General features: G+C 43.3%; 1 protein-coding gene across 2 annotated transcripts; it reads left to right on the top strand.

The window, feature by feature from the left end:
• Positions 1 to 77733: 77733 nt before the first annotated feature.
• ARHGAP20 (Rho GTPase activating protein 20) lies at positions 77734 to 135535 on the top strand. 2 transcript variants are annotated; one of them, XM_066175810.1, is made up of 15 exons: positions 77734 to 77835; positions 87831 to 87916; positions 105230 to 105400; positions 110500 to 110649; positions 112493 to 112534; positions 113255 to 113339; positions 116072 to 116149; positions 119205 to 119271; positions 121207 to 121389; positions 125568 to 125746; positions 128673 to 128834; positions 129860 to 129969; positions 130206 to 130395; positions 130847 to 130958; positions 132533 to 135535. In XM_066175810.1, the coding sequence occupies exons 1-15, from the start codon at positions 77737 to 77739 to the stop codon at positions 133609 to 133611; spliced, it is 2793 nt and encodes a 930-aa protein (XP_066031907.1). In that variant the 5' UTR covers positions 77734 to 77736; the 3' UTR covers positions 133612 to 135535. The 2 variants fall into 2 exon arrangements, with proteins under 2 accessions (XP_066031907.1, XP_066031908.1); XM_066175811.1 differs by lacking the exon at positions 77734 to 77835 and adding an exon at positions 77841 to 77919.
• The last annotated feature ends 8644 nt before the right edge of the window (positions 135536 to 144179 follow it).

Raw genomic sequence — 144179 nt, 5'->3', positions numbered from 1 at the left:
CATGCAAAGGGTTTATGGATGAAATCAGACCTATATTTCAAAGAAATGATGAAGTTAGGATTTAAATAGTTTGATCCACTTAAAAAGGAAGATTTTATAATAAAATACTTGGAAAAACCAGTGGAAAAGGACTAAGCTGAATGTACTGTTTTTATAAGCCCTGGACTTTTCCTGCTGTGCGCTTGGAATTGACGGAGTAAAAGAGTGATGCAAAAAAATCTAAGTAGCTCAAGATCTGACATGTGGATTTGCAAAAACATGAGGCTGGATAAACACACAGTATAAAGGAATTTACAGCATTGGGTACAGTAGGGACAGTCTCAGACAATGACATGTAGCGTCCAAAACTTGTCACTGCTGAAGTCCTGGAATCAATTTTGTCTGGGTATTGTCCCAGTTTGTGCTGCTAGAGGACCTTGTCATTGTTGGAAGTCAGCAGGTTTTTTTAACCATGTTTTTAGTAAGGAGACATCAAATATCACTCAGCAGACATTTACAGATTGTACATAGGACACTGAGAGGATTTAATCTGCTGCAGCCAGCTGCTTGCATTGCCATTGTAATGCTGGCAGTGGGCTCCAGTTATCTGAGTTCACTCAGCATCCATGCACATCCCAGCCAGCAGGAATGTGAAACAGCCTCCTTCTGCCACAAGCCCCTAACCCAGGAGGTAAATGGGAAGTGCCATTGTTTGCTGGATAGAGAAAGCCTGTGACACAAAGCTGAGCAGCCCTGGCTTCGTCCCATGGACAGTGATGGCACCAGATCACAGCAAGACATGCCAGACCATTGCAAGGCGGCTTACCTTTCCTGGGAGGAGCTCAAAGAGGGAAGGTGGCTCTCACTGCTCTGCTTCAGGCTGCAGAGCCATGCTGTGAAAGGGAATGAATTAATGAACAGGTGGTCTGAAAGTGTGCCCCTCAGCTATTCACCTTCCCTGGAGACTTCAGGGGTTGGATTTGAGAAAGCATTGCCTAATTAGCTAATCATCCTCTCTGAACCTGGAAGCAATTGGGTTTTAATTCACTTTTCATAATATGCTTTGTTTTTATGAGCCTTGTGTGGAGCATTCTCTATGTAAATAAGTTATATTTTCACTCTTTCCTCTTCTCTCCACACTGGGCTCGTTTAATACTCACTTGGCTTGTATCTTAGAAGAAAACAATCACAAACCGGAAAGACCAGAGCTCTTTAATTTAAACAAATCCATTATCCTGGAGATGAAAATTTAGTTTAGTCTCAGCAAAATAACAAGCATATGCAGTCTTTGGAGTAATTTTTATTTATATATTTAAAAGCTTATTTAACAGTTACTGCCTGGCTGCCTTAGTGTCTGAAGGCTGCCTAAAGGTTTAAGGTTAACTCAATAATGAAGCAGTCAGGAATCTACAGTTGGACTTCAGTGGAATTCAAGGCACATCTCCAGGGATCAGCAAAATACTGTGCAGAGCTGCCTCAGCTAATGATGATTGAGATGGTTTGGTTATTGAAGGCAAGGCAGAACCAAAGGCATGGCCATTTCATTATATGATGGAGCTGTCTAGTAGCAGCGGTATTTGACAGGTCCTGGTGAATGACTGTGCCCAACAGGGAACCTTGTGATGCTGAAGTGCCTTGGCCAAACCATCTGTCACTGTCAGGGTAACTGTCCCATAACTTAGATCACTGCCCCTCTGAGATTTACCTTTGCATCTAAAGTTAGAGCTTCATACTCTCTACTCTGCTGTTTTGCTGGTGTTTCCAGCCCCTCTTGTGGAAATGGCACTTGCTCCCTGTGTCTGTGCCTCTGGCATGCCAGCTCACATGGTAGCCCAAGCCCTTCCTGGCCAGCATGCTGAGCTGAAGACAGCAGTGTCCCAGCTAGGAGCACAAGCTGTGTCTTCCCTCTTTACTGTGAGCAGCAATGCCCTGGGGACTACGGAGGGTGTTGTACCTTCAGCCAGTAAAAACCCATGTCCAGAGGTCAACAGGCTTCCCTGCAGCACCTGGAATCTTTGGGGGCCTCGAGGGCCTGCCTCGTGGGACAGGCATCCAATATTCTGTTTGTTTTGACTCTGCATGTAGCCTTTGCTACACCGTTCACCCTGGTGTTACTTCAGTTACATGGGATACCAGTCCATCCAGCCCTTTACTGACAGGAAGAGGGATTTAGAGCCTTTAGACTGCCTTTCCCCGCTCTGTAGGGGTTGCCCAGACAAGTGCTGCTGAATCCTCTCCAGGAGTAGGCTCAGCTAATGCAGGTCCTGTAAGGACATCCAGCCTCCCTGTACAAACCACTCAGGAGATTCTGCTCATTACCCTTTAGCTACACTTCAGCCTTTTACACACCGCGAGATCCTTTGCTGCCCTTTTTGGAACTAGAGTTTCAACCAATGATTCCAACATTTCAAAAAGTATTTTAGTGCCTCAGCTACTGTAGAAAGCTATGCTATCCTGAGAGTTTAGTCAACACTGTACTAGACTATTAAATAACCACTGTGTGAGAGAGTCTCATGTTCAGAGTACTCACTTGGCTAATCCAACAAATTGACTATTTTGTACACAAAGTGGAAGACTTACAAGGATAGAAGCAGAAAATACCCTTGTAGAGAGTTTCTCAAGGTCCCCAAGGAAAGTGGTAGGCAGTAAGTCAGACTCAGCTCAGAACACAGCACTAGGGATGAGGTTTGATTTCAGGATAATGCTACACCCAGGCTCCTCCATTCCTCACTGCTCCACAGGGTCTGTGCCTCTATATTCATTAAAAGTTACCCAAACTAAACCAAAGAAACATATTTCAGGTTGAACAAAATACATAAATCAAATGGATCAGTACTTTTTTCTTTTTTCCTAATGACTTTTTCTTTTTTCTAAGTGGTACAGTGTCTGGCACAGTTTACCAGTGAGTGAAGCCATGTGCCTTAGAGGCTGGAGGTAGAAATCTGCTGTTGACCTCCCTGCAGGAGGAGCCTGGCCCTGGAAGGAGAGGTGATGCCTTAAGCTTTAGCTTTCATGTTTTTCAGATTCTGTGCTGCCTAGGGTTGTAGTTCTGAGGCTCATATAAAGTGTTAGTAAGCTCTCTTCACAGAGTAGGTAGACAAAACAAATCCCTTTCCTGCTGAAGACTAAGAACAATGAGAACAAGTTTCAGGCCCAAAAGCATAAACGATGGTGGATTGAAGAAGGAAAACAAGAAGGATGATACTTCACAACCCAAAGCTGTAATTGGACAATTAAACCCCAATACACAAATGAACCAAAACTTATAAAAGTGTAAGGTCTTGTGACTGGTCATCCGTTTTGTGACCTTTTTAAGTCCACCTTGGGTGTACTCCTGGTCAGGCTCTTGTCCTGCCCAAGGTGTACCCTTAAAGGCCCTTCAATAAATATCTACTTTATTCTCTAGCTTTGTCCAGTCTCTGTTCCAGGCCTTCCCAAGGCATCAGAGGAGTCCCCGGTGTCACCCCTGCTGTGACACCAGGATCCCAGTGTGGGGAGCTGGGTGCCTGAGCAGTACTCCAACTGTGGTAGAAAAGGTGTATGTCATTCCCTGGTGTTGAGTGGCTGCCATGGCAGACTGGCCTGTGATGGGTGCTGGGGTGACCAGAGGTCCTGCTCTGGCAACATCATTTACAGTTACAGCAAATCTGGAGCTTTGGGGAATTTAGCTGTTAAATTATGCCAGAGTGGATAGTGTTTTTCAGAGGCCCCTGACTCCATCAGCTGTGGGAGGTTTTTTTAATCACAGCACAGGGAAACCACCATTCCAAACATCAGGGGTATGCTGCTGCATGGGAAACTGCTAAAGCTGCAATGTGAAATATTTTAATGTGGGAGGGGAGGGCAGTTCCTTAGCCTCTTTTTGAACATCATGTTTTGGCTGCAAGTTTCCAATGAAAATCAACCAAGGATAGAAAGATTGAAGGGTGAAAAAAAGTTGTACAGTTGGACAAAATCATCAGCAAGTGAAAATAGGCCCTTGAAACAGCAAATCTTAGGGTATTTTTAACTGCATCTGTTGCTATCTGTGCTGCCTGTCAAAACACGAGCCTGTTCCATACCCCCTGTGTTTCTGACAAGTTCTGTGTGAGGTGTTCTTGGATCGGCTTTGCAGTTGAGGGAAATGCAGCTGCCTCCAAGATGGTTGCAGCATGGGGGAACAACAGATCAGGGAAGGAAGATGGATACATTCATCAAGTCTGTCTTCAGAGTAAATCTTAAGTAGACAGAAGTTAAATATTTAACTGAAATGTAGTCAGGATTCCAGCCCCCTGTGTAAAACAAATACGATCAACTTTAAAAGGTAAAAGTTACTTGTATTTCTCTTTGCATATTTTGTTCAAAATTATTAAAACATAACAGAGAAAATAATTCAAACTTGTAAAAATCTTTATAGAAAGAAAGGGAAATCTCAGAGCAGCTGTAGCTGAGACAATACTTTTGACTTACCACTTTTCTGAGATAATTAAGCTAAATAATCAGCCTGTATATATGTCTCCAGGCAAATACTTAATCATCTACTTTGGTTGTTGTTGCTCTAAGGGTAGTTCTTTATGGTAATTTGCCAGTGATGAGTGGAAAGCAATACTTCTAATCTTCATTTTCCTTCAGTGCTCTGCTGAGTGTGCTGAACTGCAGATAGCACACTGTGGTGTATTAATCGTGTGAAGGGATTTATGGTCACTGTTCTCATTGGAGCTCATGGACATAATGTGCATTCATAAATCCTGCAAGCTTCCAGATGCCAGCATACTTACCAACTAGCAGACCTGGCTAGAAAATATTGAGAGATATACCTTTTTTCCCTAATTTGCTTCAGTATTGAGGTTCCCTGAATGAACTTGTTAGAGCTGAAAATGCTTTGGTGAGTTTAACCAAATTATAAAGTATGGATGGCAGGTGGTTTCTGTGCATGGCTGAACATCCAGATTTCTAGCCTTCTCCAAAGAAAAGCTAAAATCCCAACCTGACACCTCATCCCAAATATATTCTTTATGAGACAGTCATAGGAAGAGCAATGGAGACAGTCAGATCTCCATGGCAGCCAAGCCAGGAACTGCCAGGAGATTGCAGCAGATCCTTGCCAGGAGTTTACCCATACATAAACTCATGCAGACCTTTCCTATACTGCCAAAGACACTCACAGGAGGTAAGGATTGAGTGCTAGTTTCAGGAGTGATTTGAGTGGTGGCCCTTGCAAGCCAAAGAGGCTTAAAACAGGGGTGGAGACAGCCCCAGGTGTGAGCAGAGCACTGATATCCTGCAGCCTTGACCCTGAGCCCGCAGGCTAAAGGAAGAACTGCCAATATCACACAGGCTGAGCAGTTTATTTCACTAGTTCATAGACATACTGGTGGGAAGGGACCCCAAGACGTTTCTACTCCGAGCCTCCCACTCAAAGCGGTGCTATCAACCCTAGATCAACTTGCCTGTGGCCTTGTTTAGAAAAGTCTGGTGCTACTCCAAAGATGAGGATTCTCTGTCTCTCATTGTCTGGTTCCAGTTTTGCCCTACCCTCAAGGTGGATGCATTTTTCCTAATGTTCAGCCTGACCTTGCTAAGCTACAATCTGGGCTGTTAGCGCTTTTAGACATTTGCCACGACCAAAAATTGTTTGGTCTTTTCATCTGCCTTTTCAAAGGGGGCTATTAGACTCCATTTAGCCTCCCCTTTACTGGACAAAGCAAGTCCAAAGTCCACAACTTTCTCTGCATCTCATAAGTTCTGGCTCCTTGATCATCTTGGTAGCAGTTTTGCAATACCCTTCTTTAACTGGGGCCCCAAAATTGGTCCAGAAGTGCAACAAGTCTAACCACTGGTTTTACTGCAGAGGATTTATTGATGGCCTGGATTCTGGTATGAGTTCTCAGGCATCACAAACACCAGAAAATTTTGAGACGTTTGCGACGCAGAAGCATTCTGTGCATGTGCATATTGATTGTGCATCAGGCAGATACTGCTTTGGGCCTTGTAGGTTGGGATGGTGCTAAAGCACAGCCTCAGCAGATGCCTCTAGAACAGCCTGGAGAATGGGAATGGAGCCTAATTAAAAAAAATGCCTTAGTTGTAGATTGCAGCTGGCATACATGAGCTGCCTGCATTACTGTGAACCCCACTGATGAGCAAAAGTTTTAAGATTGCCTTTTCTTCAAAAAGGTAGGCAGACCAACAGATTTCTTTCATTCAAGCACCAAATAATATTTTTATAGCTATCCTTTTAAAAGTCTGTAAGTTTTGTGCAACTAAATCTGATTAGTTTCTTAAATGTATAGTTTTTTTACGCTGTATGTTATAACAAAAAAAAAAAAATTGTCTTCCAGAGCTGTCTTTGGAAAGAGTATAATTCTGCTGCAATTTCAAAGAGGACTGAAAATAATTATTTGAAATGTATGTGTTAATTAGCATTTCTATATCACTCATCCTTGAACACTGAAACCTTTGGAGCCCTGAAATGATTTGCTAGAGCTTGGGCAGATGTGGTAAGAAGAAGAAGAAGAAGAAATTTCCATCATTTGTTCCCAAGGCCAAGTTCTTCAGTGCTGCTGAAAATGCAGTTTTCTTGGCACAAATAAAGACATTTTCTTTTAACAAAATTAGGGTTTTCTGGCATACTCTAGCTGGCAGCTCTGAGAAACTTTACAACATCTGAGGAAAAAAACTGAAATGGGAAAGGAAAACTGAGGCATCTGACACCATGTCTGGCCTTTGCTTATGGGTTTTATTTGGAGGATGCTGACTTCTCCCTCAGCTGTGTTCCATACTCCAGGTGCTGTTCATACCAATTCCTGTGGTTATGGCCAGATGTGACCAGGGGCAGCTCCGTACTTTTCCAGCAGCCCACCTGCATATATCCATCTTTCCACCTGCCAAGACATTACTGTGGGGTACAAAACCCCAGTCCTGCACTACACCATGTGATTCGTGGGGTCTGGGTAGTTTTGCCATCTCTGTGGCATAAGATTCTTTCCTCATGATGCAATGAGGTGTCTCATCTGTGCCAGCATGTATATGTGCACTGCAGATAACTTCTGGGTAGAATCCATTTCAAGTAAAGCTGGAAGTCTGAGAGCTGGCTGGATCTAAAGTAAATTATGTGAGCTCCCTTTCATAGTCATAGGACAGAAATGGGCACCCCTGGAGGGTGAATCACCCTCCCTGTTTTGCCTGTTGCTCCTGACTGACTCAAGGGGAGCTCTCTAGCTCTCTAAGGCTGACAGCTGAATGACATGGCTAAAGTTGTGTAATCACAGAATCATCGAGGTTGGAAGAGACCTTCAAGATCATTTAGTCCAACCATCAACCCAGCACCATCATGATGATGCCTAAGCCACATCCAGACACCCCTTGGATGCTTCCAGAGACCACCTTGCCTCCACCCACCATCTCCCTGAGCAACTTATTCCAATGCTTAGTCACTCTTACACTGAAAATATTTTTCTAATCTAAAGCTGAACCTGTTTGTTGGGTTAATTTGTGGGGGGTTTTTTGTTGGTTTTAGTTTTTTGGTTGGGTTTTTTGGTGGTTTTTTTTTTTTTTTTTTTTAGATCTTACAATATCTAATCTGAAGTTAGGTCCACTAGACCTCACTTCTGGGGTTTGAACTGAAATAACATTCTCTTAAAATTCTGTCCAGGTAAAAAGTCATGGCTGTTTCTTTGTACAATTTTTCACTAAGTGGTCTGGCTTTTTCCTTTATTCTTCCCACATCCGTGCACAGGCTTAGTTTTGACAGGTTAGAGACTAGAGCCAAACAATTGTGGGTAACAATCAATAGAGATCCTTGTTGAGGTCACAATCATAAAACTGTATCACTAGGAAATAAAAACAGAGGATGTAGACATTAAAATTAATGTTTGTGAAAATGTGCCAAAAATTAATTTATTAGGCAAGTAATGCTGGTTCAGTTTTACTGATAATTTGTTTATACTATGCAGCATTCCTTCACTTACGGTTGTGACATATCACTTATTTCTTTAGGACTATTCCAGCAAGTAGAAGACCATATTAAGTCCTAACAGGACCTCTGGGACACAAAACACTCTCTAAATACTTAGAATTCATTTGCCTTTAAAAGCATAAAATAAATCATGAACTAATCAGACTCTTCATTGAATTTTGCCTGTAAACCATATGTATTTTTTGAGTTCAGTTTCCTTATCATACCCAGCAATTTTCCAGCAATCATTTTCTAATTGTACAGATACAGCAACAAATCAAGCACCATAACTGTGTTTCTAAAATGCAGTAAAAAAAAAAAAATCCTTAGGATGTTAAGACAATAAGTATGCATTGCCACACCTCTTTTAATACCTGTGTATATTTGCAATAAGAAAAGTCACACAGCTAGAGAATATTAATAAGAGAAGAAAAAAGTCCTCATGATCACTCACACATATGGAGAATCAATTTTTCTTTCAACCAATGATGTCACCTTCCCAGAACAAAGTGCTGAGGAGGGCCAAGGAATAATGGAATAATTCATCTTGGAGTGTTTCTTATTTTTCAGTGGTCTGTTTTTTTAAGATTTGTAGTTGTTTTTACCGTACGTACATGTGAAACAGACATAAATGCTCATTTTAGGAAAGAAAACCATCAAAAATGGTGAGAATTTCACAGGTTTCAGATTGGGGTACTCAAGCAAATGTGCCTATCTCAGTTTTCTGTGCAGCAACACTCCCAGGTGAGTATGTTGCTCTGCACAAACCCCAGTGAGTCAAGGAAAAGGACTGAGGATGTGGAGGTGTAACACACTGTTCAGTGAGGATTTAGCGCAACAATATAAAAGGTGTGGGGCCTCAAGAAAGTAACATGATTATTAAAAAACAAATGGCCAGCCCATCCTGCACTGCATGTGGTCTGTTCTCCTAAACCTACTAGCAAAAACATAAGAAAGTCATGCAATGAAAACGGTGTGTGGCCCAACATAATCAGAAAGAGAAAAGACTAGAAGAGATTACCCAAAAGAGGGAACAGAGCACCCATAAAACACAGCAGTTCAGATGTAAACAGAAAAATAAGAGAGCTACAGAAGAAAGAAGTGTGCCTGAAGAAGGGGGATAACAAAAAGCTGAAAAGCAAGAATACAGTCAGGAAACTAGTAGGAGCACTTGACCAACACATCAAAAGGACATTTACAGATGATGAAACCAGAGCAGCAAAGATCAGTGATTTTTTTACATCAATCTTAACACAGAAGACCATGAGCAGATTCTTTGCAAATAGGTGAGCAGAGCTAGATCAGGTTGAGTTGAAGAGACAAGTCTAAAAAAGAAAATCACATCCTATCAAGTAGTAAGATTGAGATAACAGAGATTTGGGAGCGCTGAAGAGCTCTTATGCACAACTGAGGGCTGTGGGCCAAGGTGGATGAGTTGTCATTACAAACAGCTGCTTGCTAGAGACCTTGTGGATTTTCAGTGGAACTTCTATCCACAAAAGGGCTCCAAAAAGGCACTATCAGTCAGTGCCTCTGACTTCCAACCATGGTAAGGTGGCAAACTCTGATGCAGAACAGGAGCTTTTGACCACATGGGTTAGCATTATTTTTGGGGAAACTCAATAGAGCCTCTGTGAAGAGAGGAACACCCAATGGTGCTCTGGGAGAGTGGTAAAGGGTGCATTCTTATTTGGATATAGCAAGTGTAGATTTGTGAAAAGTTTATGATGAAGTTCCATGCTGAAGGTTGGGAAAGAAGTTATGCTGCTATGGGACTGGAAAGAGGTCCTTTTTGGACTGAAAAGTGGTTGAAGGTTTGGAAACAAACCATAATTCCTAATGGTAACTTTCCAAATTCTAAATATCAAGATTTTTCAAAACAGAAAGTATTTCTTTACAAGGTAGGAAAAATTTCTTCATGGAAAGGGTTGTCAAGCCCTGGAAAAGGCTGCCCAGGGAAGTGGTGGAGTCACCATCCCTGGAAGTATTTAACTCATGTAGGTGTGGCACTTGTGGACATGGTTTAGTGGCAGTGCTGGGTTAATGGCCAGATGCAATGATCTTGAATGTCTTATCCAACTTAAATTATTTTATGATTCTAAGTGAGTAGTCATTTTTTATTACTTAGTTGTCCCAAGAGGTTGCAGAGGTGCTTAACCAGAGGAGATTCAAATAGAAATAAAGCAGATCTATAGCCAATGGGTTCAAAACAAGAACTAAAGGGGAAAGACAGGTATTTACCCTTTGACGTCCCTCATCTAGATTAGGAATTGATAGCAGATGATGGGGAGGTGGGATGGGAAAGGACCACAAAAAGTGGCCAGGTGTCAGTGCTCTTGAAATAGCTTCTCCTATTGCTGTTGTTCCAAGAAAAAGTCAGAATTCTGAAAAAGACATATATCTTGTTAAAAATAATTGTGTTTCGAATCTCACCCAAGGACTGAGGGCTATGAGGAGGGGAGTTTATGTTTTTAATGAAAATGCCAATCACATATAAATGAACACAAGCAAAAATGGGGAAAATCTGGAGTAAATCTAACTACTCCTCAGGTACAAGTCTGACACCTGAAGCCCTCAATGAAAATGGCAATGTAGACCCCTTGCTGGCATCATAAAACATCAGCTGGGATTACAAATGGCACACAGCCAACAGAGTAAAATATCCTTCAGTCTTTTGTGTTGAACAAAACTTTTCTCTAACTTTGTCTTGACAAGAAAAGGAAATCCAGCTGAAGAGAATGTTTGGCTTTATCCCACTACGTCCCTCCATCCCTGTCTTGGCTTCCTCTCTGCTGTGCCCTGTGAAGCCTGTGCTCTAATCTATCCTGGTATTCCTCTATCCTAGGAACCCCCCGGAGTAGGTTTCTTCTGTACAGCTTGTGGGAGTACCTGTGGAGATCAGGCTTGTGAGTGGAAACCGTATTGTCCAGGTGTTATACAGAGAAATTGCTTTCACTACTTGGAGCTCTGCTGCTGGCTGTGAGCCAGCAGCTCCTGCCTTAGCAACCTGTTTGACTCCCTCTCCCTCCTTCCGTCCTACCCACCTCAATGGGCACTCTTCAAGGCATCATTTGTCTCCATCTGTGCAAATCCCAAAGCTGACCTGGCACTCACCTCCCAAAAACTTACCTGCTGAGTGTTTTATATTTCACAGTTGGTACTTGCTTCTGACATTTGGTACATTTGAAAATCTTGCCTTAAAACACATTTTGAAGTTAAAGCTGTTTTTCCAATTTGTTGTTCCCAAAGGATTTCTCCCATTCCAGGTGTTCTCTGATTTCTACTGGAAGAGGGATTAACACCTGGACTAATGGCTGGGTGATGCCCCTTGATGTAATGATGTTGAGAACCAGATGCTATTTGCACTTTCACTGCTGAATGTGCAGCACTCATGTATGAAAGTTGTTCACAGAGACACTTCCCAGTCTTCCCAACTCAGTGTGGATTGTGTCATTCAGCTCTACTGGTAACCTCTAACTGGAGGCATTAAATGATTTTCCTCTAGAGAAAAATGCAGGCACTAGTGACTTGATCTAAGTTCTTCCACTGTGTCACGGTGCCTATTTCTGAGTGTGAATGTTGCACATAAGTATTTGCTGGGCAACGTAGGGTCAGATGGATTTTCAGCAGATAAACACGTGCCTTTGAATATGCTAAATTTATTTATGTTGCAATTTTTTTTCCTTTTTATATGATGATCTGAGGATTATTAAATTGATATTAGAAAACACTACATTGCAAATGTTAACTTTATGGCTCTGTGTCCAGGATGCATTAATGATGGAGAAAAGGAAAGAAAATGGAATGAAGGCATTCTGTCAAAACTAGGTGCTTAGTTGCTATAAACCTCCGTATACTGTTAGGAGACCTGGTAAAAGTTCTTAGAAAACCAGCAAATACTTAGAAAATGTTGGAATGTGTTTAGGAGACACTCTTCCTGTCCAGAATACTCCTAAAATCTTGACAGAACAGAAAACTGTTTCACAGGTCCTATTTTGGAAGCTGAGAGAGCTGGAGGTGGTTTGCTGGATTAGAATGTGCAGCACCAGCACCAGTGCAGAGCCTGGCTTATCTTCACAGCAGCAGAGGCCATTTGTAAAATCACACTATCAGCACTAGCATAAAGGGAACTTAGAAAAACTTCAAATATTCTGTGGGAAAAAACCCCACCATTAATTCATATTCAAAAGGAGTTGCTCCACTGCTGATATAAAGAATGCAGCCTGTCTTTCGGATGGGAATTGTGATGAAGAACCTTCTGGTACCATGTCTTCATCTTCATGAGGGTTTCATGAGAGCCTGTTGATTCCTATAGATGCTCCAGAAATACTAACTGAAGAAGATCTCTGCATCCTGTTTTGTTCTGTATCATTTTGGAACAACTCTGGGGACCATGACAAGCCCCTGATGGTTCAAACTCTCTTTTTTGATGTCTGGAGGCAGACTCTGACATCATACTTGTGATGAGTGTGTAGAGCTGATCTTGCCAGGCACTGAACATTCTGGAGGGAGTCAGAAATGAGTGGTTGTGGTTACTCCAGCAGTGTGGAGTAAGCACAGAACTGGTTCCTTTGGCAAAATTACTCAAATGTTTAAACCTGCAATCAGATCCCTTTCTAGACTAAGATAGTGTACCCTATTTTGGGCATCCCCCACACCAAAGATCTTAAAAGAAGGATCTTACAAGATCCTAATAAGATCCATATAAGATCCTAAGCCCCTAAAATAATTGTGCTTTTGCTGGTGCAGCATATATGGGGAGGGGTTTAGTAAGAGATGCGGGGCAGAACCTGGGGAATCAGGACAGTGATACGAAGAGAATGTGAATTCTAGCTCCTACTAAGCTTATGGGAAAGTGAATTGAGGAGTCTTCTCAAGAGAGATCAGACTGCTGGGCAGTAATCACCTTAGTGGGCCACGCTCAGCAGCCAGAGAGGCCCATGAGAAATTATCTTGTCATCAGGGCACTCAGCAGAGGGGCATCTCCCAGAGACATAGGCCAGGCTTTTCTGATCACTCTTTACAGCCTTGCTTGAGAAGGTACTAAAGTGCTTTCCTGAATCTCATCCTTTATCCTCCTGCATGTCCAGGATGAGCAAGATGAGTATTCTGAACAGGTTTCACCTCGTCCTTTTCTGAGACTGGCAGTAGCAGCAATTCTCATGGTATGTTCTTCATCATCAACGTGATAATTAACCCCAGCGGGGAGAATCACCTGTCTGAGAGCAGCATGTCCAGGTACATGCCAAGCCATGGGAGGATCAGCATCCACCAGCTTCCCTTACATCTTCCAGTGGTAGAAGTGGTGCCCAAGCGGGCCTTTCCCAGCCCTTCCTCCCCTCCTCTGCCAAGGAGGGGAACGCCACATCCCCTCCCAGTGTTGTGTCAACCCCCCTCAAACCGCCACACACCTCATGTGAGCTCCTTTCAATCTGCTGCCCTGGAGGTTTAATAAAGGTAATGACATTTGTCTGCCCCAGGCCATCCCTGTAAGTCAGCAAAGAGTGCTCTGATCTTTAAATCACACTGTAAATGGCCTACATATCTCTCTGATTTTGTTAGTTTATTTGTTTCAGTTTTCCTCTGCAGCTCTCAGCTAGTGCTGGACAAGGAAGACCAGATCAGACCAGCCCAACCATGGATTTCAGCCAGCATGGCAAATCTGGAATGATTTATCATTTTTTTTTTCTTCCCCAAGTAGAGCAGCAGCAAGTTTGCTTTTGAGCCAGCACCTCACAGTCCCTTGTGGCTATCACAGATACAAAAATCATGTGAGGTTGCTTGGTAACACTCAAATGTAAGTACTGTACATGTCCCAAGGACAGCACTGTATTTAATCAAAAGTTACAAATACTATATAAACACACCAAATTCAGGGGAATCTGCTAATAATTCAACAGAGCAAGGGTAATAATGCTGCTCATAAATTTAAAACTCTCTACATATTAAACAGGAACTGCTGACAACATAGCACTTACCATAAAATCTGTAAAAATGGGGGAATATATGATTCTCTGGCCATTGATAAATCAAACACATGAAACCTAGGGAGTAAACCCAAGAAACAGTGAAGGAAGCCTGCCAAAATCAAAGAAAACAGCATCCAAATTAAGCCAAGCAAGATCCAGACTCAAGCTATAGCCACAGATCAAAACATTCCTCTGTATATAAACATCCTGCCATGGGGGCTGATCAACATCTCATATTAGTAATACTATATTCCCCAAGAAGGGCTTTCAAGGCACACATCAGCACAAAAGATGTGAAGTTCAAAGCCAACAATAAGAAAACAATTAGAAACAGAAATCTCCTGCTCAAGGACTCCACCAAGAATGGCAAGCTTTTTTATTAGCACAATAATCCCTGCAGTGGCAAAGAAGAGTCCCTCGAGAAGTCAGAGAAGAGACAAAATAGTTTGCAAAAATTAGAATAACAATATGCTTGTGTACAATATTTTGTATGTTCGTAGTGGGAAACAAACTTCTACTTCAGGAGCTGCTTTTCTCTACCCATGTTTCCTTTGTTTCCTAGATTTCTGCTGCATCTGTTAGAGAATATATCCCATCATAACTGTGATGGTGCTAATCACAAATTGTTAAAATAAACAGTGTCTTCAAAATAAAACAATGCAGCAGATGTGCTGCTGGATCACATTCATCCTTCTTTCTGATTTCTGGCAACTGCTCCAAGTAAAGGGCTTTACCTGCCCCTTCCAAGATTTGCCACCATTACTGCTGTTGCTCCAGTTACTTCAGGCAACACTGGAATTAGCTTGTCTTTTACAATATTTACTCTTCCCATGATTTTTTTTGTTTCCTTGGCAAATGTAATGTCAATGAACTGACACTGAGGAATCACCAAAGACAGATGTTTGCTCAGAGGTTTCCTGTGCAGTAATGCAATCCAGGGAGAGCCATAAGGCCACTGAGAATGGCTTAACCACAGGCGAAACTTCCCTCCCGGGGAGGAACCCTGCGACTGGCTGGAGTGGGACAGGTTTACCTCATCTAAGCAGTGGCCTTGAGAGCTCACCTCCTCATGCTTTTGTTGAAATGCAGCATCCACAGCACCTCATTTAGTTAGGGAAGGCGATTAAATGGGAAGGCCTATTTGGGGATGATCAATCATCCCTAAATATTCCATGTCTTTCCTATCAGCACTTTGATGTGTTGGGTCGTATGGATGTTGGAGAACTTTGGCTAAGATACAAGAGAAGATTTTTACTGTTCAAAACTGTTTCTTCAGAAATACTGAACAAGAGGAAACTGGGTATTGGAGGAGGTATCTGTACCAGAGGAATGATTCCCCTTGGTGATTTCCATGGGTGAATGCTATCCCATCACTGATGGCCAGTGTACCTGTCATGCCTCTCCTGTGCTCAACAGCCTGAGAGGGAAGGAAAAAATGGGTGTGGGAGGACTGTGCTGCCCTTCATTTCACACCATAACCTTTTTCCTTTTATTGAGAAAACATAAACCTCCCTGGAGTGGGCTGTCTGTGAGCTTGCTTGGGGAGGGGGTTGTAGAGAGATTGCCTTGGGCTAAAATCAGCTTCCCCCTCCTTATGTGCTCAGATCTTTGGCAGCCCCTAGGAACATAAACCAAGCAACTTTGTAGCAGTGTCTTATTAAAAACAAGTTATATAGAACAAAAAGAACAAGTTTAAAAAGTGATAGGGGTGGTGACGTGTTCCAGACCTGGTCCTGAGTGGCAGGTGGTTAACAGGAACCTTCCGAGGAGCCGTGCTTGGAAAGGTGCCTCAGGTACGGTCTCTGCAGTCATATCTGTTAGCAATAACTTCTTCAGCAATTCTCTGGGCTTGTGAAATAAATACAGGCTCCAGTAAAATAGATGGTGCTCGTATTTAATTATTACTGTGCTCGGAAAGAGTTTTCACGGTGTCAAGAGGGCCGTAAGGTGAACAAAGAAAGTGAAATGTAACCTGAAGAATATTATGCAGCTATGAATTGTGATCGATTAAATGGAAGAGGAGAGGAAAAAAAAAAATCAATGCAGGTCTTCCATTCTGGGATATGACTGTGAATACTTTACTCTTAAATCCTACAAAGACACATGCCAAACCAATTGTCATGTGAGCATTTTCATTTTTCACTGGCTGCCCTCAAAACAAAACCCATTCAGTGAATTCCATCACAATGCAAGATTTTTCCAGGGAACCAGCCTGCTATAATTTCCTAGTAAAAAGCACAGGTATTAGGCTCTGGTTGCAGGTTCTGGGTTTGCTTCCAGGGTGATGATGGTTGAGGTGGTGGTTTCTGCATTCAAATTGGGTGCTTCACACAGTCTTCTGTGAAATAATGACCTATGAATGGAACAGTGAATTTGGCAGTTGTGAATGAAGTGTGTTTAGATAATAGTGCTAACCAATATGATACCCCTATGTCACAGATGTTTAGACAAACTCTGGTCTGTTAAAGGTTATTTCTGCTAAGAGGACAAAGAGGTTTTACTGTTGAATCATTCTTTTTACTTATTGAGACTAATGAAGGTCTGTTTCTTGAACAGAGAGAAATCAAATAGCAATTACCCATTAGTTTCATTTGCTCTTAGTTTCAAGTGTCTGATAGTCATCTCTCAGTCCCCCATCTCCAGAGGTCTCCCTTTCAGCTTGTTCTGGGCTCTATAACCTTCCACCTGTTTTGCACATTGACATAAGCCTTCAGGGAAAATGGCCAGTGACTCTTCTTCATTAACATGTCATTTTGGTTTAGAGAGTTGTGCCCCAGAAGCCACTGTTAATTCAGCTATTTGGGTTCACAATGGAGCGTAGCTGTTCCTTGACAGTTTCGTGCGTGGATCTCAGCAGTTTGTAGCCCATCCATAACACTAATTCACTAGAAATGGCTGAATAATTATAATGAATTAACCATAAACTTTGTCATCAGCCAAGGTGGCTGTGCAAGGACATTAACCCAGAAGAAGGATCGTAGCAATCACAGAAGTCAAAAACTACATCACAAATGACTGCATTGCTTGGGTAAGTAAAACCAGTGAAATATTTGGAAAGTCTCCTCAAGATGAGCCCAATTCCAAGCCCCTCTACCCACAGGCTTCTGAACCATAGGTTTCAAGTGGGATGAAGAGTTGAGTATTACAGATGCTGTTCATTTTTTTCATACCATTGTATAAACTAAAAAAATGGGACAGTGCTGATTTTGTTGGTTTCTACCTTAGAACTTTGTCCAAATACAGTAATTTAAAAAGTTATTTTCATTATTCTAAAATCATTTTGCCACTGACATTTGCTTCTCTTCCAGTCTATGTTGGGATTATGGTAGCCAATAAAATTAAAATGTCAGTCTTCTTTTTCACTATGTCCTGCCTTTTTTTAAAAAGAGAAATTAAGCTCTGTAAGGGAACACATATTCTTCTAACAACCATATTTAGATACTGTGTCTTGTTTGGTGTTTTTTGTTGGGATAACAAATCATTTAGAAAAGGCCTAATCTGTTTGGGTGTTGTGGGATCTTAACTGAACACCTTGAATATGAATCACAGTGCCACTGCAAGGGGAAGCAGCAGGTCTTGCAGGTCTTGCAGCCAGGAGAGCACCATGTGAGACATACTGCCTGGGCCTGGTGACATACTCTGTGGCTCGTGGGGACCCACTGCAGACTGCCTGGGGCTCTAGCACTTTATTTTGTCTGTAGCAGATGAAATGTAAAATCGCCTTTTGCAAGGAAGCCCTTAAAACTCGGGTCTGGTTTATCCATTTGACGCTAAGCAGCTCTGAAGGGCAGTGCCTCACTGCTATGTGGAGCAGAGGAGGTCAGTGTGAAGGTCGTGGCTGGTTTGCAGGGCTGTGTGATGGGTTCACTGGGACCCACCAGTGACAGAAGCTCTCAGTTGTGTCACTGGAGCATCGGTGTGATGTGTACCAAGGGCACGGCATCTCCGTGGGAGCGCTGACTGCTGGGCCAGCCATGCTCACATACAGCTGGGAATTTAAAAGCAGATCATGCCTAAGGCAAGGTTCATCCCTGCAACACAAGAGCATCAGAAAGAACCTTGAATTTTCAATAAATGAAGATGAAGCTGTTGATAGAAAAGCTAGTGTGCAGGCCTTCTCCAAACCTTCAGAGCTTGCACCGTTTCCACATTCCCACTGAGCTTCTCATAAATGCTGGCACCTGTGCCCATGTGTATGCCTGTGCAGCAGGCAGGAGAACGTGCCAGAGACTCTGCTTGGAAGAAGTGCCAATAAATATTTGTGAAGAAATGCTAAATTGGAGGCTAGTAGAGGCCTGGTAAATGGAGACAGGAGAATACCACTTGGGAGAAGATGTACAATGGAAAACAGGGTCCATGTGAAGGTAAAATGGTTTGGAGACATGAAGCATGAAGATGAGAGAGAGTTGGAAGGCATGAGAGTGCAAGTCTGCTATCGGAAATAATGGGGAGCTGGGGAAGGGTGTACCTGGCTGTACCTCTCCTAGGAAATGAAATGGGCCAGGGAACATCTCTGAGCACAGCAATTTGCCTGTCTGTATTAGACCTCGCTTTTTATCAAGAGTAGTTTTCAAATGACTTCAGTTTTGGAGGCTAAGAGATCCACCTTTAGGTCCCTCTGGGTCAGCTGGCCTTTCCTCCATTGTCCAGTACAGAGACAACCCTTTTGTGAATGTTTTTTAGATGACGTGCCATCTCAAGCAGTCCTGGGCATGACTGAAGTACCTGCAGAGTCATAAAGGGTTGCCCTGCCTCGTTAGATGGGCAATTTGGAGTCTGGTCACATTGCTCACATGGTGTGGGTTGGGTTATCTTTGTAGCATGAAGCCAGGTCTCAGGAAGCAGGGAACAAAGCCCCAGTCAGAGCACATGCAGCAATTCTGGTCCTTGGTGCCTTTCCAGAGTGCTTCTTGGTGGGGGGGGTGTGTGTGTCCAATAGATGTTCATCAAAATTATGCCACAGTGGCTCAGGATTTGTCCTAATAAGTCCTTCTCCAAAGGACTTTGATTTTTCTCTTTAGATGAGGTTGAAGAAGTCAAGTTGGAAAACAGAGGGACAAAGGAGGATGAATGAGATAATGGAAGTTCAACATGAAGGTTCGTTCAGAGATGAGAAGAGCTGCAGAAGAGCCCAGAGCCATCGAAGCATACTCAGAGGAAACATCAAACATGCTGAAGGCTCACCAAGGTGACAAGAATGTGAAGCTCACTGGAGATCCTGGAGGTGGACAGCCTCAACCATGCCACACTGGCAAACATAGTAGTTTGGGGTATCAGGAATAACCTGGAAGAGGCATGGGAGGACAGGTCTGTAGGATTTTAAAGATACAAGGAAGGGAGAGAGAAGGGTGTTCTCTGTACGGGCTGTGTGAATGGTCATCAGAGGGAATTTGAGGAGGAATGGGAAGATGCAAGAGAACATTTACTTGGTGATGTTGGAGAGGGAAGGCTTTCTCTGTAACAGCACTTACTGAAAGAGCAGCATGCTACTGCAGAAACTATTCCTTCCTTCCTTCCTTCCTTCCTTCCTTCCTTCCTTCCTTCCTTCCTTCCTTCCTTCCTTCCTTCCTTCCTTCCTTCCTTCCTTCCTTCCTTCCTTCCTTCCAACTGGAATATGGCAGGTTTAAGGCAAACAGATGGTCTGCAGGCAAAAAGAGATGCTTAAGCTGCCTGGCCCAGAGGCATCACCACACATTTATTCAGACCAGGGTCTATTTTGGGCTTGGCCCCCTTCTTGGCACAGTCCTGAGCTTCTCCTCTGACTGCCAAAATGTGAGCTGAGTCTCCCTTTTTTTGACAGAACTGGCACATGTTGTTCTTCATTCACAATCTGTTTTCTAGAGTCATTTTTTACAGCAAATAGCCAAAGGAAACAACATTTTATTGCATAACAAGACAGCTCAGAAATAGTGAAATGGAGGTGAGAAATACGTTATCAGGAATTAAATTAATCATTAAAAAAAGAGGGTTGAGAGCAGATTAGCTCATGCCTTTGTGCTATTTTTATGACTCCTACTATTGCATTGTCAGGTCCTGGCATAGCACTGTGTCTGAAGCTTCAGCCTGTGGTGCTGACTGCAAAATAAGTCCTCACTTTGAAATGCGTTTCTCATTTTGTAAATCATCTTTCCCTAAAGAAAATCAATGAACAAGTGACCCAGACAGTCAAGTTCACTCACTCCAACGGTGCTGCAAAGCCTGGGGTGCCAAGGGCTGGCTGTGCCTGGTGCTTGCTCTTCCCGCCACGCATTTGAACACTGATTAAATGGAGCAGGAACAACCCCACCTTCCCCAAGCTCCAAGCAAGGTATGCACGTGCAGGCTCCTCTCTTGGAAAGGCACCTGCTGTGCTGCCAGGTTTGAACAAGCCACAGCCACTCAGCTGCTGAGGCTGCATTTCCAGCATTGAATTCTCCAGCAGCCTGGCCTGAAACACAAGAATTGCTCCAATGTTCCTCTTCCTTAACACGTGCCATCAGCATTCCCCAAAATGGTTCCAGATCTCCTGTCACTGCATTGTTCCCAAGCCTCCAGATGCTCCTCTGGTGCTTCCTGGCAATGACTTCTCCTACGTGAGTAGCCATGGAGCATCCAGGTTGTCCTCTGAGCCCAGGGGCTGTATCTGTTCTGGCACATGGAGCAGGCCCAGTGCTGTCTCTGAGTTGTGTCCAGCAGCAGCGTGGGATGGGTTAGCTATTCTGCTCCAAAATGATGCTGGGATTGTGCTAACAACTTATTGGGGTGGACATGTTCCCAGGCACTCAGACACAAAACCTGACTGTCTAACCAAGTGAAAGCAATGACTGCGCAATGTCCTCCCTGGGTAATGGGGCAACTGGCCCCTCTGAATTTCTGTAGGTCTCAGGCTCTGTGTCTCTCAGAGCAGACCAGTCCCAGGTTTCCCAGTCTTGGCCATCCTGAAATTTCATCCATCAAGAAACTGAAGGTTTATTCAATGAAAGTAGGAACAGACAGAAGGAGAGAGAACTTTGACACTCTGAAGGTCATTTCTACCTACTGTAGACTGTTTTGCAAAGAGAAAAGTGCTGGCATGATGAAGGGAATCCATTTTTGGGAGGTTGTGTGACTGAATGGGTAGATAAATGGATGGATCAATGAATGGATGATAAACATGACAAACTGAAAAAGAAAAGTTACAAAATATCTAAAGTCTGTGAATACAAACATAAAAAAAAGGTAAGGATAAGAAAAATACAGTCTTTCTAGATCCATCTTTTTATTTAGCCACACCTTCTGACTGTAGGGATCCTATTTGACAACCCTCTTCTAACCACAGACTCAAGGTAATTTCCATCGATGAACATGTAAACCAGGATTAGACACTAGGACCTGCCCTTAAAGTCATGGGAGACATTTCATATATAACATCAATTATTTTCAGCCTAAAACTTGTTTCCTACACATATATGCTCTTAAATCTTGTTCTTCATGCGGATGCAGACAAGTACTGTTGTAAACAGACCACTATAAACATACATCAAGAGAACCAAAATTAAGGGCACACTTTCACCTTCACATGTTTTGTTGCAAAGACTGATATTAAAATGCAGTGAGTACTTTGCAATGTGCACTGCACAGATCAAACATAACATGCTTTGTTACAAACTGACCTTGGCTAGACTGTAACATTTTTAGAAGGTTTCAAACCCCAATGAACTGAAGACCTGCAAAGACAGCTGGAAAAATTTTAGCGTCTAATTTCTCCTAAAAGTTTCTCCAGTAGAAATTCAAAGTTCACATTTTTGCCCATGGACAGGATGATGTATGTGAGAATTCGTGTGACATACACTCTAGTTCATTAAGAGAGCAACAAAACTTGAACTTTTCTGCAGTTATGAAACTATTTCTCACCTGAATCACTACTACAGAGGTTTGTGAATGTTTCCATCTGAATTGTTCTTGAAGTATAAAATGTTATTAAATCAAAATAATTTTCAACCACATTTGAAATGCGCACACCAAAACATCAGCCTTATTATGTCACAAATTTCATCCATTTATTTCCTTTACCTCTCTTTCTTCTCTTTTTATTTCTTTTATTAATTAAAAACACAAAATCTAAGAAGGTGGAAACAAATGCTTCAGCTTCTTAGGACATTGCTTGCTTATGTTCAGTTTTCCCATAGCAGAAGGAATACACATTCCTTGTCTTCTTTCTCGTGTCTCTCAGCTTTGAATGACCAAGTTGGGTTTACTTGGTTGCTGCAAGGAATCATGTCCCAGCCTTCTCTCTTTTCTAGTGCCTATATAAATAATTGAATAGGGGATACCAGGACTATTCCAACAGAAAACTCCCTCATGTGACAGAGAAGGAATCATGTTCCATGCTGGCAGTGGGGCTGGATGTGTTAGTGGGCAGTCAGCTGCTGCTCCTGTGCCAGACATTGTTCTTTGCATGGCAGGAACACGCCATGGGCAGAAGTATGACCAGATGCACACAGGTCAAGCCCAGAGCATTTGGTTTTTTTAATGTCAAACTCTGGATGTTTCTTCTCCTTGCTCTAGCATGCAGGACCACATCCACATCTTCCAGTGCATGCAAGCACACTGCACTCCCACCCCGTTTATTGCTTTACAGAGATAGCAGAACTCCTGTCTCTGCCTTGGTCCTAAAGTAGTAATGGCTTAGCTGATGCTTTCAGGATCAACCAGGTCCTCTTTTAAACCCCAGGAGGGTGTTGCTGTTCTCATGCCTTTGCATCCTCTAATGAATTTCTTTGTATTTATGAACATGCTTCACCAGTGCCATCATGCTGTGTCTCAGCCTCTGTCTGCTCATGCAGTGTAGCAGCCACAGCGAGGCTGAACAAGCAGTTTGGCAGTGGAACAGGATCCTTAGGACTGTGTGCAACAGGCATCCCTGAAAGAATGGGAATGAACCTCACATTGGAGGAGTGGGAAAGTATTCAACTGCTGGGAAACCAGCTGAATTTAACAAATGAAAATTGTTTCTTCATTTGGATAGCACAGGCTGCCAGCTTTTCTCAGTAGCTGCCTGACAATCAAGTCCTGCATCTGATATCTGGCAGGCCAAGTGTTTTCCAGTTTCTTGACTTTCACCCCAGCCTTTAGCTGTGCTTGTTACAGCTATCACTGGTTTCTCTGGCTTCTGCCTGCTGCTCACCTTGACTTGAGAGGTGGTTGTTATTTCCAAACTATTGCCACAGACAACTGATGAAGGCTGAGGCTCTCTCAGACAAGCATCACTAATAACTTTCATTTCTTACAGGAGCTGTAGTAGGAGGTCCTTACCTCTTGCATCAACTGCAGAATCTTCTCTCAAGTTGTCTTAAATGTCTCAGCACTCTTGAACTGTGCTCAAGTTAAAAATTTACACTGAAGAAATTCATGCAGATTGATGCTTTTGGATAATATGTCAAAAGCATAAACCCATGGCTTTTCCTACATCTTTTCCATGCATTTTCCTTCAGTGTAGTGCTTCAACCAACTATCTCCTCATACAATCTGCTGTAGATTAGCTTTGGAATGGAAACGTGTGTAACATCTTTTCTAACACAGAAAAAAGCAACTTGCTTACATTGGTACTTGACATATCAATGTGCATATCATCCATAGAAAATATCAATAGTTGGGATGAGCAATTTCATCAGAGGGAATGAAATTAAAGTGAACAAACGTAATTGTAGCTAACTTCTATTCTCTGGAAGAACGTGCTATTGAAAGTTATTATAGATGAAAAAAAAAATCTTAAACTCTGAACACTGATAGGCAGCAAATCATTGGGTATGTATGTGTGAAGAAGTGACTGTCCAAAAATGAACTTTTGAGTGCTGAAGAAGAAACAACTTGCCTGAGGGAGGGACACATAGGCCTAGGGGGAAGAAGGGAAATGACTGTAGGATATAATGACAGAAGGCAAGAACTTGAAATTAGGCTCTTAAACCCCAGCACCCAGATCCACCACGTGTTGTTATTTACTATGTCTCACTTTTGACAATGTTGTAATTAAATCTTGAGCAGAGCAGAGAGGACTCCATCAGTGAGTAATGCAAGCAGGTTTTATTTAAACAGGCATCTGTGGAACAGAAAGGGAAGAATGTCTGACTGGACATTTTTTTTTATAAATAAATTTTGGGTTTTGGTTTGTTGTTTTTTTTTTTTTTTTTTTAATGGGAAACAGTTGGCTCAACAGCTGCCAGTTATTTGACTGCACAAGATTTGCAATGATGATATGATGAGCATATTTGGAATAAGTTTTTGCTACACTATTAAAAATATGCTGGCAGGGGAAGAGACATTTACAAGCACTTTTTAAAAGATTTTTTGTACAGATTTTGTTTTCTACATCTGAAAGCATTCTTATCCCAAAAGAGGTCTGTCAGATTCTGAAGCAAATGGTATAGCAGGAAAATGAAGTCAAGGCAAAACCCGATAATCCTGTGTCAAACAAAATGTAGGTGCGTGAAATGCAGCTTCCTTCTGACAGGTGAGAGAAAGCAAGCTGCTCCCACAAAAGAAACACTTCCCTTTTTTTCTGACCAGCTTTACAGTCAAAGTGTGTCTATAGTTTGAAAGGGATAATTAATAAATAAAATGCATTATTTTTTCATGAAGGAGACTTGGGAAGACTATGCAAGAAGTTATGTAAGCCATGTAAGAAAATATTCCATGTCTTGGTAAACTCAGAAATGTGGAAAAGGACATGACTGTGGTAGCTAATCACAGCAAGAAGGAAGGATGCTGTCAATGACACAGTCATGGCTGGCATGATAAATGGCACTTGAATTTCCCAGATAAGAACATTTCTTAACTCCAGAATATAATTCCCAAGGTGGATTCATAGAGCTGTGCATACACTAAAACAAAGGTGCTGGGGAAAAGACCTGAAAACCATGGAGGGTACACCCTGGACACATGCTGGCATGGCGCTAATCTGTGATACTACAGCTGTCCCCAACAATGTTTGGTGGCTTCTGGTATGTGCTCATCCAGCACTCCTTGATGAAGATCTCAGCCAGAAGATTTCAGACTGAGGAGATGGAGGGTTGGACACACAAGTACAAGACCATAAACCCAGCCAGTTCACACTGGCTATTCCACCTGGAGCTGTCAGGAGCCGCTGGGAATGGTTTCAATATAGTTTGTCACAAATAAACATGAAGTTCTCTGAGCTTCTGCCAATGTTTGCATTGTGCTGGATTACAGATTTTGTTTACACACACTACTGTCACCTTGGCAGCAGTGAGCTCAGCATCCTGAATTTTGGGAGGTGTCTGCAGAGGGATGCTGTCATGGCCTGCTGTGCCACGCCACTGATGCCTTTGGCCTCTGAGGTCTACTGAGGGGTCTCAGAGGGACTCAGTGGGGCAAGTGTGCAGGGAGGCTTGTGCAGCCTGGATCAAATATGAGTAATGCGCAACTATTTACAGCTTCTGGTCCAAGCCCTCCCTTTTCTGTAGTTGACAAGACAGATAGTGAAATAGTTCCTTTCAAGTTATCACCCTGTTAAGCCATCTACTTGATGTCTTTTTTTCCATTCTCTTTTATCCAGAGGGTTTATGCTTGAAAGCATTTTTGCTGTTGATCACATGGTTTATGAAGAAGGGTTACCCAAAATAAAGACCTTGTTGCTGGCTTTATGTGTGACTTAGTCTTATCATTCCTGATTTTCAGTTGATGAGGTTTGTCCACTCTTCACATGCTGGAAGCCCTGAGATACTCCTGGAAAACTCCAGTGCAATGAGCTTAGGAATTTTTCCATTTCAGTTGATAATATCTCTTCTCTCCTCCTCCACCATTTCTCACGGCAAGGCTTATGTCAGACACAAACAGCACTGCTTCTCAAATAACTCAACCTCATAGAAGGAGGTGAGCTGTCATTTATTTTTCAATCTTGCCCAAATAACTCAGAGAATCTGAATGACTAATTTACCCTGTGCTTGGAGAAGGACAGGAAATATCGGGAGAGTGCAAATAAGCAGACAGATTTTGCAAAGTCCACCTTCATGTAGGCTAGGTTTCTTCACTTAAATGAATGTCCTAAACCCCCTTCTCTCACTCCCTACACATGGTGTTCCCAGCCTCAAATGGTTTTGGCGTAGCTGTGTGCCAGAACAAGGCCTGTGTGCTGTGCTTCACCTTAAAACACTGTTGATATGCTACCAAGATGATGCTCAGGCTCCATACCAGCCCTCTGGTTTCCCCCGTGCAAGGGAGCCCTGGTGCAGCTGCCAAACTCTCGGGGACTTGGGAAGTGCACATTGCTCACATGGGGGAGATCCAGCAAATCTGCTGCTTCTTGTAGCTGCTTTAATAAGCTGGATAAATGGCTGATTAAAGCCTTGCCCAGCCCTGCTGGAGGTTGAGCTTTGTTACTCTGCTTAGATGGTGCCTTGGCTGAAACAAAGCACCTCCTGCAGCTCTGCGGGAAACCCCAGCGTGATCCGCCCTGTGAAGGTGTCACGTCCCGAAATGTCAGCAGGGAAACGAGCAAGGATTTTTCTGGCACTGCAAAGATGGTTCTGCATGTACTGCCTCATATCACAGCGGGACTAGGCAGATAACAGACAGGGCTGGTGGGAAAAACTATTTTTTCCTGAAGCTCACAAGGCCAGAGAATGCTCATGTCACTCCAGCCAGCTTGGTCGTGCCAGCTCCTCAGATAAAAATCAGCTTCTTGACTGTGGGCTTTGAATAGCCCTTAAAAGGCATCACAAGATGTAAGAAGATTAAGGTGCTTCATAACTTTCACTTGCTTGAAAAGCTTTTGGAGCTGGGAATTTCTTCTCCCCCATAAATTGTCCAGCATCTACTGTGGTATAAATCTTCCCAGAAAGCAAATACATGGAGTATCCTTCTTGGCAGGGCTGCTCAATCCCTTCATCTCCCATCCATCCTGTATTGATACCAGGGGTTGCCCTGACCCAGGGGCGGCATGTTGAATTTGTCCTTGTTAAATCTCATGAGATTCTTATGGACCCACTTCGTGAGCTTGTCCAGTTCCCTCTGGATGGCATCCCATCCTTCAGGTGTGTCAGCCATGCCACTCAGCATGGTGTTGTCTGAAAACTTTCTTAATCCCACTGTCTGTGTCATTGATGAAGACAATAAACAGTCTGGTTCCAATATGGACCCCTGAGGAACACGGCTTGTCTCTGATTTTCTTCTGGAAATTGAGCTGTTGACCACTTCTCTCTGGATGTGACCACACAACCAGTTTGTAATGTAGTAACAAAGTGAGCGTTTTCTGGAGGCTGTGTCCATGCCCCATGGCCAATGACTTGGGACCAGCCCAGAAGTGGACATGCTCTCCACTGTCTCTGAGGATGCTGTGGGTAGGAGGCAATGGATAGGATACCTTATACAGGTACAGAGTTCAATCCTTTACAGGGGGACTCTGGCTGTGGGAGATACTTGCACATGTATGTTTTAATTACAGCTGGTAATGTCTCTTGCTGACAAATCACAATGTTTGTGGCCAGCACATTGGGGGCAATCCCAGTTCTAACACTTCAGATCTGCTTTAACACTCAAAAGGGTAAATTTGGGGTTTTTTTAATAGTGAAACAAAATATGTCTTGTATTTACACATGCAGGTGCAGTTCTGTCAAGATTTAAAACCATTCTAAACTGGGAAAGTTGGTGCCTGAAGTGACAGCTATGTCGGTGTGAAAACTGTGACTACAAACATTGCTGGAGGTGGACTGAGCCTGAGCATAGTCTAGCTGCTCCTTAAGAACAGCAGTGGATGCTCCTTCCCAGAAGGAAAGCAAGTGAATTCATGACGGCTGATTTTTCCCCTATGACAGTTCTTCCCTTGGCAAAGAAAAATGAATTCAAAACAAAATCTCAACACAACATCCACCCTGTCCCTGTGGTGTGCAGCTGAATGTATAGTAGCACATGTCTCTAATGCCCTCTAAGAGCACAAGGACATGATTATTTTCAGCAGAACTGAGTCCTTAATCAGAAAAAGCACAGCACAGTGGCTGTGGGCTTCATGAGATGGACTGACTGGAAAAAGGCAGACATCACTCCCGTCTTCAGGAAGGGCAGGGAGGAGGCTGAAGGTTGGTCAGCCTAGCTACAGCTACTGGGAAGATAATGGAACAAATCCTCCTGGAAGCCATAATTATCATCTGAAAGAAGAGAAGGTGATGGGGACCCAGCCCCCTGGACTTAACAAGAGCAAATTGTGTCTGGCCAAACTGGTTGCTTTCTGTGGTGAAAACTCTGTGGTCAGGAGTGAGTTGTTGGAGAGTTCAGACAGACCTCAACAGCCTAGAGACATGGAGTGGCAGAGACCTCATAAAATTCAGTAAAGACAAATGGAAAATAGCTGGAAGGAAGTAACCCTCGATCACAGTGCAGGCTGAGGGCCCACTGGCTGGAAAGCAGCTTTGCAGAGGAGGACCTGAGGATCCTGGGGTCAAAAAATTGGACATGTGCCAGGACTAGTCTTTGCAGCAAGTAAGTCCAACAGCATCCTGGGCTGAATTAGGCAAAGTGTTGCCAGCAGGTCAAGCGAGGTGATCCTTCCCCTCTACTCAGTGCTGGTGTGACTCACCCGGAGTGCTGGATCCATTTCTGGGCTCCTCAGTGTAAGTGAGACATGGACACCTATGAGTGAGTCCAGAAGGGGCTGTGAGAAGAGACTGAGGGAGCTGGAAGAGAAGCTCAAGGGGGACCTAGCTGCATTGTTAGATACCTAGTGGGAGTTGCAGGAAAGATGGACGTGGACTTTTCTTGAGGGTGAACAGAGAAAGGCAAGAGCCAGTGGAGACAAGAAGCAAAACAGGTAATTTCTCCTGCATAAGGAGAAAATCTTCTAAATGAGGGTAAAGATCAGAACAGAGGATGAGAGAGGCAGTGAGATCTCTATCCTTGGGAGGGTTCAAAATCCATCTGGGTAACCTACCGTAACCTTGCATTTAGCACTTGGTGGTGAAGCAAGATTTCTTCCAGCAAAGAGAAAAAGTTTCCAGATTTTAACAGGAAGATTACACACAAAATGGTTCCTAGAGTTCATCAGTTGGAGTGCAGATGATTTTATTAGTAATATTACCTGTCTTCATCTTCTCAGCAATGTATAAATTGTTAGGGGTTTGTTGGGCTTCCCTTGGCAAATGCTACCACCAGAAAGCAGAGTATAAATACTGTGACTATGTTACACGGAACTGTTGATCCTGCTTTGTTTTTAAGGCAATTCCCATTTCTTGAAAAACACCCTTTATTTGCTTTTCTCTCCCCACCTGAGTGGGGTGACACAGGCTCTTATGGAGTTTTACATGGTGTTTGTTGTCACTATTGGACAAAAAAGAAGTAACACAATAGGAAGGACTATTTCTGCTTTGTATTTGGCTCACTCTCTTTTCCTCAGCAGCTGAGATAACTAACTTGTGATGGAAAGATACATGCACTCAGTCCATTGGCTTCACACATGTCTGACACAACCAGACCACCAGATTTGCCCTTGAATTCAGAGAGTGACTTTGAAAACAGATTTTGGGAATATGGATCTAGCTCTGGTACAGCTTGAAAAATCCCATGTTGCAGGGACATTTTGTACTGATGTCAAGTCTACTTGACATCAGCACGAGAGTGTGAATGCAACCACAAAGCCTGTTCTCACGCTGGGGGTGCGCACTGGGAACGTGCTGGAGAGCTGGGGAGCAGCCCTCCTTCTCTGCAACCCTGCCTCTCTGCTGCTGCAGCAACACTTGTGCACTGCTGGGGCCCGTGCCAGCATGCTCTCAGCTGTCACCGCCCTGTCTCCTGCCCTCGGCTCCAAAATTAAATTGACAAATCACCAAAACTAAACATATGCGGCCTGACTTGCAAAATGGAAATAATTAAGTGTCTGGACGAAGGAGTGCATTAACTCTGTGATGTTCAGGGGTGTCTAAGAGTCTGTCTGCTACAGATGTGAATTTCCTGGAGACCTTTGTGCTGAGTGATGTGGTGCAAGGCTCTAATCCATCAGGCTGAACAGCAGCTTGAGCACGGCTGGACTCTGGACCACCAGGTAACCCCATGCATCCTTTTATTTGAGCAACAGCTGAACACAGTCTCAGTTTCTTGTTGCACCCTGGCCAAAGCAGAAGGGACAATCAACTTTCAAAATAGGGCAGATTCCCAAAGCTGAAAATATTTACGAGAAAAATTGACTGTAAGGAAAATTGACAAAGATAAATGTGAGTAATATTTGGAAGTTAAAACCACTTTACCATGTGGTAAGAAACCCCCATGTTACCATGTGGTCCTAAAACCATTATGCCACAAACTCATTAGGAACCTATAGATGTAGGTTAAAAAAGCCATGCAGCATAGAAAAGAGGAGAAAGAGAGTTAACACAGAAGGACGGAAGTTGATCTACCAAAATTAGACATCTGACTGTTGGCAAATAACAGTAAAGCATCCCTTGAATAGACCTATTTCTCACTGCTGACTGGGGGAGACACATAGACACCTTCTTCAGGAGGGTTTATCCATTCACTGCAAATTAGGGGCCCCAGCTGGGAACCCAGCTGGCTCTCCCACATCTCTCACAACATTCAGTGGTTAAGTAAGGAGGTTATAGTAGGGAAGATATAAGCAGGGAGGAAAACCACAAGAGAAGCAGAAGAGACCTGTGAGAAATTGGTGTCCAGTGAGGATAACAAGGAAGATGCCCTCCCTTCCCACCTGAGTGGTCCTGTCATCCATTTTAAACTTAAAAATGCTTCAGGGAACACCTCAGTGCAGTGCTGGACATCTGGAACACAAGATCAGTAACAACTCAGACAGGATGCACGTGCTGGGCTGCATTTAGATGACATTGACCACCGCGTAGTGATAAGGAATTATTTTCTGTCCGGTATTAACTAAAAGGGACACTAAACAGTAACTGTTAACAGATTAAAAATCTGGTCAGTACAGCTTATATCCAAAAGATTGAGGTGCACTGGCACTGGTAGAGCAGATGTTACTCTGGAGTAGATCTTTGACACTAAGGCAGGTTCCAGCATACAGTGCAAAGGATGAGGCTGGAGTGGTTTTTAGAAGAGGGAGATAAATAGCCAGACAGCTTCGCTAACACCACATGCCTCTTGTACAAAATGATGGAAGACCCACCTCCTCCCTGAAGTCTCCAAGCACACAATAAGGAACACAGAAATACCAGGGAAAATCACACAGGCAAAAAAGTTTCTGTTCCAAATCATCAGCCCTATTAGTCACCCAGGAGCTATCCCCTTACTTAGCAAAACAAGGGTAAAAGAAATTATTACAGTTTTCAGGATTTGTCATGGATCCAGGGGGATTCATAATTATTTCAGTCCTCTTGATTTCACTTGTATTTGTTAACATGCACTATGCTGTGATGGTAGTGCCATATCAGCTAAAGTGGCCTAAGTTCTGTATTTTGGAGGGTGTTCTTTCCTGGATGACCCTCACACTAACATCTTTCCAACATTTGTTACATCCTCCATTGTTTATTGACTGCTCTTGTGTATGTGTGCATTTTCCACGTGTTTGTATATTTGGATTCTGTTTTGTTCTTTGCATCTATTTTTAGAAAGTAAATATAATGATTAATGTAAACATTTCCATATTCTCAACAGAGACATTTTAATAATGATTTGAACACTTTTCTCAAGAGAAAGAGCAGAGTTGAGGCTGTTTTATGTTAAAGCTTTCAAACGCAGCTGTTTACGTTCTTTTAAGTGTCAGAAATTTATTCTTTAAATAAAGGAAAGCTAAGAAACCCTAATGGGAACTAGAAAAGTACTGAAGTGTACTGTTTAAATGTCACCTGTTTCCATTACACATATTGTAAGGAATCCATGCAGGCTCTGCAGTAGCTGTGGTTTATGTCCTGTGGTGCCATGTCCCAGTGTGACACAGGCACAAAGTGCACAGGAGTTACCATGATGTTCTCTAGAGGCAAGGACCATGTGTCTTCTAAATGACATGTACCTGAAGACCACAACTGTGTCTCTCAGATATCATCAGCAGGCAGCCTGGTAGCAGGCTGCTAACAAAAGAGGAAGCAGAAGGTGCCTTTAAAGAACACGTACTCCAGTTTGGAATGGCCCTCAGGTGTTGCTGCTTCATGAACTGGAACAGATAGGAAACAGCCTATGATGGAGACAGAAGTTTCCAGACCTTGCCAGTACAATACAACGTAGCCTCATGGCTGGGATCAGTTCAGTCCTAAAAGTTGTGAGACACAGGTGTGCTCCAGGGAGGGAGAGATACAGGACAGACCTTTCTGAAAACCTGAAAAAAGTGTTCATGGATCTTCTGGGACACCCTCAGGAATGTTGCCCCTCTGGCTGCCTACCAGCAACAAAGACGAGTAGAGAAGTCTAAAGTGATTAAACACCTAATTTCAAGTGTCCAGATTAAGCGCTTAAATATCGGTGAGATGACTCTGGGCAAGGGCAACCTTACTGCAAAATGCAGGCAGTTATCTAACTTTTCCCAGAAGATGTAAGGAATATTTTGATAATAAACCCCAGAAGCAACAGGAAGCGGCAGTTTCCTGTACCTCTGCAGCTGTGAGCAGAGTACTGAGCTGGGCTATCTAGGTCTTTGCTGGTCAAGGCTCCCATCTCTAGACTGGTGGGCCCTTTCACAGTCTTGATGACATCCAGCTCATTTTGCATGGCACGTTAACTTAGGAGCAGATTCTCATGCTTTTTTTCTTGATGAGGGATGCCATTCTTCAAGCAAAGTCCCATGGAGTTACCTGAAATCATTTTTGTTGACATCAGCCTCAGTGAGCATATTATCTCTGCATGTGGAAACTGCAATGAAATAAAAGCATGTTTATATCTCCTGACTCTGAGACAGGCATCAGCCTTGGAAGCTCCGTGTACCATTTGATTTTTCCATTTCCTTGTTATCTGCCACTCTTCTTTGGCTTAGGGAAAAAGGTACCAATGCTGATTCCTGCATCCTCTTTGCTTCTGCTTGGGCCTGTGAGCTGGAGGCTCCTGGAGAAGGGGCTGCTGCCTGTGTGTTCACCATACCATCATCTGCCTGATGATACAGATCAAAACCTCTTGACTTCTGTAGCATTTTACAAACTCATTCTCTCAAAGTCCTGCCCCTTGGGATGTCAAGAATGGCAGGTCAGTGACAGACCCTGGATTTTTTTTTCTTTTTTTTTTTTCTGTCAATCTGTCAGTATTGTGATGATAAGTTATTTTAAAAACACAGTTCTGGCAAACAGTAAATTTGCCAGAAAGTATGACCCCCACATTATCCTGTAATAAAGCATAAAGTTAATTCACTAGAGGACTCCACTTGGAAAAATATCTGGCTGGTTACGACTTCTGTGATCAGAGGACAAGATGCCACTATGCCTCTTGCATCCCAGGGATCATCACGTTCCTCCAGAATACGTAGTCTATATTTAGTGACCCCCCTGCAGCCCAAGGGATTTGAACCCTGCCCATGGCCAGCTGACTGTGAGGTGCAGGGCAGGGAGCCCTCAGGGTGACCCGGTCTGATGTGCTGGCCCTCAGCGTGGGCAGTACTCAACCAGTGCAAGCACAAGCAGGGAGGCGTGGAAAAACTGCCCTGGTGGCTTTCAAACTCCCAGTGCAGGACAAGGGATGGCCACTGGGAACCTAATTGGTGGTTTTGGCTTTAAAAGGGTTTTCTCCTACTTACACTTGTGTCAGGAATGCTTTAGGTAATTTCTGATGGCAACTTGGGGCCAGACAGCAACTTTGGCTGGGGTGGGCTCCTGACAGCCTGTTTGGTACCTCCTCTACTTTGTTCCTCTCCTTCCTCAGCACTGCCTCATGCAGATGAGCTGCCTGCAGGAAGCTGCACTGGGGATGCAGGGCAGCCACTGAGCAGCTGCCACACAAGGCCCTGCTCAGCCAGGATGAATGGGGAAAGCCAGCTGAGCTGTGCTTCCTTGGCATCCATCTCAGGGAAAAACTTCTCTTCATTCACCCAGCAAGTTCTAATGGGCAAAGCAACGACACTCATGTGAAAAATAGCTGCCGGGATCACAGCGGGGTAAGCACAGCTGGCTGCAGTGAGTCACTTCTCACACCTGTGTGACACTGCTGACTTTCATGGAGAGCATCCAGATTTACAGCCCTGTTGGTGGAACAGAGCTAGTATGTCTTTATTTCTTCCCCGGCTGTAATCTGCCCTAGCCACTGAAGTCTGTGCAGCAAATCCCCTGGCTGAGATGAACTGCAGCTTACTGCTGGTGATGACCAGCTGTGTCAGTTGATGCATCTTTTCCTACAGAAACTGATGGTACCTCCTCAATTCCCCAACCTGTTCCAAAAATAATCAAGAAAATATAAAACTTAAGCTGCTTGAATGGCAGAAAAAGCTACAAGCACACTTCCTTTACCCCCCCCCCACAAAAAAAAAAAAGAAAAAAAAAAAAAGAAATACCCAAAATCTTTGGCATACCCACAGCTGCCACCACTAAAAGAGCAGGCTTTAAACCAAACACCTTAGGCAGAACTCTCACACAGGACTGACCTAAGTAAGTGGCATAAAGCCCCGAGGAACCTGCCCAAAAGAAACAAAGTTCCAGCTCTAATAACTACATAAACTTTACTTAAGCTGTTTTAAAGATCTTCCCTTTCCTTCTTTCATGAATACAGTTGGTAAAAAAAGTCACTGATACAATAATTACTGAAAGATAGCCTATTATATTTTTGTCTAATATAAACTGACACACAGAAACAGACTGGAGGTGAAGTCATCCACATCTGGTCACAAACATTTCCTCCGTGTTGAGTAGGGGACAGCTTGGGGATCCAGCAAAACCCTCCACCCAGAGTCCACAGGGACGGGTGGTTGCCAAAATGCCAAACAGTAAAAGAGCTAGTTTCTCCTGTTCTACAACATGACCAGGAGCATTTGCAGCACTCCAGGAGCAGAGATACTGTCCCAGACCACACATTTTTTGTGTGCTGGGTAAGCATAAGCTGCTTTGATTGAAAACAAACACCAAGGTAGGTGCACTCTCTCCAGAAAACAGCCAAGGAAGAAAACAAGGAACGGCCCCATTTTGGTTACAGTTTTTAGGTTTATTAAATCAAACAGGGTCCTACTATGAGCTTGCTTTGTTCCCACAATGCCCTCATCATGTGCATGTCATTAAGACTTACTAAGTAAAGATAAAGTCTGATGGTGAGGAGCCTTTATAGAATGTGTTTCATGTAACCATATCCCTGGAAATGCCTTTCAGATCAAAGTCCCGCCTTGACCTGCAGGGGTGAATAATGAGGGACAGGGGAGTATTTTTAACTCAGCAGCTGGAGCTGTGGGTGCATCCCAGAGGGATGCCCAAAGGCACCAGTCTATAAAAGGGATGGGAGAAGCAGCCTGGCCTTGAGCTCATGGGGCTGGGGGCAGTGACCTGGGTCTGCAGGAGCCCCTCAGCCCACTCCCCAGACAGTGACACCAGTGCAGGAATGGGAAGGGGATGTTAATTTTTAGATGAGAGCTGAATGAAAGACCAAGTTAGAGGGCACTGGGGAGGTGACATACGTTGTGCATCCTGACAAGTGATACACACCTGTGTGTGATACACACTTGGAGAGGTGACTTGGGGTCCCAACACCACTGCTGGTTTGGAATCAACCCATGCAGCTAGTAGCTAGCAGTGACATGGGAAAGACAGGTACCTACACCCAAACTTCCAATTTCATATTTAAACATCTGAGTATGTGACCCAGAAAAGCTTCTTTTGAGCTGCCTGTTACCAAGCATCCCAGAAAGCCAATTTAAGTCCTGTTGGTATGTGAAATTAGTGTGAATGTAAAGGTCTAATTTTTGGCACTCAAGTTGTGAAAATCTAAGTTTCCTGGTCTAATTGATGAGGGAAAATGCTTCTTTTCAGCCTCTGTGAGGTTTCTTTCCTGATGTGGCTACATCTGAGCGGTGTCATGTATTTCATTTTAATCTGTGAGACAATTAGTGATGAGGGCTAAATGTTACTTCCTATTAATATGAAACTGAAATGCTAGGAGCATTTAAAAAAATTAATGTTATGAAGAGGAGAGGAGGAAACAGGGAATGGGGAGAGAGTGGAGGTATTTTTAACAAAGCAAAAATGGAGACAGTACACTATGTATTGTGCTGTATTTATTATTAATGGGACAAATCAAATGCTCTGCTTTCCAAGGAGCCCACTGTGTGAGTCTAGGAGTGCTTACAAGTGCATGCATTTCTCATCCCCTGACGTCCCGGAGGTTTGGGGATTGGTTGATTTATGGCCACTGACTCAAGCTGCAATTCTCTTTCATGGGTTTCATTTCAGCGATATGGGTAGCACTAAATTCAGTGTGGTCATAAATCGTGTGCTGGTAATTCAGTGACAAGTGGCGATGCTTTGTCAGCCCTGGTGAGGGCTGGCATGGTACACACTGTACCTCCAGCCCTGCCTGCACTCTCCACCCTCACTCAGAGGGTAAAGAAACTGTGCTGGGGAGGGACCCCGTGGCCTTCTGGAGCAGGGATGGCACAGCTGTGCTTCCAACAGAGCTATTTTTTCATGAAGAAATGCTTGATTACAATACTGTTCTCACTTAGTGTAAGAAATGAAGATCCTTAGACGTGAGAGATAGCCTGAGTGCGGTTCCCCAGCTGCCCCCAGTAAAGCAGGAGACAGCAATTTTATTCTAAGTGATCTGACTGCAGCATAGATTTTAAAAGGAGATTCAGTCTATTAAAAGTCTTTCTGCAACACCTTCCTTACCATACAAACATACTCATCTACCCTGTGCCAAATTGTTCCAGTGCCCTGTCAGAAAAATCCCTCTCTAGAATAATGACAGAGCAAACGACTATGGCCAAAAGAGGGATCCCATCCAGAAAACATATCCTGGAGATATGTCAAGGACTCCATGAGGTCTGCTCACTTCTGTGTTTAATTTCACATGAAAGACACTCAGCTGTCACAGCAGTGGGGAGCAGGGGGAGGCAGTGATGTGTTCAAACAACTGTGCCTGAAAGGGTGATGTAAAATGGGCTTAAGCATCAGAGGCTCAGCCTGCTGAAGGTGTCTCATCCTTAGCAATCCAAAATACACATCCCATGCCTCTTGCCCTGCTGTTAAGGGAGGTGGTGCTGCAGGTCCCCCACACAACCCACCTACATGCAGCAGAGAGGAGTTTGCTCTTTGCAAATGCCTCGCTATCTTGGAATTTTATATTTAAATTAATTATCTCAATATAAATTAACTAATTAATTAACTAATTATTGTCTTAAAGTTGCCTTTACTAAAGAGGAAGCTAACTTTTGTCAGTTCATATTATATGAGAGAAATGTCCCTTGATGTGTTTAGCTCAGCTAAAAATACTTCAAGCCCTAAAGAGTTAATATTTACAGTAAGCTGAGAATGAGAGGCTCTGGGACCACAATCACTGCAAAAGTTTTAAGCATGGTTACACAAAGGTACTGAGCCATAAACAGAGCATCAGACTTTCCCACTTGAGGTTGATTTTGGTTAGAAAGTTTTTAGGAGATAATATTTCTTTTTGTCTTTGAAAAGAAAAAAAAAGAAAAAACCAACACACAACAAATTTCTTCTCTTTGATGAGATGTGAGATTACATTCCTTTTAACTTCACATTTTACGATAGTTGCCACAGCAAAGGAGTGATGAATGCTCTGTGTACAAACTATTTCCAGCTGTTGATAAAACCACGATGACCAGTGGCTGGCCTTGTTGAATGCTGCAGGCAGCCTCTGTGGCCAGATTTAGAGGCAAGGAGCTGCTCCCTTTGTCCAACTCAGGAGGCCAGTTTTACTGATGGGTTTTGCTGGGGCACATAGAGAACTGACTGAATTTAACCGAGCCCACCAGTTTTATGGAGTTGGGGTTCACCTAACTTTTAAGTCCGGATAATTCACATATTTCTTCAAATGCTCTTCCTTCATGTCTTTGAAAGCATAAGCACACCCAAAATCATGCCCTGCACCACCCTCTCCTGATGGCTGCTGGTTCCTAAGGTCCCAGAGGAGACGGGTTTTGCAGCCACTCATCTGATGCAACTGATAGAGAAGGAGGAGCAGGATGACTTCTTATTGCACTCCCCTGTTGCACAGGGCTGTGTGAAGGAGCTGTGGTGGGCAAGACAGAGCAGTGACACCACTGTGCACAACAGGCTGTGTTGACTGGCTAGTTTTCCAGGGACTGGAGTGGAGAGGAACAGCACTTTGCTGACACTCTATCAAAACTTGCACCTCTGTTCACTCTCAGTGCTGGGAAATGCCATGATGATTTTGCTCCGAAGAAGTTTCTCAGGCTGGAAGGACATCCACACCCACAGGGGCAGGACAAGAAGTCCTGATGCCTTGAAGGGCATTGGGGGCACTCTGGGCCCCCAGATGCAGGGCCAGTGTCCAATGGCATGGGCAGTGAGCAGAGAAGTAAGCTGTCCAGGGAGGCACAGGCTTCTACATTGCTGGAAGTATTGAACTGAACAGGTCAGAGGGAGCAGTGGTTGCTCTCCTAGTGGAAGTGGGATGATCTAGAAGGAGGCAGAGCCTACAGATACACAGAAAATATATCTATATAAAATACCTCATGGGATCCAGAAAACAGTGTTTCTAAGATCACTAATATGTCTTCTCCACTGGTGCCATTGCAGCTGTGGGTAATAAATATGTCTACTTAAGTAAACAAGTATATTTGATTTTATTAAGGATTGCAGAACTGGAAACATGATATAAGATGTAAAATGCTGTAGTGTCTTAAGTTTAACTCTTCCTTTAAATTGTACCAGGTCCCATTTATGCTGTTGACAGAAGAAAAAAAAAAAAGAAAAGAAAAAAAAAGCCAAATCATTTATTGTTCTTTGAGTTTATCTGCCAACAGTGACACCATGTTTCTTTTCCACAGTTTTGGAATGATACTCTCCTTACTTCTGGTTCTGAAGTTGTACCAATCAGAGCTGTTTTTCCAGGCTGTGCAGGATTCACAGATGTCTACATGCAGGTCACATGCATTTCAAAGACGCAAGGCTCATCTCCAAAGGAGTAACTGCTGGCTGGAGACATTTAGTTTAAAGTAATAGAAGTCTGAAATTCTGCAAAATATATCAGGAGCTTGAGCAAGATTAACACATAGCACAACCATAAGACAATTCCTCCCATCACTTGGAAACCAAAGCAGGCTGAACGCTGAAATTTCCATACTAATTCTTTAAGTATTTTTGAACAGCAATCATGTTTGCAGTTTTTTTCTTGCAGTTCACTAACATGTGTGCATGCATGTTGGTTGCGTCCTGACACCCTCTGGTGAGCTTGACATCTCCATTGTTGGGTGATGGAGATCTGTCACTTCTCTCTTTTGATAAATTATTTCTGACAGGGAAAATCTGAAGTCATTGTATCACAAATGTATTCCTCTGGGCCTCTTCTAAAGACCAGTGGCAGAGTGGAGAGTCTGAAGTACATCTAAGTGTTTGCTGCCTGCTGAAATCTATTCAGAGTTCTCTGGTCTGGAGAAGAGGTTCAATATGTCACGAGAACAAGATGTTCAGTTCTCACTGAGCTCTTGGTCTGGTCAGTAATAATTTAAAAACTCTGTCATACTGTATATAACCTTATCTAGTCAACCTGCCAAGGGATGTGCTGTGCTTATTACACCCTGGTATTAGAGTGCTCTGGCTGAGAAAATATTTACCAGGAGAGCCTCAGAGTGCAGGGCAGGATATATTGGAAGAGACAATATGTTTTATTAGATATATAGATAGAAATTAGGAAATGTGGACAGGCCACCCTTCCCTTGGAGCTGAAACGGGGCTGGGGTCTTCCCATCTTTTCTCTGGTGACACCTTCTGCTCTCCCAGATACTTTTTCGTAACTGTGCATAGTCAGACTGCACCCAGAACAGTTGCTCTGGACCTGTATTGGATTCCTTTGCTGTGCCAGTCCTAAAGAAAGCACTGGTTTCTTCAAGGTTTGTCTCCTCCAGCTGTGTCCATCCACGTAGAGATGTTATTAGCATTGCCTTAATTTGCCTCAGAAGGGGAAGATCCTTAGGACAGAGATCAGACCAGGGGATAGAGAGAAATAGGAGATAAAAGTCACAATATACAGCAATGTGCTATTCCCTGTCTTGACCTGTTACACCGTGATTTTGCCCCATGTCTCTACTTGCAGAGCTCTTGACCTTGTAGATAGCAGCAGGCTGCTCTTTACAGCTGGCAGAGGGCAGCCTCACCAGCAAGGAAACTCGGGGCTTATGGAGCACTTGGTGCAGGTCATGCAGGGTCTCTCTGGGTCTGTCAGCCCACGATGCAGAACTGATTCCAGTGTCCCACGAGTCTGGGGTCAAACCCTGCCATGCACCCACACACTCCTGGATGGGGAGCAGCCCAGCGTGGGCTTCAGGATGGCCACACTGTCCTGCCTGTCCCTGAGGAAGCTGTCTCGTGTCTGCAGGCAGCAGTGACAGCTGCCTGCCTCCATGAGCCATCCCACCAAGCACCCACATCCATGGGAGCTTGCACTGGGAGTAATAAATGGGTTTATTTCAGTAACTAGTTTGTGCAAACAATTTCTTTAAGAATTCCTCTTCTTGTTGTCAATTCTAAGGGTGTTTATTTTTTTCTCTTTTCTCTCACAGTTTTTCCTTAGATTTTATCTGCATGGTTTTTCTTACTGATTCAGACATGAATGCTAGGATGAGCTATTAGGAGATCAGCAGGAGCTGTAATCTGGGTACAGCTGTATTCATGTAAATGTAATAATAAAATACACCCTTATAATGCAGTGTAGTGTAGTGCACTTACACCAACATGCCAAGTCAATGCCAGTAAATAGCAGATGCCACCTTCAGCCACAGCTTTGTCCCTGCCAGCACTGTTATGTTGGAAAGTCTTGCCCCAGAGATAGTAATGAAAATTCATACACACCCTGTGCAGGCAGGGTGTGCTTTGACAAGGATAAATTATTTTATCTGGGCAGAACACACAGCAAAGACAGGAGAGAGTCTAGACCTACCTGCTGTAGGTCCAGCATGTATACTGCTAGCAGTGCACTAGCAGGGTGCTCTTTACACTGTCCCGGCCAGAGAGTGATCCTCCTTTGAATAAATTTGCTTAGAGCACTACAAAGTTGCAGTTCTTTCAGAAATACTGCCTCTGGTGCAGTGATGGAGCAATGGCCATGGGACTGTGCTAGCACCCATCACCTGGCAAGCGGCATTCATCCCACTGTTTTGGAACCTCCAGCATGGGCACAGGCTCCTCTGTGTGCAGCAGAAATTACTGAAAGGACTTTGTTTCCTATGTAAATAAATGCCCATGAAATTTCATATGTGTGTGTATCTGATGGCAATACTTTTATTTACTGCAGTAGGTATTGCATGCCTTGTTGATTCCTGTTACTATTCCCTTAGAGATGTAAGTTCTGTCCATCAGTGTTTTAGGCCAATAAAAAAGACATTGGTTTCCTATTTCTTTATCCAACTTGTCTCTTCCTTTGAGCATCTGTTTCCCAAACATACCCCTCTTGTTCTGCACTGGAAACTGGTTCAAAACTAGGTAGGAGGTTTGATAGTTAAATCACACCCATGGCTCTAATTTCAGGAAAAAAAAATGAATAGAGGCTTGAAGGTGTGGGCTGCTTCTAACCAGAACAGCATTTAGGGGAGATATGCCCAAAATCTGATGATGCCTGTATCTGGGAGAGGAAGGATTGTTCCAGTGAAGGTGTGGGAGTTGTGCAAGATGGCTTGCCTCTCACACATGGGTTTTGAAACCTGATAGGATGCTTTGCCTCATTTTCCCATCTTTACATGGCACTTTGCTGGGTAGGACTTAACATCAAACATCATTGCCCAGATATTGCAGGACTTTGTTCATCTCAGCTGGCAAAGCACTTGGAGGAGCAAGTGTTCCAGGCATGCACAGACATATCTTGATGTCAGATGATGTTTTTGGCAGAAAATATGAACTGCACCGCTCTTGGTACAAGCCCTTGTGCACATTAAGTCCTGCGTCCCCTTCCACATCGTTGCAGCCAGGCATGCCAAGACTCGGTGCAATTCTTTATGGACTGCTAAAGAAACAAATTATTATGCACTACAAAATGAAACTGGCATTCTAAATCTAAAACACATGACATCATCATTACATGTGGAACCAGTACCATCAAATCACATGCCACCTCATAAATATTCAGGCTGGTGGGGCAAAAGAAACGAGTGGTGGATTGTTGGACAGCAATGTTCCCCAGAGTGTACTGCTCCATAAAAGGCTTTTAAGCAATATGGGGAGTGTACATGCAGTTCATTCTGGATAACCTATGAGGAGCTGACTCTACAGTGCTTGCAGATTTGCTTGGGAGGCTGTAAGAGGGACCTTTTAGCATCAGAGCGCTGGGATGGCTGTTTGCATCCAGCACAAGGCCCACGGGAGGGGACAAAGGCCAAGTAGCCATTTGCAGGAACAGAAGTCATTTGGCTAAAAATCCCACAGGAGTGCATTGCTGCTCAGCATCACTCTGCTGACCTGAGGGTACCTGTGGAAGTGTGTGAAAACACCTGTTTGCCACCCCTTCCCTAGAGCATCCCTCAGAACATGGAGGAATTGTCTCAAAAAGTACCACTTGTGGTACTTGCTGGAAGAGGATGAGGCCTCATGTTTGCCTTTCCAAGACCCCAGGAAACTGATGTACAAGCTGGAAATTGTGGTTTGGTTTTGTTGAATCAGCTCCTAGTGAAATCTCCTTCCAAAGCAGCTTCTAGATATTTTAAAACTAACCTGAATAAACTTAGAATTTGATTAAAATACGATTCACCAGTTTTCACAGGGTTTTTTTGGTAGCATTGGGAAAAAAAATTAATTTTCAGAGAAAGAGCTCATCCAGAATTCAAAATAGCTCGGTACATTAGAAATGTAATCCTCCCATTATCTCCCTGCACAACCTTTGTGAGAAACTCTATTTAAATCCCATCTACATATTTCTAAGAATAGACTATTCTGCTCTTAGTATCCATCCATCCTGAATTTATTATGGGTTCAACAAATATTTGCCCTTTTTTTTCTGAATGTAAAAATTATTTGAATTCAGACAAATCTTATAGCATAACAGGAAGATAAGCTTACAGAAGATTTGGAAAGCATACTTATTATAATTCACTTCAAAATTTCTCCTAAGGGCCATGACAGGGCTCTTCCAGCATTTTTGATATAACCCGTATGCTAGAAGCAATTTGCTGCAGTAATAACTGTTCCCTGATTTTTATACTTTACTTGTGAAACACTGTTCCCCCAAACTCAGAGAAGACAAACAGAGCAGAGTGCTTTGGGGAGGAGAAGATGAATTAGGTTTTTCTTTGCTGCTGAAAGATCTCCATTGATCTTCTGCTGCAAGCTGTGGGAGGGAATGGTTCCCCTAGTTGCTCCAAAGAGAGTTATGGAGAAGATGTGTGTGTTCACTGCAAGAGGCAGGGTGCTCCAGCTGGGGACCTCACTGCAGAGACCTGACAGAGCTGTCACAGCCACAGCACTCCCATGTTGGTTTTGTCTCCAAAGGGGAAGGCAGAAAAGCTTTCCAATGAAAAAAGTTGCAGAGTCTCTGCAGCCCAACTTCCTCACACCAGGTAGGTGGTGTGTTTCCAACAGCTTGGGTGTCGGATGGGGGTCGGAGATAGGAAAAGTTTGAGCTAAAATTTAATGCCAGAAAAAAAGTTTGATTTCATTATGAATGATCTTGCTGGAATTTCGCAGACATTTTTGCCGTCTCTCTGTATTGTTACAGGACAAGGAGTGGTGGTACCTGATTCTGCAGTGGTGGGCAGGAGACTCCTGTATGAACCCTGACTCTGCTTAGACAGGACATTTATGGGGTTCTTAGGGACGTGCTTATCTGTGGAGTTAAATAAATAGGGCACCCAGCTGTACTGTGGGGCTGCAGGGAAAGCCATGGTGGGGTCAATCCTCCCAGCATCACCCACTTAACAAGTTCCCCCAGGGCTAATTGCCAGAAAGGGCTGTAGCACACAGCAGAAGATCCCTCAGCCAGAAACACTGGGAGCATGGAAGGTGGCCATGGTGGGCCTGGGCTGGGATGTGCCATCTCCTGCACAACCATGGCCAGGAGAATAGTGATTGTCATCTCACTTCTTATAAACAGCAGATTTCCAAGAGCACCAATTACTGGAAAATGTGACCTGCAAAGGGTCAAACACCAGAAAGCAGGAACAAGAACCTTCTATTCACAAGTTTTATGACACTTAGAGCCAGCCCATGGCTGGGCAGCAGATCCAGGTTGTTTGGACAGCTGGGGCAGAGAGCAGGGCACAGGGCAGCCTGCACCACGCCTGGCCCTGTGGATACTTCTGCCCCACCCCAACAGACCCTCTTCCTTTCTAGAAATGAATGTTCAAAAGCAATTAACAAACATAAGGGATTAAGATGCACAGCAACAAATGACAAGTAATGAACTCACTACTAGAAATTATAGCAAGACAAAAAATTAAGCTATTTTCATTTATGTTTTACCTTTCAATTTACATTCTGTTGGCTTACAAGTGCAGGAAGGATCTCCGTCTTCTTCCCACCTCCTGATACCTTTTTTCTTTAAACGAAAATCTGTTCTTCTGTTCTGCAACTGTATGACAAACCTCTGAAGAGGGAGAATGATTGTAGATACAGAGGCAATAGATTGCTGCAAAGAGATAGAGAGGCCTGTGTGAATGCACGAACTGGGGTGAGGGAAGCAAAATAACAGAGACTTTTACCTCTACTTTGCTTTCATTTATATTGAGCTACAGCTTTATTTGTGGCAAGGGACAGTAGGTACTTTGCAGGCAGAGATACAGTAATTTTAAAATTGACAGTGCCCTTGTGAGTACTCACTTGTGTTCCTAATAAATCTACTCCGGACAAGTCAAGAGAAAGGAGGTGACTTTTTCATAAATATGGCTTTTTGCTATTCTCCCAGACTTCTGGGTTCTATCCTTTTCCTTGCAAAGTGAAGGGCAGAATGGCTGTTTTTTCCCCTCTCTGCTGGTAGAAGGGACAGCAACTGAAACTGAAGTGGTGTGTGAAGGAAAATATTACATAGAACAGAATAATACATATTAAATTGCCATCGCCTTTAACAAGCACAGGGAGGATTACAGAGGTTAATAAGGACACGTTTTAGAGTGTCTGCTTATCCTGAGTTCCACTCACTGTCAGTACAAATGTTGATTAACTCGAGTTTGAGGAGCACGGCCTTTTTTGATTGCACATGATGAGAAGAAGCAACCAAAGAAATATAAGAAACAATAAGATATATCCTATGCCACAGTGGTTCTGTTCACCTACTTTTTTGTTACTCTCTCTCATGAGCACTCTTCCCAGTATTTGTTTCTTAAGACACATCGTGCTTAGGAATAAAGGCCATACAAGTTTACCTGCAGTTTAGACCTTGACTTTCTCCTCATCCCTGCCCATGGGCACTTGGAGGTTGCTCAGTTCAAGTGGGCTGAGTGAATGATTTATGGGGGCTTCCCAAGCTGTCACCTCCTTGTTGAGGTACCAGAGCTGATGAGCCACAGCTGCCCCAGGGTTAAACTGCTGTAACCAGGTGCTGAGCATGTCTCAGCCCGTCTCTACTCAGGCGAGAGGAGGACATTTGGTGAGAGGATTCGTGCCCCAGAAGTCTTGCTCCTGTGTGACAGCTTTGGGTGAAGCCTCCTGCAACGTCTTACTGAGGCATGTGGCTTGCTGGGGAAGGGGAACACACATATGACTGTGGGTGATATCCACAAGTATCACAATGCTGATGAGCCTCCTGGCAGCTCACACCAAGACCTGGCTAACCCTGCCCTCAGCCGGCCCAAGGGTGGGGTGATGGATAAGGGGCAGGGATGACAACCTGGAAAAAAATCTCCCTCTTGCAACAAGGGTAGTGAAGCTTGCACAGCACTTGGGAAATATCTCCTCATTGCTGCTGGTGCTAAGTGAGCACCCATTGAAGGATGGCGTCTGCACACTGTCACTGGAGAAGTTGGTAATTCTTTATCCTGCATATAAACATAATTACTATGCAAAGGGACACCATCAGTCTGCCCCTCCATACAGACACACACACGCACACAGTCTCTGCTCGTGAGGTTCTGTATTTCTGTGAAAGTCAAGGTACAGGGTGAGGCTGTGGCTTCATGCTCTGGCTGAGTCAGAGCAACCTGTGACAAGAGGGTCAGTCTGGCCCCCTGGCCCCATTGCAGTCTGTTCCTTGCTGTAAGAGAGGGGAACACAGAGGAGCAGAGGAGGAAGGACTGCTGGGCTATTAACAGGTTTTATACTTCACCATACACACAGCTTGGTAATGCAGCATGACGAGTACTAGTAGAAATAAAGTCCACTTCTGTCTGTGGCAAAATTTACTGCAATACTTGTAATATTTTCATTTGGCAGTGACGACATCACACATACTTAGTATGGAAAATGTGCTTTTTTCCCCAAAATTATTCCATTACATACTGGTCCATGGACTGCCTGACCAATTAATACCAGTGGGAAAAGGCTGCAAGTTTCACTTATAAACTCCTTACTTTTTAAAGCTGGTACTAGGTTCTTAAAAAAATACACAGGTTTCTAGAGGGGTGTGTGATGCTGAATTGTCACTGCTTGAAGGACACCTACCACTATCAGAGATTTAAACTATTCATACCTGCTTGAAGATATGTTTTTAATCACAGAACAATTTGGGTTGGAAGGAACATTTTAAGGCCAACTAGTCCAATCCACCCACAGTAAGGAGGAACATCTTCAGGTTGATCAGGGTCTTCAGAGTCCAATCCAACCTCACCTTCAAGTTTCCAGAGATAGGGCATCTACAACCTCTCTGGTCTGTCACACAAGGTTTTTCACAGAGGATGACACAAGCATGCAGTGAGCCCTTCTTTGGCCATCTCTGCCTGGAATACAGGGAACTTGCTTTTTTGCTTTCAGATAGAACAATTTAAAAACATGCTAGCTTGAGGTAAGAGATCCTAATGAAATCTTGATCTCGGAGATGAGCCATGTTTGTTAGCCAGCAAGAGAAATTTGCCTCTCCTGTTCCTGGAGATTAACATACTAACAGGCACAATTCTTCTGAATTACAGAATGTTTATTAGCTGGTTTTGCTTATTTTCTTTTAATAAAGAGGGGTTTAAAAGTAAACGATACCGGTCTAGTGGTGCATTGCTGCTGATTCGAGTGGGTAAAAGAGTGTGCCTGGGGTTTAATAGCTTCATCAGGTGTTTTCCAGCCGTAAAGTCTTCTCAAAAGTAATGATGCCAACTACAAACTTACAAGATTTCCATTCTTTTATCATCAAGGGATATATCTGCTTGCCACCTCCATGTCTCAGGGCACCAGACTAATTTTTCATGGTAGAACTGGATGTTTCACATTGGGATGAGTACAAGACAAACCCCAAAATGAACTCTAGCAATGCATGATTCATCCCAAAACATCTAATCAGTGAAATGAATGATGAGGAACTCCTGGTACAAAAGAGTTCTCTTAGTGATGGCATGTTGCCTAGAAAGAGCAGTTTCCAAAACAGTTGTGAACTTAAAACTCCAGAGTATGAATGTTCCTTACAGATGCTAAATTAATTACAAATATGATAGTCCTTGCTTTTCCCCTTGATTTAGCTTCAACATTGACCTTCATTTAAGAACAGGGGACCAGGTGTACAAAGGGGTGAATGTTTTAATTCAGAATGAACTACTCAAGGAAGAACCATGATTTTGAAATCCTGTCATTTGGTTAATGTTTCAGAATATTATGAATTAATATCCTAAGTTAAAGATTAATTCATCACCAAGAAAAATTAATCAAAAGGAATTTAGGCTGTTATGCTAATTTTCAAATCTCAGTTGGCTTGTGCTATTCCAAAATCAGTATGTTGCTTAGCTCCAGAGCTGGATGGAGACTCTTGGGGAATGGCATGAGCTTGTTTGGAGCTGGCTGCTTTGACTGCTTTACAACTTTCAGATTCAATTATCTGCATTATTGGTAGCAAGAGGCAGTCACCCTTCAAATCGTGATTATTTGAATCTGAAAGCTTTTTTATTACATTGGTTTTGGTCACTAGGTATCTGGGACTGCTGCAGAAGGTGTTATGGTCCATTTTTATATGAAGGGGCTTGCAGTCTCTTAGCTTAACTTGTCAGCTGGCACATGGCAATGGGCTGAATATTCAGAGCTGAGTGGTCTCTACTCAGGACAATGGTTTCCTTACCTATCCGTGGTCACAAGTGAGCTGGGTAGGATCATTTTTATTATGCTCTATGACATACATGACATTTTCTTATGTCCTGTGACTGTTACTCCTTTTGCTTCTGCACAGGGCTGCTTAGCAGACCTCTCTGGCTGCATTTCTCTCTGAATTTGCCTCTGAAAGGCATACAGGCAAATAGCCTGCTGTCAGAAAAGACAAATCACTGCAAAGCTGATGAATAAGAAATGTGAGTCAAACCAATTGATTTGATTTATCCTGCTTATCACAGTGGCTGCTACTTTGGGGTTGACTTTAGATGTGACTCATGTTGTACTTGCAAAATACCTGCCTTGAAAATATTTTGATAGGGCATCTCAAGTAATTGGCAGCATTTCTGCTAATGCTATATGCTGAGTGCCAGCTAACCTTTACAAACACAGTTCAGGGCAGGTAGAGAGGAAAAAGAATTTGGACTAATTTCGCCAAAGCTGAAATACACGACAGGAGATGACACAAACCCACTGACCTGCCTGACCAACTCTTTGTCGTGCTTCTCCTTGCCAGGACACCTTGTGCTAGAGAAACACAGTCTTGCATGAGGTGGGGAGCATTTTGACAGTTAACAAATGGCTGATTAACATGAGCTACCTACCTAATTAATCATGAGCCTCAAATTAAATGACTGAGGGACTGATTCAGGTCAGGAGCTGTGAAACCAAATGAAGGTTATTTGGGTTATGGGTGCTGATTTGTGGTGGAAACTGTTCATCACTAGAGGCTGGAAATCAGCCTGGTGTTTGAGATCCAAGCACATCACTTTGCCAGTTAGAACAGTTTTTCCAGGAAAACAAATAAAATTTAAAAATGTGATGATGAGGATGGTCTGCAAACAGTTATCACTGGTGTCCAGTGAACTGAGCTACAATGTCTTTGTCCCTGGAGCAACCCCGACTGGTGTTCCATCAAGATCTGATGGTCTGACCTTCAGTAATCTTCATTATCCTATTTTACGATCTCAGCTGGTGTTTCACAGCTCCTTGAGCCTAATGAGACAATTGTAAGCTGTGAGGGGCTGACTGCAGGCAGCACACCTGAGGGGCACTGTGCTACAGCAGCATGCAGGACATGGCCAGCTGGCCCACCCCTTGTACTCTTCCTAGGCAGGTTCTTCTTTTGCGGGTGGCTGAATTTCATAAGGGAAAACAGGAAAATACAATGTCTGGTCTGATATTTGGTAATCTGTTGGCCATGCAGAAAATGATGAGGAGTTGAAAACATGTCAATATGCAGATCTTACCACAGTGTGGCTGTATGGCTGGAAAACTGATTCTGTTTTCCATAATCATTTCCCTCAAGTGTCCTCAGCTTTCCAACATCTCAGTTGTTTAGGAATCATAACATGAGTTGCTCAGGTAACCAAAATCTGCCCGAACCCCTATATCCAGCTGACTGGGAGACTCCATGTTTCAGAACATGAATCAGTCCTGGAAAGAAACATTGGCCAAATGTGACTTCCCTGTCACAAATGGCTTTCCTGTCACAGGCTCTGACAAGGAGCTCACAGTAAGCTGAGTGTCATTTACACAGACCTCCTCTACAGGAGGAGAGGGAATTGAACTATTGCAGTACACACTGGTTGTAGGGTTTGATACTCTTGACAATATTTAGTATCATTCCACTGTTTAGGATGACATGGGTCTCTGGTACAGGCAGACGTGTCCTTGGGGACTGAACGAGGTACATCAGCAAGGTGTGTACTGTGGAAGGAATCGTGCTCTGGAAAGGAGCAGGAGACAACCTAGCAGAGTTCCTACCATGAGACCACTGCTCCTTCCCTCTGTTTCATTACAGCTCAGATGAACCTAGGGGAAACGACACACTCTGTTCTGCTACCCAGTCCCTCTGCTTGCAGTGGTTTCAATGCATGTGGGATTTGTCCGTCCTCTTTGAGAGCTCTTCGAGACTTAGCCTGGACCTTGAGTTCTTCATCCTGCTGCCGTTGTGTGCTTGACCTCCATGCCATCCTCCACACACTTGTCTGTTCTGGTGAGGAAGCATCATTTGAGAAATGGGCACAGAGATCCTGTATCATCATCACAAGACACTGAAGAATCTCTCAAAGGGTAGGGCACTCAGGGCAGGGAAATCCTGGAGACTCAAGTATGACCTAAATCATTGGACCTTTTTTAGATTCCGCTCTGTGCTCAGAAATGAGACTTTAAACTTGGTTGGAAAAGGCATTAACCATTAGCTTCACTGAAGCTTCTAGGAGCTTTATTCAAGATTTCATTCGAACCAAGGACTTATCCAGTGAGATCAGTAATAACCTCTGCATAAAGTGGATCCTAAAGCATAGTTAGATATATCATATACATTGATAAAATTGCATGATTTTCTTAATTTATGTTAGATTTTAAGAGCACAGCTGGATTTGTGAAGAGAAAATCCTGCAGTGCCTACATAGGATGGTACAATACCAGGTGTCATGGCTGATCCTGCAGCACATCCACGTTAACACAGCTAACCTTATAATGTATATCCCCATATGCATCGCACACCATGCCAGAGTCCTCTCTTATTATTCTGTCTCAAAATCACTGCCATTTTATTGCCAATAGGTTGAATGATCAAATAAATTTGGCAGATAACAGATAGCATTTCTTCCTGACTGATTCAAAACTAGTTGCACATGTCCTTTCTCCATAAACCATGGGCTGTCTCACAAAAAAAAAACCCAAGTAGATGAACATTTTCCCAGAAACTTTTTTTTTTTTTTTTAATCTGGTAATATTTTCTACCATGAACTGTTAGACTATAAGGTACAATGAATAGAACACTTAATCTTGGGAACAGAGGGCATGAGCAGCTCCCCTAGTGCTGGACTGGACCCTCGTGGTTTTCAGGACATCTCTCCTGGTTGTTCTTTTATGCATGTTTTGAGCTCTAAATTCTGATTTAGTGATTGTGTGCTGGAAAGTTTCAGCATGTCCTCTGAAGATACTTCATCAGAACTCTTCTCATCTCTCTGATTTTCAGAATTGATGTCATTCCACTCCTTAATTATTCTGACCCGTTGTGTTGTGCTACTGCTTTTGCAGTCAGGGCTTTAACTGCTATTAGAAGTGTGATGAATCATTTATCTTTTCCTGGAACTGTACTTGAATCTTCCACAGAATTGTCTTCAGTCCATCTTCTCCCTTCCTATCCAAAAACCTGCATGTGTTTCTGCTGTGCTCTTCAGCTGGAAAGTGTTACTCAGTTCAGGACTAACTTGATCTGAGCAGTTCTAACTGCCTATAATGCTCATTGTTATAACACAATGTTCTTTTGAAAGATAATTGTTCTCCCTGCTTTGTCTAAGAAGACATGCAGCAATACCAGGAAAAGTGTGGGCTCCTTGCTCTGGGTGTTTGTCCTGCTGGAGCATTTCAGCCAGGCGGGCTGAGAGCCCGCGGCAGCAGGTTTTGTGTGAGCATGGCACAGATGGTCCTAATCCAAAGCGCTTACAAGCTAATTGCCATGTCTCTGTACTCATTAGCGCGTGGGCACTTTTCCCAGCCCGTGGTGCAGGGCTGTCCGTGTGCCTGACCAGCTGATCCGTGTAATCACAGCGGTGCTTCCCTGCCTGCTCAGCGCAGCCGCCCACCATGCTGGACATGAGCCACCAACCTCCAGAGCCATGTTCACAGCTCCTCCATTGTCCCAGGGTCATCTCCTGCACATGAAGCTGCCACACAGAGCTTCTCCATCCCTGACTTCTGCCAGCTTCTCCTGCTGGGACCGGTGACTCAGGCAGGCACAAGGATGGACTCCACTGCACTGTTTTGACCCTGTTGTCACCAGCAAGAGACACTTGAGGACTTATCTGACAGCATGCAGATTAACCAGGGAAATGTTCTCTGCTGTTACTGCCCCAAAACCAGTCATGTTTCTTTAAGTGGTGGTAGCATCACATAATAAGTGAACATGTACTTACCTAAAAAGGCACTTCTTTGCCCATTTGAGGAGAATTGTTCCCAAGCCTTACTTGCCCTCTTTTTGTGGCTTCCTCTTGCTAAGATGGCTGTCCTGTTTATCTCTTGCTTTTCACACTTCTAATTTGCTCTGAAAAATATCTGCAAGTAGTTAAATGGTGCTAATATATATCCACCAAGGGATGCTGTAAAATTTTTAAATGGTGATTGGCTGTTTGGCTGGCAGAAGGTGTATTGCCCTGTCTTTCCATGATCTCACACATCGCATAAGGGTGAACAAGGAATTTTCTAAACTGCAAAGTCCCAGTGCTGCTGTCATTCAGCAAATGTTTGAGCCACACATTGAACAGCTCCTATTTTTACTGGAAATATTTCACTTCAGCAAAAGGGAGCTGAAAACCAGAATACCATCCTGTTTCTCAGCCCCAGAGACAGAATTCTCCAGGTCAGGGTCAAGCAGCTCTGGAGGATGCTATGATTGAGGAAGTTTGCACTGCTTTGCTGGGTGGATGAAATTCACCCTAAATACAGGATTTTAATAGGATAGGATTAGCACCAAAGTCTTATGTCTTCCCTTTTTACTGACCTGTTCCACCCTGCAGGAACAGAAGCTATCATTCTTCAGTGCCTTCATCCTGAAAAATCACATTAATAATATGTAGAAATAAATAGCCTCTGTGTGTGTGTTAGACCAGAAAGATACTGCCACACAGAGTGCTGTGCCCTTGCTGTCACCTGTGCTCAGTATCATAAACTCTCTAGCCTCCCCAGGACCAATAAATAGGAAAAAGTGATACACAGCTAACCTTCCCAGTGTTTCCAGTTTTAGCCACTTCTGTGCAGAGGGATTTACCTTCCATTTCAACCTGTTCTGAAAAACACTAGCAAGGCGTGAGGACAGAATGGCTGTATTTCAGTGGTTGTGGCTGGAACAGCTTTATGTTGATGCTAAGCACATGTTTATGTTAATAATAATGACACATAAGTCTCATTCCTTCTACTCTCCTTCCACATCCAAATTAATCCCATGCACACAGAACCAAGGGAACTACCCATCATGCATAGGCCACCGAGGTGGTTAGAGAGATGGAGCACCTTTCCTATGAGGAAAGGCTGAGAAAATTGGGGTTGCTCAGCCTGGAATAGAGAAAGCTCTGGAGAGGCCTCATTGTAGCCTTCCAGTACCTAAACGGGGGCTTAGAAGAAAGATGGAAAGAGGCTATTTATGTGTGTATGTAGTGACAGGAAAAGAGGAAATGGCTTCAAACTGAAAGAGAGTAGGTTTAGATTAGACATTAGGAAGAAATTCATTACTGTGACAATGGTGAGGCACAGGTTGCCCAGAGAAGTTGCGGATGCCCCATTCCTGGAAGTGTTCAAGGCTGGGTTGGATGGGGCTCTGAGCAATGTGGTCTAGTGGAAGGTGTTGCTGTCCATGGCAGTGGGGTTGGAACTAGGTGATCTTTAAGGTCCCTTCCAACCCAAACCATTCTATGACTCTTTGAGAGGATTAAGGAAGCATATATCTGTGCAGAAGCAGGACTGTGGCTGGCAGACAGCAGGGCATGTTGCAGTTGCATGCTCTGTGGTGATGCTGAATCCCTGCATGCCACTCCAAGCCTGTGCAGACCCTGCTGGAGCTCCCCAGGGGTGGTTTTGCAGCACAGAGAACAACCTGCCCCAAGAGCCTCCATGCAGGGTTTGCATCCATCATCATGGGAGTGACAGCCCAGCCCAGCTGATCTCTCACTGGAGATGGCTACATCCCAGAGAGTGCAGCTTCCCCACCACCAAAGGAGAGCTTTCACCTGCTTCCAAAAAGCCCTGTTCTGGACCAATCTGCTACACCTTTATTGTTTCTGTGGAGCTACACCCGCTTCAGCAGTTTCTGGAGCTGTACAGGGCAGCAGCTGGGACTGAGGATTCTTTCTGAGAAACCTTTGCTTGCTGCAGCAGGAAAGGGGTGAGAAGGGGGCACAACAGATCACAGGTTAATTCCTGAAGCTTGCCTGAAAGTGATTCCTTAGAAGGAAGGATAAAAATAAGTACTTTGTCCCTTTTTTTTTTTTTTCCTTAATGTTATCTGGTACATAGCAGCCCCAAGTTACCAGCATCTGATATTGTGGGTTGCTTCATCCACTCTAAATATCACCTCTTTTCACAATCTGTCCTGACATATTTCTCTCAGATTATCTCATTTTGCTGTGTATAAATGCATCTGTGGCTTTGCCTAAAATTAAAAAAGAAATATGATAAAAATGGGTTATTCATGCCAAAGCAAGCAGAAAGTAAATCTTTTCTTTAGTGTCTAAGCACAACATTTCCCATAAGTATCTTTGCTACTAGAAAGCCAGTTTATTCAAGTTAAATATTGAATGTGGGTCACGATTCATCAAAAGACATTCTTAGTTTTCAGTCCATGACTGTCTCTATAGATGTCTAGTGAAAAACACCAGGATGTGCTGAAACCCTTCTGAAAACTTGCGCAATTTGGGAATAAGTGCCTTTTGTGCCCTTGCTGCTTGAGTCTAAAAAACCCGGAAACATGGATCACAGTTTTTAGCTTTGGAAATCGTTTTCTGCATAGATGTCTTTAGCAGGCAGGGCACAGAAAGCCTTGAAGGACTGGATGCACAGTTCCAGTGGCCAGCAGCTACAGTAGTCCCACACTACATAATCTGTAGTATCACTGACATGCTCTGCCAAACCCTCACGCTGCAGTGTTTCCAAGGAGATGTGAGACCATGCTACTGTCTCGTAGGAGTTTGAAACCTGCTCCACCTGACACATTATTTAATATTTCCATTAATAGAGCTTGGTGAAACTACCAATTTCTGGTCAAGCTTCTATCCAGTCAGTAGCCAATAGCTACCCTTGTACATGAATCGGAGTTTTGGTGTTCACATGCAAAAAAAAAGTGGGAGGAAGCAGAAAAGAGAACTTGGAAATACTTTGAGGTTAGAGAGGGAACTTGCAGTGAAATTCCTGAGCTAACTCCTTGGTTTTCAAGGGGCAGAAATGAGAGCAGAGACTGTGAGAAAACTCAAGGAAAAAAAAAGGAAAAAAAAAATGGAAACATTTTGTGTTTTGTAACACTTTACTCATCATGTGTTTTGGAGGAAAATGGATTAAAAGCTGAGTTTTGCTACTTAAAATTCACATTTTTTTCTTTCTCTACAGGGACATCACATCGAATAGTCATGAGCACAGAATATACAAGGGATATGCCCAGGGCAGACTAGAAAAGCACACTCCTCTCCTGGGCCCATGGGAAGAGATGAGTGGAGCAGCACTGCTCACCTTCATGCTCTGAGATGCTCATTTGTTTTACCATCTATTTTTATCCTCCAAAAAGTGTGACTGTCAGTTACAGTTTCACTAGTAAGGCAGTAATGAAACACTTACTTTGGCCTGGATTTTGACCCTGACCCCCGATGAAATACCAGTGAGCTCTCAGAACTCCTCTTATCCATTGTTACATTACTTCCCTGGGGATCAGACTGGCACACAAGTGGTAGTCAGCTAAATTTTGCAGCCAGAGACATTTAATTTTACAACTTTCTAATTAGAAGGATAATTAATTTTTTTTTTAAGACAAGGTCAGAGAAACATCCGTCAGGGACAGTCTGGATGTCTTGCAGCCTGTCTCAGTGTGGGGTTTGGGCTGTGTGATGTCCCAAGGCTCTTTGCAGCCCTCTGCTTTCACACCTTCTGCTTGGAACGGTTGGATGGCTGCAGCCGGCTCATCTCTGGACGCAGCACCCTGCCTCACCCACCAGCTGTGCTGTGTGAGGCTTTTGCTGACAGGGAAGACAGGAGCCTCTCCAGGTGTAAGAACGTTAAAAGCAAATACAATCTTGCATTTTAAGTGGCAGAGCTGAGTGCCTTCCCATCCTTGCCAGAACCACTCAGGCGTCACCTCACTGACATTAATTTTACTCTCACTTCATGCTGGAGAGCCGGACTGGATTATGGATGATGACTGAAGAATGTCACTGTCTTTAGTAAAGCATTTGGGCTCTGTGCTTCTGTTTTCCAGCCTTGTGAGAGGCTCTTGTGTGAAATACTGTGGTTCCCCAAGGAGAGATGTGGGTCAGACCTGATGAATTTGCTTACTGGATTAGTGGACAAGGGGGAAATAGTACAGTTCATCCAGCTGTCAGGGGTGCATTTAACACTGCGTTGCACAACAGATTGATTTGCAAGGTCAGAAAGCATGGCATTCAATAGGCAAGAAAATGCTGAAAGGGATTAAAAAATGGCTTAAGGGCAGAGAAAAGGCAAAGTCATTAATGAGAAAAATTTTAAGCAGTTATCTTTATTATCGTATGCCTCTTTTTTTTTTTTTTTTTAATGCCAGCTCTCTTGAGGAAGATACTTGAAAAACAGTGAAGGGGGAGGATGGTCTATCCTGGGAGGATGGCAAAGGATGCAAATGCAGAGTTGAGGTGCCTTCTAGCATTCTCCTTTCTGTCCTCGGGAACTGGGTACCAGTTTACATCAGATTCAGATTGGACCCAAAAAGTTGATGAGCAGAGGAGTCAGTCTGCTTCTGTGGGAACCCAGGCTCCTGCCTGCACACACAGCAGGACTGAGTCTTCCCCCTTTGCTTTCACATCTCCCTGAAGTCCCCTATTGTTTGAAAAAAAAAAAAAAAAAAAAGATATTTAAGTCCTGGGTTTCAATTCACCAAACAGATAAATCTTTCTCCAAGTGATGCCCAAGAGTTCATCTTTGGCACTTGCATGGCCAGGCCAGGCAGTGCTGAAGTGCTAGAACATGGGGAGACTCTGCAGAATGACCCTACACAGCTCCAGACCCTCTGCTTTGTAAGAGTCTTTGAAAAATTTCATATAATGTGTCACTTCAAACATACCTGAGCTGTAGCCCTCTGAGACTTTGTTGGCTTGAGGAAAAAAGGTGAAATGTAGGTTCTTGACATCACTTTTGGATTAATTTCTGCATGAAATGATTAGGAAACATGGCTGCAGTGGCATTGCTTTTGGAAACTTAGGGCTTTTTTTTTTTTTTTCTGCTTCTTCCTGGTTTTCAGATTTAACACATTTTCTTTTTTCAACTATATGCTAATTAACATCAAACTGTAATGAGATAGAATAATTTAAAAAATAACTGAAACGAGCCAAGAGTTATAAAAATAACAAATCCTGTGGGTAGCATCCAAAAGACTTTCTATCATGCTGACTGATTAGAAGACTCACTTAATTGTCTGTATGGAAATTTTGTGCCACCAATTCCTAGCATTCAGAAATTTTGAGATTTTAAAATTAACAGGCTCACATCACTTCTATTTGCTTTTTGACTGATTTTGTAACCTCTACACTGCAGGCTCCTTTGTTTCGATACGAGGATTTTTTTTGTTTGTTTTTTGAAAAGTCAGGGAAAAGGAGCTTTTTCAATTCTTAAAGGCAAGCTGAGATTCTCCAGTGTTCACTGGGTTTCAAGAGCAGTGGTCTTAAAATAGTGCAGATGTTGAGCATGTCACAAAGGCTGTAAGGAACTGTAGGAGTAATTTATCTTCAATATGAAGAAAATACACAGATTTCAGTTTCAAAAATGTTCTTTTTCAGTGCTAAGACATTTGCATCAGAAATTGGACTGACTGTGTGCTGATGGGCTTTCACTAGGTCAGTGGTGCAAGGTGGACAGCCTGGTTGGAAAAGCAGGCCACACAACATGATTTTTGAAAGATTGCATCCTGGAGGATTTAAATTCTTCATTCCTAAAATGACTAGAAAGAGTCTGATGCAGGTATACCCATCACTGCTTGTCATACACACTGGGATGGTGCCCCATTTGTTTGGGTACAAGGGGTGTTTCCACCCCCATCCCACTCCACATCTCAGTTGAACACTTCCCACAAGCCAGAGCTGGACTCTCACAGTGACTATCCAGATAGGGCCAGGAGATGGATCCCGGGGAGAGCTGGATGCCCCAGGGAAGATGATGCTGGTAGCACCATGCCATGGGAGCTGGACCCCGTTGCAGCGCTGGTTCCTGGGACAGAGGACAAAAGCTCTGCATGGCCGATGCCTTTGGGGAAAGGGATGTCAGGAGCACTGATGCTGCTGACACAGCACATATTTCAGGAGACCAGGTCTGCTCAAGGTCCTGTTAACTGCAACCAACACCTTGGGTATTAAGCAGAGCTGGGATAAAACCACTTAATCTCCCAGCTTCTTCCCTACAGCTGAAGACATGTGCAATAACCCACGGTGAAGAGTGCTTTACAGGAGCAGTCCCATTAGCAGTTAAACTGGCCACAGCCAAGCTTTCTCCAAACTTTCATCATCCCCATTTCAGAGGGTTTACATAAGGGTCCAACTTGAGCAGACAGGGAGTGCCTGAAAGCTCAGGAGACAAAGGAAAGTGACAGAGGAGGGACAGAGCTGCGTCACCATTCCTGGTAACAAGCATGGCTGTGGCCGTAGCTGAGCTTTCTGTATAACTGTGTTGTTTAAAAACTGTGCTCAGGCCAGGCTCTCCTTGATTAAGAGCAGCCAGATGGACACCATAAATCAGCTGGAAAGCTTTGGGCCAAACTCCACGCTCACACTGATTCAAATAGCCCCATTTAATGTCACAAGTGGGATTTGTGCAAACGGAGCCCAGAGCAGAATTTGGCCTTTCATGTTTGTTTAGATTAAAAAATTTGGACAGTAAAAGCCCACTTATATTCTGGCTAGCAGGGTGGGTATCAGAGCACTCAAGCAGTGGGAAGCCCAGACAGATGGTTACATGAATCACAGTGAGGCAGGTCTAATTATCTTGATATTTTCCATGAGATAAAGTGGGGGGATGCGGTGCCATATGGTGGAATATGGTTGAGGGACTCTCAGCAGCTGGGCAGGATGTGAGCACTTTCCAAGGCAAGTGGAAGAGTTCTCAGAGGGTCAGACAAGGAAAAGGTGGCTTTCTGGGACAGCCAGAGATGCTGGACCACTGGAGCAGCAGTGTCCTGAGAGAATAAAACCAGACAGGTTGGCTGGTGCAAAAGCACCGCAGTATGGAGGGAAACAGAGAGGAGAAAGGTAAAAGTGTGAGGGTGAAGAAAGAAGTAGTAAGGAAGTTTTGCATGGAGGAGGAGGAAAGCCAGTGGCATTTTTGGGGCTGAGTGCCTATAAAGGGCAAAGGGCACTAGAGAGCAGTGCTGCTGATGTTCTCTGTCTCCAGAGGCTGCTGTTGTTTGGCTGAACTTCACAATTATTTCTTATGGGCTAAGAGAATAGAAACAGTCTATGGTTTGCCAGTCCATCTTATCCTGAGGACTGGAGCAAAAAGGAAATTGCACAGAAGGAGTGGATTTCCACAGACATCTAAAAAAAGTGACCTTGTGCACAGTCATTTAGAGTCACTTCACTTTCATGAGCTGTTGGCTGGGATTGCTGATCCAAGGCTTTCTGTTTTGCTTGTAGCAAATCTATTTGCAGAATACCCCATTTTAAAACAATATGCTACCTAAAAGCAAGGAAAGTTACTCTTCCTAGGTAATCAAAGGATACAGTGGAGTTTTTTTTTTTTAGCCCAAATGACAAGACAGTGGCAGACAGTGCCTAGGGGGCTGCAGGTGCACCAGGACAATGGGTGCCTTTCACACAGTGTCAAGAAGATGCCACAGTGCCAAAGGACCTACCAGAAATAGCTCTCCCACATCAGAAGTAAATCCAGAGAATAGTGTTAAAAAACATGCTCAGGAAGTCAAAAAGATTTAAGCTGCAACTCATTGGATAACCAAGGGTGCAAGGTGCTGATCCAAGGTCTGGATACCCAAGAGTGGACGCAAGGGCATGAGATGCAAAGAGATGTGCAGTGCTGTATCTCAGCTTGACCACCATTTCCCAAAGATTTGTTTGGGGGTTTTTTTGTGTTGTTTTTTGTTTTGTTTTGTTTTGTTTTGTTTTGTTTTGTTTTGTTTTGTTTTTCCAGTGGCTGGCAGGCAAATCTCACATGTTTAAATTGGGGAAGTGTTATAGATGCTGTTTGGGTCTGGTGAGGAAAATGAGGAATGAGTTTTCTTTTGTTTGGGTTCCGTGGTTTGCTTGAAGCTGGCTGCATGTTTAGCAAACCTCAGAAATAAGGTTAGATACATCAGTGAGCAAGTGGAAAAGTACTGGGGAGGAAGTGTGCGAGGGCTGTCTGGAAGACACCCCACGGGCTGGCTGGACCACAGGCTGGGTGAACCAAAGCTCATGCCCTGCAGTGCCAGATCTGGCTGCGGTCACAAAACCCTTGGGGCACAGCGTGAGAGCCCTGGTGACGCTGCATCAGGGGCCCTCCACCTCCAGCCCTCCAGCACCAGGAGCCAGCCCAGCCGGGCAGGACAAACTGGAAAGGCAGCATTTGAGATCACTTTAAGGGGCAAAGTATCAATAACTTGAGTTGTAAGGAAACAGCAGACTAGAAGACTTGCTGGAAGTTAAATGGGACAAACAGTTTCGAAAGGTGCCTAACTTTACTCATCCAACATACAGCTTGTTGCTATGATTTATTAATTAGCTGATGTCCAGCAATACAATTCCAGAGAGAAGCCGTAATTCCCACCTCTTTTATTACTGTAGGCATCTCAAAAAGCTATTGGGAGTACACATGCAGGCAGTGCAGGGACAATTTTCAGAGTGAATTACATGCTACTGTTTGATTCTAAGAATAGGAAAGGGACTGTACATTATTTCTGTCAAGTCATTACCCCATAGAAGGGTTGATTGTCTCTTGCATGCTGAGGAAATAGCAAATGTCTCTTTTTTTCTGTCAGAAGATCAAACAGACAGATTGCACAACAGAGGAACTGGGCCCTTTGCATGGAGAAGTAGCTGTGTGAAGTAAGTGATAGCCTTTTGAGTCAGCAGAAAGATTCATAGAGAAATACATGGTATATTTGCAGGAATGTAAAAGTGAAGGTGTGTGGGCAGGCTCTCACCAGAAGCAGGTAATACAAGAGGCCCAAGGGAATGGAAGTGGTGAGGGGCCACCTTGTTATGATCCCAAGGTGGGGCTCACGTCATGACACACAATGTGAAAAGCAGGAATGTGGATGTAAAAAAGCAGGATTCAGGGTGAGAAAAGAGAATTGATTTCAGATTTAGTGTCTGAGGCACTTCACAGAATGGCTCTGGCAATTTGTTAGCCAGATCAACATATGATTTCTTACTTAGGAAATGTTCATCTCTGCTTGACACGCCAACGCAGGGATGGATGTCAGTGGAGACAAGAAAAAGGACTCGTTTGCCTTATCTGGCCTCTTTTGCAAATGTCTTCACTTTCAGCAGTTTATAGCTTCCATCTTGTCCACATAATTCAGAAACATCTGCAGACAAATCCTGACTTCAGAGGCCAAGCCACAAGATCCCTTGCCAGCAGTGACCCGGTATGCAGCAGAGTTGTGAACCAGTGGCCAGTTCTCTGCTGTTGCCATCACCAGGAAAGGCACAGTGAGAGGCAGAGTTCTCCTCGCAGGTATCGTCTGAGCTCAGGGACAGGCATTTGAGGGATTTTGGCACACTCCCAGGTGATGAGGTCTTCATGCAAACCAGCTGCCTGTATGTGCTGTGCAAAGCCAAACTTTGGGAAGCAGAATTGAAATGATCTCTTGGAAAGCAATGTGGACTTGCTACTTCTCTGGTGCTGCAATGACTGCAGTGCAACACCATGTGTGCTCTGAGCAAATGGCAATTACCCAGGTTCAAAGCAGAGGTCACAGTCATTAGTGCCAGGGATCCTTTCTGGCCACAAACAATGCAGTAAATAACAAGATCCATCCAGCCCACGAGTCCAACGTGAAAAGCATAGTCCCGGGTTGGATCTTCAGGATGTTCACCCTTACCTGGGGACTGCAGCAGCTCTTTTCAGTCGAGCTGCTCTCCTGCTCATCCCAATCCATGTGCTGGACTCATCTGTCCTGTGGAGATAAAGTTGTGTGGGTTTATGAAGATCATACAATTTGGATTTTATGACTGCAGACATCTCCTGTCTCTCCAGCTGCAGGAGGGCAGGATACCTGCTCTCTTCCCAGCTGGAAGCAGAGACCACCTGTTTGGCTCCTGTTGCAGCTGCCTGTGGACAGGCTGAGCAGGAGGAACTCGCAAGGGCTTGCTGAAAGGGTGGAACAAGGGCTTGCACACTGGGACAATGTTGCCCCACTGGTGGCCAGAGCCTTGGCTGAAAACTACAGGACAAAACCAGAGCAGGCAGGAAAATAATGGACAGGAAAATGATGACTCCATCTAGGAGTCTGTGCACTTGAATGTGTGTACATGTGAGGGGCTGAAGAAAGTGCAGAGCCAGAAAGGCATAGATGCAAACCCTCCAGGACAAGCAGGACAAATTATAGTGCCTTTCTTTGATTTACTCTAAAGGAGACCTTCCCATTATGTCATGGGGGAAAGAAACATGGTATTACAGTTTTATGGTGATCAAGGTAAAATTTTGATCTGCCACTCTTTTGATCCAGAAAGCCTGAGCTGGTATAGTGTGATACTGTGTTTTGACAGATGAGAGGGAAAATGAGCAATGCATGAACACACTGTGCTAAGGAGCAGTTACACCTAGAAAGGCCAAGGGAAGCAATCCTGTCTTTTCTGATAGTAGGAAGTGGGAAGCTCACTATAGACAGGCACAGACAGATGTCATTTGCAATCACCTTGCCCATGGATGACAACAATCATAAACAACTGGAAAATATGTGTTTCTTTAGGTTTACACACAATTACTGTCCATTTTCCACACAATTACTGCCTATTTTCTTTTACACATTTGCATATTCATTCCAAATCCTTTCATACACAATTTAACAGAGAGAAAAGAAACTCTCCCTCAAAATTCTTTGTTTTTACGTAAGAAGCTAAACTGTCAATAATAATCACCTTTTCCAAAGACAACTTAAGCATCAGAAAACTCATGGAAGGGCATGGAATTTTTTGTTGTTGTTTGTTTGAGTCACAGTCTTATTTATTTAAAAAAAATTCTAGAGTATCAGTTTTCTAGAAATACGTTTTGGTTGTGACCTTGCGAGATTATTTTCCCCGACAGCCATCACTAAGGTGGGACAGGGGAGACCCACAGCATCCCTAGTTTGGGCTGTTCAGGGATTGCCACAGTGTTGCTGGGAAGGTGCAAAGACAGTTGAGACTCCCATCTCCAGCAGTGCTTGTGAGGTACTTTATCAGAATACTCGATGACTTGACTCTTTCTGAATGCCAGCCAAGGCAATGCATCAGAAGGTGCATGGATTTTTACAGCTACTATCCATGCAGCTGTATTTTAGTAAGTTTTTAAACTAAAGTGATGTTCAGAATCTGAAACATTTTAAACCTTGGCTTGTTTGAGATGTTTTTTCACGTTTTTAATAATAAATTTAGTGGGACAGATTTCCCTCAAACTTGAGCCTGATTATCCCTAATTACTTCTCCTCCCCTGGACATTGCCCCTTCCATTTTCAGCTGGGCATCACTGTTTCCCATTTGGCTACTTCTGATGGTACCATGGGAGCTGAACAAATTTACCCAAGCACTATGATTTCAGAACAGAAAATAGTATTGAGTTAATTTAGAGGCTGACTCAGCAGTTTTCTAGAGGATAACTTAATTTAGAGACAGGATCTGAGTTTTCCATCCCTGAGGTGTTGAAAAGTCGCATCTCTCTCTCAGGTGACTCACTGCATGTCTCAGCCAAGCCCAAAGTCTGCCTGTCCAGGCATGAGACATGGTGATCAGTGTGGCTTCTGTGAAAGTGCAGCAGACTCAGTTGAAAATATTTCTGGGACAAACTTACAAAAATGCTGAATTGCAAATAGCTGCCAACCTTGCCCTCAGGACAACTGATGTAAAATACTGGTTTAGGACTTGACTGTAGCAAAAATCCCACCATGAGGAAAAGAAACGGTTTCTGTCCTGACATTTGGTATGATTATTGCTGCATTGCTCTACAACATGGCTCTCACCTTTCCTTATCAAGTGGATGCCACAAACTCTAAATCAAGTAACATTATCTCTGACATTTTGGCTACTATAGTATCAGATCAAAAGATTTATATTTTGCTCAACATAAAGTAGTTACAGCTTGCCTCAGCTGAGGAGAAAGTCACAAGTGGAATTTGGTGTGATTAAAACAATTTCTTTCTCCTTAAATCAAACGCTGTTCATTATGGTGATTTAGTTCAACCTATCTCTTGTCCTTACCACCTGCTGCTCAGAGATGCCTAGTCAGCTTTTGGCTAGCAAAATAAACTTCTCGAGCAAGTCCCACCAGTGTTCTCATGCTATCAAGGCAAAAATAGAGACTCTGTATGAAGAATTTCAACTTCAGACACATCAGAAATTTGAGCCACCCCCTCCCAAACCCAACAATTTTTACAGTATATACTGAATATGCATCTTTCATTTCCTCAAGGAAACATATCTGTAAGATTTCCAAAGGCAAAAACCATATACATATATACACCCTCAGGCTCATGGATACCTGAAACTGCAATGTATTAACTTGTTCTTGTCAGTTCTCTATAATGTGTATACGAGCTAATTTTGAAGCCTGCTCTGCTTGCAGTCAGTAATAACCTATGCAAAAGTAGCTGAGTACACCCACAGTGATCACAAAATCTGCAAAGAGAAAATTCTTTAGTAGAGATAATATATTTAAACCTCAGGAACCTCCATGCTTATGTACTCTACATTTTCAGAGATGTATATATACCTACGAAGGGCCAGAAAGGTATAAAGGTTAAGGCTGAAAATGGAATTATCAAATCTGCACTAGTCTTTTACACTGTGTCAACATCCAAATGTTTCCTGTTTGTCACCCTTTTTTCCTTCTTGTAGGTAATATGTGATAATAACTTAAAGAATGGAAGTAAACAGAAAAACTGAGAGAAACCAGTGCATCAAATCTGTTCCAAATCTCTCACATAACCCCCCTTCTCACATCCCATACACAGTGTTTTCAAATTGGCCAAGATTTGGTTTACTAATTAAAAGCTACGTCTCTCTATTAAATTGTGATGAGCCATGGTGTGGTGGTAAACCAGCTCTGTGTATAGAAAGTTCTTGAAACCATTACTGTGTTGGCATCGTTCATGCATTTTACAAGTATTAGGTCTGCAATGCAAGCTATGAGAGAAATCTTTTTCAGTTTGGAAAGTAATAAACATCGGGGGGAAAGGATGACCTTCTCACTGAGAACTAATGACAAAATAAACAACCTAAACCACATGGAAAAATAACATAGCTCCCTTGCATATGTGCTCTACATTATGGGAAGTGTAAACACATAAAAAAAAAGATTGGTCAGGTATGAAACAAATGTGTGTATGTCCCTCCCTTCCCTCTACATTAATACAACATTAAGATTGGAAATATGATCATGAAACATCAAGAGGGCAGTGCAATTATGTGCAATAAGCCACATGTGTTTCTAAATGAAAGATCTTGCCAAACAGTCTTGATTACATTTTATGATGGAGTTTTACTATTACTGGACAAAAGCAATGACGTAAAGGAAATATTCTGGGATTTTAGGGAAGCAAATTATAGGGTATCTCACACCAAAGAATAATAATCAAAACTGGCCTCGAAATGAACGTTGTCACATGGATTAAAGCTGGCTGGAAAGCTACAAACACAGAGCTATGAAGCATAACAAGACATTTAGTAGAGAAGCCTCATGATCAGCTGGCCTTCAATTCATTTTGCAGAAAAGCAGGGTCTAACAGCCAGGATCAATGGTAGCCAACCTGCAGGTCAGGGTGATGTACAGACCAGAACAAAGTCTCTGGCCTGCAGCCTGCTTTCTGCTGCCAGCTAGCCTCAAAGTCCCCCAGACACAGGCAGCATGTGAGCACCACTGAGAACAAATGACTAATGGCAGTTATTCAGAAAGAGGAACAAACAACAAATAGGGATGAAACAAGGGAAAACAATTTGGTTTACGCCTGGGAAAATATTCCTTGCTGAAGGTAACTGTAGAAAGCAAAGGGAGAGAAGTGAGATTGTGGCAAGAAAATTTTAACTTTGAGATCAGGCAAATGAAGAGTTCTTGGAGGTTTTTGGATACCGCCATCCTTGACATCCCTCATGTGGGGCAGCTAAGACACCAGTGACTTTTTATCAGCCACAATTGTTGTTCTGAGCTGCACTTCAATTGTCATTTTTATGTTTATTGCCATCCTGTGAAATTTTCTACAGTATTGTGGGATTATTTAGCTGCAGTAACTCTATGGTCTCACTCACAAATGAACATTACCACTTAACTGGTAAGCACCACAGCTGATATAATGCTCCAGTTTACAGGGACTGTGTAAAATTACAGTGCTTTATGCAGAGAGCTGAATGACTTGTGAGCCAAGAAAGCTCCTGGTTCATATTAATTCCCACTTGAGAACAGCAACAACTAGTAGACAAAATGATACTCACTCCACATTGATCAATATATAGGCCAGAAAGAAAATAAATTTTTATAATGAAAACCCTTCCATAAGGTCATCTAGATATTAATTTAGCAGCAGGGTATTACTATTCCCTAACATGGTATATATTGTACAGACCGTTTTATAGTATTCAAAGCCCTAAGTAAAAGAAGGACCCCTCAGTGATGATTGTTAGCTTTCTGGTGTGACCCCCTGGAAGAGCAAATCATTTGTTATCCCCATTGCCATGCTCATAGCTCATTATCTAACGCTCTTATGACAATTACACTCCACATATGCCCACTAGGCAATAAAGCAGCCGAAGCCACAGTCAAGCTCACCTTATTTTCTGCAGTCTTTAAGACATGGAGCTTGAAGAAATACTTTTTTTAGGTTGGGGTAGGCAGCAGCTGGAGGCAGAGCTGAAAACACTCATCCTCTTTGCTGAGCTCCATTTGGTGTATAGTGAGAAACATGGGATAGCCATCCCAGAGCTGAGGGGATGGATGCAAGGGGAGACAAGGATAGAGCATGCTGGTGTTATGGAATGGCCAGGGCTGCCTGGTGGGGTGAAATACCACCAGCAGCGCTCTGTTTTCAGAGGGTTTGAAAGAGGAAGAGGCAGGCAGCTGCAATATTCTGGAATATCTCTGTGATTTAGCAGGTTAATGAGTCTGCAAATGACATCAATCTGCTGGACAGTGTGAGGGGCTGTGGTTTAAGAGTCTGTTTTTTATGTCACAACTTAAAAAGCTGACATTATACCTTCAGATCCAGACTCAGGAGGCAGAGGGGCAGCTCCTACACCCTGTGTGCCACCCCACCACTTCACAAAGCACCCACCACGTTTCCCAGCAAAGTCCTGCAATGTGTAGCACAGCTCTGCATCTGAGTGCCGGCCTCCTCCCACTGGCCCAGTTCTGGGAAGGGATCTTAAATGAAAGGCATCTTTTGGGGGGAGTACAGAGCCTTTCACACTGCTGGAGTGGTCTGGAGGGGCTGGCAGCAGATGGGCAGCAGCACGGCTGTGGTGCTTTGGGACCCCTGTGGTGGAGCAGCCAGGGCTCCAGAATTTGCAGTGTAAACTATGCATGAGGTGCTACGCAGAATTTTTATTATTCTGCCTATGGAAACTTCTCAGAATAAAAAGAAAGGGAGAGCTCTTGCAGTGATGTAATTCCAAGGGTTTTCACTGATAACACTGATGATTTGTAACCATATATCAACCTCCTTTATGGCACCAGCTCCTTCTCAGACATGGTGCTACCCCAGAGGTTTCATTAACATCAGGTTAGAAACCCCTGTTAAAGAAATATGATTTACGAGCATCTTGAGTGTGAATGCAGAGGTGGAGATTTCCCAGATTGTTCTTAATGGGTTTGCATTCAGGTGCAGGAGAAGGAAAGGTAAGCTAGGAAAGGCCTGGACTGCTGATGAATTTGTGGGTGAAATAAGCTTCCTCTAGCAGCTTTTTACTTTTCCTCATTGATGCAGCGAGGTAATTGTAAAATTAGGGCATCCAAAGGAAATTGCAAAGCATTAAATAAAGCACAAAGCCAGAAAATATTGTAGAATAAGCAGATCACGTGACATTAGTGTCAGCTCAATCTTTTGAAACCAGCAGAATTGTCCTGGGAACATAAAAATATGTGTCATTATGTCCCACTGCAAAACACTGGAAATCCTGCAAAACCTACGAGTACATTTTTACACATTTTAATTTCGGTTCAATTGAAACGGATTTTTTTGCTGCCTTGGTTACTGAAATTGGCCTGGTAAGCATAAGACTTAGCCAAACCCCATAATTCACTCATTTTTCTTGACAGGCCTCTCAGGATCAACAGTTTCCACTGACCTGTAAGTCTTCGAGCCAAGAGCAAATCTCTTCAGTGCAGAAATTATTCTGTGAACCTTGAAGAGCAGCAGAATCAACATGATAGTCCTGTGATAACTACTTCAGATTTCTTTTTAATAAATGCCAGTTCTCTCCTTGACAATAATTTTAAGCTGGCTTTTTTTTAGTTTATTTTCTATTTTCATGACCAAGTACACATCCCACAGGCAACTATGTTTTGACAACTGCAAATACATGTGAAGCTGGTAAGTTTGCCATGTCATCTACGTTCCACAAAGATGGTCCAGGAGCATCCAGCAGTGATTATCTATGCTACATGCTTTATTTCTCAGGAATGACATTAGCTTATATCCCAGTTACATTAAAATAATTGTAAGGTGTTTCTGTATTGAAGCTGTGTGCAAAATGTTGTAATGTGTGGCACTGCTGTATTGCTGATGCTGCCCAACCCCATGTCAGAGAGCTGCCTTGAAAGAAAACCTCCTATGAGAACTAGATCATCTAAGTGCAACATTTAAAAAAAGTCATGGGGAAAAAAAGTCACGCTCCCTTAAGAAAAATCATGGCTTTCAGTGAAGTAATTTGAAAATGCAATGCCCCTGATGCCTCCATGTCCCCTCTCGCTGCATGTGGCACTTCTTGACTCAGCAGCTCTGTGGCTGCGAGCTCTGAACCTCTTCTTCCTCCCCATCTCCTTCCACCCCTTCCAGTCCTCTCTGCTGTTACTCTGACCCAAATCCTCTGCTTTCACGGCAATGAACATTTTCACTCTTCCAGCCATCTGAAGGAATCTTTCTTCGACGCTGTGTCAACCATTTTTTTCATATTTTAGTTTTCCTACTTTGTGATCTAAAAAGTTTAATTTTTAACAAAGTTTATGCAACAGTCTTTTGTTTTGAAGGATCTGGCATTTTTGGCAGAGACATTGAAATTGAATGACCTTTAGGGTCTCCCCCAGCCCGAATCATTCTATGGTTCTATGATTACAGTAACAACCTTTTTTTTCCCCTCAAGCTTGAATCGTAAAATAATTCAAGCCCACTATTGTCCTACAGCTGAGCTTTCCACCCCAATGTGTGCACCTCAGTAGTGATAACCTTTCTGTCAATTAAATTAACAGAATTTAAAAGCAAAAACCATTTGGCTTTGCTTGATAACCAGGGCCCATATCCTGGTGGTTCAGGAGGAATGCTGGGTCACAGCTTTCATATTGAGAAATAAGTGTGATAGGAATATCTGCTGGAATCTCATCTAAACTTAAACTATCCAAATATTTTAATAGCTCCATGTATATTTTCTGAGTTCAACAGTTATAATGCCACTTAAGAAATATAAAATGAATGTATTTAACTTTGCTAAATGGCTTTCCATATCATGGAGAATAAAAAACGTTTTTGTAAATTATCAAGGATGGACTGCCAACCTCCCTGTACCTCTCCCCACAGCTACACCTGTCTTCAGTTAATAAAAAAGCAGGGAAACATTTGGGTTGGAAGTGTGGTGTGAAAGGAAGAGAAACATGTGCACATCATCCTTACAAACAAAACATATCCTGCTTTGGAAATGATGATTTAGAAAGGAAACATACCAAAATGGAAAGAATTCAGAAAACAAGATGGATCGAGGATCAGGAATCATGGACGGCAAGGAAAGCTGAAGGATTTGGTATTGTTTAGTCTAGAAATAAGGGTTGTGGGGACACAATGTCCAAATATGTAGAAGGTAGCTCTAAGGAGGAAAGAATAAACTCTGTTCATATCCCCTGGCGTTAGGACATGTTGTCATAGGCTTAGCTGAGGAGGAGATGGTTTCATCAGGGAAAACAGTTCCCAGCTGAGGTGACAATGAAGAGACAGGCTCACGAGGGAGGCCTACATCCCCATCACCCCTCATTTCTAAGAACAAGTAATAGAGGATAGACCGAGGGAAAGCTGCCTGATGATGAGGTTAGGTGATCTTCTTAAGTCCTTCCTAAGTCTGCTTCTTACAATTACTGTGTTGGACTCAGGAACAGCTTGGATACACTCCCAAGCTGTTGTTTTTTCCCTAAAACATTAGAATGCTCTAAGAAGCAGTTGTGAGGCAGAGTGACTGTGGTAGAAGCCTGGTAGAGGCTTTGAGCATTCCTCTGCCTTGCCCCTGCTGGCCTCCCCTCTCTAGAGATTACACCCTCTCACACTGCAGTAAAAGCCAAACTCCATTTGAAGGTCGGCAGTCCTCATCATCCACATCAGACAGAGGATCCAGAATTTTCAGCCTTCATGGTATTTTGTTTCTGTGGCAAGGTTTTGGTAGCATGTGTGTGGAGGCTACAGGGGTGGCCTCTGTGAGAAGCTGCCAGAAGCTTCCCCCACTTCCAATGGAACCAATGACAGCCGGACTCCAAGACAGACCCACCACTGGCCAAGGATGAGCCCATCAGCAACAGAGAAGAGTAAAGCTTTGTAAGCACTTAGCATCCAACCAGGGTCACCCCACCACACTCGTGTAACAGACCATTTAATCTCTAAAATGCTGGGGGTGCTGTTCAGCTGAGACAGGCAGGAAAGCCAAGACCCTGCTCAATGGAATGCAGTGAAGTCTGGGCTCCCACCTTGGCTTACAGAGGCTGAAGATATGTACATCAAGTTATATGGAGTAATTCAACATTCTTTAAGAAAAATAGAGCTGTTTCCTTTTGGATCCCAAGTGAGTGGGAGGATGTCTAGTTCATTTTTTATTCATCTGAATCACTTCTGAAAGCATCCCTAGTCTTGCAGTGAAAAATTTTGCAGTGTGTTACGAAAGAACAACTAAAAATCTTGTCCATCATTTTTTTAAATGTCTGTCATTCACAATGTGACAGTCTCACCAGCTATTAGGAAAAGGGAGTCCTCTATGGTGAATGGAAAATAGTAAATCCAGGGTGAGATCAGAAGTACAATACAATCCACCAGCATGTTCAAAACACAAACTGACAAAAAATACTGCCCTCAGGGTTCTTAAACACACTCACAGTAAAAACTGTCTGGTTTGTGAATTAGAGAGACAGAGAAAGTGATGCCTGAAATGGATACAGAGCAAGGAAGATAATGTGACAACTTTTATGGATGAGTGTATGTTACACTCGAAAGGGTCCCCTGTTCATAGGAGCTTCCTTCATGTTTCCTAAAGAGCCAATGTCAACAGTCCACTTTCTGCTTGCAATAAATTTAAGTCCCATCAGCCATAAAACAAAGATGCCCTATTCTCAGTTCAACCTCAATGACTTCCCATTCTGGTTACTATAAACGTTTCTGTTATGAATGTATAATTCTCACCAGTCCCTTGTATGCCAACCTGACTCATGTTACCTAATTTATCACTCTGTGCCTCAAACCACTGAAGTGGGGATTTGGCTATCTATGTGGCCAGGGTTTTGTGGAGCTCCAGGGAGTCTGTTGGCAACACCTGGCTGTAACACAAAAAATAGTTCAGGTTATTTATGATCTGTATGCTGATAACCCTGTTTCTCAACTGTAATTTTGGGACCAGAATCTGAAAATACCCTCCCCCACCAAAGTTTAGGTGATAGAATGCCTTTCTCAAGAACATGTTGAATATGAATAGAAACAAACCCTGATGCTGAGTATCACAGTGGGTGCTGAGGACCCTGGGTTTTCCAGGGCTCGGGTACTGTGATGTGTACATTGAGATCCAATAAGATTCAAGCTTACACTGAAGAGATGTGTGCTCTGCACATATTCGAACACTTAGTAGATGTTTCCTAAGGTCAGCTTCCTTTGTCTTAATGGCACCGACCTTTCATACTCAGGATTAAGCTGCAGTTTCAGTTCTGTGTGTTCCCACCCACAACCCACCTACCTGAGAGCAAAGTTAAACTGCTCCAGGCACAAGTGCTCAGATTATGTTTGGAAATGTTTCACACAAAGGGAAGAGATTAGGCTTTATTTTAAATGAAATGCTATCCTTTCATGTGTAATACTTAGCTCCTCTGTGATGTCCTTGTGAATGAATATCCCGTTACTGACTTTAAACTTTACCTCGCAATTTGCAATTGAACGACTGAACTCTGGACAACGACAGTAAGAAAATCTTCAGTGCAGAGAAAACAAAAATAAACAATCTTATGAGTGTTTGAACGTGAACGAAAGAAGTAAGGCATAAAAATGAGAAGGAAGATATAGGAAAAACAGGGAAAATGTGCATGGTAGGAAAATCCAAATGTCACTTGCTTCTGGGAGGCGTTGATATTGGGCCATACACACATTGAGATACTTATGCCAGCCATATTTGCTCACAAGCATAGTACTGGTTTAACTGCACTGATTAAAAAAATCAAACTTAATTAAATCAGAGCAATGTTTGCATGCAGGAAGCATGCAGCCCTTCAAAGGCAAACTTCCCTTTGATGTGCTGGACTGAATTTCACAGAGCATATGTAATAAGGCTGAAGGGGATATTAAGAATTGGTAGAATCATTGGCTGGTTCATCCAGAAGGCTGGAACATAAAAGTCTTCCCTTGTATCTGGGCAGCAGGTGTAGCCATGGGAGGATGGCTCTAGACGGCCACAGTGGTGATCCCGTGTGGAGCACCCAGCGCTCAGACTCTCCGTGTACTGCACTGTGCCTGTTTCTACAGCTGAGCTGTCAGCTGGGCTCCCCATTCAGTGTGCACACTCATCCCTGCTGCTGGAAACATGCCATGTGCTGCAAACTTGGACTCCACATTCACATGGCACCACCTGTATTTCTGGGGTAGCGAGAGAGAGTAGCTCTCTGTTTATTTGACAAGCTTTGGCAGAACAGCCCAAGTGAGGTGTTTCCCAGCCCTTAAGGAGCCTCTGAGGCAGAGCATCTGGCACAAAAGGCCCTGCAAACTTTATTGCTTGGGAAGGGACAGAATGGGGTGCTTCCTGTTAATGTGATACTATCTGCACAAAACATTAATAACTGCTGTGACCTGAATCCCAGGATGTTAATGAATTCCACTTAGCGGTTACTCGCATAGCATTTAGCAGTTTTATTAGCAATTTGCTATCAAAACAGAAAGGCAGGACTTCGTACCTGGGCCACCTTCTACCCAAACCCTTTGACACCAGAGCAGAGAGGATGCTCTCAGCTTACCACAACCGACTGGGAAAGGAGCAGCAGTAAACACCATGAAGATGAGCAACAAAGGATTCACACTGTAGGGTAAATACCTGCCCCTAACAGCTCCTGTGCTGAGTTCATTCCATTCATCCTGTTTCCTTCTCCAAGCTTTCATTTCAGCTCAGCTTTTCTTCATCTGAGTATCTCCAATCTGTCCAGGATATGGTCTTATTTTTAGCTGTTCACAGTGCACGAGCAGCACAAGATTCTAGGTACTGGGATATTAAAACAGAAAGTCATTGCATCAGATCTCAGTGAAATACAACTGCCCCTGGAGTTTCCAATTCAGATCAACTTCATGTCTTTAATTGCATGGGGCACTTGTGAGATTCATAAAATTAGTGTTCAGGCAACTGTGCCCTTTTGGGGCAGATTTGACAGAACCATGGGTTTTTAGTGCAGGTTAAGTACTGTTCATTCATTTATAGCCTCACACAGTTCCTCAGATACCAAATTTTTCTTGGATGTCTGCTAGTGCTAATGTGCTTGGAAAGCTCATAAAACCCAGAGGTAGCAGCAGCCTGTGTATCTTGCATTTGCTAACAGTTCACTCTGGGTTCCTCTGATGTGGCAGATTTATAGGGGTCATATTTCCACCTGGATGGGTTTGCCCATGAATAATTCTCCCGTCTTGTGTACAAAAGTGATTTTCCTACAACACCCATATATTTCTCTGTCCCAGTTCTCCCCCTGTCTCTCTGGCATGTTTCTTCACACCACACCGTGGTCAAGGCAACAGAAAGAAAATCTTTCTATGAACATGCATGTTATTTTCTGAGCCTTCTATGTCTTTTTTGAGGGGGGTAGGACTCAAGCAGGATTTTAGCCGGTGGTGATATTGGTGCAGTTTAAGGATGATCTGGTGCAATTGTACACCTTGTCCTTTCATTGCTCATACCAACACAGGTCAGAAATACCCAGGCTGATGCTAAAACCCTGATAGCATGAGAAGCAGCACACGGTAGGTGCCCCATAGCCTGGGCAATGTCACAGCGTGCCTGCTTTGTGCTATGGGGTGGCAGGGACTGGGGTGGCTTAGGCAGCAACAGCCCTGTCCTCATGCCTGGCCCCACACCAGCCCATCTGGGATTTTCTTTATCCTTGGACAAACTCTGAGAAAGAGCTGGTGATTTTCCTACTGGGAATCTCTGCACAGAGGCAGTTTAACCATCAAGCAGAGACAGTTCTGGGAATTCTGCACAGGCTGCAATTGCATCCTGTTCACAGCCTTGATCACACCCCCAATTTTCAAGATTCTCTCAAAATCCAAATGAAAACCAACAAAGTCCTGATCTGCCAGAAAGAAACTGTTGGTCAAACTCTGAACAGTCTTTAGGGAAACCCTATTTCTCCCGTTTCCCATTTTCGGCAGTTCTTAGCAGGTTCATTTATTTTTACCCTTTGAGACTAATCACGGTAAGACACGACACCCACTTGCTGCTCGCGTCACATCAGGCAAGGTGCTCCAGGCTGCCTGTAGATTGCTTCTGTACTCTGCATGCTTCCTCCTGGTCATTTGTGCTCCAGCAAGGGGAAGGGATGCTTGTAAAACCCTGCTCCCTCCCAGTCACTCCTGCCACTTCACACCTCCTATGCCAAACTTCCTGTCCACTTTTCTGGCAGAGGAGGTTAAGGAAAGGTATGGAAACGTTGACTCCAGAGAAGAACTGAAGCTAACAAAAACATGTTGGCAGTATGTTTGCATATGTAAACATACTTGTGCTTCAAAGAGAAGAAAGCTTCTCCATCTTGATCACAAAACAACAAGATTTTGATCTATTTGCATCTGTGAGTAGGTGAAAGGGTCAGAATTCAATGAAGAGTGTAGGAAATGCGCTCATGGTAGTAGGTAAAAGAATACCTCTATGCACGTGCAAGCATTTCAGAAATCTTATGCAACATTTCCTTTTCATATAAACATATACATACAGACCCGTTTCCAAAATGTCACTGAGAATATCACTTGCAAATGTTTTTGGAAAGGAGGCTGTCAAATTGCTAAATATATTCTGTGCTTTGAATAGGCATTTTGCACCGTTTCTTTTCTACCCTGATAAATCTTTTCTTAGCCCTCCCACAGAAATTCGAAGACCTGCCTGGGGATGGCATCCGGCTGGGTTGAATGCTCATCCCCATGTTATAGAGCCGGGTGCTGTGCCAGGGGAAGCCTATGACCCTGCTTGTTCCCTCCTTGCTGCCAACCGCTCACAGGACTGGCGTGGTGGAAGAGGATGAAGGACAAGAAACAGGGACATGACCAAAGGGATGGGAGTGGAAGGCAGGGAGAAGCTGTAAGAGCACCAGCAAAAGGTCTGCACTGCCTGTGGGGACGGGCACTCACAGCTGGCCTGACGCCTGGCCCGCACCAAGGCCCAGATGTGCAGAAATCAGCTGACATCATGGTTTTCAGAGACTCATGCTTTAAAAATTCAGAAGGCTTTTTTATATACTATTTTGCCTAAGTGATGAATGGCCATCTGTCTGTAAATTAGTACAGACACCAAGAATGCATCATTTCAAGGTTTCACACTTCAGCTGAAAGACCTTACACAGGCGACGAAGGGGAAATGGTGCAACTCATGACACATTAACACACGCACTACAGACAAACCTCTGCCCTAACCATCCACTGCTTTCCCAAAGATACCAGGGGCAGCCTGCTGGGCTTTCTGAAATCAGACACAGTGTCATCCAAGAGCAATTTCCTGGTGGTCACAGATATCTATGATTTTCTTTTTATTGGTCAGTCGTACATTAGGGTGAAAAAGTCAGGTCAGATCCACAAAATCTCAGGGCTTTGGAGGAGGCAGAAGAACTCATACTGCATTCCAGACTTAAATATTTCATCTCTTCTTACTTACATTATTCCACTAACTTGCAAAAATGAGGGAACAAGAGGGCAGATGCCCACATCAATCTCAACAAAGAATCACTGAAGCACTTTTACATGGACATGCTGAACCTAAATAATGCATCCAGGGTAGCTACACAACATGGAACCAAATTCATCATTTACTACTATTTTAGTCTTTATGGCAAGAGCCACGGCCACCAAGCCGCGGAAGCAGCACATCCATTTTTGCTTCCAGGAGGAGAACCAGCTTGGGTTCTCCAGATGAAAAGTAACCTTGTTAAAGCTGAATCTATTCCCAATCCAATTCACCACAGGGATGTAAAAACTCTTCATGCAGAAGGAAAGTGGTGGTTTTGGAAAAGCTGCACATGAGATGGTAGCATCTTTCTCTTTTTACTTTTTATGATCAACGTGGGAGAAAATGCATGTAGAGTCTGTAACAGCTAGAAAGGCTGGAGATAAAAATATCCCTCTCAAAGTGTAGGAAGAGTTAGAACCTCCTGGGTGATCAGGAGTAGCCCCTCACTGTTGAAGACACCACGTTTAATGAGGGTATACAATAATGTACCAACATAACAGCTGTATCAAATCACCACCAGAGAGCTGCACCTTCTGCTCCTGGCTGGCAGGGATCCTCCACAACCTCTTCCTCTTAGGATCAGTACGATCATTACACTTTCTTCCTTTCTCCAGCTGAGATTTATTTATAGCCTACTTACAACCATTTGTTCTTGAGCCAACACCATCCATTAGGGGAACTAGTGGTTCCTCCTCCTTATTGCTCACGGTTTTCTGGAGCACGATGGGATCCCCGGCCTCCCCCAGTGCACTGGAAGCCTGTGGTGCCATGGTCGCTTCTCCTCTGCCCTAGGGACCCCCACACCTGCGCCCAACCCACGGCTTGCTCCTCAGAGAGAGACCCTCCCGCGAGGGGGGATCTGGGGAGAACCATGCCTCGTGCTGAACTGGCTGCTGCAGGGACATACGGGGTACCACAGTTCTGGCGCAGTGCAACACCCGCCCCACTGCTGGGATCCTACAGCAGCCCCCCAGTGCTCTGACCCTGCAACAGGCACCGCAGCACCGTAACCCCCCAACGCGTCCCGCAGCGCCCCGCCCCGGGCACACCCGCGACATCCCCGGGACCCCGCGGCCCCCGACTCCGCAGCGCGCGCAGGCGCGGGCCGCGAGCGCGCGCACCGCCGCCCACCGCCCTCGCCGTACCCCCGCGCCCCCCGGAGGCCGCGCATGCGCGCAGCCGCCCTCCCGCTGCCAGACCCCCCCGTACAGAGAGGGGCCCGGGGCGGCCGAGGGGGGCGTGGCCTCCGAGGGCGTGTCCCGCGGGGGCGTGTCCCGCGCGCGGGGGGCGTGGCGCGGCGCGGCGCGCCCTGTCCATGGTGCGGGCGGCGGCGCGGGTGTCGCCGCGGCGGGAGCGCGGCGGCGCGGGGCTGTATGGACGTGATGTCCCCGCAACAGGAGCACCTCGGCCCGGGCCGCTCGTCCTCGGTGAGCGGCGAGAGCAGGGGCTTCGCCGCCGCCGACAGTAAGAAGGTGAGGCCGCCCCCGGAGACCACACGGGAAAGCGCCCCCCGGCCCTCGCCCCTGTCCCGGAGCTTCCCGCGGCGGGCACCGCAGGTCAGCGCGGCCCCATCGCGCGCTCCGCCGCGCCATCTCCCTGGGTCCTGCACGCTGCCGTCGGAGCCGGGGTCGGGGGAGCCGCTGGCGGAGCCGAGGCTGTCGGCGGGAAGGGTTCGTGCCCGGGCTCCCCGGGGAGCTGGGAGTGCGGCGGTGCCCAGTGTGGCCGAGGGGCATCTGACGGGTGGATAACCCGGGGACCTCGGCGGGGTGCCGGCACGCATGTGCCGGGAGCACAGGGAGGCTGCTGCCTGGATGTCCGGGGTAGGTAAGGAACGCCGCTGCACAGCTGTCCCGGGGAGCTCGGGAAGGGTTTGCTGGATGCTGTTCGGTGGAGTCACAGGGCTTTGCTGCATGGATTTCCCGGTTATCTGCCGCGGAGCGTGTTGCTGCATGGATGTGCCGGAGCGATAAGAGGGTTTGCTACATGGATTTCGTGGGGAGACCTAAAGGACGTTTTGCTGGATGGATTTTTGGAGGTTTTGCTCGGTGGGTATCAGAGAGAGCTGGGGAGAGGTTTGCAGAGTGGTTATCCCGGGGATCGAAGGGGGATCTGCTGCATGTGTGCCTAGAGAGAGCGAAGGAAGGGTTTGGTAGAGATGAGGGTATTTGGTGGCTGCTCTCGCACGTGCTTTGTGAAAGATAAATATAAGAAGCTTCCTGAAGAAGCACCTTGTGCAAAGTGTATACAACTGATAGCAGAAGAGTCTCATCCCATCTTCAAAACCGCTTGTAAAATCTGTTCGATGTCTCAAATTGCTATTCATCGTCTGATACAATCAAGTGCAAAATGCTCTCTTCTGCATACAGCCAAGCACTTGTTTCTGCCTTCTAGTTAGCTGTAACAAGCGAGCTGTAATAACCAGATTCCTCCTGCTGTATAAAACAGGAATTCGTTTTTTCTCCTGGGTTTAGCAAGTGCTGTCGTGTTTTTCTATCCAAAGTAGAGCTGGTACCTTGCTGCCTTGCAGATTTTGCTTGACAATGACATTCAAATCTATTCACTGCCTTGTCTTTAGAGGTGCACTTCAGATGACTGCTAAATAAGCTGGCAGGATTAGAATGACTGGCCAGGTTTCAGTGTCCCTAAGTGAATCTGCCCACCTGGTGACAATTTAGGATGGTCGTAAAGTCTGAACTTGTGTCCAGTCCTGTGGCTAAGCAGTCACTGGGATTTTGCTGGCCATGGCACAGCAGTGCAGAGGAAAGTCCTGATGATGTGTCTCTTCGAGCTGGGAGGTGATGCTGTGTGTTTTCATGGGTTGTGTCTGTGTATGCTGTGTCCCACCAAGCCACGTAGTGCTCCAGCCTAATTGCAGCCCTGGGGAACCTCTAATGGCAGCTGCTGTCAATGGTGGAATGGTTGCCTGGAGAGAGTTTGGCCAAGATTTCTACTACACTTTGCTGCAGTTAATACCTGTTTGGTTTCTGAACTGGGCATGTGATAAACCTACACAAGGTGGTGGAGTACCTTCTGCTGCCCAGCTGAACAAAATGTCGGCGTAGATACCCTCTCCAAGTACTGTGATCTATTTTGAGAGGGCTACATGTGCAGCTTTGATTTTTGTCAAACATTTATTTCATTTTTGCTGAAGACAGAATACCATGTACCTTCCAACCTAGCAGAGCCCTGATGCTAGGCACCCACCTGAAATGAGAAGTTATGTTCAAGTACTGCAAAGGTGAACATTTTTATCATGCAAGTTCCACTTCATTATTCAGCATTCTGAGGACAAATATTAATGGTAGCACTTGTGTTTCCTATTCCTGCTCCAAAGAGCCCACAGTCAAAGGAATGCAGACCTTGTTTTTGCCAACGCTGACAAGAGAGCAGGGATACTTTTTACAGATCTTGGCAGCCCTTTTGGAATTCCTCCGTGTGGAGGCACATGCAGCGGGGGTACAGATGGAGATCCTCCTGTGGAGAAGCAGCTTGAGACCCTGGCTGGGCCCTGCAGCATATGGCAGCTTTGTACACCATGCACAGCCAACACAGGCAGCCACCAACATCCAGCCAACAGCTCAGATGCTTGTCCACGGTTGTGGTGCTTCCTTGAGACTACTAGCATGCCACCTCCTTTTGCCTCTCTGAGGAAGAAGATTCCTACCTTTATCCATGTACAGGAGAGGAGTATTCCTAATTTTGGGTGAAGCTGGATCTCAGTGACAGTTCAAATATTTCTTTTACTATTTGAGTCCTTTGGACTGTATATATACCTCATTGTTGTCTTCCAGTCAGTGCCAAAGCATCATTTTTTTCACAATACAGAAAATCTTTTTTGGTTCCAGGGAGATTGCCTTGTTTGTATTGGTTACATACAGTGAAATGGAAGAATGTGTTGGCAAGAAATCAGTTTTGATACTGGTGACACAGCATGTCAAATTAAACAGTTTTGTTGCAAATATCTATTTAACATCAACTGTTTTACTTTCTGGAAAAGGCTACCCCTAAATATGTGATGCTAGGTGACCACTGAACCTTTCTCCCTTTTTATTATCGTGACTACATTTCCTCAAATTAGCTGAGATTTGCTGCATTGTTCTGTGGTTTTCTGAACTCCTACTTCATCGTCTGCTTGGCTGTCAAAACGAAGCTGAAGGATCACGTGCTTGATCACATCACAGAACCAGAACAGGGACAGAAAATGTCTGGGGCTTTTTTCATGTATTTTATGTGACCATTTGAACTAATATCCTGGAAACGTTTCTTTGCCTGTTCTTGGCATGCAAAGTAATTTGCACTGCTAGCCTACCTCACAGTCTGTGGGAGGTTCTCTCTGTTAAATGCTTACAAGTCACTCAAGACACTCTGCTAAAAGGTGACATCGAAGTGCAGTGTTTTAATTAATGCTTTTGGAAATTTCTGGGCTAGTTTCCCTCCTTTACTGGACTTACTGGAGTCACTGCAGTCACTGTGTGTGATTGACCTCCAGAGAAGTTCTGTATTGACTGTTAACTTTGCGACCAATACCAGTAAATTGATGCAACTCTGAAGTGGATTGAAGTAGCATAAGTGATTATAGTGATAGAGCTTATCTCTAGAAATTTGTCAAAATGAACTATGCAGCAGAAATGTCTTTTATGCCAATGTAACTGTGTCAGCAGCAGCAGCTGGATCGTTTAACCGTATTTATAAGTTCCTGGTGTTTCACTTCTCTCTTTTCAGAGGGACTAGATTCCAACCAACCCTGAATATTTTACACAAAACAATATCTGGTAGCACAAGGAGTCACTCCTAGGATTTTTGTTGCCTCCTTGAAGGTTTCGAATAACTGCTTAAAATGTTTTGGAGGCTCAGCAGTTTTTAATATTTGCACCTACAAAGTGTGAAAAATTGTAGCATTTATGGTTTGAGACTTGAAATCTGGCAATTCCATCACCATAAATATGTGTTTCTTTGTGATTCTGATCACAAATGCAGCAACAGTTTACTGGCGGGGAAAAGGGAGTTATAGTGTTCCTCAACAGTGCATTAAATGGATAAATTCAAGCAAATCAATGACATTGGAAGAGTAATCATACATAATCTTCATCCCTTGTTTTACTCTGGAAAGATGAATCAAATATGTATTTGCCATTATATTTTATGATACCTTGATCTCGTTCCAATATATGTATGGTTTTTTAACGTAAATCTCCTTAAGCAGAGATTTCTTCTTCCTGCAAGACTCTGTCCCGTTTACTATGGTCCTGGCTGAGGATCTGGTAGGTTGTTTCTAAAATCACACCTGGTAGTGCTGGGAATTTCAGACACATAGGAACACTTCTGACACTATTTAGTGAAGTGATGAACAATTGCTATCATCCCGCAGACATATCCTGTAGCTATTTTGTCTCTGATGAGGACTGAAAAAGCCCCTACTTTAATGAAGTCACCCGCGAAGTGGGTCATTAGGTTAAATCACCTTGGTAGGCTGTGCTGGCTTATGGTAACTTACTCTTGCGATGTGCCTCCTGGTGCTGCTTTAATTACGAACTAGTGTCTGCAATCCTTCATTTCTCTGTCCATGAGAGAAACTAAAAATTATGCGGAGAACAGTGTGTTCTAGTTCTTGAGTTCCCTGTTCCTGGGATTTTTGTTTGCCCCTCTTGGTGGCAGTAGGAAAGAGAGGGGCACAACAGGTCATGTGGGATCTAATACCCAAGAACCGCAAATAGCAATTTGTTGCCTCTTTATTTAATGTTGTTTGAAATCTGGATGTGGAATGGGGGAATCTCCTCTCTCTGTCATATGTAAACTGCTCCTGAGAAAGTCCTTATATACAGAAACTGGGGCAGAATTTTATCCATGTATTAACCTTCCTGCTTTGTGGTGGCTTTGAAAGGAAACACTGGGCTTCAACAAGACCACCACAAACAGAGTCACTGGTCTGAGCAGTGCTCTGATTCACCGTAGGACCCACAAGCAACATATTTGATGTTCCCCTCCTCTGTGATGTTTTTAGTAATCTTTCATGTCTTCATCTTGTGATGTAGATGAGAAAAGTCTTTTGAAGACATCCATATCAGTGCTTCCAAACATTTGTATCCTTCAGGAAGTAGTTGGTGAAACATGTTTTACTCTTAGCTTCTTTTATACATTTTTCTTTCTACTTTGAGATGGCCTTCAGTCTTTGCTGTGCTCTCTAGCAGCTGCTGTTCCATGATGATGTGGTTTTGGTTCCACTATGTTGATAGCTCTTTTCTCTTGTGCCCCTGCAATTGTTTTCTCCACAATTACCCGTCCGAAAATAGCTTTCTTTCTAGGAAGGTCCTTCTAAGTAAAAGTATTCTGCCAGCATAAACAAAAGCACATAGTTTTGTCACCTGCTCTGACTTTATGGTAAATGGTCTCTCTGTGGGACCTACATCTCTGCTGCTTGAGCCAGCAGTTCAAATGTTATAGGCTAGCATAGGTCCATTGCTTGCTTTAACAAAGTATAAGAGTTTATTGTTATTTTTGGTTTTTTTGACAGCCCTAGTCTGTAAGTCTAGCAAATACTGGATTGTAGTATGTAGGAAAATATAATGTATTGCCTCTCGTAAGTGCCCCAATGATACAGGGGTAAGGGTGATGCCCAGTTGTCCTGGAAAATTAACTGCTGTATGCTGAGGATTGTTTTGATTCTTTGATTGCCGGGCAGTTAGCTGAACTTTGCCTCCCAGTTTTTGGTAAGGATTTGTTGTCTGTGCCGCAGATATGTTTTGCTGCTCAGACAAGAGCAGAGTTTGCATGGGTGAAATCCCACACAGTTATTAACTTAAATACATTTAGAGAGTAGGATTTGCTAAAATCAGACTTCTTTTTATTAGGAAAATAAAGCGGTGAAAGGGAGAGCTTAGCCACTTGAAAGCAATCCTCAGCTTGAGGCATTGGCACATCTGAGGGTTGTCCCTGTCACCCAGTTAAATGACCCAGGCAGATTCCCAGCCTGGACCCATTTCTGGAGTAAGCCTGTACATCAGGAGCCTAAGATCCTTCAGTGTCTGAAGAAGCCTTAACAGGGTTATCTGCACATTGCTGAGGAGGCATTTCTGCTGTGTTTACCTGTCACTCAGGAACTAAAATTTTTCAACTGTTTTGTGTGAGTCTCTTAAAGAGACATCAAATAACATTGTTTTCTCATCCTAAGCTCAAGCCACTGCAAGAAGACGGTTATTCCCTGTGTTACTGAGCACAAACATTTTTCTGTTCCCTGTCCTTGGCTCAGATAGCAAGGAAGGGATTGATGATGATTAACCTATTTTCTTGGTCACCTTACTTTTGTTTTACAGTCAGTGGTGGAGAACTTCAGACAAGATGAACTGTGCCCTAAATTGTCCTTTTCTCTCTGACAGCTACAAAAGGAGCACAGGGCAAAGAACTCAGGTGTGTGAGTCAGAGGCTGGGGGAGAGGAATCTTCCTGTGTGTGTCTGACCATGGCATGGGTCAGGCAGCACAACCTGGCAGTGTGGGCAGTGTGTTCCCGGGGATCACCGCGCACAGTGCCTGTCTGAGCCCGCCTGCTCTGACCTCCGGCGCATCTGCAAGAACTGCAGCAGGGTATTCACTCACTGCATAGATTTTTAACTTCTCTAGATACTTGAAAATATTATAAAAAGTCTGTTTTCATTACTTAAGTTACTTATCATCACGAAGTAAATAGTAATTGCCATCAATTTTTTTCATACATTCTTTATTTAATTCACGCTCTGCCAGTCTTTATAGAAGCGCGATATGTAAAGTGATACACATAAAGTGCAGAAACAGTTCCAGTTTTTTTGATCTTATCACGTGTTATCTTTTCCACAGTGGAAATCAATATTGTAATTGGGCAATATATTAATTTATATAAATTTCATATAATACCATCATGCACTTCACCTGCGAGGCAAAATTAGTTGAATATTGGCATCCAGGAATAGATTTTTCCTCCAGCTGATGACTTGTGTTATACTTGTGCAAGTTTTACTGTAATCCATAAGGGTTCTGGTTCCTGAGGAGAGACAGCATATTTTCAGTGATGGTTTGCAAGCTTTCTGTCCTCAGTATGGTGGGCTGATCCATTCATAGACCACCTACCATCACAATTTACAAAACAGTGTGTCAGATTGTAGGTCTGATCAATATCTGGTGTAAATTCATTCTTTTCCAGTCTACAGGCCTATGACTTTTTTATACCAGATGAGAAACTGGTCAAATACTATCACCAGTCCAACAACTGAAAATGCAAAACCTTTTTCTGTTAAAAAGTCAAGACAACCACAACCAGAAATGCAGAAACTATGAAGTTAAACCTGAATCGGAGGAGAGGGGGCAGGAACTCAAGCTTTTGAATGTGAGGAAGACAGAAGTAACTCTAGTTTGTCCTGACTGACACAAGATTATCAGCTTTGCATCTGGCACACTGTAAACATTCATTATAGATACTGGTTTTATGATACATTTCACATGGGTGTGACTCAGGCAGCAAGTATGAGAATTTCTGTCTGTGTTGACCTTTCTAATATTTGCATGAAAAAAAATAGGAGGTAATGATGTGGGACACATGTTGAGAAATGTTTCTCTGTGTTCTATGCTTAGATAATTGGTCAGTGCATCTCCTTTTCCTCCCAAACATCTGCTCTCACTACAGCTGTTCAGGATATATATCTCCTCCACATTGCCATCCTTGCACATAATAAAAGCAGTAAAAATGAGGATAGCAGGCAACTGGATCCAACTTAACAAAAAGTGAATTTGTCATCTCCTTTCTCAAGTGAATCAATTCAAGTTGTCATGATGGTCACTTATTTTCTCTTCCCAAACTCTGTACATAGCAAAAAAAAAAATAAAACACCCCTTTCTGTCTGTAATCAGTGTCTCTGTGTAATGTGTTTATTTGCATACAGCTGACCTGACTCACTTTAGCACTGTGAAAATTTTCCTTTTCCCATCAGTGATCTTTTTATGTTTTGAGGCTTTTTTTTTTTTCCTGGTAAGATTTGCTTAGTAGCTGTGCTAAGAGTTTGCCCAGAGAAGCTGTGGAATCTCATCCTTGGAGGTAACACAGACCTGGACTGGAGGTGGCCCACAGTGGCCTGCTTGAGTGGGTCTTGCTGTCAGCAGGTTCAGAGCGGCTGGATCACAGACCTGTTGGGGTCCCCTCCAACCACGATTATCTCTGCCAGTTGTTTGAGCTCTTACTAAACTTGCTGGAGTCTAGACTTTACTTTGGTCTTCAGACATTCGAGTCAAGACTGGAATCTCGCTGGCACAGGTACTATTCAGCACTGCTAACCCAGGCATGAAAAAAATGCTGGAATTGCCATAGATTTTAAAATACTGCAGTTTTTTGCCTTTTTTTTTTTTTTTCCCAGTGGCTTTCTTTTCAGACCTGAAGATTTCTTTGAAAATGTAACCAAACTTCCACTGTGTTTGCAGGAGCTGAGATGCTCCAGATTTTTACCCCCCCAAAAGCCACCTGCCCAGTAATGGGTAAATTGCAGTAAATTTCCCACTGGGAGTTGATGCTTTATCGAAACTCCTAAAATCTTCCTGTTGTGTGACATATGTGGCTGGTTTTCTGTAGCATATTACACTGCATTGTTACACAGATCTCTTTATGTCTTCATGTTTGCAGGTATGCTATTTTTAAAACCTCTAACAGCTTTTGAGATTTGCCAGCAGTAAGACTGATTTAATTCACTAGACCAATTTATCTTATTTATTTTTTTATAAAAACACTATTAAAATTGGCATTTCTTTTAATATTAGTAATCTTTTATTAGTAAATATATTTATTTTATTAGTAATTTTATTAGTAATCTTTTATTATCCAGTTATAGTCCAATTGGAGACAGCTAAATTTTCCCAGACATAATTTATCAGTCTTGAGAAGGTTATTTTTTGATAAAATAGGGAGAAGGGGATAATTTTTAAAGGTGAATTGAAATTACACAGTTGAGTATATAATAATTGCTGCACAATAGCTGTAACTGAGTGACCAAACAAACAAGCGTGCCTTACATCGATAAAGAGAGAACCAAAAAAGTGACACAATAACAGATGGACTGCAGCGAGTAAAGGAAATGCGCTTGTCACAAGTGAGTAAAATACAGAGTTCAGTTTCTCCGAGGGGAGCACCCTGTGCACCTGCCCAAACAAAATGTATCCCACATCCAGCACATACATTGGCAGAAGAATCAGTTGTTTCTACTGTCCTGACATATTTGTCCTGGTAGTCAGTGGTTATTTTTGGTATGAAGGAAGAGAATCATACTTTGTGATTAGCTGACAACAGAGACTTCAGGGCTGTCAGAGGTTCACCTGTTTGTGGGCTCTCGGTGGTGGCCAGGGCGGTGTAAGGTACCACCGCATTCTTGGATATTCTGTCAGGGTCTCAGGAAGAGTTTGACCCTGGTTCTTTTGTTCAGCAGTTTATTCTGAAAAGTATTTGAGCTAAAAAAGGTAACAGTCACCCGTCTGGTGGGGGGTCAGTGAGAGGAGAGGTCATGCACCTCCGTAGCAGGCTGCACAACCGGTTCAAGACAGCCCTCCAGGGTTAGGGCCAGGACTACTCAGTCCTGCTTCTGGCTGCAGGAGGAAGACTGAATGCGTCGTGGTGAATACATTTGCGTTCAGGGAAATGTGTGTTTTGTTTCCTGTGGGTGCTTTTGAAAATTTCTACCTCTGAGGAAAACAGTGGTATTTATTTACTCAGTATTTTTATTGTAGTGTTCAACTTCACTGACTGGAAATCCATGCTCCCTTGTTAGCTACTGACATTTTAATCTCTTCCTTGTGCTTTTTTTTTCCCTGCCGTGTTCTCTGTCTTTGCGTGTTTCCTTTTTCTCATTCTCTTCCTAGTTCTGTGCTAACAACTGTCCTGCCTCTCCCTTTTTTATTTTTCTCATACATAATCAGAAATGGAAAAGATGTCATTGTTGACTACTGAGGGCCAAGATATAATGCTCCTGATAGATTAGTAGGGAAGGAAAATGCACTCATCTCTAAAGATTTGTTAAAAAGGGTAGCCTAATGTAGCATGTAAGGTCAGGTGGTTAGAATCCAAACCTTAATTTATGGTAGATGTCAGATCTGACACAGAAATGTATGAAGCATTTGAGGTTTAAACCACCACCTGGATATTTGATAAATTTTAAGTACAATAAATTACTAAGGAACACAAAGGTGGTTGAGGACCAGCTCTAGGTGTTTATGTGTGCAGGGTGCCTCAAGTATCTGTGTATGGACGCTAATTTTCAGCTTTTCTTGACACTGGCTTTCTGGTAATGCTCCTGCTTTTCTTACCATGTGAAATTTTCCCCCTCCAGGGTTGCTGAGGGCAGTAACTTAATCTTTTTCCCATGGTCTGAAATTGGAGTCTGGCTGTATACATGCAGTCTGTATACATGCAGCTACTGTTCTGAATCTCACCTGTGATTTCATTTTGTTTCTCTTTCCAATCAGAAAATGAAGAGTTTGGCCCAGAGACGCCAGTCTGCACCATCTTTGATCTTTGTCAAAGCACTCAGCAGATCCAGATCGGCCTCAAGGTAAGTCAGTGAGTTTTGCTTGCTGTACTGCTTGGCAGTTTCTCAGACCAAAACTTAAAATGTTTTTGAACTATTGTCCACACCAGGTTGTTGAACACAATTCAGGCTCCTCGGTAGCTGCACAGCTATAAAGCCTGCTGAAAGATGTGACAGAACCAGCCCAGGCACAGGACTAAGCTTCTAGAGGGGGTGTCCCCAGTGCTGCCACACAGAGCTGTTCGTACCTGACTGGGTGGGCAGGGCTGCTCTGCAATTTGTAACCGGGTATGTGACATTTGGGCTGCTCAGCTGTGAGCAGTTTGTGACTGGCTGTGATTGCCTGCTGCAGAGGCAGCATGGGCAGAAGAAGTTGAATGCTTGTTGCCTTGGACACTTCCACAGTGTCAGGCATAACTCTGGATTGTTCATTATAGAATTGCACAATTTAATTTAAGCTGAGATTCTTCCATCATTGCCTGCTGCGTGGTACAGGCTCTCCAGGGCTCTGGAAGCACCTGCTGGTTTAGGACAATGCTGTGGGCCAGGATCTTGTGATCACAGCCTTTCCCTGTCCAGTATTAGCACTTGTGGGGCTGAATATGTGGGTGTTAAGCATTCACCCTTTTTTGTCCTTGTCTTTTGCCGTAATCAGCCATCCTCCCACCCTTCCTCTCCTTTCTCCAATGTAAAGCTGCCATAGAAATGGAAGTTTCTGTGGAGCTGGTTCCCTGTCCAGCCCCAGCCCTGACCTGCCATTTGAACTACTCTGCATACATAACTTTTTTCTTCCTGCACTACAGTTCATTAGACTTTAAACTTACAAAATGTGTTTACCGAGAAGTAAACCATCTGGTAGGCTGTTAATGCTTCCAGCTGTGTATTGCTCTTTATGAAGAAATGTTACTGAGGGAAATAAAAGTATGGCTTTGTAAGGATTTTTTCCTACTCTGTGGTGAATTAAGTAATCAGTATGTGAGCTCTGGAAAGTTCTTTGTCTTAGATCTAGTTAATACCTGGTTTGACATCATGCAGAATTCCACAGTATTTCAGAAACTTGTGAAAGTATTCTGTGAAAAAATCAGAGTTGCAAAATAGGAAAGTCAAAATTAATTTACCTGCTGGTATTCAGACATGAATATTTTTCTTCAATTCTGCTTTTTCAATTCACTTTATTGCCTGCTCCATAAGTATCAGAAATCAGAAATAGCTGGAGAGACACTGAGTGTAATACACACTACATTTTCGCCTAAGAATTTCATGCTTTCTTAAGTGTCTTGCTTGTATAGCCCAGATCAGAATGATTTCCAAATCTGGTGTCTGAAAGGATTCTTTTGTAAGGCCAGTTGTCAGAAACTGTCTGATGGGGAGGACCGAAGAGGGGAATGCGTTTCCTTGTTCTGCAGGAAGCAATGCTTACCCTACGCGACGAATGATGCTGTTTTCACAGCTGATGGATGCTGCCTCACTCACGTCTGTCCTCTGCCTGTGTCATGCAAAATTTGGCTGCTTCCGTTGTTTTGAGCGGAAGTCTGTGGCCTTTGTGAGAAGTATTGGGTGAAGTCTGAGGATGCTGAACTCGGAGCAGGTGATTTTGTAGCTTCAGAGTCTTCCAGTTTAGAGGGTGACACTTTAGATGGTGTTTGTTACTGTTCACAGGAGCAGCAATTCTCACCTGTGCCTGACTTCCTTGTTTGGCTGTGCAAAGCACATTCCTCTTCACCACCAAACTGATGGATGAGTTAGATCTTTCCACTTGGTTTGTTGTGTAAATGCTTAACTCTGGTGAAGTGCTTTCTCTGAAGGAGAGCCGAAGAGCAACAGAATGACTTCTCATGTTTTCTAATCTCCTCCAAATGTTTTACCTCAGACCTGTCTCTGCTCTTAGTTCTTATAGACACAGCCCGTCTGCCAAATCTATTATTCTTCTCTGGCAGTGAACCTTAATACTGGGACTCCATAACACTTACTTGTTAATGGTTGATTAATGACTTGTAGATAATAAAGCTCCTATCTGAAGTTAACAAACGTCTGTGAGGGATTTATTTGAATACTCTCACCTCAGCAGCTGGCTCACCTCAATATTTGTTGAAATTAATGAACAAGTGCAAAGTTTAAAAGGGCAGGAAATACTTAGAAGCCAAGTCAGTTTGTATTTTTTATACCACTTTATATGTCAGGTGTCCCTGGTTTATATACAGGGCATGTTCATAAAACGTAGTGGCACTTTGGACAGACTTACTCTGGGGCATTTTGAAGTTTATTAATGCTATTTATTCAAAGAAACCGTGGTGACATCTGGAGATGGCTATTTAGCTTTCAGAGGACTAAGGTTTTTGATGGTGGTGTTGTCTTAGCTGTGATGACACAAGGATGTGAGCAAGACAAGATGATCAAGCTGGAAAAACCAGATGCTTTTTTTTTGCCATTGTCCTCTTATCGAGTCCCAAAAGAGAAGCAAGTCTTGCGTGCTTAAAAGCTTGTAGTCTTTTTCTCCAGCTCTGTCATTTGGTTTAATGAACATTCAGCATTTTTTACAAATCTTGCTTTGCCTTGTCAATCATGTAGACGGAAGTACATGATATTGGGCCTATAGAGGAGTTCTGGGATGGCTGTACGGCATGGTGGTGCACAGAAGGGAAACTGTGCTGTAATCCATGTCTCACTTCCTGCAGGGAGAAGAGAAACACTGTAAATAGTATAGCTATTATAGTGGAATTGGGCCAAGAGATGAAACTATGTAGACCACCATTGCCACCTGTTTTTGTTTCTCTTCCCTTTTTTTCTGTAAAGCTTCTATTTCATCACAAAATTGTGATGAATAGTCAGGTCAAGACTGTTCCAGATCATCAGATGTACTCTTCGGAAGCACTTTGAGCAAGGTTATTGTAGAAATACATTGGAGAAGTAAGCTTTTGGTATTTTTCTTGGCTCATATTCAGGTGCAGAAAAAATGAATTCGATTGTTAAGTCCATTAATGTGTATGAAATCAGCAAAGGATTTGGGTTAGTTATATTTGTTCCCAGACTTGTTCTGCAGTTGTAATTTTCCTCTTACTTTTTCTTGGTGTCTTTTAGCGAAACCTGCACAACTTAATGATACAGTTCAATGCAGTACAAATTACATGCTTGAAACAGAAATACCTGAGGCCTGGATTTAAAGCATCAGGTATTGTCATCTCAAATAATTGATACAGAATAATAAAGGCTTGTTTCAAGTCAAATTTTCAGCTTTTGTTCTGCTGTCCCTCAAAACAATTTTCACATGTGACAAAACCCAAGTTTTTGCTCTGCATTGGTGGTCTTCTGGTTGCATCTCTGGTATTTCACAGGGACAGCCAAACTCTGTGCTGCAGTTGCCAGCAGCTTCCCTTTTTCTATTGCACACCTCAACAGATCTTTGAAAGTGATATTTTTACATGCTGAAACCAAGTAATATAATCTCACAATTTCTGAGTCTGAAAGACTATTTATAGATCTGTGTGTCTACACATTAAAGGTGTTAAAATACTGAAAATGTAACAACTCTTTTTTATAGCATGGAGAGTGTTTATGATGTTATTTTGGTGTAAGCTGGGGGCACAGGCTGTTTTAAAAAAAAATCCCAAAGGATATTTTTTAGAAAGTGCTATTAATAAATCCCTAAAGAATCTGAAAAGGAAGTTCCTAAAATGTTACCCCTACCCAATTTTGTTGTGTGGCTTTTATGGTTGAAGAAGTGGAAGGCAAAACCTGAAGATTTCACAAATTTCCAGGGTGTTTTCTCCCCTTTTTTGCATAGAAGTAATGTTATGCCATTCACAGAAGAGGCTGTTTTTCCTTCTTCCAGTGCACAGTGATTCTGGCATGTCATCTTCTAGGGGTCGTGTGCCAAAGGCTAAATATCCCAGATAACGAAGATCATATGTGTAATCTAGTAATGCATTCCACTTGGCGCGAGTCAAATACAGACTGTTCCCAGAGTCCTGGACATTGTGTTTTCAGGGTTTTAGTCGGAAGATATGTGGATGATCCAAGCTATGTGACTAGAAGAAGACAAAAATAGGGACTTTTAATAAATGTAGGTTGCCAGAAGGCCTTAACTGTCTCTTTTTCACAGGGAAGATGAGAAGTTGGCGTTTCAGGCAAAACCAATGGCACGGAGGAAGGGGATAAAAGTCCATTACAAGTAACCAGCTTGTTAGATAGGTATTTCAGCTGTGATAATTTTGCTCGTTCCTCAGTCATATCCATGCTAGTGAATAATTTTGTAATCTCTTTGAGGTGCTTTGGGCTGGTGAGGCGATGGCGAGGGAGCGCAGGCCCCTGGGCCGCGCGCCGCGGCCATTTTTACCTGCCGGCTCAGGACGAGGCCCTGATGCAGAGGCTCTTCTGCCCGCTCTCCTGCCTGCCCGTGTGCAGGTGGGTGCTGCTCCTGCACAGCCCCCAGGCACCACGGCAGCGTCTCCTAAAGTGTGGGCTGTGGATGGCAGAGGCCGTCCCTGCCAGGCAGAGGAGTGGCACCCCGTGCCAGGGCCGCCATGGCCTGGCCGGCCGAGGGTGCCACTGCTGGTGGGGGCATGGCTTAGGGTCAGTGCCTCGCCCGTGAGTTTGCAGGGCTGTGAGGGGCAGAGGCCGTGCTGTGCGTGTGTGCCGGTTTCCGGGTGTGCCTTCCACATGTGGTCAGTGGGAATTTGCCTCCGGAGCAGCTCCATGCCGCTGGCAAGGGAGAGTGGGGCTCAGGACCAGGGCGGGAGTTGGCATGGACGGGTATCAGCCCAGCTGGCTCCAGCTAGTCGTCAAAAAGGAGGGAAAATCCTATTCCTAGAGACTCGGTCACCAAAGCAAATGAAGGTTTCTTTGCTTCTGGGTCTAATTCTTAAATCGGGGGTTTTTTTCTGAGATTTTTTATTTCATGAAAACATGTTGATGTTTTAACATTTTGTGCTCAATCAGAATGGGCAGAAATCTCTCTATGAAAACTGGCCTGGATTTCTCCCCTCAATGTGTCATGTTTCCCTATGTAAGGTAAGCACATTTGAATTTGTAGAAAAATAGTAATTGTTAAAAATTGCTATTTTGTATTTAATGCTCTTCCTTTTTAATGGAATTACACATAATTAACACAACCTGTGATGATATTCTACAAGTTGTCAATTTCTAGTATATCTAATTCATGCTTGATTAGAGCTAATTATAACACTGGAGTATTGCTCCCTTAAACCATGTGTTTGAACACAAAAGTTACTTTTACACAATAATAGCTGAGGATAAAGTTTTATTAACTGTTAACAAAGTGAACTTTCTGAGGCCTCAGATGGCCTTTTAGCTCAGAGATGAGCAATCCTGCCCCTCTGCTGTGTTTTTTCTGTTTTGTTTTTGTGTGACTAAATGGGTGCATATGTTTGTTTTTGATAAAACCCCTCAATTGTTCATTTACGACCTACGAACTGGTTTTAGCGATGTTTGTACATCTGGAGATCGAAATGAGCTGTGGCTTTTGGAGTTATGCTGCTTTTTTATTAAAAGGGAAGGACTGGAGGTAAGAAGAAGGAAGGCTTGGAAGCAAGGTTTTGGAGGGATTGGAGTTTAAGTAAGGGATTCATTTTACAATAAATGAGTAATAGTTTAACACCAGTGCCTTAAGCCGATTCCCTTTCGGAAAGAGTTGTGGCAGTATGAAGACAGTGAGGGGCAGTGCTCATCAGGATGGGTGCAGGGCTCTCCTTGCCCAGATGTCTCAGTGTCCACACTGGCTTTTGGCTGCAGCCCATTTAAAGGACTTCTTGGATTAGGCCTTGGGGTTTGGCAGAATGCAGCTGTTGTTCAGCCATTGTGTATCGCTGATTTTAGACAATAGAATCTCTGCCAAGTGTCAGTCTGGCCAACAGTTTGGGCAACAGCATACTTGAGGAAATCACAGACCAACTTGCTCAGTCTGCTTTGTGATCATTTATCTTGTGTAAACAAGGAGAAAGGCTCTAATGATGTACAGGCTGATGTGCAGCTTCTGGTGCTCTCACCTCTGACAAGGGCCAATGTTAAATATCCATTGGACTCTCCTCCAGGCTGATGCCATGTTTCTTCTCCTGGTCCAGCTGCATCTTCGTGCTGCACAAAGCTGCTGGTGAGGGGCTTTAATCACATAATGGGAGTAACAGTCTGTATTTAGGTATCTTCTGTGCCCATTCTTTAGTGTTTGTGTGCTGGGGGCTAGATCCAATAAAGGATAATAAGCCTCAAGGGCAAGACTCTAAACCCATAAGAGATGGACATCATCTCAGAGGCTTCCTTACCTCTCAAGTGCCTCTGTTCTTTAGACACTGTCCTGCTGACCAGAGAGCTTACCAAACACCTGGAATTTTGCTTGTGCACATCCCAGTACAGCATAACTGTTGGCAGCACTGAACAGGTAATTATCATCATAAGGCACAGAGATGTAGGCGATCCTCTAACAGCTTTTTTCCCCAGCTCAGATCACTAGTGGAGTAGGGACCTCTGACTAACCTGCCCAAGTAGCTACATGAAAAACTCACTGAATAAATATGTGGGCAGTTAGTTATGGGAGAGCAAACAGGTGCATGCGGCTCCATGCATGGTCATAAGGAATCTGGGTCATTATGCTTGCCATAGCTGGCAGCAGCAGGCATATCAAGTAATCTCTTCACTCTAATAGGATAATTTCTGTGCTGTAGTACAAGTATCAAAATATAATTCAAAGCCCTGGAGGCAGAACAAAGCCAGATTTGTTCCTGTTACATCTGGACAGGTGAAGTGACAGTCCTGTCTTCCATGTTGGCACCCATATTGGTCATCCCTCTTAGAGGAGTGGTCCTTACAAACTGAAGCCAATACGGGGGCTGTGCAGATCCCTCCTCACGTCTGTGGTGGGACTTCGTGGAGTTCACCCCATTGTGTCCCACAGTTCATAGAATCATAGGATGGCTTGTGTTGGAAGAGACCTTGAAGATCATCTAGTTCTAAGCTCCCTGCCGTGGACAGGGACACCTTCCATTAGACCAGGTTGCTCAGGGCCCCATCCAACCTGGCCTTGAGCGCTTCCAGGGATGGGGTATCTGCAACTTCTCTGGACAACCTGTGCCAGTGCCTTACCACAATCACAGTATAGAATTCTTCCTAAGATCTAATCTGAACCTACCTATCTGAATTGCATCTTCAATAATGGGAAAATCAAAGCCTAATGGGGAAGGACTATTGAGCAGTGAAACTTCGAGACACCATGAGCAGCCCCACTGGTATTACCCAATAGTTGAGTGGGGTGACTGACAGGCAGTATTCCCAGGCAGTCAACTAGATAAAGCCATTTCCCTGTTGAAAGGACATGGTCACAACAAATGCCTTACTCTTGCCCATCTACACAGCCTGTGTGACATATAGCTGGAGATGTTAGGGTCAGCAGAAACATGTAGGCTCACTGACAGCCATTCGTGATGGTCCAGAAGGGATTTCTAAAGATGTCCACGCCAGTCTTTTTACCTCATGTGCACATCAGCTTTAAATTAAGGTTCTGTAAAGATCTGCAGAATGTCCTAGCTGTTTTCGGTAACCCAGAATTCCTGGATGTTCTATGACCTGTGCTGAACTCTAGTAATACACTTTACAAGAAGATATATGAAAACCCCTCTTGAATAAAAAGTCAGTTTTGTCCATGAGGTAAGTCAAAGTCAATGGAGTTGAGCCAGGCTTTTAAATGTTCCAGTTGTGATTAAGTGGGATTAATTCTCCTAATTGCAATTATTGCTTCTCAAAAAAGTTAAGCTAGGACAAAAAAACTTATCCCTTCAGCTGACTAAAATAATACTGGATCTCCTAGTGGGACTGAGATTCCAGATTGTTCCTCTGCACACCTCCACAGAATGTGTAGGAAGAAGCTTGGTTGGTAGTACCAAAGGTAGCCTGTGCATCCAGGCTACTTGTAGGCCACGAGAAACTCCATAAAGCCCAGACAACCATTGTGCTGAACTGCACAGCTGGGGTGTTAAGTTTTGGGCTTTTCTTTCCCCTCAGTTCATCCTATTTTTTTTTTCTATTTTTTTTTTTCTTTATGATCTTTCTTTCCCCCCCCCAAGTCACTTTTTTTGGTGACTTTTTTTTTTTTTTCTTTCTTTTCTTTTTTTTTTTTTCTTTTTTTGTCTGAACAGTGAAATCTCTGTTTGGGTAGACAGTGCTTGGAATGGCATTTCCCTGGTGCACCTGCAAAGAGAGAGTAACTCAAGGCGGTGCTGCTGTGTCAGTCAGTAAAAGTGAGTGGGAACTGCAGTGGTGAACAGAGGATTGATTCTTCCAAAGGCCAAGAAGCTTTTATTGACTTCTGCATGTGAATGTGTCCTCTCCCAAACGTCTCTCTTGCACAGGGGGCCTTAGAGCAAAACCCCTTGAACTTGTTGACTGACTGGAGAACACCCACACTGCAAGAGCTTTTCAATAGGATTTAAATAATGTCGCCTAAATTGTTTTCTGGTGGAAATAGGCAAAATATGACCAAAATGTGTGGTGCTAATTTATACCAATAGAGAATTTTTCCCTTGTGTTAAATTTTCAGAGAAACACCTTGCAGCTGTTTGTTAAAATAAAACAAAAAGCTTTGGAAGCAAACCAAACCACAAGTGTGTTTCCTGTCTCTGGCCTCCACGATGTAGTGCATGCTTGCTCTGCAGAGAATATTGTCCTTTTGGCTATGTAAAAATTACTTAAGTGCAGCTTTGTTTACAGTTAAGCTGCCAAGCTTCCATCCTGAAAAGTGTGAGGATTTTGTTTTAATGATGCATTTTACCCTACAGCTATGTGATATTTTACTGCCAGACTACAGAAAAGTAGTCTGTTATGTGCCTCAGCACCTGAAACATTTAGTGCAAGCCACCTTAGTCTTCATAATAATTTTTATTATGTTTCTTAAGGTTTTGACATCATGCGGAGATGATACAAGACAATTTTTAGAATCCTATTATAATTTAAGTTGGAACATTTTTCTCAGTATATATTGCATTAAAATGTGCACACTGAGTTTTAGAAGCAGAGGAGTGATATCCAATTTCATAAATATAAGTTTTAGCCTTGATTTCTGTGCTAAAATATAAATGTGTCTTATTTATTTGAGTAAAACTTGCTCCCAATCTCAATTAATATACATCTTCCTTCCATTGCCCAGGCTTGTGCTTACCCTGCCAGTGCTGGAGAGTGGGTTGCAGCACATTTTGGTCCGAAGTCTTTGTGACCCTGTTGGGACTCACTGCTTGATCTTGGGTATAATTTTCTGAGGTCCAGCTGCTTGCCTGGGTAGAGTGAGGACAGCCCTGTGCTGGAGGCTGTGAACTGAGGCTGATACGTGCTCCAGGTCAGAGGACTCCCTATGAGATCCAGAGGCACAGTCCATAAGGGAAAATGCAGGGGTGAGGGGTGACTGCCCCCTATTTGTTCAAATACATTACTTGTAAAAAAGAAGTTGCAACCAGTAAAGGACACTTGTAAAGTAGAATCAGGCATTGTAAAACTTAGCAACTAATGCTCTTTGAAAAACCAAGCAGATCTCAGTTGTTTCGTGGTACAAAAGCTACCGTACCCACAACGGTGATGGCCTAGGGGACTTTAAAGGAGTGCTGCAGAAAATAGACTTGCTATTTCTGGAATGCTGCACTGTTTTCACAAAGTGCTGCTTCAACTGCATAAGATTTGCCAAAGATAACAGCATGCAAACATGCCCAGCATCCTCAGAACGAAGCTCCCTTGGCATAGCAGGGATCAATTGACAACAGATTTTCAGAAATGGGTTGGCAGCCCATGTGATTAAGGGAGTTTTATGCTTGTTTATTAAAGCCCCTTCTATAAATAGTCCGTGTAAGTTTACAACTGCTTACTGACTTCGTGCTGGCCCACATCTTACCTACCACCTTCCTGGAAAACACTCCTACCTTCAAGCTCATACTTTTTGTGCTTTCTTTTGCCCTCCAAGTATAATTATTATTTATTACAATAAAGTGCCATGCAAATGTAGATGAAGTGCATATTGAGGATCATGAAAATTTGAGGTGGGCAGATCCTGAGCATGTGGGTGACTTGCTGAGGGCACTGGTTGTGGTTTGGAGGTAGTGACAGAAAGGAGCAGTTAGCACCTTTAAAAATGCAGAGGATTTTATATCTCTATCTCTATATATATCTATAGCTATAAATATCTCCCTGTCTAAGTAGGGCTCTGAGCTGCAGATAGCTCCGTGTGGGTGAGCCTTGTCTGAGTTACCTTGTTCATGGCAGTGGGAGCTGTGAATGCTCGTCCCTGAGGCCGGCAGGGCTTTGCATGGTAGTGCTGAACAGGCAGTGGAGATGGAGCAGGCCGGACTGAGCAAGTCATGGGAAAATGGGCATGGCTGTTGGCATCCCTTTTTTTCAGCTCCTTACTTCATCTATAGATAGTTTGTGCTGAGCCAGAATCCATCACAAGGACGTCTCCAGACAGCGTGTTTGAGGAGCACCGTGTTCTATCTCCCTGTTTCTTCCCTTTTCCATCTACAGCTGGTTTGAGGGAACGACCAAGAACTTACACAGGGCTTTGCTTGTTCCTCAACTGTTTTTCAAAGACAAAGCCCCTTGCTGACAGATTTTGGAGATAGGTCTGTGAATGGGTGTAGTGCAGTTGTAGCCTCCTTTCTCTTCACGGCCATTCTAGCCTGTGATTTTTCAAGCCATATGCTTTAATAAGCGGCCAGCATAACAGAAACTAAATTTATCAGGAGCATGAACAGGACTATCTCCACTGTCCTGTGTTCAGGCCTGAGCATGGGCAGTTGTTTTCAGTGTACAAGAAAAGCTCTTTCGTTTAGTTTTTCATTCTTCTCCTTTAGCGTACAGAACCCTATGATCTGTTTTGTGTGATTGTTCTGGCAAAGCCTCGGACAATTTTGTCAAGTTGGATAGAATACAGTTCAAGTCACATCCAGATTACCATTTATGATGAAATTCAATGTGTGTTGAAGTCCTGAAGTCTTGACATTGCCCTTTGGTGCACCGTAAGGAGTGCTGCAAGGTGAATCAGTACTCACTGCTGAATTACAGATTTGTTTGGGTTTTTGTTCTACCTTATCTCACCTTATTTGGCGAGCTCCTGCACACCAAATTGGAGCTATTTGCTTTTGGTTAAAGAATTGCTCTCACTACCTTATTAAGTTAATTACCTTGAATGCAAAACACCCTCTAGTCCTCAGTATGGGTAATATGTCTGAGTGTTAATGTATTTCCATAAGTAAACCATCTTGCCTTCCTAGCTCCAGTTAGCAGGTCCTGCCTCATTTGCAAAAAAACAAGGAAACCTCTATTAAGCTCCTATTGAAGTTCCTTCTCACAGGACTCTTTAGGAGCTTAATGGTTGGAGTAGGAGGCATAGAAAAAAAGTGCAAGTATTGTTACCTGATTTCCAATATAAGCTCTATTAAGAAAGTGGAGGAACTTACCTTCTAGATCTTCCTTGCTTTTAGGGGTATCTATGCTGGTCACAAATGACATGTTTTCCCTGACTGATAATCCATTTTGGCAAAAATACGTAATGTGGGCTGAACTGTAGACATTTCTTATGGTGCAGATAGCTGCTGTTTTCTCTAGCCTTGAAAGGATGTGAGTAGCTCCTGCTTCTCTCAGTGGGCTGCTCTAGCTCAAAGCTGTGATTCAGCAATGGTAAAGTACATGCTTTACTGAAAGATGCTGAGGTTGAAAGTTCATTTGCTTTATTATTCCTAAAAGATAAATTGCTTATTCTTTAGAGCCATCCAAAACTGGCCTTTGAGATATACAAAGTAAGTCTGATGTCTCTGAATGCTGTGAGGAAGGTTAGCAGGTGCTCTGCTTGGTGGCCTCTCTAGCCTGGAGCCAAAACAAGGTTAGATTTATGCTGCAAGCTGCAAGCTCTATGCCTGCAGGCAGATCCTCTTCTCTGTCTTCATAAATGACTTGGACGCAGGACTTGAAGGTACACTTATATCAGTTTGCTGATGACACCAAACTGGAACTGTTGACTCCCTAGAAGGCAGAGAGGCCCTGCAGAGAGACATTGGCAAATTAGGGACATGGGCAATCACCAGCTGCAAGAAGTTTAACCAGGGCAAGCACTGGATTCTGCACCTGGGATGGGGCAACAGTGGATGGGGAGTTAGACGCGGGAAAGCAGCTCAGGGGAAATGGATCTGGGAGTCCTTCTCAGTGGCAAGTTGAGTCTGCAGTGCCCTGGCAGCCAGGAGGATCAAGTATGTCTGGGGATGCATCAGAAGCAGTGTGGGCAGCAGGTCAAGGAAGGGGATTCTCCCCCTCTACTCCACTCTGATGAGATCCCACCTGGAGTTCTGTGTCCAGTTCTGGGGTCCCCAGCATAGAAAGAACGTGAACCTGTTGGAGCCGGGAGAGGAAAGCCATGAGGATGACTAGAAGGATGGAACACTTCTCATAAGAAGAAAAGCTGACAGAATTGGAACTGTTCAGCCTGGAGAAGAGCTCTGTGGAGACCTTAGAGCAGCCTTCTAGTACCTAAAGGTGGCCTGTAGGGTAGGTTTCCTTGAGGGATGTTAAGATGCCCCATGCCTGGAAAGATTCAAGGTCAGGTTGGTCAGGGCTTTGAGCAACCTGATGTAGAGGAAGGTGTCCCTGCTCTTTGCAGGGTTGTTGGACTAGATGACCTTTAAAGGTCCCTTCCAATCCAGGCTATTCTGTGACTCTGTGATTGAATGATTCTCATGGATCCCTTCCACCTCAGGATATTCTGTGTTTCTATGACTGATTTTTTGAAAACTGGAAAGAGCCTCTGGTCCTTACTTGAGCTTTGGCACTAGTGGAGGCATGCAGGATTTATACCTACAGTACATATTTGTGAAATGAGTGTAGGCGAAGTTGTTCACTGTAAGAGGAATTTGGAAAGGTATTACGTATGTGTTTGACAGACCAAGTGCAGCCTCACACGTGGCTGGGCTGGTTCAGGTTTCAGCTTTTTGAATAGCTATAATTTCACTGCTCTGCTGATTAAAAGGTGAATTTCTCACCTACATCTTGAGGAGGACTTCAGAGGTTAAAAAGAGAAATGGCATTTTATTTCAATAGGTATCAGTTGTGCAGAGAGCACTGGTGCTGCATCTTAAGAGGAAATCGACTTCAGTGGCTGCAGAGAGATCATCAGTGGAGAAATGTTGTGGCAGAGAACAATAACCAAAACAATGGAGTGAGGTTTAGGATGGAGCATGAGGAGTCTGTGAGAGGGATGTCATATAGCTGACGTACCTGCAGAAGCTCATTCCAGCTTAGCTACCTTGGAACTGGTTGTTCCCCCTAAGGCATCTTAGAGCTTAATCTAAACCCAAACCTAATCAGTGATAGGCTGAAGTCATCATCAGCTGAGATCAGGGGAAAGCTTCCTGTTGGAATAAATGTCATTTGGATCATGGGTTTAGTAACCACTTAGCATGGATTGATAAGCTCTCCTTCAAAAAGTTTATTTTCTTTCATTGTTTTCACTATAAACAGAGAATAAAGCTGATGTTCCATTAACACCAAGAATAAACATTTTGTGGGTAATGCCATTCAGGTAACAGCTTTATTGGAAACCCCAAGGAAGCTCTTCAGGGGGGAGAAGTATTTTTTATGTTTCTGTGGTTTCTGGTAAATACGGGACCAATGAAGTGAGCTCTGATGTTAGCTTTCACACCGAATGCAGCCAAGATGTGTTTTTCAGTATTTGGCTGACTAATGTAGATTTCACCCTCATATGTTTCACCTACAAAATTGAAGTGGTCTTTTAAATCATAGTGTCTTTTGAGTAGGCACAGAATGACTATTTTGGTTAATTTGAAAAACAAGAGGTATAAAAATTCATGTTCTGGAAACACCCAGAGAGAAATCTTCAATTATCTTTCTACTAATTTCATCCAGCACAGTGTTTTTAGTCTTTTCCTGAAGAGCTCAAGAATACCTCTGTAGATACCCTTAAATTACAAAATTTTCTCTTTAGTTAAAATCCCGCATGGAAATTTCAGACCCCCAAAATAGTACTTTTAGAAAAAAAGTGTTCACTTAAGACTACAGGTTTATAATGGCAATGCCATCGAAACATCAGTGTCAGCCTTGCTTCCTCACAAAATGGAACATGACTGACTGCTGGCTCTACAGGATCCTCATCTAACCTCATCTTTCAGGAATCAGTTCACAGTTCCTTCTAAACAAACCTGGATGACAGCTTTTTTTTTTTTCTGCCAAAATGAAAAGATGTTACTGTGTGGGATTTTTACATGTGCTAATCATAAAGTGATTTTTAGGGAAACACAGGAAAGGCAGAGAGAGCCCTACATCACTGACTTTCATTTTTTATTTATATCAGAAATCATGTTGACCTGAGTTTTGCCTAATTCTATTGAAAGGAATTTTCAAAGAATCAGTATTTACATACTTAGCACTTTTTCAAAATTAGACCCATCTAATGGCCAGAAAAATCATTGAGCCATTTAAAACTGAACTGCAAAATCCTCTGTCATATAAATCCCTATGCCTGAGGATATTGCTGATCTGCATTTTCTTCAATGTAACGACACTTGGGTTTCATTCATGTCTTGTAACAAAGGAACATTAATTGAGGGGATCAAAAGCCTGCTTTCCAAAAGACATTTTTGTCACTGCTGACATGAATTTCCTCCATGTTCCTTGTTTCTGGGGCATTAGAAGATTCTGGCTAAATTAATGGCTTTGATTTTTTTTTTCACTTTGAAGAAAATATTGGCACCTCTTTTTTTTTCTTTTTTTTTAATAAAGCTTATCAGGTAAGGTCTAATATTAGTGTATGTATGTAAGAATGTTTATTAGAGTTAAGCCGACAGATGTGTTTGAAAGGCACTGGCTCAAGAGACAGTTCAATTTGCTTGACCCTGCTGGCATTATTAAGCCTTACTACACCTTCATTTGTGTCCAACGTGGCAAAGATTTTGCTTAGTTTAATTTGAGAGGCTCCGGGGCTTATGAATCATGATGTAGAAAACGTACAAATAGGAATAATCAAACAGAATTGCCTTTATGGAGACATAAAAGCCAGACCTTATGATTGTTAGAATGCTTACAGCAGTGTAACACAGAAAGGGTTTTCTTCACAACTGTTGTTACTGAGTTCAAGTACAAGTGAGCATATCCCTCATTTAATCTTTGAGGTTAAGGTCAAGCATGGTTTTCACGCAGGTGGACTCATCAGCATTCCTGAATTCTGCTTAAGTTTCTGTGCCAAGTGCTGCTAGGGAGTTAATGGAATGGAGTCCCAGTTATCTAACAGCCATTGATGAACTGGTGAGGTGGCAATTTCTAGTCCCGTGGGAGTGGCAGGGTAGGAGAGGTGCTTGCTGTTCCCCTGGCTCCTATTGCTGGGCACACAGCGTGTAACCCTTTTTCCTGGACCAAAACTCCTCCCTCTGCTTTAACCTCCATACTCCCGGACACCCCTTCTGCATAGGAATGATCAAATAACTTAGGCTTGCATTATTCATTCTGTAAGTCATTCCTCTTATTTCTCTCTTACCTGAAGGGGTTGGTAATGAAAGACAAGATTAAGTCAGAGTTTAAGACAGAATAAGTTCAGGAACTCTTTTAAAAACTGAAGACGCCCAGCCAGAAAGGGGAATCCAAGGCCAAATCCAAGGCCCTTCCCAGCAGGTAGAGATCCTTGGCAGCTCCTCATACGTCAGTGAAAGTGTGTCCTGCTAATGTAGGCCAATCTTAGAGCTTATCCTTTCTCTCCCAGCTGTCAGGATTTTCTAAATAACTTTCTGCATAATCCAGCCACAAGTATCAAGGAGAGAAGGGTCATGAGTCATCCAGGCTTTAAGAGATGTACAAGGTTTGCGACCTTCTTTGACGATTTCCTGTGCTTGCTCCTGTTTTCTTTCCCCCCGCCCCCAACCCCGTTTGTTTTTTGTCTTTCACCAAATAAGATCCATTTCTTCTCCCAGAAAAGTCATTAGGTGTTTGTCATCCATTCCAGTGGGATCAGGAATAAACTGGAATTGCAAAGCTGTTCTCTTCAGTTTGCCGTTGCCAAGCTGATCCTGCCTGATAAGTGTTAGCTTAATTTTTTTTTTAACAAGAAAAAAAAAGTAAATACATTTGAATAAAAATTGAACTAATTTGTTTTGCCAGAGGGAAATGGTTCATTTGGAGGCATGTCTTGGGAAAGCAAATAATTGAAAAGTTGGATTTTAGAATCATGAGTAAAGATACTGATGGTTCCTGGATTTAATCGAGAAATTCATTATTTGAGGTACACCAGGGTATAGGAGACCCAGGTTCAGTTCTCTCAGCTTTGTGTGAGAACTTGAGGCCATGCCTCTGGCTTTCCAAGGGAGAGCCTGACCTGCTACTAGCTTCTAGGAAACCCTAAAGAAGGAGTGTTCTCATCTCAGACTCTCACATTCATTTGGTTTGGCTCCATGTAGATCCTCATTTGTTAGAGCAAGGCTCAGAAAGTAGGGGTATCCTGTCTGGGTAAGTAAGCTGACCATCATGGTAGAGAAAATTATTTCTGCTTCAATAACAATTCAGCTGCTTTATGTAGAACAGTTAGATCAGGAGAGTTTGAGAGAATCATGTCTCCACCTTGGGCTGCAACTTATTCAATACCTCCTTAGAAAAGATCATTGTCTCCTAGGAGAGAGCCTGCTATTTCCTTTCCCTCACAGACTTGGGTTTGGATTACCCAGCAGCCTCAGATGAGCAGAGCTATGCTCCAGCCACACAACCAAACATGCAACCTCCTGTAGCAGGAGCTTATTTCAATGCCTGTGGGTTGTGTGCTGGGATAGAGAAAGGCTGAGCAGCCTTCTTATGTTGCATCCAGTACATGGCGTGTCTCTAGCAAGGTTCAGTAACACCTAATATTTTTCATTGTTTCTGAATGATTTCTATAAATGGCTTTTAACCCTGAGTGTGAGTCCTGTTCTGATTAAGGTGGGTGTGCAGTTATCTGTTCATCGTGCGTATGTGGCCTACAGGAGATGAAATATTTTCTCTGAGACTTCAATACAAAGGGAAACAAATACGAATAGCAAAAATGGGGAGGGCTGTGTCTGTATGATTGTCCTTTGCTAAATGCTGCTGATGCTAAATGCTACAGCTTTTACAGCTTGGGTTGTAAAGGTTCAGTGAGGACTGTCCCTAACAGATTTTGTGTCAGAATCTGGCTGCTGAATTATCCTGTAAGTGCCTCTCATCTTTCACTGAAATGTGGTCAAATAAATGACTTTTTGGCAGCAGGTATGGGAAATCACTGCCTGGTTCTCACTCACAGGCAAGTAGCTGATTTGCTTTCCTTCATTCCATTTATTTTATATCCTTTTGCAGGGAAGGTTGCTTGTCCCCTGTCAGCCCAGAGGCATGGCCCCTTGTGCAGTCTTTCATATGCCACAACCGAACGTTCATCCTGGATGGCCACGTGCAGCTGAAGACGAGTCTGCAAACCCAGGAGCGACACCTTTTCCTCTTCACAGACCTTCTGGTTGTTGCCAAGTCCAAGTAAGTATGGCCCCTCAGGCACTGCTCCTGCAAAGCAGACGATTTCTTCAGCGGAACATAGCATGGATTTCCAGAGTGCTTTTTTTAGTAGCAAATCTTTCCTAAATCATAAGCAAGCGTTTTATTTTGACCTCTCCAGGGATCTTTGAAAGCCTCATAGCCATAAAGGAATTTCAGGATGCAGCATTTTATGGAAGTATCAGGTATTCTTTGATATGTTTCTTGTTTTCTGTCATCTTCTCCGCTTACGGAGTGCAGTGTCACAGAAGACTCATTGGCACTCAGCTATGTCCAATGTGCTACCTTCAACTTCTTGTTTTAGACAGGTCATCTTCAGCCCTGTGGGGTTTGGATATCACCAGTGGTTGTGTTGTTGAGGGATCAGAGGTTTTAACCCTTACCTGGAAGCTGCTTTGATACACACCAGGGATGAGTAGCAGTATAAAAGTAGAGATTGCAGGCGGAACTTTGGTGTCTGTCTCTGTAGGTTGTCCTGTGCCAGAAGGAGCACGGGGAAGGGGAAGCCATGCTGAGCAGTCTGGGTAGTGTTCGTGTGTAATCAGGCTTGCTGTTGAGCTCTGATTATTCACTCTACCATTCACAATTAAATCACATTTACAAGCTGTGTCTAGCATGCCAGCTTCATGCGGCATTTGTGGTTTAAGGCAATTTTAGAGGGTGCTTTCACTTGTTGTTATTGGTTATGGAGAAATAATAATAAAAAATCTTGATGTAGCTTCACTCTCTGTTAGGCACTGTGTTGTGGTTTCACAGGGTGGGCAGTCTCAGTGTGAATCCTGGGCTTTTGCAATGTGTCGTTTTGCTTAAGCAATTGTTTCAGGGGCTTCTGGGAAAAGCCAGATGAAATCTGTGTTTTCTGTAGAAATCCGAGCTGTGTCTATTTGAATCACACATAGTAAATATAACCCCCCCAGCTGAACTCCCTCACTTGATGTGGTGTGACAACACAGAGGATATTTTACACAAGACATGTTCTGCTATGGGTGGGTGGAGAACATAAGGATATTTACGGGAAATCTTGGTATTCTACCAGCGCTAACAGTAATAGCATTGTTCCTGTAATGATTTTTGTTTGTTGCTGGTTTAGGGTAGAATTCATCTCACCTAATTTCAGCTGTAAAATGAAATACTTGCAATTTACATAGGTTTCTGGGTTCCTCTTACAGTCGCTGAGGCAAAACCAGCTCCTTGCTGTGGCAAACTCACCTGTGCTGAAAGAGCATTGATAGTGGGTGAGGGGAGTCCTGCTCTTGGGGGACTCTATGTCTGTCCACTGGCTTAGCTCCTAAATTGTAGAAGAGTACAGTCAGGAGGGATAAAGCCCCCCCCGCCTGGTCAGCCTGCTCAGCACAAGCTGTGTTACAGCCCCGGGCTGAGCTGCAGATTACTGCAGGTTTGGCTGGATCCCAGTGGGACTATTTGCATAGGAAAGCACTAGTTGGTGTAAGCACACAAAAATCTGGTCCCCAGGGAGTAATAACAGCTCCTACTGCATGTGATTTAATGTGGTGAAGAGATACAATGTTTAAAAAAGGTGGAAGAGAACAATTTGTGCTTTTGCATGTGAAAAAGGGGTGGGGGGAGCAAGTCTTTGCTAGAAATGGTAAAAATAGTATTTTGAGTGATTTTACTTCATGTATTTTGAAGAACTAATTGGGATGTTCTCTCCACAGCTGCCCTGTCAGCAATTAAAGCATCAGAGCTGTCACTAATGAATACTACTTAAAAATCAGCATTTTTAAAGCTATCTCACACTAAAATGCCAATGCTGATTCCTAGAAGGAAAAGCCGAATGTGTGTATTGCTGTTTGGCCGTGACTCTTGATTGCTATTGACTTTTTAATAGCTGGTACAGAATCAAAGCCGTAAGACTAGGATGGAATTAATGATACAGTTGAATCTGACTTCAGAATTATTCCTTGTGGATAATTCTGTCTTAAGTAGTTTTTCAGCTTGGGGCACATGAACCCCTAAGGTATCTTGGGTCCAACTGGGCCCCGTGCGGGTGTGATCTCAGCTGCAGGTGACCAGTCACTGTACAAATGGAGCTCATGTACAATCACGCTTTGTATGAGCAGCAAATGGGTACCAGTTTTTCCTAATGAGAACAAGTATCTTGTGTCCTCTGAGCTTGCTGAGTAAACTGCTTGTACAGCACTGAGCTCCTGCATAAAGGCAACAAATTGGCATTGCTCCTGTTGGAATTTGTGAGGGGTAAGTCCTCTCCATAACTGGTCTATGTTTGACTCTGGACAAGGGGCCTGTGGGTTCATTTTTTGGTACTTTCTAATAATTTCTGAAATACAAACTCCTATGGTTTCCTATGGTGCATTATACCAGCTTATAAAAAATAAGAATGATACTCACGTGCTGTGCTCCTCTGCTGCCCTGTCCTTCACTACCTTATGTGAGGGTTAAGTTACTAATGTCTTTATTGCAAGAGTTTTTCTAACTAAACCAAAGTTAAGTATGTAAATTGTTATACTCTTTTTTAATAAATTGATTAGATTCCTCACAGAGAGTGTATGTTTTTATTTGGCAGAGTAAATATTTCAAGGATCTGTGAGTTCAATGATGAAGGTGTCTCACGTAAGTTTTTGTGTGGGAGACACAGAGAAATGGTTTCCTTTTCCACCTTTGTGATGTGCACCTGCTTACATACACGTGCCTGTAAGGGTATTTTCCCGAAGTGGCTGGACATAGAAATTAAAGGCTGAGTGCATACATGGAATTATGGTAGCAGTCTCACAGTAGATCCATAAATGCTTTTGTCAGATGGTTCAGTTAAGGAGATTAACGAATCTAGAGAGAAATTAATCTTCCATCTGTTTTTGGCTGCAAGGTATCCAATTGTAAGTAAAAGGAACTGTGTGTACTCTGCAGAGGTGGCATTACTTGGAGCATGTCAATATCTGCAGCATTGTTCTTCATGATCTTTCTGTTGATTTCAGTTGATTTGGGATCTGCCTGATATTTACAGTAACATTTGCTGGGGGACTTCCTTAAAAAATAAACAATACTCATTAGATTGTTACTGTACCCATTTTTTAAATGTTCTGTCATGCTTCTTCCTTAGTCAGCAATATGTTCATTTCTAAAGGTAATGCTTTGGCGTTTAAATAGAAGACCCATGTTTCACAAATCCTGAGAAGCCATGGATTGCATAAAGGACATGGCAGATAGGGATAAAATTATACTTCAGGCTCTTTAGATGTTAATGGAGGATACTGTTTCAGCACCTCTGGAAACCAGGCCATTTGAATACTGATAATAGCTGAAAGCTGTGACTAGACATGGCAAACAGGGTAAGAATATAGACTGGAGAACATCGTTGTGTTTCTGCCAACACCCTGCTGACACCTGCTACTGGCACTGTAGGGATCTGGATTTATGGACTGTAAATATTTAAAAAATGAACCAGCATGTAGAGTGTTCAATGTACTGGGTAATGGCAAAAAGAAGTTGAGGAGAAAGGGAGGGTGAACAGATTGATTTGGTGGAGTCAGACCAGACATCCACTTATTAACGTCTACATTAGAATTTACAGCTGTGTTTTTTGTAAATCTGAATTTTCACAATTCATTCTGTGGTCAGTCAGAATACAATTATTTCTGTATTCTTGACAGAAGACCTTACTTGTTGCATAATAAACTGATTTGTTAACAAGCATGTTGAAATATGCTCCTCTACATCAAGTTTCTCTTCGATTGGGTAGCAAAATTTAATTAAGAGAGGTGAAAAGTTCAGCTGATCAGGAGACACCATAGCCGTAGGTTTGATATTTACTGATGGTTCTTTCTTAACCTTCCTCTGAATGTGCTGCACTATCCCACCACACCTGTTAGCACAATGACAGCTGGAAAACTCAGACCAGACAGGTTCATCTATGTCCTCTTTAACACCACGAGGTTCAAGTGCTTTCATGTTTCAGACTGTACTAGTTCAGTCTGTATTAGTTCAGTCTGTCCGAAATCAAATACCTTATAAATGAGGCTAATCTCAGAGAAGGTAGTCCAAGTGTACCAAAGCTCTAAGAAGCTGCTTACCTGGCATATTTATTTATAGAGCACTAATTACCATAGTGCCCAGCACCCCCTCCACATTTGCAACACAGTGGTGAGCTGATATGCTCTTGTTTTCAGGGAGGGGATGCTTTTCCTCCAGCCTTTACCTGCTGGCCCAGGAGAACCATATCTCAGGTAATTCTACAAGGCTTGAAGTGAGTGGCTGAGCAGTGCTACAGAACTGGATTGACTTTGGGAGTTTTCACTTGTATCTTACGTAGCACTAGTGCTCACCAATCCTACAAAGGAAGAACTCTTATAAAGAGAAATCTATTGGTGGAAGAAAAGTGTTGAAGTTAAAATGTGAAATTCTGTAAATTTGACCTTTACTCAATTGTTTAGTAGCAAGAACATAGGAAGGGCCAAATTTTTTAAAATTGGGAAAATCAGGTCTCTTCCTTGTAGATTGGTAATATTTTGAGAATGCGCAAGGTCTTGGCTCATTCGCCAAGTGATGTGGTCCTAAAGTTACCATGTAGAAAGTTTGTGAAGGCTGTGTGGTGACCTGTGCTGTAGTTAACACAGATGGCAATTTTCTGCTTGTTCTTTCTTCAGGTTTGCTTCATTTACCCTGGCCTAGTTGTCATTACTTAAACTCATCATCATTTTTGACCCTGACAATAAGCAATAGAACTGTATTGTGAACTCCTCAATGGCATTAAAGTTGCTGAAAGGAGACTCAAGTACAGGTGGCAACCTTTGCCTCATAGCAAGATTTGGAAGGCAACTCTAGACATGGACAGCTTTCCCCCGAGAAAGGGGATGTCCAGGGATGCCACAAGCAATCTGTTTATCCCACAAACAAGAGATTTGTTGAGCCCATTTAAATTAAAAATTGGTATGTTTCTATATGCAACCAATAAAACATTTTCTTTAACTGAAGCAGAAGTGCTTCTTCCATTAGTTCCAGTGCAAGCCTCATGTGTGCTTGAAGGAAAAAAAAAACCCTCTAGTTGTTAAATCTGTCTTCTGTGTTTTCATGTGTGTGACACATCTGTGAATTTCCATCTGCAGGTCACACTCTCATTTCAAGCTGAAGTGCCAAGCACGTCTCTGTGAGATGTGGACAGCATTTTGTACAGAAGAAGTCTGTGAAGGTAGCACAGACCCAGACCGGTCCTTTGTTTTGGGCTGGCCCACCACAAACTGTGTGGCAAATTTCAGGTGAGAATGAGATATGTTTTATTTAATAAGTTACCTAAATGTTTCTGGGCTGGCGGGTAATCAGACTATCATGGATGAGTTTCAGCACCAGTGAACGTGGGGGGCAGGAACTTGCTGATTCTTAAACAAGTTCCTTCTGCTCAGAGCAAGTTGCCCCCCACACTTCATTTTCCATCTTGCTTATAATTTCTAAAATTGAGAAAATATGTGATTTGGCAAAGCACTTTCTGTGCTGCAGACTTGCTCAGTGGAAATTACCTGTTTTTTGTGTAATTTGACAAACACCTTGGCTAATTATTAAGATGAACTACAAATATTAAATAGCCAAGCTTATGAAAGGATCAAAAACACTCTCATAAGACATTTTTAAACAGAAAGCCATGTATTGGACGTAGCAAGAAACATACCATGAAATACTGACCTTGTCCTATTTCTCTTTTCAATTTAATTGTGCCAGAGAAAATGTCAAAATCCCTCTTAAAGCAGAATCTCTGAATTTTAATAGAGAGAAAAAAATTTGGTCTGTCTTAGTAGCATTGACTGTAAGACACATAAGTACTGTAGAGGTAATTTCAGTGATTAGGATAATTTTAGTCTCAGCGGGAGGGCTCTTTCGTCACTTTGGATGAGGGAGGGCACCATCCCCCTGAAATGCCAGCTGCTTAGCCACATTAATTTGCCTGAGTCTTAGAAAAGGCATTTTCTTCTTTATCAACACAGAGCAAAAGCTGAAGTATCTGGCTTAATTTCTGTGTCCCATTGTCTGCACCTAAGGACAATGTTGTCTACAAACTGCACTCTCTTGATCTGGTTGTGCTGTTTATGTTTTTTATACTTAATAGTCCTGAAACAGAGATGAAATTTTCTGTTGATTTTCAATTGAAATCTTGCCAAAAACAGGAACTTTGATCTAAAGACAGTATGTGATCCTTTATAGATAACTGAAAGTAGTTGAATAGGAAAGCAATGGTTTCAGTCAAAAAGAGCTAGAGATTTTTCAGCAGTGAAATTATTTGATGTCTGGAGGTACACAGAAAAATCTCAAGTGCCATGCGTGAGTGCACAGATGTCTGTCCAGCAGAACGGAAACAACCAAATCAGAATCATATTTGTAACATTTATAAAGTGCATTTCCTTCACAGCATCCTTGAGTAGGTTTGTAGTTCCCTAAATGCCTGCTGTGGAAATTTGAAAAGCTTGATTTGCAATAGGAGCAGTGGGAATAGCGGTTAGATCTGGGACAGGATTTAAATCAAGAAAGTTGAAGCAAAATTAGGTTAGGTTCCTTGAATTGTCACATTATTAGCTATGTTTTACTGGACAACTTTGTATCCTTCCAAGTATACACGTGAGGTAAAGATAAATGAGATAAGCCTCAAAATGTCCAAAGTTAAACCCTACTAACTACAGTGGGCTTATATGTACTTTGTGATGTGCTAATAAAAGAAGCAATAAATAAGATAATTAGAAGAGTGAAAGTGGAAAGAAATATGTGTACCTGAGGAAATACCTTTAAACTTTTGAATTAAACTCTTTTTTTAAAGTGCCCTCCTCTTCTATTTGGACATTGCTTTAAGAGCTCAACACATTTCCTACCAAATTCACCGGTGAAGCTTTCCCTTCAGTAGCAGAAACTGGTAACTGGGGCTTTTGATCTCCCTGGCAGGCTTTTCAGTTGACTTTGCAGGGAAGCAAACTTCTCATTCAAATCTGGATAAACCTTTTAGTTTTTGTAGGTATTTATGAAATTGCAATCAAGAAACAGTCCACTCCATTGTGGTTTGTAGAAGGACTGTTTTGGTATTAGAATGATGGCTGATTTGCCCTGTTTTAATTCTTTCAGGTCTGCAGAACAAAAGGAAACGTGGCTGTCTTTCTTGCAAAGGTACTTTATTATATCAGCATATTTTTCCTTCCCAACAAAGCAGCAAGACCATCTGCCACCATGGCTCGAGTTGAGCCTGGAGCTCTTTCCATGGTGGCGGCATTCAAGCAAGCTCAGCTCAGAAACCTCTGCTCTAACCTGTTTGCTGCTCAAGGCTGGCTGTATTTTGTTCTGAAAAAAAATGTCCAAAGCTGGAGGGTAAGGTGGGAGGGTTTGCATAAATAGAGCTGTCTTATTTCATTCAGTGTTTGGACAGAAAACTGCTAGTGATGGTTCTGTTTTCTGGTCGCCCAGTTCTTCTGGTTGAGGCTTGTGTCTTTACCTGATTCTTCAGAGTACCTGGGTTGTTTAAATCATCCTTGCTGGGATGATTTCCAGTTCACTGTTCTCCCGTTCAGTCCTTTGAACTAGGCTGTACTGCTGTAACTGATTCCAGTAGGAGCCTGTAGTGCAGACTGAGGCATCAAGATGAGGAGTAGTTTTAGCTTGATTTTTTTTCTCTTCTTTTCTCTGCAATGAACTTCAGTACAAGAGGGCATTACTGGGGGCCCTTCCAGATACTGCTTGATGCTTTCTTGTCCTCAGAGATCTTTCCACTGCAGTACATCTGCAAACAATCTCCTTCTTACCAAGTTACTGCTTGATTGCTGTGTAAATCTATGTCTTGCTATTTATGTATGCAATATTAAAAATTTACTTGTTTTGTACTTGCTTTGTCAGTCGAATAAGAGAAGAGAAGGAGAAGGACAATCCTAAAAGCATTCCTCTGACGATAATTGCAAAGGACGTGGGAACTTGTGCATATGTAAGTGTTCTTGAGCTAAACAGGGTCTAAATCCACATCATCTATGAGTGCTATTCACCTGCAAATCCTTTGGATATTGAGAGGTTTCCTTTGGCTTGCCATCTCCTTTAAGGATTCAGCCCCTTAAAAAGGCTTGGCATAGACAGCCCTGAAATGTTTGCTCTCTGTCTTTAATACATTATTTCCATTTTAAAGGCAGGGTGCTTGGTAAGAAATGCTGGTTCTGGCCCATGAACTAAAGCCTGTACAGTATGAAGTCCCAAGAAACACCTCTAGCTGAATTTATGCATAAGCATCTCCAGAAATGTCAGTACAATGTTCCTTTGTTTGTTTGTTTGTTTGTTTGTTTGTTTGTTTGTTTGCAAAATTTGTCTAACCCCACAAATGCCTTCATTAAATTCTGCAAGGTTGCAGTTGTTTTATGGTTTATAATGATCTTAAGTTAGGAAAGTAGTATATGAGAACACCCTGAAATTGCCTTAAGCATGTTAATCATCGAATAATTGATGTTGGTGAATTTATAGGCAAAGAGTATATGGTAAAGGAAAGTCATCCATAGCATGATTTTTACCTTTTTTGCTATATAATTTCTAGCCAATTTAAGCTGAATTCTTGTACATATCCAGTTCCGTAGAGATACCCTAACATTCAGTGATAATCAATCCATTCTTCCTCTGCTTTTTGTCTTTTCTTTCTAACTGTGCTTGTGACATCTGTATTTCAAGCTCAGAATCCTAAGGAGCATGGGCAAGGGCATAAGAGATTTTCACAGAAGTTAGATTTCACTGTAAGTCTTTGCCCAACAATGACTCTCCACTTAGAATTCTGTATTTGCATAAATGTAAGCATAAAGGAATCTGCCTTTTTGGTTTTTTTTCCCCCTAGAAAATCATTATTAAGGTAAACAATGATAGAATTGCCAGGTTGCTAAGACAAAAGGTAATAAGCAATACTAATTGTTGTGACAGTTCAAATCCAGGACTGCAGATCAAGGTCTGCTCAGGTGTAAAAGTCTATAAATCATACATTCACTCAGGTATTGCAGTCTTGTACCAGGGTTTGTTGGGGCTTTCTGCAGTGTCTTTTTTCCTTAGCTATAATTAGCTCTTTTGCCATATATGGTCTCTTGATAATGACAGTCCTAGGAATGACATATGGTAGTCTAGATATTATCGGTAATAAAACAGAGGAGGAGCAGATGGAAATTTTGTGATGCACATAGTTCTTATGGTGCTGTGGTTCCTGTGCTCCAGCAGCTGGAGATGCCTAAGAATTATTTCATTTTTGGACAGTAGGGAAGGCTGAACACAAGGCACAAACTATATTCTAGCCAAGAGCAAAACCTATGCAAATGTACTGACCTACTCCTGAGAGCCAGATGTCATTGCTTCAGGCGAATGTTAAATTTTTTATGGTATGAGCGTTCAGATCTGTCCTGAAGCAAGATACACGGTATTCTCACAACTCTCCTTTCATTGCCATGGCAGCTTGTTACTGTCAGGGTCTTACACAAAGGTACAGCTTAGATCTTTTTTAAATGCAAAAATATCAGGGGTTTGTTTCACCTGAACATCTTATGGCCAGCATAAAACTGACGTGCTACACAAGGTGCCAGGGTGTTGCAAACTGTCTTGAGACTGGCAGTAAACATCCACATCCCAGCTCTGCTTCCCTTCTTTGGGCCATCAGGTGGGACTGGGTGGTCTGTTGCAGTGGGCTTGCCTTTGTTCTGCCAAGGCTTTAGTCTAGCTGTGAATCAGCTGCAATCCACAAGCTGTGTAGCCCTGGAGGCAGAGCCAAGCCGGTCCCTGACAGGGGCTCAGCGACCTGTGCTTGGCGTGTGGGAGGTGGCTGGGAAGCGAGGCCAGCGTGGCTGTGCTGCTGCAAGCATGGGAGCAACCCATGGAGCTGTGCTACAGAGCACTGCCCAGCATACAGGAGCTGCACTGCTGCCAGGCAGCAGGTGCTGAAATCTCACTCTGGAAAGACTGACTGCCTGTGGAAAGTGGCACCTTGGCTGACACAAAGATTGGCACTTGAGCTGGTCACCATAGCTGGTTACGAAGTGGAGTCTCTGCTGTTCCATGCTTTTCCCATGCTCCTATCAGCAGATTCTGGAGGATGCTGGAAAGGTCGTGTTTTAAATGGATGGAACATTACCAAGAGGAAGTGCTTCTGGTACTAAGCCAAATCTTGCTTTGAGAAATCTATATAGAATGTGGGAAAGGTTATAGGGATGAACAGCCTGTGTACAACACTTTCTTACCATGGAGATCTTCAGTTGAAAAGGCCAGAAATTAACAATTGTTATTTCACTGAAAAAAAACTCCCTGAAATGTTTCATTTTTCAAAGGACACCTCCATGCTTTTAAATTAATCAAACCATTATGTTTCCCTTATGCAGAGTCTAAAAGTGCAGTTAGTAGTTCTGACTTTGTGCATATTTTAATGTGGAAGTTCTGTCGCCAGTAATTGTCATAGTCTCTCTTCTGATGGAGCTGTTGGGGAAGCAGGAAGCAAATACGGAAAGTATGTGACAAAGAAGAGGAATCAAACCTTGGTCTCAGCTGGACCTTTATCTATGTAGTATAATTTATTTATCAAGTAAAATTTTAACAGGATATTCTAATTTTTTCTAACAATGAATTATGCAGAGCTACTGCACTTCAGATACTCTTTGCAAATCCAAACTTTTAATGTCACTTTCCCCTTCTTCTTTTTTCTGTTCACAGTCAAAAACCCTAAGTGTAACCAATGTTGATACAGCAAATGATGTAATTCTGATGGCCCTGCAGCAGCTGGGAATTAATGTAAGTTCTTGCACCAGTTTTAATGAGTCTTTCTTTGTAGTTACTTTTAACAATCAGATCTTCCTGTGCACTTTTTCCAAGTTTTAGGATATGAACATTAATTAAATCCTTTAACAGAGTAGTTCAGAGTTGTTGAAATGCAGCAGAAGTGCCTTGTTAACATATAGACCTCCAGAGATTATCAAGTGCCTTAAAAGTTTTGAGCAAGCCTCTCATCCCTGTAAGGGATCAGTCATGTTTCAAGTTGCTTTTAAATCTCTTTTGCTGATGTCTAAGGGGAGATATCTTGACACAAGAAGTGAGAGTTTGATAGAGCTCCTTTTGCATGCTTCAGTGTGAACAAGAAACCTGCTGGCCTGCCTGTTAATTGGTTTCAAAGTCTGCAAGCATGCATGATCAGCTGTGTCCCCAGATTGCACTGCTCTCAAGTGTGTCAGTCAGGTACTCTAAATATCCATGGACCTTTGGAGTTACGTGAGATACAAATGCAACTAAGTGATTGCGTGGAATCTGAATGTGCCCAAATTAAACAGTGTCCTGAAACTGTTTTGGAAGAAGGCTTTAACAGAACTTATGATGATGCAGGGTAGTGTACCAGACAGATGCAGTGATCCCTGCTAGATCAAGTACTGCCTCAACTGGCTTCCTTTGCCCTAAACCAGACTAGGTAATGCCTCAGGTGTAGTAGAGGATCAGTGCCAGGGACAAGAATTCTGGCTCTCTCACTGTGTTTCACAGCATGGCTCCAGCCAAAACCAGTGATCATGTAGAAGCTCCTGGATGACAGCTTTTTAACTGGTCTAACAGCTTGCTGTTTGGGTAACAGGATTTTATAAAATGTTTTACTCGTGATGCATATGTTGATCTCATTGCATGGAATCTGACAAGTCTTTCCTTACCACTGCCCTGAGTGTGAAGAGTCAAATACAATGAGCAAAATGCCACTCTTATGCTTCCCTGGGGCTTCTGGAGACTCACAGCAAAAGTTGGAGTAACCTCAGAGTTTCCCTTCCACAGCATCCATTATCCCTAATTTATACATGCTTTTAATGCAGGAGTCTATTCTGCTAGCTTGGCATTTCCCAGGCAAAGCAATTTGTGTCTGCCCATCTTGTTATGGCTCAGACATCTCATTTCCACCAGGGCTGGAGTCCTGGCTCAGAATCCAGTAGTCCATTTAATTAAGGAATCTCTCGAGTCGATAGAGAGATTGCAAGGTGAAAAGGATAAAAGGTGAATTAAAATTAGGATTTTAATTGCAGACTGTCTCCCCTACTCTGCACCAAAAATCAGGAGACTAAGTGCAATTAGAACTGCAAGTCTTTATTGTGATGTGCTTCATTTTTACCCATTTTGTGGGTGTCATTTGCGCTTCCTCACTTTGTGTACAGAAAAAAACAGGAAAATGGTAGTATTTAATGAGAATACTTTGTTTGAGATTAGCAGGAGGATGAGCTGGTTGGGTTTCAGCATTGTGTTCTTTCATATGTATCACAATCAACCTTTTCCTCCTCTTTACATTTTCATTTCAAGTGGAAAAAAAATGAAAGCCATCTGAAAGATGTAAAATCTTGCCTGCAGAATTATTTGCCCAAGTAATGTACTACATTTTTTCACTGCTTTTTTATAGCAGAAAGCCTTTTTTTCATTAGAGGCATATCATAAGATTAGCCATAAAATCAGACAAGCTAAATAAATTAAGCTGTAGCCTGTATATCAGTCAAAACCCAGCCCCCTGGTAGGATTGTTCTGGCTATAAGGAAGCTCTGCCTTACACACTGTATCAAGGTTTTTTATTTCTGTCCACAGAGAACCACTTGAAAGGAGCTCCATGACTTTTCAATGGCAATTACAAAAACTACATTTCACATATTGTGTGATTAATGGGGCTATTACTTTGGCTGAGTTCACTCTGGTTTAACACATCAGTGTTTTTTCCTCTGTGGTTTCTCTGATAAAATGACAGCTAGCTCGTGCAAAATGGCATTGATCATCTGTTCCGAATTATCAAGTGGGGCAGAAGGAAGGGCCTTGGGTTTCCCAGCTTTGTAAGTACACTTGCTGACTTTTCTGGGACAGTCACATTTATCCTGACAAATGGCCTCATAAAGCCATAAAGGACAGCATTTGCAGTTGGGGATGAACAGCCTGCCTCCTGGAACCACGCTTACTGGCTCTTCCCTTCCCCTGCTTCCCCTTCACAGCAACGAACCCTTTCATATATGTATGTGAAAGGAAAAGCAAATACCCTTTCTTGTGCTCTTCAGCTGTATTTATTTGCTCCTGGCTGCTTGCCCGAGGCATCAGAGATGTCTCCAAAGCCTATTTATTTTCCTTCTGCCCCCTACTAGCTGATTCAACAGCAGTGCTAATATGGGCCAGAAAGCTCTGGCAGTCAGAGAGCAAACTGCAAAGGCTTCACTGGGTGTATCAGCATTACATCAGGTGCATACAGCAAGTAGGAAGAGTCTCAAAAGCCTTAGGAACACTGCGTGAAGGTCCAGAAAAGGCAGGATAATAGGCAAGTCTGTTCAAATGGAGGTAGGAATTAACTTTGGCTCTAAATGGGTGCTGTCCTGAGGTATTTATCACTTTTTATAGCCAGAAAACTTTTAGATTTTAACTATCCTGATTTAGTAGTGTCACCGAAAAGGGATTTAAGGTAAAATAGATCACTTTTAATGCAGTGTGTATTTATCCACTTTCTATTTGGAGCAGAGTAGTGAAGTGGGCTCTGACATCCATCCCTCTGCTGCCAGGAGGCACTCCAGTCTGATGGAAAGAACAGGGGGCAAGCCTCCACCTTCTTCTTTAGAAATGATGGGCTCCAGCACCTCTCACTGCTCAGAGATGAACCCAGTTCACATAAACCACATTGCACATGACAGACACACTGCAGGAATTTTACTTGTGGCAGACTTGGGTACTGCAAAAGTAAAGGGGATTCCTTTGACCCTGCTGGCAAGGTGTAGATTATCCATATAATGTGAGAAACTTTTAAGTGAGCTCCTGTCGTTAATGGCTGACAAACTGATTCTTAATTTTGGTTTTAAAGGGGTCAGAAAAAGACTACAAGCTATGGGTGATTTCAGGAAGAGAACACGCTCCTTACCCTCTTATTGGTAAGTTGTTGACATAGTTTTGTTTTTCAATATTCACTCAGTTACTACTGCTGTAGGAAGCAAGAAATAGAGAAGACTGAAATTCAGTTTCCTCTTTTATTGTGTTTATCCTGTTTTTTCTCTTACTTCCCTATCACGCAAGTTTGCCTATTTGGGGAGTTAGTGAAATGCTGATCCTTTGTTTTGTAGAGCAGTTCTCTGCTTGTGTCATCACTAAGAGGTTGAAGAAGTTCATTTATTTCTGCCCCAGTTTTGCTGCATGAGCCCCAGTGTTTCTGCAGAGTTGGCCTCTCTAGTCACCTCCTCTTCTGGAGGTTGTCCAGCTTTCCCATATTTCTTCCTACACCTCCATAGCATTGTTTACTCCCCTCCTCAGCAAAACTCAGCAGAGTTTTGAAAAATGATCTTTCCTTCCACAACTCAAGTGATTCAAGGGGTCCTTTCCAATCCTGTATTTCTCATTCTGGTTGACAACTCCCCTTTGATTAGGAGCAAATTAATGCTTATTAACTTTCTAAAATGCTTTTCAAAACATTTCAGGACCACGAATCAACACAAATCTCAGAAGTGATTGGATGGAGTGATTTGATTTTGGCCCATGATTTACTAAGAACAAATCCCTTTCTATCAGTAAGAACATTTCCCTGTAGAAGCCCAGTGTTACTTGTGCTGTATGAGATTGCAGATGATTAGAACAAGAAAAACTTTTGCATTTTCTTTTTTTTACTCCTGCAAATCTAATCCCAGTAAATCTTAGCATTCCTTCTCAAAGCAGCCTTAGCTGCAAATGCTTCACTGGAGTCAGACAACATTAATATTCATAAAATGTCTAACTGCTGCACCTTATAGAGAGTGCAAACTGTTTTGCCCTTGAAACTACCAGACTTTGGGTTTCTGACCATTATTATGTATCTTCTTCAGATCAAATCACATCCATGGCTTTAAACATAGAACCGGAGAATTCAGAAATGGGAAAGGCCTTTCTAATTGACTGACTCTCACTGCAAATTCGAGTTGCAATCCTTGGAAAAGAAGAATCTGACATGAAAGCGATGCAGTTCTTGATATTTATGCAAAGGTTTATTAGATAAGCGCAACTGTTATCATAGGTGCACATCAGAAGCAGAGTTTGACGGTGCCATGGCTTCATACTACCTATAATCTCAATTAACATCTCTTCCACTCTCTTAGTGTTCAAGTCTATCTGCAAGCTAGCTAAAACATCTTAGTATTGGATCCACATTTAATATATTTAATCCACCATGTCTTTATACAAGTCTGAAAAGCATCTTTCCGGTGGCATTTGTGAAAGCTCCTCCAGAAATGAATTGCCTCTGTGTAGTCCCTAAAGATGCTGGTTAAAGCCAAGCACAGCTCATTTGCATCAGCTCTGTGATTAATGTTTCCTTCCTGTTTCAGCCTCAGACAGGAACCATAATTGTGTCTCATTTGACTGAGTTGATGGCTGTTGGACTTAACATGATAAGGGAGGGAAGATCACTTCCACAGTGGAATTTTTTGGTTTTGTGTGCTCAGCAAAAATTTGACGTGACTGATCCGAAAAGCTCATTTCTCATCAGAATGATATGAGCAAGCAGTACCTAAACTTCCAGTGCCAAATAAAAGCAGTAGAAAGAATAAAGACTGAATTCAGAAATAGTCACTTTTATTTTTTTCTGACTGGCTTTTATGTGATACAGCTGTAATAGATCTGATTTTACTTTTACATCTGTTTAACTACAGCGAACACAGTGACTCCCTTTCTGCCAGTGTATGATTTATGCCCATGGAAATATGGAGAAAAGCAACAATTCTTAGATTACTGAGAAAGTGCTGCGGGCCAGCAAGCAAAATCTGCTTTTCCTCCAGGGCAGATGGAGTTTTGCAAGTCTTCAGTCAATCCAACAGAGATTATTACAATTTCTCTTTGAACAGGACATGAATATCCCTTTGGAATTAAAATGAGCCACATTCGTGACGCTATGCCCCACGGATCAAAGCACTGTGCCTGCCCCAGGCAGCTTCAGGGCCCTTTCTTGACGGAGCAGCTGCCCCAGGAGCTGCAGTGCCAGTTTGTGCTGAAGCCCAGCCAGGTGGCCGTGTGCCAGCAGCTGAACGGTACGTTGTCCTCTCACCCCAGCATCTCTCCCCACAGCCTGGCCACCTGGCTCTGCCACAGAAGGCAAATGTGCCGGGCTGGGGGCGCAGTGGGAAGCACAGAGGAGTGTGCAGGTGTATCTTCCAGCTGCTCGGGGGGTTTTGCAGTGTAGCTCTCACTGATCTGAGTGTGCTGTTGTGTATGTCTCATCTTTGTAAGTTACATTTTGACAAGCTGCCTGTCAAGTGATTGTTCTAAAATCAGCCAAAGAAAGACAGGATCTCTCCCCTGCAATTTTTGTGAGTCTATTAGCTGAGCTTCTCTCTGCAGCCTTTGCTGTGCTCTGTAACAAGGCAGGGTGCTTTCGCGGTTCAAGAGTCACGGCTTGACTTTGGCACAGAATTCCCATGCAACAGTTGGCAGCATCCTTCATCTCAAGAAGGTACTTAGGACTACACACCTACCTCACTGGGACCCTCAAGTGGCAAAGTCTAGGCAGGCACTTGGGTACCTTGATGAGGTGAGCAAATAGAACTTAATTTCAGTGGTCTTTGAATAAAAGAAAATAATATTTTCTTCTGCCTTTGGCCTTGATGCTGCAAAAATACGAGCACCTGCTCTCCACTTTGCAGTCTGTTGTCAACGACACGACTGCACTCTGCTCATGAGAAAAATAAGGAGATAGTGACAGGATTGGGGAATTAGAGTTAGGGCAAGGATACATCCCATGGTGTGTTTTTGTTGTTCTTAACACACTAGCATACTCAGCTCAATTAGGAATTCTGCCCTACTTCACCATTAATTACCGCATCCTGGAAAAAATAACATCCACACTGTTATCTTGGGCACTCCCCAATACTTAAGATCTCCCACAATATATGAATATGAATAGAATCTATTTGTAATGTTTTTAGAAATTAAATACAGTGAAGCTATACCAGAGTCCATTGCAAATTATTCTGGAAATTGATTACATTTTATATAAATTAATTTCCTTTCCACATGCATTCATCCACCCCCTTCCCAGTAATTTGTATCATATATTACCTCATGGCATATTTTAAGAATGAGGCAATCTAGCAAAGGGGTGTAATTAGGTTTACAGGCCCTGCTTTGGCAGCTGATGTTGACTGGCAAAAGAAAATAGAAATGCAAATCATGCCTGTAGAGTGCTAATTCAGATGTGTTATCATCAGTGCTGTGCAGGCTGCAGGAGTGGAGTGAGCCTGGCTTGGGGCAGCAGAAGGCTGGGGCAGCCTGCAGGTCATGCACAGGGACTGTGCTAAATGGCAGAAAGAGGCTTTTAGTCCATTCACCTTTCCCTCTTTGATCAGACAAAACCTGTTCAAGTGATGTATAGGTGTAACTGCTTGCAAAGCAGGTTATCTCACATGCAGCGCTGTTCCTTGTGCTTTTCCTAACTGTTTTGGGTTTGGTAAATGGCAAAAATTACCTGCATGCAAGCCAAGGCTGTGATCTGGCTTTTGATCTTTGAATCAGCAAGCCAAAACCTGTGTTGGGTACCCACTGGGCACACCGCCACATCCAGGGTGAATTTACAGAAAGTGGTATCTATAACCCCACACTTCACTGCCACATGCTGTACTGTCCTCCCTCCCATCCCTTCCCTGCAGCAAGATGCCACTGTGCTGGACATGCTGTCCCTTCTGGAGGCAGCAAGGAGCAGCTGCCCAGCTGCACCAGCGTGCATCACGGTTAGACAGCAGTGTAGGTGCTGACAGGCAGGCATGACTGACAGCTGGCCCTCATGGCAAATAAACAGCTATGTGGACACCAAATATAGTGGTGTAATTGCTTCAACTGTCCTGGCAGGATGGTTAAAAAAGTACAGGAGAATTTTCTGTGTGGAAGAAATGGAGTGTTTCTGTTGCCTCTGCTGTAGCCTTTCAGCATGTAACAGGAATAGTCACTTACCAGTTAAACATAGCCATTAAATTATGCTCCTGAGCACGTTGTTAAATAGAGCTGAAGGTTTGTGTAGAAGTTTTTGATTAGTTTCAAGTAGAGGAAATGCCTTTTCCATGGCTAGGACACTGACTATGAATAGACATTCCCTTCATGTCAAATATGAGCAGAAGAGGTGGCTCCTGTGAACTCTGACCAAAATTTTCCAACAAAGTGGTATTACTTTTTTCTGATTCTGGTTTAGAATAATCCACCAGAGCAAGGCCATGAGGTTTTTGTATGGAAGTACTTCTGCAGAGCAATAACTGGCATGAGTCTTTGCTGAGAGGAATCTGGCCTTCTCCTAGTATTACAACTTTGCACAGGTTCAAGGAAAGAAAGTGTATATCCACCCCTTCTCATCTCTTCACCTTAAGACTTTCTCAACACCCTTAAAAAGGGGGTATGATAAGGATGAGTTTTCCTGTTTTTCAGTGAATGTTAGTTTTTGAGTGACAGGGCATTTCATTGCCACACATCAGTTGTTGGTCTCTGCCCTGGTATGCTGAGGAACACTGGCTAAGATTTCCTTCCTGTCCCAGGAGAGAGCTGCAGTTAGTTGCAATGACTACTTGTTCACATTCTCAGTTTGAGACATGGCTGTTAAGAGGGGAACAATCAGTAAGAGACTGAGATGAGTTCCTGATTTTAAGGCTCTTTTTTTTATTCACTTCTGCTATTCCTTGTTCTCCAAAATAGCAACTTAATTTTTGCTTCCACTGAGCTCTACGGGGTTTACAGAAAAAATCACTGGTACGTATTGGCCATTGTGTCACTGGAACGCTGGCAAACCTTAGTTTGTGAAGCAAACCTTATTCAGGTGCTAAATCCAGCTCATCTGAAGGAAAAAAAAATGTCATTTTGAAAGTTACAGGTCAGTTATGTTCTCCCAAAATGTGATGTGTCAAGTAAAGCCTTAGACACTGCCAGACCTACGTTTCTTGAAGCTTTGGACTGCTTAAAATATATATCCTCATTATTTTTTATGAAAAGCATTTTTCTTCAGGCTTTCACATTCATATGTTCACATTTTGAGTTAAACTGTAACTTTTCATCCTGTAAGCATCTAATGAAAAGACTTCCACCCATTCCCTAAGGGAGCATGAACTGGAATGGAATGACGTATAATGAAAATCACTCTTTGAGCTAAAACCCAATTCTTATAAAGTATAGGAGAGAATAAAGTATTGGAGAGAAAAGTCTGGTATTCTACCACAGTCCTTAATTCTGCAAGCCTTGGTTCTGGCCTCCACAACAGCAGAAAGTAAAATGTTTGGAAGAACCAGCTAATTAAAATGTGTATGGGGTAGGTAAGCAACTAAGTCAATGCTGATTTGCTTTGAAAACACCTCAAAAAAGGCAAAATATATCAGAAAAAGTTTTTCCCTGTTAGCACTTCTGTCATAAACAGACTGCACTCCTTTTCTCTTTAGCAGTAACCCATGCTGTTAAGAAGACTTCACACTGGCTGATGTTGAGAAAGGTCATATTAAAAAAACCCTTTTTGTGTCTCAATAGCAGTACTTCCTTCTCTCCACACTCCAAACAAGAGTTTCAGTTAATATGCCTCCACTGATATCTCTTGAAATATGTTACAATGCAGACAAGCAGAGCCCATCAGTGTGCTGGCAGCATGGTGAAATGCCATCTGGAAGGCATTGATTAAAGGGCAGGCACCATCCCTGGGCCATGGTTGGCAAATGCTTGGAGTGAGGACACTGATGATACTCCTGCATTGCAGAGGAGAGAGCAAAGGCAGTGGCTTTTCCTGAAAAGGCCTCATTAGTTGATTCTCTGGTGTTACTTGTGGGGAGAGTCTCTCACATTGTTAGGAGAGCTAGGATGGCCCTGGACAGCATGCTGAGGTAAGGGCAGTGGATTTGCACTGTGGGTGGAAAATGAGTTGTTTAGCAGAGTGCAACTCTGTATGAAGTCCGCAGGCTGAGGTTTGCCATCCTGCACTTGGTGAAGTGCTGACACTGCTCCAGCAGTGCAGGGCAGATCCTGGTGATCTTCTTCAGGGCATGAGTAAGGCAACGCATTCTACACACACACACACGCACGCACACACACACACACATATGTACATGGTGCACTAGGCTTAGCTGGATGCAAGGAGTTGGTTGAGTTCATGACATTTTTTCCTTTGAAACCATAGCAACAACCAAAACCCAAATACTGGAACTAGAATTGAAATGCATTTCTTGTAATAAACACCTTTCTCTTTCCCCAGACTTAAGCCAAAAGTCATTTAAAAGGAAAAGATCTATCATAAATTGGGCTTTTTGGCGTGGCCCAGGCACTCATTTGGACAATGCACCCCTCTCCTCAACATCTGCTGCTCCTGGGAAGCTCTTTGGCCTCTTACTAACAACCATCTGTGAGGATGACAACCTGCCCAAACCCCTCTTGGTGAGTCCCAGGCTCAGGGTTGAGTCTTAGAGTGGTGGAATTTCTCTGTGTAGTAAATGAGGATATGTTTGTAAATGGGACATTGAAGTTACCCAAGCAAAGAAACCGGAAGGGTTTCCATAGGGAAACCTCATTTGTGGTTCCCAGCAAGAACTATGGTTTTTAACATATACTGTGGTCAGGCCCAGTTAATAGCAGCTTGAGACATGTATGTATGATCAATCTGCTGCTCGGGGCTATTTCTCTTTTATAGCCCATGCTATGAGGCTGGTTTCCTAATCCTCACTTACACAGTGTAAATAAATGCCACATTCACACATGCTTTTTAAACCACTCCCAAGATCTCTGTAAAATCCCCACATCCATAAATGTCTCATCTACTGTCCCATATCGGCAGCCCACGTATGCATAAAAATGCCACCTGCCCATAACTAGGCAATTTCAGAGCCTTTCTTGAAGTCATTCCAGGGCAGGCAAGCACTCTTGAGTCCTTATTTTTGGTCTGACAGCACCACTGCAAAAAATAGGTGGCATCTTTTCATCCTGTCTTGAGGCAGCTCTGTTGCTGTGGATGCTCTCAAAACCAGCCTAGGACCATGAAAAGGGTTGTCCTAGAGCCCATTCCTAGGCATAATAAAGGCATGTATGTGGCATTTTTGGTGATTAGAAGGCCCTGTTGTCAGTACAGCAGGTGGAGTATTTGCAGAGTGGGAATGAGCCCTGCAGCATTGGGCCCTTCATCCTTACAGCCTGACTCCTGGCTGAAATTGCCAGAACCCCACTGCAATCAGTGGGGTCACACCAGTTGACAGGAAGAGATGTTTCATCTCTGAAGCTGGTGCTTGATGTGCTGCTTTATCACTGCCTGAACAGTGAATCATACCAGGATTTTTCAGGTCTTTTAATAATGTTTTCTTTGGAAGGAGAAGTGTGCATTTTCATTATTTAGATTATTTAAATAAGCCCTCCAGAGATGGATTCTGTATGACTATAAACACCTGATCCCTCCTTCTCTCTGTTTAAGAGATGAGCCAGTGCTGCATTTCAGAAATTCCTCCAAAACATAAATATTAGTAAATTTTTATTTGAAAAAATCCCCGTAGTTACTAAGCAGAGAATCACAGCTTGGTAGACTTCGTGCTTTGAGTTTTAAACATTGTGTTTATGCCACAAGATATAACTTACTTCTGAATTCATGCAGCACCTCTGGAGAATAGAATACTGGGGGACTGAATGGGATTTACCTGCAAGAGAAAGAAAATATCAGGGATAAGTGCTGCAGGCATGCTGGATAACTGCTTTAGAGCTTCCAGTTTGCTTTCACAGCTGAAGGGCTCTCTTTTAGCCATTGCCACACTGAGTTGTCTTGCACCATAGCTTCATTCATGTAATTTCATCTGGGTTTGTTAGTTTAATAGGGGCTTCCCATTTTTATCTTGTGAATATTTAGTTCAAAATGTATTTTCAAAGGGTTTGTTCATGTGCTAACATCCTGTGCTGTGGGACTCAGCCTGTTCTGATGAGAGAACTCTAAACTCTTGCAAAGAGAATGAAAATGCTGATGAGTCCTGCTGCCATGAAGGTGCTCCTCCAAAGCATCTGCACTTACATGAATTCTTGATCTTGGACATCTGCAAGAGTGAGAAATAAACATTAAAGAATAAAAGCAAAAGTAATAGCTTCCATTAGACTTATTTGCACTGCTGTGTGGCAGGAAGACCTACCTTACAGCCCAGACTAGGAAAGTCCCCAAACTCCATTCCTTATCCATTACTGTTCACTAATTCAGTTTAATAATGATGAACCAGTGTCCCAGGACCGCCCCCCCCCCCCCCCTTTTCTTGCCATCATTTTTGATAACTTGGTCCTCAGGCCACTTCATGCATACACATAATCCCAGAGACTGTCTGCACATGTTTGCCCTTTCAAAGAGATAAACATGACAAATTCTTCATTGCTTGGAGCAGGCCTGCAAGAGTTGACCTGCATGTCTGAGAGATGGCCCTCAGGAGACTGCAGAGAACTAAGCATCTGGCAAACATCCTGAACATATTATCTCAGGAGAAGTTTCAGCATTTCCTTTTTTACTTGTTTTCCTCTATTATTTAACAGCAAAAATCAGTCCCTCCTGTTATTTTAAAAGCTAGGCAGGAATCTGCTTGTTTTCCCCTCTCTGTAATAAGCTGCCTACTTGTTTAGTCCTATGCAGCCTCATTGGCTTCAGGGGAGCCACGAGCTGAGCTTTATCCCCCTTGGAGTGACCTCCCAAGCAGAAGCACCTTGCCTCAGAGTTGGTCCTACTGACAGCTCTGAGCTGCTTGCAGAGTCTGATACCACTCACAAGCAGCAAAGGGGGTAAAAACCTGACTCTGATCTGCTGTAGTAGTGCAGATATATAGTAACAAACAAATCACTTTGTACTTTAGATTAAAAATCTCTTTTTTTTTCAGATATCAACAGTGAAACAGAATTCTATCTGTGGTTGGTGGTAATATTAACTACAATGATGAGCAGTGAGGGTCTCATATATTCCTGCAAAGTAGTGTCTGGCTGAGGCCACTGTCTAATGCAAAGCTGTGAATTAGATAGATCACTCCCCTTTTCCCATACCACAGCATTTATATATTTAAATTACTTGGCTGAAACATGCACGAGTCCTGGAAGGTCATGCAGAAAGTTAGTGCTCAGCAGTGGCAGCACAGTATTTCTGGGGGGATGTTTTCCAAAATGAGAGTCCCAAATCACAGCTTTGCTGTGCAGTTTGACATGGTTTGGAGGGTGAGCCTTGACTTGTGTTTGATTTCTGATACTTTTTAGGACTAAAACGTTTTCAGCTGTGGCAAAAATAGAAAAACTACATTATAGTGGTGCTGGACAATAAAATATATTTATGAGAAATCCTCTTTGCCTTTTTAATTTTTTTTAGGACATGCTTTCCCTCCTTTACCAAGAAGGGCCTTCCACCAAGGGTATTTTCAGGCGCTCTGGAAGTGCAAAAACATTTAAAGAGCTAAAGGAGAGGCTTGATTCAGGCACTGAAGTGGACCTGGCCCGTGAATCCATATTTGTGACAGCATCTTTGTTTAAGGTATGTGATGAATGTTCCTGTGTCCCTTTTTGGGTGAGAGCAGCACAGATCCTGTGCACGAGCAGTGAGGGCTCTTCTCCAGAGACAGGCCCAAAGACGAATTGGTGGACTGAATTAACAAGAATGGGCTGGCACATTAACCTTGTGAGGATCTCCAAAGGATGCTTCCACTGAATTAGGATGAGGAAGAGGAGTAGCCAGCCTGTTTTGCTGACAGCTTTCCTGTGGTCTCTGCTAAAGCCTGGTCCTCTTGCTCTCTTTATCTCTGCATATGAAATACTAAAAGGCATGTTGGCAGACCTGTCTCTTTACACATCAGTATACCCTACACTGCAGATCCTAGTGAGTTTATAGTGTTGCCATAAATATTTGGATTATTTTTTCCATGCGTTATCTTTTGTTACCGTCTTGGTGTGTCAAAACCTTGTTCCTTGTGCAAAAAAAAAGCATCATAGTTTCCCTTACACTAGCTCTTTTGGGAAGCTAGGATTTGGCCCTTCTTCCTAAACTGCAACAGTTTCCATGCCCGTGGTTGGGGTGTTAGGGAAGAGGGATAGCAAGGCTATCAGTAACTAGTTTAAGTACTCCATTGATTAGGGGAAGGAAGGTAGGGATGCCTTGGAGTGCTTATGGTCTGGAGGTATTTGAGCTTGTCAGCTGAGGAGAAGAAACAGGGACTACAGATGGAGTTAAGTGATAAGTAAAGACGGACATTATGCAGCATCAAAATAACTGGTCTCACTGCAGATTTTTTAGTTCAGCAATATCAGATGAAGCGTTCAAATACCTCTATTTTGACAGGAAAGGGTAGGCAAAGGCTGGGAAATGTTCACTTCAAGCATAATCTAAAGTGCCTCTATCTCAGATGATTTTCTTCTGGTTTTGGTGATTGTGTGTAACAATATACTTGCCAGCGAGTGCTGTCCCATGGATACATCCTCTTGTATTTGTGTATCTTATTCCTACTCCCTCACATGCCCCAGAACAGCTGCTCACGTGTTTTGTTCTTCTTTTCTCTTGATAAGGATTTTCTTCGCAACATCCCAGGCAGTATTTTATCATCCCAGCTGTGTGATAAGTGGGTGTCTGTGCTGGATCAAGGAAATAATGAAGAGAAGATAAAAAGCATCCAAAGGTAGTTATTTATATTCTCTACATTCTTTTCCTATAAATGTATATCCCAGAATGCAGAATCACAAATATTCAGCTTACAGTTTTATTTTTTTAACAACAAGAACATGTCTTTGACACCCTCCCTGGTTTAATTAGTGGACCATTTTACCCTGTTTCTGCATTTCCATTATCTTGACTTGTGTGTATCTATGGAAAGTGGTCACTAATGTGAAGAATTCTGTTTTCATCTGTTTTCAGGTTAATAGAGCTTCTCCCCAGAGCTAATGTTGTTCTCTTACGTTACATCTTTGGGGTTCTGCATGGGATAGAAATGAGATCTGAAGAGAACCAGATGAATGCCTTTAATCTGGCTGTCTGCATTGCACCAAGCTTGCTCTGGCCTCCTGTTTCCTCCACTCCTGATATAGAAAGTGAATTTATTAAAAAGGTAAGAAACAGTTTGGTGTAGCAGAAAACCACACCAGCCTTCATCCCACTCAACCAGGCTGTTGGTTAGGAACTTGAGAATACTCAGTACCTCTTCAGAACAGGACTTTTGCTCTTATCAGGGCTCCAGCAACATTCATCAATCCATTCTCACAATTTTCCTGGAGGAAGGAGAGAGAGGTCATAAGGCAATGCCCAGAGTATCAGCAAAATGATTCTCTCATCAAGAATATCTCTGGTTGTGGTGACCTCCAAACAGGACGGAGTAGAATGGAAAAGATGTTTACAAGGATGTATTACCAGGACAATTTATCGGGCCCAGGAGACTGAGAGAGTAGTTTCTGGCTGCCTTCATGGATGACAGTTTGCTCCTGTTCCTCATCTGTATGGTGAGCTTGTCCTGAGTTGAATAATAGAAGTTCTGACATCTCTCTTCCATTGCTTTGTTGCAGATTTCTAGTCTGGTACAGTTCCTCATTGAGAATTGCTGCAGGATTTTTGGAGATGAAATTACCTCCCTCTTTGGAGAAATACTGATGACATGCAAGAGAGAGAACAGCTCAGGTAATGCACATTGATGTTTTGATCCAATTAAGACAGCTAAACTCAGCCAGGCAAAAGATTGGTATATTCCACGGAAGAATGCTGTTCCTTCATGTGGTGTTCCCAGATATTGCTGTTCTCTTTCCATTCAATTCCCCAAAGAATTGGTCATAATCACTGATTCAACTTACCATAGACCTGGATCATATCACATAATGCTTTCACAAATACTCTTGTGCCTATACCAGTCATCTGACCCTCAATGGTTAAAAAAGGAGGGAAGGGAAACAAAGAAAAAAAAAAAAAAAAAAAAATCTAGAGAAGGTTTCCTCTCAAATTGAGAACTTTTGCATCAGCCTGTGTTTTCCCAAAATATCAGGAGGTTAGTGGTCAACAATGGTCATAATGTAGCTGTCACACCATTACCTTAAGGTTGAAAGTGTCTATTCACTAAAAAAAGAGAGAAATCTCCAGAGTTTCAATGGCACATCCAGATTTTGCTGCTAGCACAGAAAAGTCATGGAACTGGTGACTGAAAGTGTTTGGCAGACTGGTTGACAGAGCTTTCCAAATTATCATTAATGCTTTTTTTCTCTTCAACCCTCTGATTTTGACTGGAGTTTTGTGTCTCTCCTCAAAGTATTTCTAAAGCAACATTTTTGTAAAATAAATGTTGTCCCAAGTGGCCTGCACTGCAAGTGGTAATGGCACTTGTGTCAGCATGTCTGACAGTGTGGCTGTTTCAAACTCCTCATGCTCTCTGGTGAGATTGGGTGAAATTTGACCTGCTCCCTCCCCAGGAGTGCAGCACATGGGCTCTGCTGTGCTGGGATGTGCTGGCAGTGAGAGCTCAGACCCACGACAGGTTACAGCAGCTGAAGGAGCTTTCCGGCGGGCACTGAGGCATGGTGACTGCCGGTGCATGAACTGTGTCTGCTGCAAATGTGAGATAAGGCAGCTTAGTCTAACCCAGAGCAAAAGAGATTAAATGTAATTCCAATTACTGCAGATACAGGATAGGGCCCAGGTGTGCACTGCTCAGTGCAAATGAGCTGGCTGTTTAAACTGAGCCTAAAACTTCACAGTGTTGGTCTTAAAAAAATTGTACTTTCTGGAAGAAGTAGAGGTAGGAAGTATGCCCTGTTCTCTTTATTTGTCTAAGAGATGGAAAGAAAGGTTAAATATTGCTTTCAATATCCAATAATGAAAAGAAAAATTAAATCAATCATCAATTCAGTATGTATGTAAATTATTGTTTACAGCTGGATTAGCTACTATCCACTTAAAAAAAAAAACCAACAAAGCAAAACCACAGCAAAAACTCCCTAATTCTTATTTGTGCCACTATCCTGTATTTCTTGACTGAACTGTAGCTTAATATTCACTTCAGCTTCTCCAGTTCAAAATTAGGACAGTAATTTTTAATGAAATTATTAGTACTTTTGCTTGAAGAATCTCTAAAGGGCAAATGCTCCTGAAAGTAAAGAAGTCTTGCCAGAAAGGGGAAAAAAAAAAAAAAAAGAAAAAAAAAAAAGCTGCTTTGTCAAGAGGGCTGTTCAGTCACTGATGTGTTAACACTTGGTTTGTCCTTGCAGATGTTGCTTCTCTCCATCAGAATGACTCTTCCTATGACAGCCTGGAAAATGAGGCAAATGATGAAGCTGACTCTTCCTCTGGTGACTGGATTAAAACCCACGATCAGGATAACAGAAGCAGGGAATCTGTCTTCACTCTGAGCGACGGCGATTCAGAGCAGACGGAGGTGGATGAAATCCAAAGCCAAACCAAACTGAAGCAGTTGGCGATTTCTGCTGACGTGCACCTGAAGTTTTCCTCGCAAGGAAACTCAAATAAGTCTCCCTACTCCAGTGGTTTCCCCTCAGCAGCTACCTCGGGTGCTCCCAAGACTGTGAGGAGGCACCGGCGCTCCTCCGAGCCTGCGGTTGGCCTCCAGACCTGCAGTTCCGGCCGCGCCGATGCTGGGCGGGAGAAGGTGACACGCAAAGCCAGCTGTGATGTCGTGCTGTCTCATGAGGATGAAGAGTGTCTCTGCCAGCGCCGGTCGCTGCAGGTGGAAAGGCAAAAGCTTGGCAATCAGGGCTTGCTTATAGGGATTAACGTTGGTAAAAGTGACAACACGAACCAAAATGTTGAAAGGAAAGACCTGTCCCATTGTCTCCTGCCTCCAACGCCAGAGGGATTAAATATTTGCTCAGGATTTAGCTCTTTTAGCCAGTCTTCTTCTGGGACATCTCCATCTGTATCGTCAATTTGCTCCTTGGACAGTGCTTTCTCGCAGTTTTCAGACCAGACTCTGTTTACCTTAAGTGAAACCTCCTGCCCTTTCGATAGCACTTTCCAGTTGCTAAAGAAACATGAAGATGCTGCTGCTGCTGTGGCTGATGACTGTTTCCTTCCACCCACCACGGTGCCACCATCTCCACAACCAACTGACACTGGGGCTGAGGGAGGCTTGGTGGGGCTCAGCAGCAGGTCAGCACCCCTGAAACCTACTGATGGCTGTTTCATTAAGGCTGACCTTCAGCCGTTGCCTGTGAAAGTCACCGGGAGAGACAGACTTCACGATCAAAGAGGAGGTCTAGAAAAGCATTACAGCAATCCAAAGTTTGAAGAGACTGACCAAAGCTTTTTGCAGAGGAATCTTAATGCTTAAAATAAACACCATAAAGAAAATGCCTTTGGTGTTGATGTGTGTTCATTTTAAGTTTAACATCCGAGATTGTCCAAATTTAATTGAGCAGTCCCCGGACTCACAGGTTTTCTTTTTTTAGGAAATTAAAAAAGTAATGTTCCAGTATAAAGCTTTGCAAGAACATTGTAGGAATAATAAAAAATGCTGAAAAGCAAGCAATCAGAAATCTCCTGAAAGTCTGGAAGGGACCCAGGAGGTAACTAAGGCCAGTGTCCTGTTCCCTGACCCTGCCAGGGCAGCCGGCTGCCTGCTGGGCCTCTCTCCTTGACCACTCGAGTGTTGAGCCTTGCAGATGTGAGTCCCAGTCCTTTGTGCTTTTGATGTAGCGTGCAAAGTCAGCATAGCTTCCATAACTGTGGTATTATACTACTGTTCTGAAACTGATAAATATTACCTTCATTGTCCTCCAAGGAGTAAGTGTGTTGTTTTCTGTATGTTTATACAGTATGTTTGATAGGTGTAGTTATTTCTTTCACACTGCAAAGGAAAGAAAAAAGTAAGCCCAAAAATATGTAAAGGGAAATGCTGAATCTTGTAACTAACACCTTGCAACTCTGTGTTTCATTTATTGTGCTTTGTTGGCTGTTCTGTTCATGTTTAAGTTGTGAATAGTTTCTTAACATTGCTGTAAATGGCATTATGTATTATTGCAAGCAGAACACATGTAATTTTATTATGCAACATCCAAAACATAAAACCACAGAATGGATTGGGTTGGAAAGGACCTTAGAGATCATCCAGTTCCAACCCCCTGCCATAGAGACAGGGACACCTTCCACTAGACCATGTTGCTCAGAGCCTCATCCAACCCAGCCTTGAATTCTTCCAGGGCTAGGGCATCTGTAACTTCTGGGGCAACCTGTTCTAGTGCTTCACCACTCTCTGAGTAGAATTTCTTCCTAATCTAATCCCGCTCTCGTTTAGTTTAAAACCTTGCCCCTTTTCCTGACACTATCTGCCCATATAAAAAGTCATCTCCGTTCTTTTTATAAGCCTCTGAAGGTACTGGAAGACCTAAGTCAGGTCTTCCTGAAGCCTCCTCTTCTCCAGGCGTAACAGTCCCAACTTTTTCAGCATTTCCTCACAGAAGAGTTTTTCCATTCCTCTAATGTTTTTTGTGGTCCTTCTCTGGACCCGCTCCAGCAGGTCCCTGTCCTTCCTGTGCTGGGAGCCCAGAGCTGATGCAGCACTGCAGGTGGGGTCTCAGCAGAGCAGAGCAGAGGGGCAGAATCCCCTCCCTGGCCCTGCTGCCCACGCTGCTCTGGATGCAGCCCAGGACACGTTTGGCTTTCTGGGCTGTGAGTGCACACTGACAGCTCATGTCCAGCCTCTCACACACCAGCACCACCAAGCCCTTCTCATCAGGGCTGCTCTCAGTGAGTTCTTCTCCCAGTCTGTACCTGTATCTGGGCTGTCCCCATCCAGGGCAAGGTGCAGCACCTTGCACTTAGACTTGTTGAACCTCCTGAGGTTCTCATGGGCCCACTTCTTGAGTTTGTCCAGGCCCCACTGGGTGGCATCCCATCCTTCTGTTGTGTCAACTGCACCTCTCAGCCTCCTGTCACCTACCAGCCTGCCAGGGGTGCACTCGGTCTCACTGTCTGTGTCATACATCATATAATATATTGAAGTAATGCATTATCTAAATGCTTTGAGTTTGTATAATATATCCTGTTAAATTTTGCAATTATATATGTTCTGAAAAAAATGTGTATTTTTGTACTTGCAAAAAACTGCTGCTAATTTTACAAGTTCTGTTTTGTTGTTATGGCACTGGTATTGATGTGTATGCATTCAATGCTATATATTAAATATTATTTGTTATGTCATAAATTCAGTTTATATTCTGTGGAATTTTTTAATGTGTCAGTTCTGCAAGCTATTGCTGAAGCAGAAGTCCCAATGTACCACTGCAAATCTCGTGTGAGAAAGGTCTAAAGCATTTTTCTTCCACTTTGGGTGGCATCATTCCTACAGCATGCCATGTTGGCTCTTGTAAATTCTAGTAATTCTGAAGCAAGAATTCCTACCCTTTTTCTCTTCATCCAGTGGTAGGAGGATGTTGTCAGCTAATGGGATTCAGTCAACAATATGGAGGTAAAGAGAAATCTTGTGGGATAAAACATATAAGGATTGGGAGCAAGGAAAGGAAAGGAATAAACCAATGAACGAGAGCAAGATTTATTCTTTAATATTAGCAAGTTCGTTTTCATATTCAGCAATTTTAATGAAAACAGTAGTATGCAGAATCTGATCTGTAACAGTCACCTTCCAAAGGTAAAATACTTTGTATGCATTTTGAGACCTGTCATCTAACAGCCCTACATATACACCTCCTCCAAAACAAACAAACAAACAAGACTGATTGACATGATGCTATTTTGAAATAAAACAGCTACTCTGCATTTCCATTTCTTTTCAAAACAGTAAAAAGAATATTGCCATGCTGCCAAGATTACATTGAGTAGCAAATACTGATTCATTGCATCAAAATAAAGCTTTAGAAAATCTCTAGTCTCTGCAACATAAATTTTCTGTCCTACAAACGGTATCTTCCTACAAGCCATTTATCTCTGCTGTCTGAAGAAAGAGTTTATCAAAGTGTGCTTCGATGTGAAGTGAGTTATGTGTCTGATTTGGAGCTGTAGCTAATGCTAGAGTTCTTTCAGCTTTGAATGCATGGCAGATAAGCTGATGTAGACCCAGCGCAATTTGAAATGCACTTCCGTCTTACAAGACTTACACCCTGCTGATGCACAAGGCATGTTCTGTGACAATCACAAAAAAGAGCACTAATGGGGAAAATCACTGTCTGCAACACCTCTGGCCTGCAAGCACACAGGGAATTAAATGCTGGTAAGATCCAAAATGGATTGTACTGAACCCTTTTAGAGTGTCAGATGCAGCCCTGAGCACCACAGTAAGCATCCCCCTGGCCCTGCTGTGGGTCTCCTCCACGGGTTGCAGGTGGATTTCTGCATCCCCATGAATCCCCATGGGCTGCAGGGGCACAGCTGTCTCACCATGGTCTGCACCAGGGGCTGCAGAAGAATCTCAGTTCCTGTGCCTGGAGCTCCTCCTGTCCCTCCTGCACTGAGCTGGGTGTCTGCAGAGCATATTCTCTCTCTTACACATACTCTCTCTCCTCTCTCCAACTGCCATTGTGCATTTTTTCACCTTTCTTAACTCTGTTATCCCAATTGCTGGGCTCAGCCACGACCAGCAGTGGGACCATCTTGGAGCAGGCTGGCTTTGGCTCTGTTGGACACAGGGAAGCATTTCACACACGCACACATCCCCACCCACACACAAACACATTCTTCTGTAGCCACGCGCTACCAAATCCCTGCCATGTAAATCCAATACATCCTGTGAGAAGGCAGTGGGGTGGGAGTGGCCCTGAGTGCTGAGCCCCTTCTTCTGCCCCGGCTCCAGCGGAGTGTCTCTCACACATCCTGCTCACTGTGGGTCACCTGTCTCCATAAACTAGGGTGGCTGCTTTGGAGGAGCTGCTCAAATTTTTGAGCAAATGGTAGGTGAGATGTTTCCCAAATGCTAACTTCTTTTGTGAAGTACCAAAATCTCACAGAAAAACATAAAAAGACGACTGAGTTAGGGAAGAAACAGTGGCTATAACAACCCGTCTACTGCTGTCAAAGACAGAAAATGAAGCTAATGGACAAATTACCTCACTACTTGGACTTCCTGTCCCACAGGGTTCATGTTCTCATTGTTAATAAGCATCCTGCCTCTGTTTCACAAGTGCTAGCTGTCACTCCTTTCAGGCAATTTCAGAGATTACTCTAATGTAAATTTAGAGCAATTTCTTCTCAGCCTGCTTTGAAGGTTTTTTTGAGTTTTTTGGTTTGGTGGTTGTTTGGGGGTTTTTTGTGGGCTCTTCCATTCTTCTTCATCAATCTCATGAATACTATTGCTTCATCCCTGCAAGTTTTATCTCTCCAGCACAGCCCAATTCAGAAAGCAGGAAGACATGTACCACCTAATCCTTGTCTAAATGAGTTTTTAGAGTTCAAGCAAAATAGATTCTAGATCCAGGAAATGAATGACATTTAAACTGAAGGTGTCTCTCTATCCAAAACTTCAGATCACTGGATTTCTGTTAATAGCTGCTGTTTCATATCCTTTTTTGTGCTGGGAACATATGTGGTCGCAGGACCTGGTGGTTGACATCTCATTTCCAGCTCTGCTTGTGCTCTACTCTCATGATATTTGGCAAATTTGTTTGCCTCCTCTGCTGCCTGTTTTGCAGCACTTGTCTTTTCTCCAAGTATCCTTGTGTGCTGGATCAGGGTGGTGGTTGGTGTTTCCCCCCATCCTTAACATAACTGTTCCCCCATGCAGAAGCAGACACAGGGACCTGGGAGGTGGCTGATGCTTTTTGGGACCACATGCAAAAGTGCAACCACACCTATGTGCACACAGTGAGGTTGCCATAACCCATGCAAACAGATTTGTTTCATGTCTTGCAGTTCAGTCTGTGCATCTACAAAACATCCCAGACAATCTCACTGAGTTGGGCCTATCAACTCATTTTTATCCATAAAATCATTGGGGAATGGGGTAATTCAGGCTGGAAGGGGCCTCAGGAATTCTCTGGTTCAACCTCTTGCCAGGGGCTTGTATATCCACGTAGAATCATAGAATCATAGAATTGTTTAGGTTGCTAAAGACCTTTAAGATCATCATGTCCACTGCTACACCACGTCCCTAAGCACCTCATCTACACATCTTTTCTGTACTTCCAGAGATAGTGACTCAAACACTTCCCTGGACAGCCTGTTCCAGTGCTTGACAACCCTTTATGTTTTCCTAATATCCAGTCTAAAGCTGCCCCGGTGCAACTTGATGCCATTTTTGCTTGTCCTATTTTTATTTGAAGAAAGAGGCAGACCCCCACCTGGCTACATCCTCCTTTCAGGCAATTACAGAGAGTGATGAGGTCCCCCCTGAGCATCCTTTTCTCCAGGATAAACACCCCCAGCTCCCTCAGCTGCTCCTCACAGCACTTGTGCTCCAGACCCTTCCCCAGCTCCGCTACCCTTCTCCAGACACGTTCCAGCCCCTCAATGTCTTTCTTGCAGGGAGGGGCCCAGAACTGACCACAGGATTTGAGGTGTGGCCTCAGCAGTGCCCAGTACAGGGGGACGGTCACTGCCCTGGTCCTGCTGGCCACACCATGGTTGATCCAGGCCAGGATGCCATCGGCCTTCTTGGCCACCTGGGCACACCCTGGATCATGTTCAGTGACTGTCAATCAGCAGCCCCAGGTCCTTTCGCACCAGGCAGCTTTGCAGCCACTGCCCCCAGCCTGCAGCGCTGCCCAGGGTTGTTATGACCCCAGTGCAGGACCTGGCACTTGGTCTTGCTGAACCTCATACAATTGGTCTTGACCCATCTATCCAGCCTGTCCAGATCTCTCTGCAGAGCCCTCCTGCCCTCCAGCAAATCAACACTCCCACCCAACTTGGTGTCATCTGTGAACTGACTGAGGGGATCTCAATTTCTTCACCTAGATCATTGATAAAGATATCAAACAGAGCTGGCTGCAAAACTCATCCCTGGGAATCGTCACTTGTGACCAGCCACCTGTTGGATTTATCTCTATTCCCGTCCATTTTCTGGACCCACACATCCAACCAGCAAAGAGTTTTCACTCAGCAAAGAGTTCACCTGTCCAAACCATTAGCAGACTGCTCCAGGAGAATGCTTCAGGAGACAGCATTGAAGGCTTGTGACAAAGACATGTAGCTCATGTCTGGATGAGGGACAGCAATGTTTATCACAGCTGGAGAAATTTAGATAAACGCAGATGACTCAGACAATTAAATAAACATAATGTTTTGGAACAATGATTACAGAATCAAGTATCACAGAATATGCTGAGTTGGAAGGGACCCACATGAATCAATGAGTCCAACTCTTGGCCCTGCACAGCACCATCCCCAATGATGATGTCTTAAATAACCCAGAAAAGGTCTAAGAAGCCAGAAAAAGCTAGAGTCTTACTTCCAATCTTCAAGTTATCCCAATAAACTTACATACTAGGAGCAGAGACTATGATACATTTTCCCTCAGTATTTAGCATCTCTCCATATCCTGTGTTTGAAACACCTGAACATGCCTAAGGACATAGCCTCAGTCCAGACACCACTGGACATCCTCAAGCACTCACATCTGGAGGGAGACCTAAGGCTCCAGCCACACTGGGGGCTTTTCCCTCCCCAGAGTCTGATGTGGGAAGAGGCTGAGCAAGGGGCTGCGGCTGCATCGAGCCTCATCTTTGGCATTTGCTCAAGGCCACTTCCCAGTGGAAGAGTTCTTCTCTCCTGCCAAGTGTAAGAGGCACTGGAGCATGATGTCTGCCGGCTGAGCAGAGCCCCACATCAACATCAGGGGAGGGGAGCCAGCTCTCTCTTTCACAGACATGCTTGCATGATTTCACTTGCTCCCAAGATTAGTTACCGACGTCGCTGCACTGAGGCCGCTGTCAAGCTAAACTCATTGACCCACTGGTGTCCAAAGGGGAAGACTCTTTGGTTAAAGGTGTTGAATATTTCTGTTAGGGCATGGCTGCCACACAAGGCCTAAAGGTTTTGGAAATCATTTGTGTTTTATAAATACGTACAATGCAGTCTGTAGTGATTTTCCCTTGATAGTAGGTTTGCTCCAGGCCCTACTTTGTCGGTTTCATTGTGGCTTCACTGCAAATGTCAGCAGTTCCTCGAGGACAAGTACTCAGTAGCTGCTGCCAGTTTCATTAAGTTAAATATTTCAGAATTTAGCCATTCTGTGACCTTGCATGGGAGAGGTGTTTACAGTACAGAAATTATTTCTCTGCACTTGATTCTCATGTCACAAACTATTTCTGTCAATGTGCTACAAATCTGCTCTCAGGCTCAGCAATAATTCTGATATGACCACTGAAGGCAAGGCTCTCCTGCTCCTTCTCCTCCTCTTGGCTTTTAAGAGCTTCCACAGGGCTCCCTGCTGCCCCAAAAGCTGGGATGGGTGGGGGGCTGGGTGGTCTGCCAGCCAGGGAAGGAAGAGACAGGAATGTGCTGCCAATGTGCACAGCTGAGGCTACACCATCCCAGCTGAGAGTTTAGGCAATGAGCCCTGACAGTAAGGGCTGATAAAGACAGAGTGACCTGTCTCTGAAGAAAGTGGAGAGTGTCCCACTGGTGACTGAAGCCTGACTCGAGAGGATTCCCACAGGAATCAAGGGACAATGCTGGTTGTAGGATCCCAGTCACTCAACCTACACAAAGGGAGCTCCATCCCATTCTCTTGGACTGCCAGAGGAGAGTGGTCAGCTCAGGGTTCCTGGGTGAACCCCACCAGGGCATTAGTGGGACCCTGCAGGAACACGAGGTTCATGGGGGGCTGTGGGGGAAAACCATTTGAGGACACTGGATGGACAACCTCTTAGGAGGTGTTACAAGTGGGCTATAGCACTGTGCCAGGCTCATTATGGGATGTTTAGGGTAATGATCAAAGGCAGGGACAGGTAGGGATTAGAAGGGCAGGGGGAGGAACCAGCATGAAAAAATAGAGGGAAAAGGGGATTAAAGGGGCTGGTGTGGCTGGTCAGAACACAGCACTCTGACTGAGCCCTGTACCTCATTGCCACAGCCTGCCCCAGTCTTACTAAATGTTCAGAGGCAACTAATTATATATTACCACTAATAACTGCTGTTTCATTCTCTCAGAGGACTTTCTACATGAGCACACCCTCTGCTCTGAGCCCATGTGAGAGACCAGCACCAGCCTTCAAGCCAGACAAATGGGCAGCTGCAACTGAGCCAATTGCCAGCAGCTCACAAACCTCAGAGACTGGAGGGTGCCAGTGCCAGTGCCAGCACATGGGGGAGCTGGGGTCAGATGTGGGGCACACCGAGTTGCCAAGGCCAGATACTGGAGAGACCCATTTTCCGTGAATGTGTGTGCATATTTACCTGGTGGATGTCAATCCTGATGAGCTGGAAGGAGCAGTACCTGTCACATGTGTGCCAGCAGTGTGTGCAAGTGGCTGTCTCACAACAGAGAAAACAGTTTTGAACAAGAAGAGGGGTTTTAAATGTCAAGTGCCCCATGGCCAGCTTGCACAGATGTAGTGTAAAATGCATTGAAAGGACTTAGTGCAGGAGAGGGATGACCTCCCCAGACCCAGTCAAAGTCACCAAGGGGTCAGTTGCCATTTGCTACAGGGAGCAGCTCATGTGCAGCCTGACCTTGAGGAGGTTTGTTAATGCTTTGACTTAAATGTTTTCCCTGAAGAAATGGTTTTTACTTGAAACACCACTGAAAGCACCATTGGAAGTTCCCTTAGCAGAGCTGGGGGCCTGACTCGATGGGGGTGGCAGGAAGGAGGCAGGACTGAGCTTAATTGTTTTATTGGCAACACTGCTCAGGAAATGGACATCTGACACCAAGTCCACAGGTGTCCGTGACTTGAGGAACCTGAGGTGACCAGGCACACAAGGAAATTCATGGCCCAAAATCATCTTTCCTAGCAGGACTTGGTCTCCACAGATGGTTGTCATTGAAAGATGCTCTTCATTGCTCAGGCCCATCTGAATACTTCCATGGCATTGCTATCCCTCTACTGAATATCCAAATACTTGCAGAAATGTGCAGCATCTAAATGATGTCATACTTTTCATCCAGAGATAGATGAGGAGTCTGGAAGGTCATCTTCAGCAGAATTCCTGGGCTTGGGCTTAGCTTCTATGTGTAAATAGTCCCAGAGAAGTCCAATAAGATTGCTTGTGCACTTAAATTCCTTACTGGGCTGGAGTCGTGCCTGTTTTCTAAATAAATTAGAAACCATACCAGATGTTCCTGTTTTATTGAAAAAAAAATTCCCATGAAGCTTCCATTTACAATTTTCATTTATATTACAGAGGTCTATCTATTATTTGATGAAGTAGAGACTTCCAAAATATTCTTTTATTGTGCAAGAAATAATAAAAAGTATTGAATACTTATGCATCCTGTCTAGATATAATAAAAAAAAAAAAAAAAAGGAGGATTTGTCCAATAAAATTTTTGGCAAAGCCAAAGTCTGAGTGTTTTCCATTTTTTTACCTTGGGATATTAATTTACAGTCGTCTTGTCTGAAGTGTGTAAATTCAACAACATGGTAATTGGTTTACTACACAGAAACTGGAGACTCTGACTTTGCCAAGAATTTTTACTGCTTAAATTCTTCACTTTTCTCACATACAAGAAAGCCATAAAAGCCATAATTCTGAAAACAGGTCTCAGTGAACAAAATCTCAGCCCTGCCTCAGGGTGAGGAGACCCACACGATACGGGTGCAGAGCAGGTCCCACTGTAAAATGGGTTGTTAGTCCAGGCTCATCACTCCAAGGTATTTACGGCCTTAATAAAGTCCCCATACTTCCCTTTCTGTTAGGAATGCTTCGACTCCCATCTCATAAAAAGATGAGTGCTCTCAAATCTGATTTTCTTCTGTGGCTGATGCAGAAGCAGGCCCTGAAACATATTTATTTTATAACAAATTTATTTTATATGGGTTTGTTGCAATGAATAAGAGAAGGTGGTATTGGCTGCCAAACTTCCAAAAGCAGGGTACAGCACCTCTCTGCTCTTCAGATCTGTGCCACCACTTTGCTGTGAAGTACCTTCCGAGGAGGGTCAGGGAAAGGACAGTCCTCCAGGGCGGGACAGCTCATAGGAGAGAGAGTCCATCACACCTGCAGTGATCAGTTAACAGCACTGTAAACAACCAGATCCTGATGCTTCTTGTATGTCCAGTGACAAAGTGGCTCCAATAATACGCTTGTCACATCCACTGGAAGAACTCACCATGATTCTGTTATTGTAAGCCCACTACTCCTTTGTTTCTGCCAATCTCTTGTCTTCTGATCTCCTGTCCAGGTGGCACTGGAACTGGAACTGTCCAGGTGGAACAACTGAACTCCCCAACATGGAACACACCAGACCCAGCAGGTCAGGGTTTAGTGCCAGCAGGTGAGTCCCTGGGGAGGAGAACAGCTATTTTACCATGGATTTCCATACATGTGGAAGTCAAAATGAAAACATCCTACATGGATCAACCGAAAGGGGAATTCAGGAATGGAGCACATTTGGGAAGCCTGTTCCTGGCATGGAGAATCCTTGCTCTTGTCATCCCTTGAGCATCACATCCCAAATGAGGCCAGCCCAGGTGTCTGAGTGCTTTCCTTGCTTGGTTTATGGAGGGGCTATCCAACCAACCCAAAATAACCCGTTAGGTTTGAGGCAGGAGGCTGGATTACTGTCATCTATTTTCCTCTCAGTAAATGTGATTGCAAAATGTCAGCCTAACAATTATGGATTCTGCCTGTTCCCTTGCCGATTTCAGCTTTTTTTAGCTGGGTGTTATTGACTACAAGGAACTGACAAAAACATGCACCTATGATTTCTCTGGTTTTGGCAGCTTAGCTGTTTCCAAAGGGAAAAAATTTGCATAGAATGATCCTTTTAAAGGAAAGATTCAAACA

The sequence above is a fragment of the Chamaea fasciata genome, unplaced genomic scaffold (assembly GCF_029207755.1).
Source record: "Chamaea fasciata isolate MVZ Bird 193981 ecotype frontalis unplaced genomic scaffold, bChaFas1.0.hap1 SCAF_2, whole genome shotgun sequence".
NCBI lineage: Eukaryota > Metazoa > Chordata > Aves > Passeriformes > Sylviidae > Chamaea > Chamaea fasciata.
This window is presented reverse-complemented; position numbering and strand designations above follow the sequence as displayed.

Bases quoted from the DNA above. Each gene is read 5' to 3' on its own strand.
- ARHGAP20 (XM_066175810.1), top strand. From the start codon at position 77,737: ATGGACGTGATGTCCCCGCAACAGGAGCACCTCGGCCCGGGCCGCTCG. The intron at 113,340-116,071 runs GTAAGTGTTCTT...TTCTGTTCACAG, and splicing joins ACGTGGGAACTTGTGCATAT to TCAAAAACCCTAAGTGTAAC. The intron at 130,396-130,846 runs GTAAGAAACAGT...GCTTTGTTGCAG, and splicing joins AAAGTGAATTTATTAAAAAG to ATTTCTAGTCTGGTACAGTT.